The sequence below is a fragment of the Arvicola amphibius genome, chromosome 3 (assembly GCF_903992535.2).
Source record: "Arvicola amphibius chromosome 3, mArvAmp1.2, whole genome shotgun sequence".
NCBI lineage: Eukaryota > Metazoa > Chordata > Mammalia > Rodentia > Cricetidae > Arvicola > Arvicola amphibius.
This window is the reverse complement of record NC_052049.1, coordinates 146,994,372-147,138,550: the sequence shown is the minus strand read 5'-3', so window position 1 is coordinate 147,138,550 and position 144,179 is coordinate 146,994,372. Positions and strand designations below refer to the sequence as shown.

The window sequence follows — 144,179 nt, the reverse complement described above, 5'->3', positions numbered from 1 at the left end:
CACTTACCTCCTTAGCATGCAAGTGTGTGTGTGTGTGTGTGTGTGTGTGTCTTAGCATCTCAGAGATTGACAGTTTCTTAAAAAAAAAATACTAGGATGAAGCCTAAGCCTAAATTTACTTATTCAGAGATAGGGTCTCACTGTATATCCCAACTCTAGATATCACTGTATATCTCTAACTCAAGATCCTCCTGCCTCAGGCTACCAAATACTTAGATTATAAGCATGAGCCAACACATCTGGCCATGTATTTGTTTTTACAATCACAATCAACAAGTCAGATGAGGAAAACATCGTGGGCAGCACACTGCATCACTGTCTTGGGATGACTGTCCTGTGGGGATGGAGTCATCAAAAGTATATTTTCAGATGGATATTCCTTTATTTACATGATAGTTGACTTCTCAGCCTATTTGGTAGGTGTCTTAGGGTTTCTATTGTTGTGAAGAGACACCATGACCACAGTAACTCTTATAATTGAGGTGATGGCTTACAATTCAGAGGTTCAGTCCATTATCATCATGGTGGGGAGCATGGCAGTGTGCGGGCAGACATGGCACTGGAGAAGTAACTGAGAGTCCCACATCTTGTAGGCAACAGGAAGTCAACTGAGTGTCACACTGAGTGAAGCTGGAGCAAAAGAGACCTCAAAACCCACCCCACAGTGACACACTTCCTCCAATAAGACCACACCTACTCCAACAAGGCCACACCTCTTAGTAGTGCCACTCCCTATGAGATTATGGGGGTCAATTACATTCAGCATACCACAGTAGGTATGTGTACAAAGTATCAACATAATTTGAATTACTACTATATTTTTATAATAGTCTATATCACATAATCAACACTAGTCTTCTTAAACACTTCTAGTCCTCTACAGAAGTATTTGAAACAAGAGCTTAATATACTTATTTACCTAAACAGACTACTTGGTCAGATTCAGTAAAATTGAGCAACATTATAGCAGTATTTGATGTACATGAGTTTCACGCTTATAGTCACTGTAAAAAGAAAGAATGGAAAAAAGAATGAGGATGGAATATCCATTATACAGTTAGGAAACTCCTCCATCATTCTATAACATAGCCACATCTTTCATTTTTCCTGAGAAACAGAGAAATAGAAGAGAAAGAATTCTGAATCTGAAATAAGTATGAAATTACCTTAACTCATTCTTCCCAGTTCCTCACTCTCTCTCAAGATAAGTCAAAGTTGGTGATTTTATTCTTGAACTAGCAAAGCTAAATTTGTCATCTATTGCTCAATTTAAAATAAGAACAAAAAAAAGTGTTCTGTTCCCACACCAGAACCAACCTGGCTGTGCAGAACTTTGCAACACATCCCCTCCCTTTCCCCACTGGCTGCTGAGCATTTTCATTGGTCAGTTCTCTTTGATAAAGTCTTCTGCCGAAGGACCTTAGTGCTAGTGCGTGCTAGCTAGGCTCTCACTGTAGAACCCCAGCCACACACAAAATGAGACTGCGCAACTTCCCCTCCTTGTTACAATTACTTGACAAGCAACTGTGAAATAGGATAGCCTCAGTAACAGATTAGAATTTAAAATATGAGCAGTAACACGGGAAGAGGGAGCCCATCCCATCCTGAAACTCTTACTGAATTTAACTGGAACCCATATTTTCTCCAACCTTAGGATGGCAAATACGTAACCTCTGCTGTCTGTGAATATTTTAATATATGTGGTGTCATATATAGGATGTACTTTACATTTTCAATTACTTATAGAACACTCATTTAATGTTATATAAAGAATGTGAGTTGGATTGAAGACAAATGCAGGCTTTCAATAAAATGTATGATTTTATTCTTAAATAATGTTACTCAGCATTTCAAAGATTTGGTCCCTGAAATATATAACCTAAGAGAGTCAGGATAGATAAGTGATTTTTTTAAAAAAAAATTCTAGGGACATCAATACATTTGAGAATATAATGAAGATATAAATTTTTCCCCAGATAAAGGATTTGGTTACAAATGTTGCAGGAATAATTTCAAGGAAACTAGTTCCTTCCAACTTCCCCTATGGCCCTTAAAAGTGCTCATGGACTGAGGATCATGAGGCCCTGGACTACACCAGACATTAACCAAGGTGCACTTATTCACTGTGTTTCTGAGTTTTTCCACATAAGGAGGAAGGCGGTATATGAATATCACTGGGATTGCTATGATTTCCTTTGCTACTACCCAGCAGAATGAACTGACAAAGATTGTCCCAGGCACGGGACACATGCTTTTGCCAAGTGCCTGAGATGACATCAGTTTCTTGGAGCTCTCATCTTGTTGGCGTGATTCAGGAGTCCCTGGGAATGACGATGGGGTGGGCTGCTTGCCATTTCCCCAGTCTGTAAAAAGGCAATGGAAACACCTAAGGGAACTGCGGAATGCTAATTTCCACATTTCAAAACCCAAACTGGAAAGCACACTGAAGCCGATGTTTGACTCAGCTCTTCCCCCATCACTCATTTGGATGGCCTCATCTGCCTCCTACTCCGCCACACTCCTCACTCCCAACTGGAGACTTCCCGGTCTCCTTCTGTTTCTAAGTCAAATTCTGTCTCCATAGACAATGCCAAAATCAAACGGTCATACTTTTCTTCCAGGAAAACCAGGCACAGCTCTGATCAAATAAAAGTATGCACAACCTGGTGAGTGTTTTTCTTTTTTCTTTTTTTTCTTTTTTTGGTTTTTCGAGACAGGGTTTCTCTGCGGCTTTGGAGCCTCTCCTGGAACTAGCTCTTGTAGACCAGGCTGGCCTCGAACTCACAGAGATCCGCCTGCCTCTGCCTTCCGAGTGCTGGGATTAAAGGCGTGCGCCACCACCGCCCGGCTCTGGTGAGTGTTTTCCAGACAACAGAATGGCAAGATGGAGCATCTGTTTTACGATCAAACTTGAACCCAGTCTTCCTTTGCCTTGACACACTAAATAAATGTAATTTCAAAGCTTCATTTTCCATAAGTTAAGCAAAATTGTACAGAGTCGCCACATTAGGCTTCAGAAACCTGAACTGCGGCTTTCAGCCCTGTCTTGTAGATCTCTGGATAACTCAAAATCTCATGGTTAAAGTAGGTCAGGAGATTTTATCCCTCGCGGAGCGTAAGATCCTGTGACTCCTTCTTGCGTTTCTCAAAATATATGTGGGGGAATTTTAGTCTCTGAACATTCTTCAAAAGGTGTCTATGCAGATAACTTTGGTAGATTCCAATAATTTCAATCTCCTTCTTACCCCTTAGAGATGTATAATAAATATGAGCATCATAAGAGGAATCCTAGGAAGGAAAAGGGGGAAAACATGGTCAGTTGCTTCATTTTCCACTTCTTAAATGTACTTGGATATCTTTCAACAAATAGTATTTTTCAGACACGCCATAACACACACTTTGAGAAATATTTATTATTGTTTTAGTAAAAATGTTCCCAAGAAAATTCATCTCCACAAATAAAAGTAGTTACTAAAAAATTTGAGTATAATCAAGCACCATGGTGTGGGCCTGTAATGATAGAGCAGGAAGATCATGAGCCTGGGCTATGTAATAAGACTTTGTCTCTAAAAATAAACAGCTAAACCAAATAATAAAATTAAAAGAGTAGATGTTATGAAGTAATGTGTAAATATTTTGTGACCTAAACTTAATGTTAATCAAGTTAAATCTTACCTGGACCCATTAATAAAGTATGGACCCTTTAATTGGGAATACTCCCTTAAAATGGAAGGGTTGGCTTGGGAAGGTTTATACTTCAAAGTGACACTCATGTTGCTTTCCAAACACTGCGGTGTGACTGGCCTCTCCCATACAGGCAGGTGTAAGTGGATGAGACTTTCTTAAGTCAGCAAAAGCATTCATAGGTGTATTAGTTTCTTAGGAGTATGGAAAAATCCATAAACTCAGAGGATTCAAACCACAAAAATAATTGCTGGGATTAGAGCCTTTCCACTCGAAGTTACAAGGAAGTCCTTCACGGTTTCTGGTATTTACAGTTTCATGGGTTGTGGCTGCATTACAGCACTCTCTACATACAATTCTCCCTGCATGCTTGTCTTTACACGGCTACTTGATTGGAACACCAGTTACGTTGAATTAGTGGTCTACCAACTGCTCATCTGAACTAAAGAGATTTGCAGAGTCTACATCCAACCGCAGTTACATTTTAAGAAGCTAGGGGTCAGTGCTTTGATATGTCTTTTAGGGAGCACACAATTAGCCTGTGTCTTAGTTAGAGTTTCTATTGCTGTGAAGAGACTCCATGATCACAGCAACTCTTGTGAAGGAAAACATGTAATTGGGGCTGGTTTACAGTTCAGAGGTTTAGTCCACTGTCATCATGGAAGGAAACATGGTGGCATGCAGGCAGACATGGTACTGGGCAGGAGCCAAGAGTTCTACATCTGGATCGGCAAGCAGTGGGAAGACAGAATGACATTGGGCCTGGCTTGAGTTTTTGAGACTTCAAGCCCACCCCCAGAGACACACTTCCTTCAACAAGACCACATCTACTCCAACAAAGTTACACCTCCTAATAGTGCCACTCCCTATGGGATTTCGTTATTCAGTCAAATACTAGTCAGTATTAAGATGATTGGTCTCTAACACATGATGCCTAAAAAGTCTGGACCATTGAAGGACTGAGACTGCAAACTGTTTTAGAGAAAACACTCAAAGGAAAGAGGGGGGGATGGCAAAGGGGCTCTGAGAAATAAGGTAAGGGGTGAGCTAGTAAAAACTCTAAACCAAGAAAAGGGAAAAATAGAACCATAAAAATAACAGACGAAAATTCTAGAAGACAACAACAAGATGGAGAGGAAAGAAGATAATAAAATAGGAAGTTCAAAAAGGATTTAACTTACCTTCTAAAATCTCAGGTTGGACTACATAAATCCTGCATTGTTGTGCATTTCCTTTAAAAAAATATTTAACACAGAATTATACAGAAAAATTGAAAAGCAAGGATTTAAAAGGATAGACAGATGTGTGCGGGTTGGAATTTGGAGTCAACGGCTTCTGAGGAGAGATAATCACTCTCCATGGCCACGGGTGAGCCAGGCTGCATAGTGAGACCCTAGAGCAACAACAACCAAAGAAAGGAAAGCTATTTAACAGTAGAGCAAATGTAACGTGAGTAACCAAACACTTTTTGACTGGATCTAAGGTCCACTCCACAAGACAGCAGCCATACTGTCATCATTGCCGGGGCTTAGGAACTGCGAACACAAAGGACTTAGCGCTGAGCAAGCACCTAATACTGCTAATTGGACAGTGTTAAACTGACCCCTAATGACTTGTCTTTGTGCCCACGGAGTAGCGAATCTCTCAACTCTCGTCAGAGATGCTTCTTTATGCAGTAGATGACGATTAACACGGAGATCCACAAGTACTCCAACTGAAGAGACTAAGAGATTACCAAGTGCTTAGTCATAAACGGGACATCTGTCTCACACCGCTCACCTCCAAGGCTCAGGGATCATCACGGGAGAGAGGGCAGAAAGAGGGTAAGAGCCAAAGGTGGCGGGTGACTACAGAGAAGCCGTGTTTGCAGGACACATTCGGGGGCTTGCACATATGAACTCACGGTGGTTGTGAAAACTTGCACAAGATTTGTGAAAACTCAAGCCAGACGAAGTCCCAGCCTGGAGGGGAAGACAGGTGCAAAGTCCCACCCCTAACTAAAGAGCTGTTGGCAATGGATAGCTGCTAGGCTAAAGAGAGTCCATTTGCTTTAACGCTGTAGCCCCTGGTAGGTCAACCACACACTGGGGTTGGTCCCATACCCAAGAGTATTTGAGCAACACCCCTGGATTCCATGAGTGAAGAGGTAAAGAAAGAGGAAGAAGAAAAGGAGGTGGGGTGGGTAGATCTTTGGGGAGGGGATGAGGGAGTGGTAAATATGGCCCAATGATGCGAAATTTTTAAGCAACTAATAAAACCATTTTTAAAAAGAAAAGGTTCTCATCATTGTGAGCATTCGAGACCTAGCAGAAATAATTAAAACCATGTAGAAAGGGGAGGGGAAAAAAGCAATGCTCTAGAAATTTTAAAAGCCTCACAAAAGCTTTTGTCTAGTAATTAAGTTCTATTCGTTCAAGGGAGCATCCACAGAAAACATCCATAGCTTTTTGCATCCGTAGGAAAATCATACGACTGTATTGCTTTGGTTTCATTAGTATTAAAAATAAAATGTATAAGAAAGATTCCCCCATCACAGATAAAGCAGTATGCATTAGTTATGTTTAGCACACAGCTAACAAACATAAGTGAAAAGGTAGATTGAATTACATGCATCCCACTTTTCCCAATACTACTTAATGGTTAGGAACCAAGGAATACAATATGGAGGGCAAAGGAGAAGGGTAGACAGTGTGACCAGCAAGGCTGGGAGCTGCACCAAGGTCGGCAGACCAGCTCTGGATCCCTGAAGCCTGGCCCTGTGCACGTCCCAGAAATAATTAGCCTAGAAATCATGTTCTCCACCTTCTACTAAATTGTCTGTAGTGGGCCAACGGGCACTTAAACCCCAGGCTCAATGTTTATTTGGTTTCGGTACTATTGGATTTTTTTATTCTAATTTGCCTGAATAATACTAGTTTTAAGGAGGAGAGAAGGTACTTTTGTAAGAAATCTTTCCATGACAAAGGAAGTATTATAGTGTTTTTCCTGTGTTCAAAGTGTGGGGGGGGGGGGGAGCAGAGCATGTGTTTAGACTGAATATCAGACCACATCCTGGGTCACGTGGCTGGTATGGAGTAATGACTGATCCCTGGCACCAAATGAAGGTCTTTGGAAGAAAGCCCTTGCTCCCTTATCCTTTTTAGGAGTCTGTGCTTGAGACATTTAATGAGGCAGATTCGTCAATAAAGCTCAGAGCTATTGTATCATGCCAAGCAAACAAAAGTGGAATTCTCAAGTCTCCATCAGAAGCCCTCTGAACCCTGAAGCATGCATGCACATGCACACACACACACACACACACACACACACACACGAGCGCATAAGCACCACCTCTGGACACTGTTCCCACATCACCCAACAGAGAACTTAAAGGGCACCAAGGTTTGGGGCTGTCTGGCCACCCAGGCTTCCCTAGTTCACTCTCCCGTGTCTTTCTTCCCTCCAGGTGGAGGTCAAGAGAAGGAACATCTTGAGTGAATATTTCTGGAACTGGGAGAAAGCAACTCTGCCCTCATCCGCAGAGGATTCCTTTCCACTAAAGTTTAAAGGAGTGAGTTCCCTTACAAAGAGATGAGACAAGAGTTAGGAAAACCTTAAGAACAATCAATAGCATCTTCAAATCATTATTACCAATTTAGTTAAGATTTTCTCAAGTTTATTTTTTTCAAAGTTCAATGCAAATTTTTTGTATTAATCTTAAAATTTATAGGTTTGTATGACAGGAAAAAGTCAGACTAGAACATTTCATACAGCAAGACTGCTGGAAGTTTCATTAAAGCTCCTCATAGGGACAGAGTCAAGATGTGAATGAACCCAGGTATTATAAACACCGGTCCAGAATTCTAATGTCTGAAGTTGCTTTTCTGAGAATGATGCATATCTTTAAGGATAAATTTGAAAGGAAATATCCCTAAAATCATGATTTAATTCATAGTCAAATAATTTTGCTGAACAATTGGAGCACACTTGTATCTCTCTATAAAACTATCATTCATATTTATAGCTTTACTCGAATTCCACAGGAACAAATAACAATGAGGATGGCTTTGCCTAGAATCTGTACGGTGCAAGCCAGTCTGTTTGTTTCTTTCATTTACTTGGTTAAAAATCACCTTAAAGCGTATCAACATTTAGAAGCAAAGGGAAAAGGAAAATTCGCTCTCTTAAATAGCAGATGCAGTCCATTAGGGGGATGATGGTAGGGAGATGTAACGCCTAATGCAAGCCCTCAGACCTTGGTGCTTCCCGCTGTCACAAACCACAATGGAGCCACTGTAAGAGTCTCTCGGTGGCTCCGTTCATGAAGCATTGCCATCGGTTTGTTTATTAATTTGTAATGAGTTTAAAGAGGGAAAGGGGAGTGTTCCAAATTCTTTCTAATGAGCATTGACCTTTTACTGTCAACTAATTCAAACGCTTCTATTTGCTCACAATCCAAGTCAGTCCCAAGATAACAATCTGCTGCAACTCGAAGAAACAGCCAGCGGCTAGAAAGGAGAGCCGCAGAACATTATTCTCTGAGCTGGAGCATGTGTTCTGATTAAAATTAATGACTAAAAACTAACCTTCAAGTTTGGCTATAAATTTCGCAGGATGCATAGCCTAGCCAATTTATGTCATCAGTGAGGGACTAAATTAAAGGAAAATTCCTGCATTGACTCCACAGCTGTCTGTTCAGCAATGAATGCCACTGGAAATTATTTCCTGCCTCATTTTCTCTCTATGCTCTCCCCACATCACCAGTTCATCGGTCAACATGTTTTGCCATGACTGAAAACATCTTATTTCCTTCGAGTGGAATGTTTTAACATGTCAATTCACATGCACATATTAAAAACTCTCCTTGTATTTCCTCTTATAAAATGAGCACAGAACTACAGAGGACTCTGAAACCTTCCCTGACTCAAGCCTCTCATCTGGCAAGAGAGCCCTGGAGTGAAGACAGCCTCCTTCCTGGCCTACAGTTTATTTTCCGGGGCTGTAATGGATTTTTTTTCCATCTTCAGGACTAGCCAAAATATTCTATGGCCACCCATTGATAACCTAATAAGTCAAAACAATAAGAGTTCAGGTTTCACTAGCTTGTAAAAATCGTGCTTATCCTTATCCAATCCTTATCCAAATGGAACATTACGTTTTTAAATTTGGGGTAATAAAATTTCAGCTCAACATAATAATTGAAAGTCTCTTTATGGCTGATTTTGACTGAATATAAGTCATTTACTTATTCAACCATCACCTCTTGAGTACCAAGTCATCCTAAGATTAAGCAGGAAAGCGATCTGGAGGCTGGAGAGATGGTGACTGAGAGTCCTTACCATTCTTGCAGGAGACCTGGGCATGGTGCCCATCACCCACAACAAACTGCTCCAATCATCTGCAACTCCAGCGCCAGGCTATCTGTTGCCTTTTTCCGGCCTCTGCGGACACCTAGACACATGCAGTACAGATCCACTCACAGAGGAACATGCAGGCGTAGATGACAATAAACAAAATAATTAAAGAAAGATCAGAACAGGTGGTAAATTACCATCTACTGGGGAGAAAATCACCGGCAATGTAAATTTATCAAGTTGGTATATTTTAACTAATGACAAACTCCATAGAGACAAGGCCAGAATTCAAACTTAGCTCAATAATTGTACAATCACTTGATTTAGCATGACTGAACACAAGAAAGTTTCCTTTGAAAAGAAGGGCATAAAATATATGTCAAATGCTTTGATGTGCCAGAAGTTGATACACCAGTAGGCTTATGGGCAAGGACAGAATTATACATAATCTTTTCCTTCTCTTTCTATTCTTTCTCCATAACATTATTGGTTTTCTAATTGTTATTACCTTTATACTACAGAAATCTTTCAATAGTTAAAGCTTACGAGACCATAACCCTCCAGATTGCCCTGTTAGCGCTACATGAAATCCCAGCATCTTGGAGGAGCAACTTCTACCCAGCTCATCTAGGGAGTCTGCTAGCCTCAGCTGCAGTTTCCACAGGGCACTTACGGCAGGCTTGCTAGTTACCGTGCTTCTCGGCTATTTGTGGCATTGCTACTAAAATCAACACACAGAAAATGCAGGAACAAGCATGGCAGTGACCAGTTTACACAGAGAGCATGAAGTGAAACCATCAAAGCTAGTTGTCGGGAAGGAAGACGAGGAAGCTGGAAACTGAAGCTGAAGGCAGTCTATTCCCACCGGAAGGTGGCAAGGTCCCTGGGTTCTTACAGGCCAAATGCAAACCACATACTCCAAGCAGAACACTGGAAGTGTTTACAAATGCCTGGTAGGAAGTTGAACTTTGAAAGAGTCTTTAATGGAACCTGGCTTGGCTTTCTCAAGTCTGAGCATGGCCTCTGGGGCTTGTTTGTACAGACTGGGGTAAGAGCTTCTTACATTTCAAGTACACATCTGCTTTTCCAAGAATCAACCTCAGATGATTTGGAGATTCTATTTGGAGTCCTAATCAAAGACTCAATCTTCACCCAGGGGCAATACCATCTTCCAGTTTCAACTGTTACAATACATTAGTATTTCTGCAGCCATCTAGTGCCTGAGGGTAACCCAAAAAAATCACATACCATGCAGCAACAGTCGGGATTGCCCCACCCATCCAAAAGATATCCTACTCAAAATGCCAAGGATGAAAATAAGCTGGTAACAAAATAAAAACTAAGAAAGGAAGAGAAAAGCTGGTCTTTCTGCTTCCTTGCGGCTGCTAGAGTAATCACATTCACAGAGATACAAAATAAAAAGGGGTGTCAGGGGGTAAAATAGGGGCGCTCTAGTTTCCGGTTTGCAAAGTGGAAAGAATTCTGGAGATGGAAAGCAGCCAGGTTACGTGGCCCAAATGGAAGTCAACGTGGTTAACGTGACAATTACATAAGTAAATGTTTGGATGACAAAGTTTATGCTCTTTGTCACATTTATAGAATACTTTTAAATATAAAGTGGTGCCCCCACTCTGAAATGCTCTGAAAGAGAATTTCATTCCGAATCAGCTCGTTTGGACTTCCAAGCCAAAGAACAGGTTGCCTTTGTTAGCATTAAGCACGGTAGAGTTGTAAAAGGTAGCCAGAACACAGGGCCCCATGCTGAGCTCTCCAGAAGCCCATGAAACCTAGTGAGCTGCTGGACTTCAAATCCCTGTGACAGAGAAAAAAAAAGACTCTGTTCTGTTGAGCGTGAGATCTCAGAGAACACCCACTTGAGTTCTAAATGTAACTGTGTGCTTCATATTTTTTCAGTTGTGAAATAATAAGTGAATAAGGTCATTATCATGTTTATTCATTGTAAATCCTGCATCCTCCTTCTGAACGAGAAATACTTTAAATGTTCTGTTCCCTAAATCAAAACATGCATCCTACCACAAAAAAAACTTGAAGAGTTTCATCTGCTCTAAAATTCTTGGAACATGATAGTAGCTGCTTACAATGAGAGGGGAAAAAATCATTGATTTTACAGGATGGAATGCACTGTCGAAGCTGGTATACTCTTACAGAGCAACAAGAAAAACATGATATGCCTGAGAGAATATGAGCAAGCAGTTTTCCAAGGATACAAAAGGTAGGTAGGGAAATACATGAAAATATTCAAGTTCATTCCTAACCAGGAGGTGCTAATTAAATAAGATATGTAAGTTTATTAGGAATGCAAGATTAGAAACGTGGTCACTAGCCTAGAACCACTGTCCTTGCTTTTCCCCAAAGGAGAATAAAGAGCTATCATCTGTAGCTTGTCTATGTGCAGACAAAAGTAGACAGAGGAGGTAATCTAGGCCCTTTCCTGTTTCCATAGTCCCTAAGGTGCATGATCTAAAAACAGGGATAAAAGAGAGCACAAGAGAAAATAGCTTGCAAGGTATAAGACAGAAAACAATCTAATCTTTCAGGACTGAACTAAAGCTTGAACTTGGGAGACAGGAGTGCAGTTGCTGGGTCCAAGGTAAGTGTGGTCAAGAGTGGGGCAGCCTGCTCTCATGGTGAACACCATGAAGACGGGCAGACTGGAGAGGGACCAGGAGCTTGCTCCAAGACCTCACACAGGAAAGGCCTTCATTTTCCTTGCCCACTTGTGCTTTGAACTTTGAAGATAGTCTCCCCTCTGAATTACAGATGTTCTTCAGTGAAGAAACTTCCAAACACTGGAGTAGTGAGTGTGGCAGTTTTGGAAAATGAAGCTACCAGTGAAGAGTCTCCACTAACGCCTATGAGGTGGGATGGGAGATGCTCAAAAGGACCCAATTTCAGCCTATCCCTGAGTAGGGAGGATCATCTTTACAAACTCCCTGTTAACTGTATAGATCCTCTTAATTTTGAATCATTTTTAGTATCAGGCCCATAGTATCTGGCAGACTTTTCCATGAAGCAGGAAATTGAAAGACTGTTTTGCCTATATTGGCAGTTTGTCAGTTATTTTCTTCTGTGTCCTGCAGAATGTCTGGCAGACTCTTTCATGAAGCAAGAACCCAGAAGAGCTGTCTCACCTTCTTTAAGCAAATTAAGCAGTCATTTTTCTGTGGGTCCCTCATGTCCAGTTTATACAGCATACCATCAAGCAGTCCAGGCAAGAGCAGTTTCTTGCCCAAATGGCTGGTCTTACCACACTGAAGGCAAATTCCATAGTGAGTTTCTTCAATACCCATCAACCTCTCTTAAATAATTGGTGCTGACGTTCTTAAAACCCTTTAAATGCCACATTCTATAGGTCTTGAGGTGTTGAAGATTATCTATCTAACTGAAATATAACTTTATATATCTAGAAAACCCAATATAACTAAAACTTTGGTTATTATAGATGGCCATTTATTAATTTGTAATTTTTAATTATACATTACATTTTTAGATAAGCTATATAAACATAATACCTTAAACAAGAGTAGAAATACACATATAAGAAAATTGACCTTAAATTTGTATCAATAAACCAAAATCCACACTAATGTATTTATATCTATATCATAACCCACTCCTGCTTTTTTTTAGAAATCGACTATGACCAATAATCATTTATAACCAACCCTTTTAAAATGAAAATAAACATTTGTAAGCAATCATTTTGGGAATTTGGGTGTAGTTTTCTCCAAACTGCTTCCTGCTGTTTGTTGGGCAAAATATTTTTTCTTTTTTTTCTTTTTTTTTGGTTTTTCAAGACAGGGTTTCTCTGTAGCTTTTTTAGAGCCTGTCCTGGAACTAGCTCTTGTAGACCAGGCTGGCCTCGAACTCACAGACATCCGCCTGCCTCTGCCTCCCGAGTGCTGGGATTAAAGGCGTGCGCCACCACCGCCTGGCTAAAATATTTTTTAAAGTTTGCAGAGATCTTGCTCCACCGAACCTCATTAGTCTAGAAGGAATCCAGAGGTTCCCATCCTCTGTGAAAACAAAAGCAGAACCTCTTATCCAAAGTAACATATCCTTAGACTCAAATTTTGAAGTCAAGATACGTTTAAAATATATATGTTGGTTTATTTTAGCAACCTCCAGAATCAAATGTCTCTCCGAAGTCAAGAAATCCAAAGAAGATACAATAATATACATAATACAGACTCTCTGTGTATTTACCATCTTTAGGTGACTTTTTTTAACTCTATTGCTTTTATTTATGTTTTTTAATTTTTTGTTTTACTCCATTTTGTTAATTTTGCTGTACTCCATTCCAGGTTATTGTGGACCTCTTTAATACACTTACAAGACAGATACCTCACTTCAGTTGAGAGCTGTGAGGTGTGGCTTATTAGGTGATCACTGAGCACTTATGCCATCTGGACTCTGGCCAGACCCTAAAGCTATGCGCTGATGGTGGGCAAGTCTGGAAAGAGGAACAGATAAGGGGATCCAGTGACACCCCCACCCTCACCCGAAGTTAATCTTCAGGGGAGTAATGCTAACCTGATGGCTAGAATAACCTCCCAAACACTCATATCTACTTCAAAACCAACTTTCCCTCCAATAGTCAGTTTGTATGCTACATATTCTTTTCTGAAAATAAAAAATTAAAACTTTATGCAGTTCATTTGGTACTCCTCCAAGAAAAAATGAAAGACAGCAATGAAGAGGTTTCCTGTGTGGTCCAAGTCTTTGCCACAACCTGAAGTCTAGCCCTAACCCTACCTATTTTAAATAATTTGCCCAGGAGATAGTAGGTGACACCACTAAATAGAGCTCACCTCAATGCAGCTAAACACAGCCTAAAATGGAACTGGATTCACATGGGCTGCAAGAAGCTCACCAACGGTTACCTTAGGGAAAAAACGGGAAAAGCAGCATGCTGAAAGTCAACCAAGGTATGGACTTCAGATTTGATTCTCTCATTTGTGATTGAGATATATGTACAGTGTGATAACCTAAACAATTCGGGGAGCCCCTCCACCCACTCCGTTCCCACCCCACCCCCACCCAGCACAGGTAGTATCAAGAAAGAAATGTGGGGCTTAATTGACGTCGAGTTCCCATTATCTCTCAGGGAATGTTCTGTGGGAGCTGTGTTGTGCCTTGGGCATCCTGACAGATGGTATGGTGGTAAAGGCAGAGTAGAGGAAGGATTCGGTTATCAGCAGAATAGATGTCAGTTTTTTTAGGCTGCCCTGTTTCATTCAGGTCTGCAGAGCACTTAAGTTCCTCCAGTATGACTACAAGCTCTCAAGGTGCCAGAGTTAGCCCCACAGTGCCAGTGCTATGAGAAGTCTTAGGTCAAAAGCCCGGACTCTGACAACCCCTTAAAGCCAGGCTCAGCTGTCCACCCCAATATGCCCATTAAAGAGACAAGTAATAATGACAAGCAGAGAAGAGTTTGATTTAGTGTGGCCACACTAGGAAGAGTAAGAAGAAAGAGATCCAATGTTCTGCCCCTCCCCCAGAGTCTATAATTAATGTATTAACAAGGCATTGAAAGGGTCAGAAGTATGCACTGAAGTAGTCCTGGTCAAGCTTTGGTCCTGCCCATCATTGGGCCATCATTCTCTCATCTTTGTCTATCATACAAAATCCTTCAATAAGTTGCTGGAGCACCAGAAAAATCCTTCCTGGGAGACAGCGCTTTCCTGTGGTTTACACGGGGGCTTCAGCCTCTTTATCTTCCCCTAGCATTGCACTCCTAGGGAAATTTTAATTCTTTACTGTCCATTGTCTCAATAGCCTTGATAGTTAGGGGGAGAGTAAAGGTTTCCTTGTGCTCTCTCCCCTGTTACACATAGACTAGACACATCATTTGCTCTGTTCTGACTGCGCAGTTATTTGCATTTCTAAGAAAAGAGCTGCTATCGTACCCAGCCTCACAGTTGGTCAACACGTCTAAGGACACTCACTAGCACAGAACATCAACTGAGATGGATAAGGATTGGAAAGGGAATTGTTTTTTAATCTTTGAATGAAAGTGGTCTTTGAGTCAATATGGTCAGCGGGCATTTTCACTACTTCTGAACCTGATAGAATAACTGCTCACACTGGGAAGAGATAAAGCAAGATCAACCTAACAGAGAGCTTGGACCCCGGGCCTACCAGGTCTCGCCTAGAGTTCAAAGAGACTAATAGTTTTTATGTCCCTCAGTTCTACCCCTGCTGGCAGTAAATATTACAGTGAGTTTCACAAGAGCCAGACACATGGTACACAGACACATGTGGACAAAACACCATACACATAAAAATAAAAATAATTTTAACTATATTGATTTAAAAAAAAGAAAAGCCACTGCTCTAAGTGAAGCAATATTCCATCCATTACCTCACACAGTCATCTCTCATTTTTACATTGACATGAGCCAGGTTGTTACTGATTCTGACTCTTTTATTAGACGGTGCCATCTTCTTTTTTGTTTATTTTTTATTTTGATTTTTTGAGACAGGGTTTCTCTGTGTAACAGCCCTGGCTGCCCTGGAACTAGCTCCTGTAGACCAGGCTGGCCTCGAACTCACAGAGATCCACCTGCCTCTGCCTCCTAAACTGCTGGGATTAAAGGCGTGTGCCACCACCGCCTGGCTTGCCATCTTCTTTAAAAATAAAGCTCTCTTGTTTACCAATTCTCAAAGGGGCACTAACTCCACAGACTGCACCTTAAATTACTCTACTCCCTGGATTCTATGCTACCACATACAACAACACAGCTACTTCATCTACTCCCTGGGCTCCATCAGGATGCTCTCCTATCACATACAATAACACAGAGTACTTCATCTACTCCCTGGGCTCCATCAGGATGCTATCCTACCATATACAATAACACAGAGCTATGTCATCTGACTTTCTTATTTTCCCAGAATGTTCATTGCACCAGATTTTTCCCTTTGGGGTACCACCTACCTCCCAAATCATGACTTGGAGACTTATTATTAGTTATGAATACTCATTCTAGCTTAGGCTTATTTTTGACTAAACTAAATTAGCATGCTTCTCTTTAGAAGCCTTGGGAATTTTACCTTTTTTCTATATATCTTACTTTCATTGCTTCTCTATGTCTGACTGGCTGGCAGCTTCCTGGCTTCTTGTCCATGTCTCTTATCCTCTCCTCCTTCTCTCATTCTTCTCTTCTCCATTTTTCTCTCATTCTTCTTGAGCCTAGATTTCTCCTCCTATTCATTCTGGTGGCCAACCCCGCCTCTCCTGTCTATGCCCAACCGTTCAGTTCTTTATTAGACCAATCAGGTGCCTTATGCAGACAAGGCGAAACAAATGCAACACATCTTTACATAGTTAAACAAGAAATTCAGCATAAGCAAAAGTAACGCACCTTTGCACAGTTAAAGTAATACTCTGCAACATAAACAAATATAACACATCTTTGCATAGTTAAAATAACATACCACATAGTTCAGTTCCTAGGAAACTGTATTCTTGACATTCATTTGTAAGACCCACTAGCTATCTGGCACCAGAACCAGGATGTGCATGCTAACAGTGTAAATAAGTTACTTTTTAAAAATCAAAGACTTTGCCTGTATTTCTCTAATACCTGGAATTATTAAAAGGAATTTTATTATTCAAGTGATTTTACTTGTAATAGAAACTTTCTATAGGCCTAGAAAATTTCCTAATCTCTCTTTTGTATTAACTTCTTGTAAAATTTGGTACATGAATTCTACTCATTCCAGGATGCATGACAAATAAACAGAAGGGGGGCATTGAAGAGATGTCACCTAAATATCACTAGAAAGAGAGAAAGCATTGTGTGTGTGTGTGTGTGTGTGTGTGTGTGTGTGTGTGTGTGTGTGTGTGTGCGTGTAAGATAAAGGGTAAAGAGTAAGAGACGGAAGAGAAGGGGAAAGAGGAACAGACTAGGGGAAAACAAATAAAAAATATTTTTATGAAACAGAGCAGTCCTCATCAAAACCGAAAAATTTCTTTTATATAAAATAAAAATTCTATCGCAAAATACATATAGAACTACAGGCAACAAAGGAAGACCGAGTAAGAGAGGTGATCTTCCTCAGGACTAGTACACCTGTAACATAAATTCTAATTGTTCTTAATAATAAAAACCTGGAGTCAGATTTCGGGGGTGAAAGCTGAGAGATCAGAGAAGCAGTACAGCCAGCCACTAGAGAGATCTTTTACCTCTACCAATGCTCAGACTGAAGGGGCGATCCTGTCCTCAGACTGCTTCAAACTGCACCTCAGAGGGCATCCTGGGGCTACAACTCTCTCCACCTAACCTCAGACTACAGTGAGCTCTTGTCTCCTCCCACATTATATTCCTCTATCCACCCAGCCGTATCTATTCCTGTCTCCACCTCCCTAGTGCTGTGATTAAAGGCTTGGGACTCCGGAGTCCTGGGATTAAAGGCTTCTAATGACTTAGCGCTGCAGTGTTCTTCAGGCAAGCAAAATATCACTACACACGCCAATTAATTTTCCAGTGCCAAATGGTCAGTCCTGAAAACATACATACAAATAACATTATTTGGACTAACTATATCATTTTAGGAACATATATAATGTATTATAATACATATAAGCATGTAATAACAATTAGTGAAAAATAGGTATGAATTTGAAGGAGAGCATAGGTGGGTATATGGGAGGGTTGGAGAGAGAAAAGCTAAGAGAGAAATATAATTAAATTATAATCTTAAACATTAAAAAATGTAGTAACTAAAACAGTATAGTGTTGGCATTAAGACAGATATACTAGATCAAGGTAATAAACTGGAAAAGCCAGAAATAAATCCACAAATATATGATCAAATTATATTTCACATGGTCCAAGACCATTCAGTGGGAAAGGGGCTATGTGTCACATAGTGCCCTTGGGAAAACTAGTATCTACATGCATAGGAATCAAATTGAATCCTTACATCATAAAAGAAAAATTTAAATGGATCAGAGACCTAAATCTAAGAGTTAAAACCTTTAGAAGAAAATCAAGGAAAGCTTCATGACATGAGGTATTGAAATAATTTCTTGCATCTATCACCAAAAGTACAGCAACAAAAAAGAACACAATCAATAATCAAAAATTACATGAGAAAAACTATTTATTGTGTATCTCATAAGACATGAGCATATGTAAGAGCCCTGTCATTTAAGTCATTTAAGTCTTAAGCTAGTACCTCGTTTTTCTTAAGTAAACCTGTTTGCATTTCCACAGAGCATTCTGGGTATTATTCTTTATCTTTGCCATTAAATTTCTTAGGCAAAAACTTTTCCTTACTATATTAAAGTATACCACATGTAAAAGGTGGCATCACCAAGTTCATTTTAGATTGTTTACAAGTTTTTAACAAGTAACTCATAAGGACAATTGGACAATTTCAGATAATAAGGGTTAAATTGTGTAACTTAAAATTACATGTAGTGTTACATTTAGATTTTAGGAAAAATACCAGTATTGTGCTATATAAATGTCTTTAGCATCATTTAAGTGTAAAACTTCGAAGTGATAAAAACGTGTATTATTAAACTAACTACAAAAAGGTGTCCACATAAAATAAGAAACTGAAACATAGAGAAATGAGTTTGAGCAAATTAAAGTCAGATGACAGAAGCTAAATATGAAAAAAAGCGAAAGAATAGCTCACAGATGGTTCAAGAGCAGAACAGAGTCAGCAACAGAAAATGCAGGGACACAGAGATCAAATCTGTACCATGCCCAAGTTTACAGTAAGGCTGAAGGGTTGAAAACAGGCTCATTCTGAATTGCAAGTCTACAAACTAGGATACTGATATAACTCTAATGAAGAGTAAGGGCACTGGTACTGAGTTCAAGTCTAACTTCTTCCTCTTAAGAAATTCTACAATACTGGAAAATAACTCACCAGCCCTAAACTCATCTCTAAAATGGGGAGAATAATAGAAGTCACTCTACTTGTCCCTGAGGAGAAGTAAGAAATGTAAAGTATTTAGTTAAGAACCAAATAACAATCCTATAGACATAAGCTTTATCATTTGAACACAATGTTGAGTCAAATGCATGGGCTCGCATTCCAGGTTGCATTGTTGCTGAAACGGCACTGGGGTGGTGTTTATCATGCAACTCCAGTTCTCACTCCACATCGCTTTCCCCACACCAGACACTCCGCGGGCGCATGGCCTCACTAGCGCTGACTGACTGCAGATGAACTGCAAGATTGACGTTGAGTCAGTTGAGCTCATAGAAGTCAGACGAAAGCGAACAGGCGGTAGTGTCGTGCTCTCAGGATCCAGGATGCTGGAATGAACCAGAACTCTCTCCACTTACAAGTATATGGTACATGCCCTAACCTCATTTCCTCAGCATCTTCGTAAGTCACTCTGATAAGTCACTGTCTTACTCGGGGTTTCTATCGCTGTGATAAAAAATACCCATATCACAAACAACTTGGGGAGGAAGGGGTTTCTCTCACTTCCTCTTCATCATGTCCATCAGTGAAAGACATCAAGGCAGGAACTTGGAAGCAGGAACTAATGCAGAATATACAGAGTGACTCTACACACCAGGCAAACCTTAATTCTCTGGGGCTGGCAAAAAAAAGGGGGGGAAACATACACACACACACACACACCTCCGAAATATCAAAATCTCACCTAGGATGCAGATGAACGAAAAGCCTTCAGCAGCAGGTCAGAGAAACTGAAGAGGAGATGCAGACAAGGTGAACTACTGAATAGACAAGCAGACACACCAGGGCCAAAGCTTGGTCCTTCATTTTATTATTCTTTCTACTGCTTGTTCTCTATTCCTTTTCTGTTCTGTTCTACCCTAATGTTTTCCTTCTGTCTATTATTAATTGTATATACCCCTTACACACCTCAGCAATATCTCTCAAGCAGTATAAAAATTACAATGTGGTTAGATTCTATTTTTTAAGTGAATGATTACAATGGATGTAAGTAAAAAAAAAACAGCATGTTTTCTATATCCTTTACATGATTAAACATCCTACATATTACAGATGAAAGATAAGTTGTTCCAAGAGCCCATGTACAATCATACACAAGCAATTTGTTATAGATTAACAAAGTATAAGTAAGCAACGCATTTTTCTCAGCTATTTCTTTTGCTGGCATTTCATGATTACACTTCATTTATCTCAATGTAATCTTATAAGAAATCTTAAAAAAATCACAAATCTAAACTTTCGTGGATGAAAAACAGTCATCTCTACTTCAAATCTTTTGTAGGAACTCCTTCAGCTAATAGTCTTTAAGATACTGGCCCACTTTGGGCGTGGTCTCATGTACTATAAATGCAGACAAAAAGCATGCACGACCCTCCTTGCTGCTGGATTCAGTTCCAGTTCCCAGCACACACAGAGGACTGCAGATCACTACCCTTACTATGAGTTTATCCCCAAATAAATAAACTTTTGTTATACTCCATTCCCGGCTATTGTGGAACTCTTTGGGGTGACAACATAAATCCTCAGGGTGCATATCCATTCGTCAACAATTTTTTGTATCAGAAAACTGAGGGCAGAAATGGGTACAAGGATTTAATCATCACCTTTTATCACCAACCCGTTCTAGCAAGAAAGATAGAACACAACAGCAGCATTAGCCAGGATTTTCTACCTCAAAGGCATTAACAAAAACATCTTAACCTAACTTTAAGTCATTATTTAAAGCTTTATTTCAGCTATGATGCACACCGAAACCCGTGACCACATCTCCCAACATTAAGATTAAAAGAACTTGAGCTAATTTAGCTTCTGGGACTCAGTTGTTTTTCTTAATCATTAACCTAAGCCACAGTCGATATGGCTCCTCAAGAGAAATTCCTAAGTCCTGGCTGTGTGACTCTTCCTTGGTCCTATTGTCTATCCTCTATAGACCCTGCTTTATCATATGGTGACAACACCATATCCTGCCTTTACTTGCCTATATTAATTTCCTCACTAAACTAACCTCTAACACAACCTCTTACTATGTTTATTAAAAACCCTCAGTCATCATAATTCTATTTAACTAACACTATTATTGTGTAAAATCACTGCTTCAGTTAAACAGTACAGCTTAAGAGGAAATCATCTACATAATAATTCACAGATGAAAATGCCCAGTGAGGAAGAGATCTAGCCAGTCGTCCTTATCAACTTAGACCATGAAACCCAATATGGACAAGTTCAACAGAAGCGCTATATATGGGCTGCTCATGCAGGCTTCAGCATTGCCAGGGCATAAATTTCAAATTTTTTTTTTTCAGAAATTCACAGTAGAATGGGACAATCACATGAGACAATCACACTACATTAAAGGCAGTGGGAAATCCACCTATCCCCCTTCATATACCAGAGAAAAATGGTAGCAGCAAGCTTGCAAAGGCACAGCAGCAGCAAGAGACATTCTGGAGCACCTGGCGGGGGGGGGGGGTGGGAGAGGGGCTTGTCTATCCTAGATTCACTTCCTGATGGGCCCGTATCCTGAAGTTCAATTGCCACCTGCTGCTCCTCTGACATGGCCACCAGCAGGAATGACTCCTTTTACTCTCTCATCCCAATAATTGAGAGATTTGGGGAAACTTTGCCAAGGTTTGGGGGTGCTCTGTATCACCTGGGGTTATAAAAAATATCTACCCCTGCTTCTTCCATTACATATGCTCCAGTGTGGATGTCAGAGAAAAGTAAAATCTGTCATTCCTATCTATGGTGGCAACAGCCTAAGGCTCCCTTGGGATGGAAGGGTCTCTATGAACCAGATGTAAATCTGCTTGTGGCACTCACATTCAAATTCCTGCCATTCTACCTGACAAATGCCCTGATTCCACATGGTGCCACACGGACGGACGTATGGCTGGCTCCTGATGCCTTCAGCTGCTCTTTATATCCATCCCAGTGTGACTGAGGGAGGCCTAAACCCGGAAAATCACTAACAGGAAAAGGCATGGGTAGTTAGATCACGGATTTGGATCTTCAGCTCCCCAGGGCTGTCCTCTATAGCTCAGAGGTCATCTTAACACACCTCCAACACACACACATACACAAACAAGAGCACACACACACAACTGGCAGTACAGAGATATTCTCAGAGAACGGCAAGCAGCTTCTCTCATCTCCTGACTTCTGGTGTCCTGAGGGCCCACAACTTCTTGAAATATGACACAAGAGTGAATTTCCCTCCATCCTAGCGCCTTCTGTCTCTCACCAGGAAAATTGTATCCCAAAAATTTGTCTGAAGGAAGTAGGAGGGCTGTGGAGAAGAGAACCCTTTCAGAGAGTGTTGAGCCCATAAATGTTCTTTCCTCTCAGAGATCTTAGACAATCCTCCTGAATGACAGGAGGAGTTTCCTCTCATGTCTACACACATAAATTAGTTCCAAATGAAGATGAGCATGCGTGGGGCCGAAGCTATACGAGGAAGACAGACCTTGGGAGGGCTGACAGCAATCAACCACCACCAACAGACTCTATTTTCTGAGTTTATTCTTTCTCTAGCCATGGTTATGAAAGAAAGTGTGGAGGGGGTTGTTAAGGCTCAAAGCAAAAGTAGGTAGGAAAAGACAGCAATAAATATTTGTCAAATGATTAATCCAGACTCTTTGATTCCATGAGAGGATTAAAATTCCACAAATTCTGGGTCAAGCTTTACTTGCCGTAACTTATTCCCTAATCAAAACAGGCTAGAAGAATGATAGCGGAGTTTGGCAGTCACAGCCCTTTCTAAACGGTCCAAAGGTTAACAATCATCAGGGCTTTAAACACCGGCATTTGTTTTTATAAAATCAAAAGGCACCCCCTACTCTGGCAGGATTTTTCCTCTAAGAATAACAAATTAATATACATGAGTTACATGCCGAAGATAAGAATGCATCCTAAAGTGTGTGGTAACCTGAGCAAGCAGGCTTCTAATAACCAGGATGTCTGTTTGCACAGAAATGGGGGGGGGGGGGCTTTAGATCTCATTTTATTTTTAGTTCACGAAAGGAATTTGAATTGGGGATGAACTTTCTTTCCTTGCCCCTCCTCTGCCCCCTAGTGGCAGCACATTTTCATGCAATCGGATGATTCGGGTAATTCTATTGTATTATAAACTTCTAAAGCAGCTTAGTAAACACATTTCACTGTGTTATAAAGTTCCATGCCACTAGGTTAAAGCGCCATACTTTAAGGTTGTATATTATCTTAAAGTAACTTTATCAGTGTCATTGGGAAACTCCCAGAGAGAAATACTCTGAAGAAAATGCGATGCGTGTGGCAACCAAACAGTGTGGGAGGAAGAGAATATCATTTCCATCATTCCCATTGCTTAACTCTGAGATCTACAGTATCATCTCTATGCAAAGTCCTACATCGGTGACAGTATCTGCAGCTGGTCAGTAATAGGGCAGACTCAGATGTCTCAGACCATACCTGTAGGCATCCCCTAAAGGAATGTCTTGGAGAGTGTGATAGAGACCTTGTTCTCAGGCCCCTGTGGCTGGGAGGGTCCTTCTTTGAGATCCCTCGTACCCTGTCATATCTGCTATAGTCTGTTGTCTCTTCTTGTAATTACCGCATCTGGGGTCGGGGTCAGCTGTAGCCATAACATAATGTAAAATACATTCAGTTCAACTACAAAAGACCCATAGTCTATCACAGTCTCTATGTCTTTAAAGCTCAAAGTTCAAATTCTCTTCTGAGATTCATACAATCTCTTAACTGTAATCCCATATAAAATCAAAATCAAAAAGCAGATCACTTACTTTCAACATATAGGCACAGGATGCACATTACCATTCCAAAACGCAGGGAAGGGAGCACAGTGAGGAAATGCTGGACCAAAGCAAGACTGAAAACCCGACTGGACAAACTCCAAATTCAGCATCTCCATGTCTGATGTGAAAATGCTCTTCAGAGCTCCGTCTCCATTCAGTTTGGTTGACGGCAACACACTTCTTTCTCTTGGGCTGGTTCCATCCCATTAACATCTCTGCTCCACGGGTATCCAACATTTTGTGGTCTCTGTTACGGTCGCATCCCAAGACCCCCAAACAAGACCCCCACAGAGCCAGTATCCAATGCAAACACACTGGGGTTTATTGATAACAAGTTAGCTAACTCAGACTGAAATCCAACACACCACCTCAGCAGGTGATGGGGGGTGGAACGGCCCCAAGCTCTTAGGAGAATGAGTTTTTGAAGGGAAAAACTGCAAGCCAGGTGGCACAAGCCTTGGCATTTCGGGAGTGGGTGAAAGTGTACAACTTTTGAATGCTTTGGCTGTGGGATACAAGAATTTCAAAACAGTCAAAACAGTGGTTAATTGGGTACCTACAAGGACGTTTGAAGCAAGCAGATGTTGTTCGAACACCCTGGTGGGTCACTTTGACCAGGTCAAGCACAGTTTCTTGGAAACGTTTATGACTTTGCTGGGTTTGCATTCACACACACACACACACACACACACACACACACACACACACACACTGTCCCCACCAGTTAGGTCCTGTCTAAAATGAAGTTCTTTCTCAAAATGGAGTTTGTTCTGCTCCTTCATCCTCCAAGGCAGTCTAGGCTTCATCTTCACAGCTTCATGAAACATCCTCTCGGTCTCTAGTCAGGGACACCCTATCAAATGCCTGGCCTCAGGAGCTTTCTTAGTCGTGGAGGGAGATTCCATAACCCATTTTTTGTATCCTTGACTCTAAAGTCAGAACCAAGTGGCCAAACCTGTTTTCTGTGGCTAGAGCATGCTCCCCATCACTCCACTACATCTTCACCAGCGTTCTGGTTTTGATGGTTTCCTTCACTACCTAAGCTTGGCTGTCTTAAAATTCCATCTGTAGACTGGGCTGGCATGGAACTCAGAGGTCCTGCTGTCTCTGCCTCCGGAGTGCTGGGATTAAAGGTGTGTGCCAGCACACCAGGCTCTAAGCTTTTCTTTTCTCTTTTCTTTTTTTTATAAATTTTATTTGATGAGGAATAGATTTTTATGCAAAACTGCTTTGCCTCGGTGTTTGCACAGGGAGAGGGAGAGGAAATAAGGATGAGAACATTGTGAAGCAACACTGTACAGCGATAAGCTTTCTAAGGAACGGAAGAGCACGTTTTCCCACATTGTCTTCAGTCCAGTAGAGCCCAGGTTCTGGTGCCCTCGCTCACAGTCCTCAATGGAGACACTTCAGGCTTTGCTCAGCACATTCTTCGGGGCTCTGGTTACCTCATCAGCACTCAGGTTGTTCAGAGACACATTCTTCCCTTGGCCAAAAGCGTAGCAGACCCAGAGCTTGGGTTGCACCTCCGAACAGTCGCAGATTAGAATGGGCAGGCCGGGGTACGCCTTCTTCAGCTCCACGTACTGGGTGAAATCCCTCACTCCCTGGCTGCCGGGAGAAAGCTGGCGTAAGTGGATGCAAATCTCACGCAGCCCCAGCTTGCTCCTGCCGCGGCGGCCACCATCTTTGCTAGCCTTCTTTTCTTTTTTTATGTGCATTAATGTTTTGCCTACATGTAAGTCTGTGTGAGGATGCCAGATCCCCTGGAACTGGAGTTTCAGACAGTTGTGAGCTACCTTGTGGGTGCCGGGAATTGAATAGGGATCCTCTAGAAGAATAGTCAGTGCTCTGAAGCATTGAGCCATCTCTCCAGCTCCTCTAAGCTTTTATTCAATTCCTTTTCACAATTTGGAAGATATCTGGGCGGGATCTTGCCTTGGGGTCACCACTCGCTTTATTACATTTAACATTAGGATTTTCTTTAATCTGTTCCAGAATTCTTCTAGGAAATGCTTGTTTTCTTATAACTGAGATGCCAATGGCACATATTTTATGGCATAATCCAGTGTGGCACTGCCTTTGGGCAAGGCATGTGAAAACAGACTCATTGGCTGGGAAAGATTTGCAACAAGCCTATTCTCACAATGCATTAAACTAAAACTAACTAAACTAAAACCAAACTAAAAAAATTACATGCAGTGCTTAGTTTCTTGCAGTAGGAGAGAGGTCTTCTATCCAAAGTACTGATGAAAACCGCAGCTCACTCTGCTCCGTGTAACTAAGATATTTAATACCAATATGAGGATTATTTGCATAGATGGCAGGAAAAGTTTAAGTTCTTTAAAGTGCTATACTTCATCCGACTTTTAAGACAGAGGACACTGAGCAATGCGTTCTTCCGCATAACAGAAGCTTCTGCTCAGAATGCAGAATGTTTTGAAACTTATCCAAGAGTGAGCCCAGTTCCTCTGCGTATCCTAAATTTATTATGTGAGAATGACACCTTTAGCATATGCAGTGGTACCGTGTGCCACTGTGCCCTCTTAAAAGATTCAAATAGTTATCATCCTTAAGTTGAAAATCTTATGGCAGAATTTGCAACTGCTTTTTATGTGAGTATCAATAGTTCAGTGAAGTAAGCCAGAAAAAAAAAATAGAAGGTTGTTATAAGGAACTCCAGAGTATAAGCCAGCAGGAGGGAAATGCTGGCCCTTTTTAAAAACTGTCAACAAAAAAAAAATCATAGCACCATTTTTTAAAGTCATGAGACAGCCCAAAGTGTCAAATAAAAACACTGAATTGTTACAAAACAAAAATAATTGATGTTATATTACCCAGAAAAAAATATATAATTACATTTACATCAGCATAAATATGGAGTATTAATGATTTAAAAAATAAAAAATAAACCCATGCACAACACACTAGGATCTGGAGTTACACCCACAATTCTGAAAACTCCCACAGCTCTGATATTCCTAACAAACTCTTAGGTTAGGGAAAGCTATGTGTCTGAGTCCACATGAGCACAACCCTCCCATCTCACAGCTGAAATGGTAACCCATAGATGCTGCCTTCAAAGTGTTAATAAATAAAAGCAGTGTTCGCTCCATGGGCAATGGAGCAGTGTGCACTCAGTGTGCGATGGAGCAGTGTGCACTCATGTGCGATGGAGCAGTGTGCACTCATGTGCGATGGAGCAGTGTGCACTCATGTGCGATGGAGCAGTGTGCACTCCGTGTGCGATGGAGCAGTGTGCACTCCGTGTGCGATGGAGCAGTGTGCACTCTGTGTGCCATGGAGCAGTGTGCACTCATGTGTGATGGAGCAGTGTGCACTCCATGTGCAATGGAGCAGTGTGCACTCCGTGTGCAATGGAGCAGTGGGCATTCCATGTGCAATGGAGCAGTGTGCACTCCATGTGCGGTGGAGCAGTGTGCACTCCGTGTGCGGTGGAGAACTGTGCACTCCGTGTGCGGTGGAGAAGTGTGCACTCTGTGTGCAATGGAACAGTGTGCACTCCGTGTGCGATGGAGCAGTGGGCATTCCGTGTGCGGTGGAGCAGTGTGCACTCTGTGTGCAATGGAACAGTGTGCACTCCGTGTGCGATGGAGCAGTGGGCATTCCGTGTGCAATGGAGCAGTGTGCCAAGGCAGCATCTCACTCACCAGGCCCATTTTCATGGTCCTCTGTCTCTTTTTCTGAGAGTAACAAAAGGTGATGAGGTGGTAAACACACAGAAGCTCTGTTCTGTCCTGGGTGGTTTTTAGCTCTGGCTATCCCTGGATATCACAGTCTTCAGTCTGGAGAACCAGTGGACAGGCAAACATGGAAATGAGTTGCGCTTGTACCTTCAGTTTCCAAAGCAGTAAGAAAGATTTCAAATGAGACATCACTAAATGAAATCGACAGTATTCATCAATGGACGCACAGCAGCCAAAGCTAATGTAAAGAAAAATGCAATTCTAAATAGCATTCCCAGAGCATGTGACAAAAATATCCCTCTTGCTCATCACTAATGCGTTATCATCCACTCAGCCCCCCAGTTCTTCTGCCTGGGACCTTCCAGTCACTTCTAACTCCCCTGTAGCAGAACAAACGTTCTAAGACAGTGATCCCCAACCTTCCTGATGCTGCGACCCTTTACTATACTTCCTCAGGTTATTTTATTGCTACTTCATAACTGTAATTTGCTACTGTTATGAATTTTAATGTAAATATCTGATATGCAGGCTCTCTGACATGGGACCCCCAGATGAGGTTGTGACTCCCAAGTTAAGAACCAGTGTAAGCTAAGCAACCTATGAATTAGGAAGAGATTGAAGCCATGCACAGGCTCAGCCATGTGGCACTGCCAACCAACCCTTGTCCCCCTCTGCCCCTCCTCCTGCTCACTTTTAATAAAAGAATAATAAAGAGTTACAAGGTAAGTTAGGCCCAGAAAAGCTAAAGTACCTTACCAAAGTATTTTAATTCTTACATGTTTGGTTGGGAGCACTGAGTATCAGGAACTACACCCAGGGCCTCAATGAGCATGCTCGGCAAGCACTCTACCACTGAGCTACAGCCCCAGCCTGAATTCTAGGTTATTTTATTTTGTCTTGGGTTTTTTGTTTGTTCATTCTTTGTTTTTCTGAGACAGGGTCTCATACAGCCCAGGCTGGCCTCAATCTCACACAATATATTGAATGATGACTTTGAACTTCCGATCCTCCTGCATCCGCTTGAGCCCAGGGATCACAGCCATGCAACATTATGTCCAATTTTACTCAGTGGTAAGTGTCAAACCCAGAACTTCATCCATGCTAGGCAAGTACTCTACATACTGAGCTGTACACCCCTAGTCTCTGAACTCTAGTCTTTAAATGAGGAAACCTTTATATACAAAGATAATTTGTCTTTCAGTGGCCTTTCCAATCTGTTTCCTAACACTTATCGTAGACAATGAGCATAACAAATGATTGCAGAGTACAAGGTACTGAAGGTGAATGCAGGGTTCTTTGGGCAGGAAAGGGGAGAACACATCCTTTGCCAACACCCGCTCCCTGCTCTTTTGTTTATATAGTCTTCCTGATGGAATGTCTCCATTGACATTCATGTCCCCACTGACGTTTAAAGGAAAATCTGGTTGCAGTAGAGGACACACGGTCGGCTGCCTTTTCTATGGTCCTTCACTTCTGTCCCTGCTAAGTTTCAGAGACACAGTATAGATACTGACCATGGAAAGCGCTGTTTATAGTTTCTTAGAGCTAAGACTATAAATAAGAAATAAAAAGAGAAGGGAATGGGGAGGGGAGGAGAAGGAAACAAATTATAAATGGGGAAAGACTATTGGTTAGAGGTGTACACTGTGGTAGAGAAATACAGGACGGTGCAGAAGACGAAGATATAACAGCCTGGTCATGTGAGACACAACTATTAAGTGTAGGCGGAGGCTGCCCAGACCACAAAATAATCACTCAGAAACTATATTATTTTCAATACTGTTTGGCCAATAGCTTAAGTGTATTTCTGGCTTACTCTTATATCTTAAATTAACCCATTTCTACTATTTTATATTTTGCCACAAGGCTTGTGGCCTACCAGAAAGGTTCCAGCTGGCAGCTCACATCTTTCCCCTCTGGCGGCTACATGGCATCTCCCTGATTCTGCCTACTCTCTCCCTATATATCCCTTCCAGCCTGGCTAAATTCTGTTAAACCATTGGCCAAAAGCAGCTTCTTTATTAAGCAATAAAAGCAAAAGATATATAAAAGGACTTCCCACACCAATTAAGTACAAAGTGTAAATAAATAAATAATAATAAATGAAACTATAAAACAGAATATACTTTGCCGTCAGCTTGAGCTTTTCCTGGTATGACTGAATATGGCTTCTTCCACCATTCCCCTAGTTGTTTTATGCGTGGGCTCTGCACACAGGAGAGAGCTGCTATCCTTAGTAACTCAACTGGAAACTGGAGGCATTGTGAGGAACTCCTCTTTCTGTCAGAGCCCCCCCCCCCCCAGCGCTCCCCAGGTACAGTATTATTGCTGGTGCCTGGTGAGCCAGCTTCACACTTTCCACTGAACTTCGTCAGTGTCCAAGACTTTGACAGTTCCTCGGCCCTCTGTGATCACCCCAGCTGGATCATGACTGTTTTGGGTTTATTTTTCTTCCTTCCTTTTCTTTTTGGCCTGCCCTAAGCTCAGCACACTTCTTGAGTTCTCCAGCTGTTACTCACTGTAAAGGTAGTGCCTTATTAGACTTTCAGCTGGAGCATCCGGAAAGTCTCTGCTTCAGGGTCCCTTGCCGCGCTTCTGCCGCACAGTCTGTCCAGCAAGCCCAACTCTGACAGCCATCTCTCTGCCTGCCTCCATCCACGTAGGGTGTTCCCAGCCCATGAACAGTGCCCACAGGTCCCCGTCTCCTGTCTCATAGCCAGGAGGGACTGTGCCTACCTGGTGTCACGGCTAACCCCACTGCAGTTTGATATCAATGAGCAGCGGCTCTTGACTGCTTTTGGGCAGAAGATTTTATGTGTTTCCTGTAGTCAGAATTTTCTTTGGGCCACCAGCTCACAAGTACCAACATGGAGACTTATTATTTATGAGGCTTGGCCTTAGCTTAGACTTTTTCCCAACTAGCTCTTATAACTTAAATTAACCTGTTTATATTGATATATATGTTCTGCCACATGGTTCATTACCCCTCCTTTTTACCATATGTCCTTTACGGCCTCCCTGGTGTCTCTCCCATGCCTAGATTTATCCCGAGTGCCTCTCTTTGCCAGGAAGTCCCGCCTCTTCTCTCCTGCCTAGCTATTGGTTATTCAGATCTTTATTAAACCAAGATGACACATCTTCACACAATGTAAGCAAATAGTCCACAACAGTCTCCCCTCAGCTTCTTTATTTTTCCTTCGGCTCTTTCTGTCATACAAAGAGTCAATTCTTTTTACCCTGGCCCTACTTTAGCTGGTCACACAGAGGCAGCTTCTAATCCACCATCAATAGAAAGTTCTACTAGCTGAAAATACAATAAAGCAAGTTCCCTGGGGATCCATGTGATTATTTTCATAGATCCACCTGAGAGGGAAGTCATAGAGTTAAGTCTTAGATTAATTTTTAAATCTTCAGTTGTTTTAACATAGCTAACCTATTTTAGTAGACTCAGATGGGAAAGTTGAAAGGAAAAGGAGTGAAGAGGTGAGGAAAGAATTTTTCTTTAAGTACTCACAGAGATAAATAAATATCATACCTCAAAATTCAGGAATTTTTTTGTTGTGAGATAATTCTTTTGTACACTGTGAAGATGTGTCTCTGTCTAAGGTACCTTATGACTGGTTTAATAAAGAGCTAAGTGGCCAATAGCTAGGCAGGAGAGAATAGGAAGGACTTCCGGGAAGAAAGGGAAAAGGACAGGATTAAGCTAACAAGACGCAGATTCAGGCATACAATGCAGAGGAGAGGGAATAAGTCACGTAGCAGAATATAGATTAATTCATATAAGTTAATTTAAGTTGTCACAGATTCTGGGGAACAAGCCTAAGCTAAGGCCAAGCACTCATGATTAATAAGAAGTCTCCATGTCATTATCTGGGAAGTAGCAGTGCAAAGAAAGCCCAGCTATACTTTTTAATGGTTCACAGCATCATTGGATACCTGACAGCCCAGAGCGCAGACCTTGTGGCTAGAAGAGACTGAACAGAAGCCAGGACTAGTACTACAGTTCTTCAGGGCAGCAATGATGCCCAGACTCTCTGAGACCTTTAACCTCAGCTGCCATCCCAGGGAGATGGGTTGCCTGTGACATGGGCAATACTTCTTGTCTCCTTGGTCCATGGTGTCTCCTAGACTGAGCTCTTCTGGCCCAAGTCACACAGGCACACATTACAGGGCTCCTCATCTCTCACCCCTGAAGCAGAGCCAGGGTGAGGCTGCCAACATGACAGAAGAGAGCACCCCTAAAGGCAGTATTCAGTATCTTGTCACCTCTGAACAGCACAACACAGGAAAAGACACTGTCTTTCTATAAAGAAGTTGGGATAGACCCAAGGTAGCATCAGGCCAGATATGGGAAGGAATAGAGAGAAAGCATCTTCTGCTGCTCCCTTAACACCAAACCAAATACTGAAGGATGAGATACCTGAGAGCTTCACACACACACACACACACACACACACACACATCTTTTACAAAACAGGAACAAATAATGGAAAATAACATTTTTATTCTGGGGGACATACATGCATCTTTAAAAAAAAATCCTTCTGAGGAGGGGAAATAAAGAGATAAATTCACCACCATTCTAATCGTCTTCCCCACAAAGATCAGGCAGGGAGGTTCACACGCCTACACAAGCTAGAGATTTACACACTGACACAAACTCCCGCCTGTTGCAGACATTCCCCCGGAACTCCCCAGAAAGGGAAACAATTGATTTTCAAAATCATCAGAGGCAATCATCAGCTGTAGGGTGAAAACAGTCACACTTGACTTTCTCGAAAGGCTAGTCTTAGATGAAGTCCTTGGAAAATAAATCATAATCAATGTTCCACCAAGTACAGAAGGATGAAACAAAAAGTGACAAGAACTGGAGAGTGTCGAAGGGAGCCCATGGCTCCATTCTCACAGGGATGGCAGCTGATGTCTCCGCAGAGGTCACAAGAGGACAGCTTCACCTTGGAGTTGTAGCTTCTCACTGCCTGTCTCCCTGTTTAAAGAGGCAGACACCTGGGTTACATGTCTCCTTTGTCGGGAAACAAAGTGGTTTTAGTGGTTTTGCTAAGCATAAATCATGAGATGACCACGCTTCACAAAGTGAACTTTTATCAGAAACAAATGAAATGCTCAGGAGGCACAGATGGTAACCAAATGCCAAGACACAACGTGTCCAGCCCATTCTATCTACAATCAGTTGACCAGCATTAGAAGACAGCACATTGGCTGCAGCTCTCCACTGCAAACACCACCTTAACTGGAGAGGGAAAGACTTTAGATTTTGAGTCGTTTAATCTTCTCGAGAGTTTATTTGGGGACGATATTTTCCATGCCAGTAGACCTCCTTGGAAGTGTCTGACCTAGACGTTAGTAAGCGAACTGAAGGATGAAGGGATTTATCTGTACCTGTTGTTACACAGGGGCGGACTGTCAAACTCTATTCGCTCCAGGTACAATTCATAGCACAAATGGATAGTGTTTAACTACATAAACAACCAATCACAAAATTATAAACTCACCAAAATAAAAACAGCTACACTTCAGTGTTTTAAAACAGAGCACATACTAATAACTACTCAATTGGGGGTACAAGTTATAGTACAGATAATACTTTAAAAACTATGTAAGGTACATATCACACTATAAAAATCTCAATACAAACAAAACATTTCATTTTATAATTTTAATTAAATTCTATTTTTAATTTTTCATGATTTTTTGAAGATTTTTCCAACATCACAAATGTATCTCCAGCTACTTAAAAAAAATAGTAGGTTTAATTTTTCTTATCTTTTCCCCAATCTCACCAAAAAAAAATGATAGCAAGGGACTGTCATTAGATCCCCACAATACAGTCTATAACTTCACCTCAAGAAAAAGGTCCTGCCGGGCGGTGGTGGCGCACGCCTTTAATCCCAGCACTCAGGAGGCAGAGGCAGGCAGATCTCTGTGAGTTCGAGACCAGCCTGGTCTACAAGAGCTAGTTCCAGGACAGGCTCCAAAAAAGCTACAGAGAAACCCTGTCTCGAAAAACCAAAAAAAAAAAAAAAAAAAGAAAAAAGAAAAAGGTTCTATGCCTATGTTCTTATATATCCCATAAGACCCTGGGTATATCCTCATCATTGACAGAGGCTGGGATATCCCATAAGACCCTGGGTGTATCCTCATCATCAACAGAGGCTGGGATATCCCATAAGACCCTGGGTGTATCCTCATCATCAACAGAGGCTGGAAGCAAGGAACAAGAGGGGTTGGCTTTTGTCCTAGGAGACAGAACTACCTGGAGCCATACTTTGTCTTGAATGCTCTAACAAGCATTACCAAAACTGCGAGCTGGTTCACCTTATCTCAGTGAAATTCTCTCAGCCCGTCTCTTGCACTCCAATGTCTCTGAACACCATGGGTGCTCATTCAGAAAGAAGCTTTAATATTGGAAACTGTAGCAGGATTGCGCACTTACAAAGCTTCACTCTGAGTGTCAGCTTTCATAAAGAATTTGGGAGTCCGCCAGGACAGCTGACTGCTTTCGTGTTTTACATCATCCCTAGTTTATAAAATGCTACCAGTCATATCAAAAAAGTTCAAATTATCATTCCAAGAACTCAGTTTTTCTTGATACCAAAAATAATGCATCTCCTTCATCCAAACTTATCCCTCCCAACCAACTGTCCTACAGAACCAAAGCAGTGAGAGGCCACTCTCAATGAGCAAAGTTCCTGGCTTGATTTCTAAAGTCTTAGGAACCCCAGACCCCACTTACTTGGTTCATAGTAATCCACTATAGATACTGAAGCATCTTGAGTATTTGAAACTTTGAAGTTTCTCTCAGCAGGAATAGCAACACAAAACTGGGTTTCATTTACCTTGAAAAATACAAAAGATTAGAAGGGGCTGTCACACTATGGTTCATAGGTTCATAGGGACTTTTTCTTTCATTTTAGGAAACAGAAGCCAGTTCCTAGGGAGGCTTTCTGCCTGCGGGGGGGTACTATAGTTAAACTAATCTTATTTAAATCCAAAACAATCCTTAAAAGATAGGAATGCCTCTTAGTCTTATTTAGTCCCTAAAGGGATCGTCAAGATTTAGAATTATTTAGTAAACATCCAGCCTGTTCCCAGGGCAACCCAAATCCCTCTCAGGCAGTGCATCTTAATTCTAGCTGCTGCTAATGGCTGGAAGAGGCCTAGCTCTGCAGACAGTGGTCCGCCTATAGGCGCATTACAGATAGACCTCAGGTGAAGGGGCGCATACCACAATTAATGAGGGACTGATATTATATGTGTAAATGACCATGATTTACTCTTGGTGAAATATAAACTGGTCCAGCTAACGTGGAAAATCAGTGTGGATGTTTCTGTATGCATGTACAAAACACAGATGTACATACACATATCCATTATATGTATACATGCACACACATGATCCCATGACAAAGATATACCACTCGTGCGTATGTACTGAAGGGACTCTAAGTAGACAACACAGAGATACCTGCCTGTCTACGTTTCGTCCTGCACTTTTCATAACAGTCAGGAAATGGAACCAGCCTAGATAGCCATCAATAGATGAACAAATCAAGAAAATGTGTAATATATATATATATATATATATATATATATATATATACAAAATGGAAGGCCAATTTAGCCATAAAGAAAATTAAAATAAAGGCATTTGCAGGAAAAGAGATGGAATTGGAAACTATTGTATTTAACAAAGCAAGGCCCAGAGTGATCAATATGTTTTCTCTCATCTTCAGGCCCTGATATTTTCTGCATGAGAGGAGGAGGTGGGAGACATGAAACTAGAAAGGGGACTTCCAGGAAAAAGAGAAGAAAGAGCCTGGTGTGAGGAAAGGGCGATGGAATGTATGCGAACTGAAAGCAGGAACCGGGTACTGGGAGAGGGAAAAGGCACTGGTTAGAGTGAGCAGAGCAGAGGAAGAAAACTTTACAAAACCGTGGACATATGTAGGTGCCGTAACGAAGCTCATTGCTTTGTTTGTCCACTTATGAAAATGATTTTTAAAAATGATGTTTAAAAGCTGCTTATTGGGGGAGGGGAAATGGCTCAGTCAGCAAAGTGTCTGTTGTGTAAGCACACGTCCTGAGTTCACACATACACAAAGCCAAGCATGACAGCATGAGCCTGTAATCCAGCACTCAGGAGGTGAAGATAGGCAAATCCCTGGAGCTTGTTGACTGGCCAGCCGATGTGAATCAGAAACTCCAATGAGAGATCCTGACTCAAAACAATAAGGTAGAGAGTAATTGGGAAGACAGCCAACATCAATCAACTTCTGGTCCCCACATACACATATACACCAAACATACAAATGAAAGAAATTATCTTCCAAATGATTGTATAATGTTATACATATATGTGTGTATGCATAATGTATATGCACGATAGTTCAATAAATAATTACTAGGCTTTTTAAAAAGACCTTCCTTGGCTCATCATTAATCATAACTTTCATTAATTTCATAGTGAATTTTTTTTAAGTTTGTAAGTGTTTGTGGTGTGTGTATGTCTGTGTGGTGTACATGCATTTGTGTAGAGGGGATACATTTGCTTATCCATATGGAAGCTATAAGGATAAGGAAACGGGCATCAAGCATCCTACTCTACCAATCTCCAATTTATTCTTATGACCCAGAGTCTCTCACTGAACCTGGAGCTAGAGCGACAGCCAGTAAGCCCCAGCGATACTCCTGTTTATGCCCTCCAAAGTGCCGGGGTTGCAAGCTTGTGTGGTCACACCCAGCTTTTTACATGGATCCTGAGGATTGGGACTCGGGTCATCACATTTGTACAGACAGTGCTCTTACCCACTGAGCCATCTCCCCCGCCGCAGTGATGACTTTTTTTAATGGAAAAAAAAAAACATATAGTTAACATACCAAAATCATTCAAAAACAAAAAGCTTACAGAAAACGTACTTAACGGGTGGCAGGCTCCTAAACGCAACACATAAGACCTTTATCAAAACTAGCTTGATGAAGCATCTTACTACTTACAGAATCTAAATAAAGGTTGAGTTTTCCGGGATCATACTCTACTTTCTTCACCGTCTCACTCAGAGGAATCGCACCTGAAGGCACAGTGAAGCCACTGAGCAGGTTAACCTCCATAAGGGCCATGCCACTCCTGTTCGAGCCCAAAAATCTACACCAAAGAGATGAAGAAGAAAGAAAAACAAATGTTCTTTATGCAAAAGCTAAAACTACAAAATATTATTCTAAATACTGCTCTAGCACAAGTAAAATTCACTGTAGGACATTTTTAAACAACGCATTCTGTTCTTACAGCTGTGGCAGTCTTCCATCTCTCAGTGACAAGTGGAAGGACAGCTAACTTGGTCCCTTAAATAGGACAGAGAGCCTGCAGCGAAGCAGGTGTGTGCTTGCGGGTTGGAGCGGGTCCAACGCACAACCATCCAATAGATTCTAGTGGTGTTTTTATACTGGCCCTAAACTAAATATTTCTCAAAACATTGACATTCTCTCATAAGTTGACAGCACCTACCTTTCCAGCTTAAATCAACAAATGGAAAAAAAAAGGGTATCCCTTGGCCACTCAGGGCAGACCCCAGTCTGAGACACAGAGGATTCTCAACCACCATTTTCTGAATAAATGAACGAATGAATCAATCAATCAGAGAGAAAAGTGGGCATATTACTGACTGGAAAGGACTATTCTAGTAAGACCTAAATGAGATGTATGTAAAAATTTTGTTCAATATCTGGCATATAGGTTTGTGATACAAATAAATTCATCCTGTTGATAGTAAATAGTAATTGCATGATGTTTTTATTATTTAATTGAGACCTAGTTAAGAGAGAACAATGGACGTCCTATTTCCTTCCCCGCTGAGAAGGAAGGCACTATAGAAATGGTACTAGTGCCAGCTGCTGGTCAAAATGCACTAGGGGAGGAATGGGGCGAACATATGGGTCATTTTACCCCAGCCAGACAATTACATCCAAAGATAAGCCAGATGGTGGTGACGGTGGGAAGACATGGTTCAGGCAATGGCTAAGAAAGCTGAGCACCTAGATCAACACCCAGAGATGACCCTCAAGAAGCATCAGGGGGTTCTAGCCAAACAACGTACTGAGTTCAACCACAGTGCCCTGGGATATTTGAAAGGAGCAGACACCAGGTCCTCACAGCCAGGGCGTTCTAACAGTTAGCCTCTCACTGAATACCAACCAATGCTGTGGCAAAAAAAACAGACCGATAGAACTGAAATTGTAAATTCTCTTGATTCAACAACTTTCTAATGGTTGTTCTCAAAATCACATGCACAAGATGACTGAGAAGCTGGGGAGGACAACTTCGCATCTCTACTGTAAAGCCAGCATGTCTGGAGAAAGGAGATCCTCGGGTGCTCTGGATGCAGGCCAATTGTAGAACCACTCTGGGAACTTAAGTTACCAGGACACAATTACCCAAGACCAGAATCTTCTAAACTGAAGTGCTGTCACTACCTAAAACAACTATCCTTCTTGACAGATTTGCACCCTGTTATAAATTTTGGGCCAAAAGTATAAAAGTTAAAGATAAATCTGAACCCTAAATGATACTACTTCAACAAAAAAAATCATTTGTAGCATTACATATGGCTGGATATTTTACAGTTTTCCTAAACTAGGCTTGAGTTTTATTAGCTTTTATTTGTATCCCCACTCATCCCAGGATTTTTACTAGATTTATAGCAAGAGGTGTATACCCCCTCACTTGGAGTGGACCTCAAATATAATCATAAAGTGGTTAGTTAGCCCCCAAATCCTTGGTCCATTATTGTGCCAATGGGCAAATCTTGCCCGTTGGGTTAGAATTGTAACACACATGGTCTACAGCAGGGTGAGACCACTGAGGAGTTTTCTCCCCCTACAGCCTACATAGCACCTACATAGCACCTACATAGCACAACTTAGGAAGAACACTGAAAACTAGCCAGGAGGGCGAGAGCTGCCAGTTCATTCCACCTTGATCTATGTCCCGTGACCAGAATGTGTAGGGCCTTCATCAGTGGGGTCTTTACCATCTGGTTCTGATGCACCACCAAGAACAACGGCAAAGCCTGCCTACTTGGGGGTCCTCTGAGACTTCCGCAGTCAACAGCTCCCAGGGAGGTGTCCCACAGCTGGTGCTGACGTTCTTGTTTACAAGTTTATGACAAGATGGCTCATCTGGTAAAGATGTCTGCCACACAAGCTTGGTAGTTAAGAGTTCGAGTCATAGGTGGAAAAGCAGAACCAACTCCATAAAGTTGTTCTCCAACTTCTTAAGAATCTTAGTACTTGTACCATACATAGCACGGGGACATGAGCGAGTTCATCTCAGCAGAAGGTTGCAGCCATCCTGGAGGAGGAAGCTGCTGTTGCTCATTTTTGCGCACACTGCCAACACATACTGAAAACATAAGGAGACTGTGTCATCCCCCTGAGCCTCACCCCTTTACCACTTGCATGGGTTGAGACATCAGGCAGCTGACATGGCAGTGCCCATGTCAGCAATGTGTTCGCCCAGGGCTTTCTCGCATCCCCTCAGTAAAATCAAGAATTAAAGAATTTGATGTTTTTCTACCCAAATTTATAACAAATACAAAGAAAACGTATGACCAATTTTAGCATGACTAAAAAGGGTTTAAACTTTCTTTCTGCGCTTCTGGTTGTAATCTGTGGGGTGCTGGGATGAATGATGAAGTCTCTTAAGTGACTCCTTAACCAACCTCATTTGATAACCATACAAATTAAGCCTGCAAAGCTATTTTCTTGAAGGCACTGTTCAGCAGGTACCTACCTTGTGCACACACTCAAATTCATGCGATTGACATCATCTTCTTCATCATTCACATCAATCTCTAAATCAAAAGCTTCTTTATTCTCAATAGATCTCCATCTTCTAAAAGAATCTGAACTATTCACATTATAAACAACATTAAACTGCAATAAATAAAAAAATTGGCATAAGTGAAGTCATGGATCTTGGAGGAAAACCAACAACTATCACTTTATTAAACCACCAAATGTCCTAACTACATTCTAAATATTTGTCCTTATAACCACAGATTTCCTTCCCCATCAAAAACACTATTTTTGAAAATTAACATATGGGATAAACTAGCAGTAAGGTGTTTGCTATAGTCTAAATAGTAGGTAATAATTCTTTCTGTAATGAAGTCAATTAGATTTATAGTCAAACTAAAAATAAACAGCTAAAAAAAGCATCATTATCCAATGCTTTTATAGATGTTTGTCATTTTTATTGAGAGAACTATTAGACAACATTTCAAAGTAAATGGCAGAATACCAGAGATGATGCTTATGGATTATTTTCTCAAGGAATGGAAGACATTCTCCTGAGGATAAAAGGGAAAGCTACAGACAACTTTCTTGAAAGTATTTACTGACATATAATTAATTTGCTAATTTCTAAGTTTTGTTTCCCAAATGGAACCTTGGAAACTCCCAGGAAGACAAATCAAACTAAAACACCACCTGTGAGACTGCCAAGGATTCCTTCTCATCATAAAACATTTTTCAAAGACGATAAAACAAGTGGCAGACGTCAGTCCACTGAGTCGTCGTCAGCACATCTGCTGTGCCTGTCTCTGATGTGAAAGGTGCCGAGGGAACACTGGAGCAGTGTCCGTCTCAAAGCCACGCTAACTCCGAAACTTTAGCAATGCACTCACATTTTCCTAGCTTGCCTCATCCTAAACAGAACAGAACTTTTAAATATTTAATGCACCCACTTATTTTGGAACCAAGTTCATAAATTTTAATATTACTATGTAATGCTAAATTTCCCTTTAATTCTACTTGAAACATAGGCATAAAAGCAAACATCTAGAACCCTTCTCAGCTTTATACACTTCAAATTATCTCGTGCTAAGCCTTCTCTCCTCAAACCTAAGAGCTCTAGTCCTTTTTTTGCCACAACAGAAATTTGCATCATCTTTCTGGTTGAGGCACTCCGGACATTTTCCAACTCTTTTTAAAACTATAACAATTAATACCGAGTATAATATAACTAGGACGACTCCTGGAGCAGCTTTCTGACCTCTAAAAGCTGTGTGTTACCTGCAGCCTTTCCATGGCATGCAACCGTCCCTTTAGGGACCAGTGTCATCAAGCAAGATGACTAAGCTCGTCACTATGGCAATGATTAACATCTGTCTCTAAGTACTGGAGGTTGTGGATGGCTGGCGGGAAAGCTCAGGTAGCCACTCACAGAACTTCAAAAGAACTCATTCATCATAGCTTAGAGTTGTAGAACTCAAGTAAGTAAACATCTACTGCAAACCTGAGCACTCTCTTTCCAGGGCACTGATAAAAATATTAACAAAGACTATCTCAATTCTCATTTCTACACGATTAATATTTTTATATTTTCCCTCTTTCATGAGAATAGGCTATCAGTCCCTCTCTCTTGTCTTCTGAATTTTGATACAGACACTGGTTAGCGAACATTCTGACCAGAAGGTCTGCGTTTGCCACTGCCCTTCAAACCTCAAGCAACAGTCATTTAATTCAATGATTTGTCTACGTGTCATTGATCAAGAACAGCTTCCAACAATGCTGTAATTCCAACAAATGTGATGATTAAAGAATACTGAGTTCCCAGGACTTCTGGATTGACTTTTTACACTGAACGGCAGTTTTGGGACTAAGAGTTTCCTATGGTCTTCAATAAAGATCCACAAAAATTATCCTGTTTTTCTTTCCTTCTCACAGAAAAACATTCCATTTCACTATACTTATTCTTCCTTGGTGTTTTTTAAAGAGGCTTTCTGTGTCTTGCATGATGTCTGTATCATGCAAAATGATCTTAGAGGACCAGAGAGCTGGGTCAGCCAATTAGCGTGCTTACTGCGCAAGCCTGAGCATCTTAGTTCTTCCTTCAGAACCCACAGTGCAGGGAGAAAGCAGACCTCCACACATGCACAATGGTACATGTGCACCAACACACACACACACAAGCCAAAAATAAATAAATAGATTTTTCCTTCCAAAAATCTTAGGAATTATTTGGCAGTTTCCAAATTATATCTGTTTGATACGGTGTGTCTTTTCTATTGCGTGGTATGTGCAGCTGTGCTAGTTAGCTTTCTTCGGCTTGACACAAATGCAGACATCCAGAAAGAGGAAATTTCAGTTGAGAAATTACCTCCATTTGATTGACCTGTGGCCATGTCTGAGGGACAGGCATATTTTGATTAATGTTTGATCTGAGAGGGTCAAGGAACCCTGAGCAAGTGGCCCTGGGCTGTATAAGAAAACAAGCCGAGCAAGACAAGGAGAAAGCCGGTGCGCCGAAGTCCTCCATGGCCTCAGCTTTGGTTCCTGCCTCCCCGGTCCTTCCCTGACTTTCCTGGGTGATGGTCTGTAACTGGAATGAGTAAGCAAATGAACCCCGCCATCCCAGTCACTTTGGACCATTGTTTTTCACAGCAGTAGAAAGCAAAGAAGATACTGCCCTCTCAACGGAAGTAACCATACCAGTATTTTTTTAAAAGTAACTTCTTGAACTATTTTTAAAAAGAGAGAAAACTGGGAGAGACAATGGGCAGGATAAGTGTGCCATAACTAAGGACATGAATATGATCAAAAGAGGTTATACGTACTTATGAAAATGCCATACTCAAAACTATTTAATATATTTAGTAGGAGTTTTTAAAAATACTTTTCTCTCTAGTAGGCATTTTATTAGCTTCTAAGTGGCTGTTTGGTTTGTTTCCACCCAAGTCATTATCATTTTTGGCCTTATCATTTATTCTCTTGGGTTTCCATTAGTATTATTGCCCCATGCTATGGTTTTAGGGTAATTACTGCAGTCAGTACTTTTCATACTGTCTCCTTTGTAATTCCAGCACTTATTATGCCTTCAAAAGCAGATTTATTGGCATTTTCGACCTATATCATGGCTCCAAACATAATAACGCTTGAATTTCTTTATTTGTTATTTTATGAGGTTTTACCATAAGGAAACACACTGTCTATCAACTTACAAAGCCATACTAACCTTCATATTCTTAGATGAATATTAAGAATTTATAAGTAAAGTACATTTGTATCAGTTAAACACAACAAATTCTATCAACTATCAACATTATAACTTTTTAGTTCCATATTAAATTTTAATGATGTATGCGTGCATGTGTGTTTGCATGTGTGTGTGAACACACACACAGAGGTTAGAAGTGCAGGGTTCTTCTAGAGATGGAGGTATAGGCAGTTGTGAGCACCTTACACGGGTCCTTTGGAAAAGCAGAATTTGCCCTTAAACACTAAACCATCTCTCTAGCCCATTAACATCATAATTTCTGAACTGTGTTTTCAAATATGACAAAAATGTAGAAACCAGGCAAGATGGCACATGCTGAAATCCCAGCACGTGGGAGACTGAGGCAGGAGGATCACAAATCTGAGACCAGCCTGGACTATAATTTAAATATATTATTAACTGTGTCTGCATAGCAAGACTGTGCCTCAAAAGGGGAAAAAGGTTTCCCAAATGTTCACATAAATCTCACTGGAAGATCTCAGCACTACCTTCAAAAAGCAAGTAATCTCCAAGAGATGTTTTTCAAGCAGATTGTCAACACAAATAAGTCTTGTCTACTCACTAGTTGGTAACATCTCCAATACTTATTAAAGAAAAATGTATCTTGCCTAAGTCACAGAAGCAAATTATTAAGAATTCTATTCATTTTTATTATATTTTTACTTATTTATTGTGAATAAACAAAATGTTAGGCATGGCATTTGTGTCATGACTCCTCCCGCCATGTGGGTCCCAAGGATCAAAAGGAAGCTTGACAGTAAGCACCTTTATTGAATGAGCCATCTTGCCAGCCCTCAATTAGAATTTTACACAAGCTATCTAAGTTAACGTTTTAGTAAAGAATTGTTACTGAAAGTCACATTTAACTGCAAAAATAGGCAATCATATATACATACCTGGCAAATAGCGAATCCCAAACCATGAGCAGAAACATTAACTTCAGTGGGCTCCAGCACAGCAAGCTAAAGAAAAGTGAGAAAAATGAGAGAGAGAGAGAGAGAGAGAGAGAGAGAGAGAGAGAGAGAGAGACAGAGAGAGAGAGAGAGAGAGAGAGAGAGAGAGAGAGAGAGAGAGAGAGAGAGAGAGAGAGAGAGAGATGAAGTTTCCATAGACATCTCCTACCCAGGAGCATGCAAGTTTAATGCTATGTCCCACGCTAGAAGCAGAGGCAATCCTGGAGAATGCTGGCTGCTCTGCCTGGTCCTAAATATCAAAGGCTCAACCAGTTGACCTGCGTGAAGTATACTCTCCAAGCTCTCCAAGGTCTCTCACCTCAAACCTTTGGGAAGGTACATGGGTGCTGCTGACCAGACTGTCCTCCTGTTGGGGTTGAAGCAGGTCTTGCCTGCCCTCCCTTCATCGGGGCTGACCATGAACACAACGATACGTACTCCCTGTGTCCAACTATAGCCTTTTGTCCTGTGCCATTGCCCCTCTCCTTCACTTAGCTCTTAGAATAATCTTTATTGCATTTTGAAGTGAGAATTTGAGTCAGGTGTGGTAGCACATGCCTGTAATCCCAGCACCCAGGAGGCAGAAGAATTCTGAGACCAGCTCTACTACTGTCAACACGGTCCCTCGGCCAGCTTTCTCATTGTCAAATGGTGGTACACGTGGCCTGAAGAACAAACGCAGGAGCATGCCTACTCTAACCTACCATGGGGACTATGCAAAGCTGGGACTCAGTGAGTGTCACTCCTTCCCAGTGTGATCGTGCCCATATTTTCTTCATTTCTGCCCATCTTTCTTCCCAAGTTCCCATCCCTTCCATCCTTCCTGAGTTCAAAAAATAGAACCTGGAACCAAAACAAGACAAGTCATCTATCTCATGTCTCTATGGGGCTCTGAAAACAATTCTTTGCTGAAGTCAGAAGACAAAAATTAAAGTACTATTCCATAATAAAGAGCCATCTACACAGGGTTTTAAATGACCACCCCATCTACACCTCTGCAGTGTGAAGGAGAAAGCGGTTCTGTGTGTCAATCCGAAAGTGTACAGGTCTCGGTGCGCTGGGCCCTGTGACAGCCACTTGGATATCTGTATTTTCTGTGTGCATTAGGGCTGAAAACTCAGAGAGGGCCTTCAGGGCCACAACAGTATCCTGTTGAGAGAAGAAAAATGATTGTACATTTTTAGAAATATCCAGCAAGCTCTCTAAAGAAAACATTCGGCAGTATTTGAGAACCCCCAGCCTTGCGAGAAAACTGCTTCCTGGGTCCTCTGTGGCTCTCTTGCTGGAAGCACGTGAGAGGCTCAACAGACTGACCTGAGCAATGGGCTCAAGCCAGTTACCACAGACACAGAACAGCTGATACAGACGTGGAACTGGTGTATTCGATTAGCATACCAGATATGAAGCTCAAATGAGAAAATCATTAAAATTACCATCTTAAACCTTTCATTTAACTTACTGAACTTGTAATCATATGACTTTATGAAAAGAAACAGCTATGTTCTTCACTGATGTTTTAAAAATACTCTCATCTCTCACCTGAGTGGATACAAAGCCTCCGAGGCTATTCCTCTGCCTGCTGAGCCACCTCATGACGGGGATGCCCTCAGAAACATGGTGCTGCAGGTAGGAGAGCAGTGCATAGGCCGCAACTTCAATATCCAGGGAGCGCGGCTGCCAGGACTCCGAAAGCGCAGGTGCTGATGACACCCAGAACTGTGTGTCTCCTGAGAGGAAAATAGAACAGAGTGGGCAACTACCAAAAGCTTCCGTCTTAGACCATTAAATATTTCTGTACCAGTCCAGTCTATCTGACAAGCAAAAAAGCAGGTTTTATAGATACATATAATATATATGCAAGTATGTGTATACACAAGCATATATAAGCATGCATTATATGTTGCATTTTAAACTATTACAATGTATAAATGTCCATCCTTTCCTTGTTGACTGTATTGGAGACTGCTTTAAAATATTTTCCCAAGGGAAATACCATATGCTTGGTACAAGACTAAACAGTTATAAATAAAAAGGATATATATATGAGTGTATATATGTGTGTGTGTGTGTGTGTGTGTGTGTGTGTGTGTGTGTGTATGTATGTATAATTTTCCTCCCCCAAATAGTTTAGGGCACTTGGGGAAAAATTCTGTTCTGCTAAACCTCTCCCTTTTTCTCTCTTCTCAAAGTTTAGGGTATAAATTCAAAATCCCAGTCCCAAGAAAAACTGAGCGACCCCAGCCAGGCCAACAACCTTCCTGCGATAATCCTGTTCTAGCCCACTGGGTGGTGGCCCTCTGCTTTCTCCCACCTACAAAGACTGAAGTGATCCCATCACGGTGGAATGTGGAAGAGGGATTGTGATCTAACACAGAACAAATGCCAGGTCCCACTTCATCCTCTGTACAACAACAGTCGTTCACTCCTCAACCCTGGAATAAGGAGTGAATCTGAATTACTAACATTAATGTTTCTACAACCATTTTTTGAGAATTATTACTGTGGTGTGCGTACGTGTGTGTGCGCGTGTGCACGATCATGTGTTTGTGTGTGCTAATAGAGGCCAGAAAGGCACTGGATCCCTTGAGTTGGGGTTATGGGCCTTCGCGAGCTGCCCAGCTGGGGTGCTAAAGATAGAAACTTCAGTCCTCATGACAGAGCAGCAAGTGCTCTTAACTGCCCAGCATCTCTCCAGCCCCATGTTATCCTTTGTGAATACACACAACTTTGAATCTAAAGTGACTTACATACAGAAACTCAACCTAAGACGCACTTCGACCTCTGACTACTTTATAGGGACTTTTTGATAAATAACTTCAGAAACTCAAAGAGTAACCAACTCAAAGGGAAATTCATGGGAGACCCTCTCTAAAAGAAGATGCCTGGTGATCGAGTAGGTTTCATCCCAGAGATGCAGAGATGGCTCAATATACGAAAATCTGTCAATGTAATCTACCATATAAACAAACTGGAAAAAAAACACATGGTCATCTCATTAGATGCTGAAAAAGTCTTTGACAAAATCCAACACCCCTTCATGTAAAGGTTCTGGAGAGATCAGGGATACAAGAAACATACTTAAACATAATAAAAGCAATACAGCCAACAGCCAACATCAAATTAAATCAAGAGAAACTCAAAGCAATCTCACTAAAATCAGGAACAAGACAAGGCTATCCACTCTCTCCATATCTATTCAATATAGAACTCAAAGTGCTAGCTAGAGGAATAAGACAACAAGGGGATACAAACTGGGAAGGAAGAAGTCAAACTTTTCCTGTTTGCAAATGATATTATAGTATACATAAGTGACCCCAAAAATTCTATGAGGGAACTCCTGTTGGCAGACATTTCTCACTCACTTCCCGGCCACCCAGACCCAAAATAATCAAACAGAAACATATTAATTGCAATACTGTTTGACCAATAGCTTAAGCATATTTCTAGCTAGCTTTTACATCTTAAAATAACCCATTTCTATTATTTTATATTTTACCACGGTACCAGTGCATGGGCATCTTTCTCCTCCTGTGACTACATGATGTCTCCCTGACTCCACCTTCTTTCCTCCTCTATCTGCTTAGAATACCTGCCTTACTCAATTCTGCCCTGCTGTAGGCCAAAGCAGCTTAATCATTAACCAATGGTATTCACAGCATACAGAGGGGAATCCCACATCAAACTACTAAATAAACATCTTTAGTAATATGGTTGGATACAAGATTAACTCGAAAAGAATCAGTAGCCCTCCTATACACAAATAATAAATGGGCTGTGAATAAAATCAGAGAAACAAGTCCTTTTACAAATAATATATCTTAGGGTAATTCTAACCAAGCAAGTGAAAGACCTGTGTGACAAGAACTTCAAGTCTTTGAAAAAAGAGATTGGAGACAACATCAAAAGATGGAAAGGTCTCCCATGCTCGTGGATCAGTAGGCTTAGCATAGTAAAAGTGGTAATCTTACCAAAAGCTATCTATAGATTAAATGAAATCCCCATCAAAATCCTAACACAACTCTTCATAGACCTTGAAAGAACAATACTCAACCATATGGAAAAAAAACCTAGGATAGCTAAAACAATCCTGTATACTTAAAGGAACTTCTGGAGGTATCAACATTCCTGACCTCAAGTTCTGCTATAGAGTCATAGTAATAAAAAAAAAAAAACAGCAGCATGGTATTGGCATAAAAACAGACAGGTGGATCAATGGAATCAAATCAAAAACCCTGACATAAATCCACACATCAATGAACACCTGATTTTTTACAAAGAAGCCAAAATTATACAATAGAAAAAGAAAACATCTTCAATAAATGGTGCTGGCATAACTGGATGCTCACATGTAGAAGAATGCAAATAGATCCATATCTATCACCCTGCACAAAACTCAAGCTCAAATGGATCAAAGACCTCAACATAAATCCAGTTACACTGGACCTGATAGAAAAGAAAGTAGGCTAAGTAGCCTGGAATGCATTGTCACAGGAGACAGCTTCCTGAATATAACACCAGTAGCACAAACACTGAGATTTACAATTAATAAATGGGACTCCTTAAACTGAGAAGCTTCTGTAAGGCAAAAGACACTGTCAATAATACAAAATGGCAGCCTACTGAATGTGAAAATATCTTACCAACCCCCACATCTAACAGAGGACTGATCTCCAAAATATATAAAGAACTCAAGAAACTAGACATCAAAATACCAAATAATCAAATTAAGAAATGGTGTACAGATTTAAACAGAATTCTCAACAGAAGAATCCCAAATGGCCAAGAGACACTTAAAGAATTGTTCAACATCCTTAGTTACCAAGGAAATGCAAATCTGAGATACCATCACACCTGTCAGAATGGCTAAGACCAAAAACCCCTAATGACAGCCTATGCTAGAGAGAATGGGGGGGAGGGGTAAAGGGAACACACCTCCACTGCTGGTGGGAGTGCAAACTTGTACAGCCGCTTTGGAAATCAGTATGGCGGTTTCTCAGAAAATTGGGAATCAATCTACCTCAAGGCCCAGCTATACCAGTCTTGGGCCTATACCCAAAGGATGCTCAATCATAACACAAGGACACTTGCTCAACTATGTTCACAGCAGCAATATTCATAATAGCCAGAACCTGGAAACAACCTAGACGCCCCTCAACCAAAGAATGGATAAAAAAAAATGTGGTACATTTACACAGTGGAGCATTACTCGGGAGTAAAAAACAATGTCATGAAATTTGCAGGAAAATGGATGGAACTAGGAAAAATAACATCCTGAGTTAAGTAACCCAAACCCAGAAAGACAAACATGATATGGATATTAAATGTAAAGCAAAGGATAACCAGGCTACCATCCACAACCCCAGAGAAGCTCGATAGCAAGAAGGACCCTAAAAGGGATGCATGGATTTCCCTGGGAAGGGGAAATAGATGAGATCTCCTGGGTAAACTGCAGGCGGGGGGCGGGGGGGGGGGGGGAGGGTCACGGGGAGGGGAGGGAATGGGAATACAGGAACGTGAGGAATCCGGTTGGTTGAATTGGAGGTGGGATGGAAAGGGAGAGTAATGAGAATAAGTATTTTCATAGAGGGGGCCATGTGGGGTTAGGGAGACACCGAGGGGACCATGTGGGGGTTAGGGAGACACCTGGTGCTAGAGAAACTCCCAGGAATCCACAAAGATGTCCCCAGCTAAGACTCCTAGCAATAGTGGAGAGGGCACCTGAACTGGCCTTCTCCTCTAATCGAATCGGCGACTACCCTAACTGTCACGAGAGAGCCTTCATCCAGCAACTGATGGAAGCAGATGGAGAGATCTACAGCCAAGCACTGGGCTGAGCTCCAGGAGTCTACCTGAAGAGAGGGAGGAGGTATGAACAAAGAGGGTCAAGATCATGCTGGGGAAACCCACAGAGACAGCTGATCTGGGCTATTGGGAGCTCAGAGACACTGGGCCAACATCTAGGGAGCCTGGAAAGGACCTACCTAGACCCTTCACATGGGGGTGACAGTTGTGTAGCTTGGTCTGTTTGTGGGACCCCAGGCAGTGGGACCAGGATCTATCCCTGGTGCATGAGCTGGATTTCTGAAACCTATTCCCCATGCTGGGATGCCTCACCCAGCCTTGATGCAGGGAGAGGAACCTGGTCCCGCCTCAACTTGATATGCTTTGCTTTGTTGACTCCCATGGGAGACCTGCCCCTCTGTGAATGGAGGAGGAGTAAATGGGTGGGAGGGGGGTTAGACAGGAGGTGGGGAAGGAAACAGGAAGAGAGGAGGGAGGGCAAACTGTGGTTGGTATGCAAAATAAATAAAAAAAAATAAATAAAAAGAAAAGGAAGATGCCTGGTTTCTCGCAACTAGTAATCAGCTTAACTCCAGTTCCAGGGAATACACTGCCCTCTTCTGGACTCTGTGGGTACTGCAAGCACACAGTGTGCAGACATATATGCAGGCAAAATACCCATACAAAATTGATAGACAGACAGACTGATTTAAAAAAGATGTCCAAGTCCAATGTCTAAAGTTCTATAAACAACTCCTGGAGAGGTGAGACACAATAAAACACACAGACCCCGTGCTGTATGGCCCTGCCTTGTGTTTGTTTCATCTCATTCTAATGGCACAGATGTTATCAATGTCATCATTAGCACACACTTTTTTCACATCTATTCCATGAAGCCCGACATTCTTCTCGGACTCCGTCCCAGACATTACCTTCCTTCTCGGCTTGCTGAGTCAGCAGGTACAAAGCATCTTCCGCTTTCGGACTCCCCACTGAAGACAAGGCATAGGTTACAAGAGCTAAAGTGAAATTGTCAGAAATTCCTCTGTTCAATTCAGACTCCAAAAACTTGATAGAGGCTTGTACATCGACACCAGGCTTGGAAGAATAATACACATATATTACTACTCCTCATATGCAAATAAAAAGTACACTTAAACATTCACTCAAATAATAATTCCAGGCCTGGTAAGCATTTGACCTCATTGTAGGCAATAGGAATCAACAATGCTCATTGACATTTAAGCACCTGCCATATATTCTGAATGTAATAGTTCTGTTCGTTTGCTATAGTTAAGTAGACACTATTCTTTAAAGGGGATTTAAAAAAATCTACAAACTTTTTATCCTGCTGAGTACTATAAGCCCAAAGAGCAGACAAAAATATAGCTTCAGAAATACGCATCTCGTACTTATTACTAGAATTGAATCTCTAAGCTCAGAGAAAAGTTTGCCTTCCACTGACCTTGTACTGAGCTAGGAAAGTAGTCAGAGCTTCATTATCACTCCATAAAAGCTAAAAGATCTAAACAAAGAAAAAAATCATTCAAAATTACTGAGACCATGCCTCCTATAAGCAACACCCTGAGCTCAATTCTTAGCACTGTAAAAGAAAACAAAACAAAAAAAAATCCTTCCCCTCAGCTTGCTAGGACACATTCCCAAATTCTAAAGTACAAGCTTTCTCCTTACAATGAAATATAAGTATTACTGACTTCTATTACCAATAGCAAGCACAACACATATATTTAAGAACCCTGTAGATTCTCCTAAGCTACTCTAAAAGCTTTGGTTATTATTTTTCTCCAGACTTTAGAATGTGGCCCCAAATACAAAGCACAGGGCTATGCGAATGCAGATTTCAAATGCAATGTAAAATTACAAAGTACTTTCCATTCCAAGACACATATTTGACCCAGGAGCATCCACGCTCCTGGGATTTGTGGAAGATTGCATACCTGGTATCTTCTGTAGCCCAGGAGAGAAGTCACAATATAGGCTGTAAGTGTCACTGGGCTTTTGTTGCCTCCTTGAAGTTCACTGTGGATCACTCTTCCTGGCTCCCAAAATTCACCATTGGATTTCTGATGCTCTTTGAGCCAATTATATGTTCTTTGTAACACATTCTGATCAATATCTATGTAGGAATCAGCTTCCGTGAAACATTTTAAAACAAATGCTGACAGCCTTGGAGAAAGGAGGGGAAAACACAGAAAATACATTTAAGTCCTGACCTCTCGCGCTGAGCATGCAAAACAAAAACACCATCCCTCCAGAAAATTCACCAGATGTAGCATCTCAAAGGAAAAACCAGAAGACTGCAAAGAGACAACCTGAACAACCTGTCCTAGCAGGTGGGACAGGTGAACCCGGTTCTCATCTGAACGCGGCTCAGGAATTTCAGATCAAGTCACAAAACATCTCATTTGGAAACAAATTTAGAAATCACCTAATTGTTATTTAGAAATGATTTTGTCCCAGCATTTTACGGGTTGAGAATCCATCCTTTCATGACAGTTTAATTGCCCAACAATACACTTCTGACTGCACTAGGCAAGCACCACAAAAACCCTCACGCATGTGTAGCCCAAAGCTGTCGATAAAATTTGTGGAGTTCACAAGCAGACTTCACGCTTTAAGTGAGAGCAATGGAGGGTCAGTATTATAGGATGGTAGCCTAAGGGTCAAATCGGTCTGACCCATGTGTGTCTAACTACCACCTGCCACCAACACCTAGGAATAGTGTGTGTGTGTGTCTGTGTGTGTCTATGTGTGTCTGTGTGTGTCTGTGTGTGTGTGTGCTGGAACCTGTGTGAGTAGGGAGGTGTGCCTGTGTGTGCCTGTGTTAGCAGCCCAAAGGCAACACTAAAAGTCTTTCCTCATTCACTCTTACCTTTATTTTTGAGACAGGGTATCTCACTGAAAGTGAAGTTTACCAGTTATGCCAAACTGGGTGGCCAAGGAGCCATCTCCACACACACCAATCCTAATCCCTTCCACCCCAAACCAGGGGTAACAGGCACATGTCACCCATCCTCGGCTTTTTACATGGGTTCTAGAATCCAAACTCAGTTCTCATGTTTGCATGATAGGAACGGTACTAAGTACCATCACCACCAACCTAGAAATGATGTCTAAAAAGAGGAAGAAAAGAAATTTTAAAAGAATAGAGTAGAAGAAAGAAGTGTGAAAGGGAAAAGAAGATATATAGATATAGATATGCACACATACACACACACACACACATTTGAAAGGAAATACATATGAGGAGAAAGAAAGGTAGGAAGGTTGGTAGGTAGGTTTTTTTTAAAGTGGAAGGCAGAAAGGAAGATTATACAATAGAGACCCCTCATGACAAAAATGTCTAGTATTTATTGTAGTAGGTGACTGTACAGAATCATGACACAAAACACTGTATTTGTGGGGAAGGGGACAGAGGTGAGACGGGCTCTCAGTCTGTAGCCCCTGCTGGCCTCATTCCTCACACCCACATATCCCAAGGGCTGGAATCACAAGCCCATCAAGAAGAACATAGTAATGTGCGAACAACACCAAGTGGCACAGTAAAGAGACCTGTGTGTACAGACGGACACCCTGACTCTGGGACAAAGTGATCTGTCCCGTCACAGCTTAGCGTGGTGGGCATGCGCAGTAGCATCCAGGTCTCTCCCACTGTAGGCGGACCGAGGAGTCAGGTGAACATCCCAAACCAACCACAAGCATTCCATGCAGGAGGAAATTTGAGCTACTCATTACTTAATCCCATCATTGTTTCCTTTTCCAGAAATATGATCTTAAAAATAAAACCACGACTGTTTTTAACAAAGCCTGTACTAATAAATTGAATACGGTAAGGCCAACGTCACACAGCGGGTTTTTTTCTTATCTGTACCATCATCTTAAAGGTTTTTGGCTCTGCTTTTCCCTCAAAAAAAAAAAAAAGAGGAAGGAAAGAAGGAAGAAAGGAAGGAAGGAAGGAAGGAAGGAAGGAAGGAAGGAAGGAAGAAAGAAAGAAAGAAAGAAAGAAAGAAAGAAAGAAAGAAAGAAAGAAAGGAAGGAAGGAGCTATGGGGGTTTGTTTTGTTTTTCTGAATAGAACGCACTTGACTTGCAAATGCTTTAGAATCAGTTTTTTGTTTTTTTAAGAAACCTCTTTTAAAGGCAGGTTCTGTAACAAGCAGCTGCAGTGTCCACACAGACAGGAATGTCCATGGCCACTGTGACCTAGTATACACATGTTCCATGATACAGATTTGTTTAATTAAAAAAAAAAGTCACTTACCAAGTACTCCCAGAGGGGTCGCTATCCCCAAAAGCACTGAAGGAGCCATCTTCCCTCTGATAGAGAAGTTCCCTTTGATAACCTGAAGACACAAAAATCCATGTATAATCAATCCACTTGCTATGGCTTCTCGTTTGGGGCCACCGTCGGGGGGTGGGGGATGAGGAGTAATATCAAACACCCTTCTAGTCACCCGAAAGCAAGCAAAGTCAAGGTCGAGCTTTCTCCACTTCTAGTGTTCCCCAAAAGGCTTTCTCTGCTTGACTATCTAAACTGCTCTCAACAGTGTCAGAATTAAAGCTTAGGGCCAAACAGAAAGAACAGGTGATTTCTGTCCCTTAGGCTGGCGAGAGAGAGGGGAAATAACGATCGAAGGCAGAGTCCCTTAAATGACTTGGTCATGAACCCCTGAGGGAAATGATGAAACCAACTATCTGCTTCCACGCCAATTCCACACTTCATATTTATACGAGTGTGTGTGTGCGCGCACACACACACACACACACACACACGTGTGCGTGCACACACACACAGTGGTTGTGATGAAGTGTTACTATATAAGTAAATTAGGATTGCTGTGGAGACTACTCAGCCATAGAATGCTCACCAGGCAAGCATGAAGACCTGAGTTCAGATCCCAGTCACCTACCCCAAAAGCTGGGCACAGAGCCATGCACTTGTAACCCCAGAACTGGGGAGCAGACACAGGGAATACCTGGAATTTGTTGGTCAGTCAATGAACTTCAGCTTCAGTGAGAGAACTAGTCTCAAAGAAAAAAAGTGGAGAAATGATTGGGGACACCTGATGTCAGCCTCTGGACTCCACATGTGAACATGCACCCATATACACAGTGTGCGTACACAAATATACACACTCAAATAAAGCAAACTGGGGAGTAGTTAAGGCTCGTGTATCTGTTTTAATAAAAGCAGAGGCTTCATCCAAATAAATGATTTCAAATAAAGGGAGGTTGGTTCATGATTGCAAAGACTTCGAAGTCCAGGGTTAGAACTCATGTGACTTGCCTACTGCCTCTCCCGTATCTACCTCTCCCGTGTCTGCCTCTCCCGTGTCTGCCTCTCCCGTGTCTACCTCTCCCGTGTCTGCCTCTCCCGTGTCTGCCTCTCCCGTGTCTGCCTCTCCCGTGTCTGCCTCTCCCATGAAGACCCAGGCTTTTCTCCCTCGGTTGTCCACTACAAATCCTGATCTGAGCATCTGGATTAAGGTATAAGACAGAACGGTATGTTTCACAGTGGTATTGTAAAGCTGAAAACAAAAGGAATATATACACATTTAACGTTAAAGACACTTTCTCTTAATTTTAAGAAGAAAAGTTCAGGCTGTAACTTCATGTTTATACCTGAAATACTACTGTTGTATAATTAAGTAGCAACTCTTCATTTTGTGCTCACTAGGGACAAAGAACGCTGAGAAGACCCTTACAAGTACTAACTTGGGTGGCCACCCTCCAACACTCCCCATCGTTGTCAAAAACCAGCCTTATTCCCCACCCAGTGCAGCCAGTCCCGAGGAGGAAAACAGGAGCCACAGCATCTTCAGTGGCAGAGTGGATTAATAAGCAGGTCCCAGACCTCCAGCTCTGTTCCCATGGAAACACAAAGGAAGAAATTCCTGGGAGAAGAGCTGGTTTGACTCTCAACTCGTTGGTTCTCTTTTGAGACTCCCTTTGTCATTCTAAGCCAGCCAGGCACGCTTAGTGAACCCTTGGCTGCTTGTCCTCCAAAACAACTGTTTAGATCAAGCCTAATTCCTACTCTATTAGCAGAAAAAGATAATGACGGCAGGGCCATGGGGACAGGGCTATGGGGACAGGGCTATGGGGACAGGGCTATGGTATTCATTGTTAATATTACAATCTGCATACCACTGTAGATACCAAAGTTGGAGATTCTTCATCATGATAAATGAGCAAGCTAGAAGCTTGGCTTTCTCCAAAAGTTTACCAAGAAATAAGGGCATCACTTTCAAGTTCACTGTTTTACACATAGCTCTTTGGTTTGGAACATAATAATATAATCAGAATTATCAGACATTTCTTAAAATTAAAATATACAAGTTGGGATAACAACCTATAAACTGCTGTTTACAATGAGGTGGATAACATGCAAACTTTTCCGGGTCATGAGTTTTCTTTGGGCTAATTATGGATGTAAAGTAGCTACAACTTATCAGGCTAAAGATGAAAGTACTGTTTGCAGAAACAAATAAAAAAGAACACCCCAGGGCTGGCGTGTAGCTCAGCAGTATAGCACTTTCCCAGGCTGAGGGCTCAGTTCGAAAGGAAGGCAGAGAATGATATAAGAAAGGAAAACATGTGTTTTCAACTAGACTCTGTCTGAGTGTCACATGGGAAAACAAACAGCAAGAGTCTTTAATTTAAATATCTGAAGACAAGGATCCTTGAGCAGATTCAACAGATAGAGGCACTTGCTGCCAATCCTGAGGACGTGAGTTCAATTCCCAATACCCACATCCAGAAGATGGGAACCAATTCCCAAAAGTCATTCTCTGAACTCTACACACACAGATACACACACACACACACACACAGAGAGAGAGAGAGAGAGACACACACCTAGACACCCACATATACAAAATAAAAATAAATAAAATACAATAAAAAATTAAGTTTCTGAGGGAAATAAGCAGTTTAACCCCTCAATTAACAAACAAGTTCGGAATTTCTAGTCCTTGTCAGAAAGAGTTTTGTTTGACAGTTCTTTCTTTCCTTGACAGCAAAATGTATTGCACACAAAGATGCAGCTGTTGGTTACAGGACCCCTGGGCCACCAGGACTTAAACAAGGCAACGTGCTGTTCCCAAGTGACATTTAAACGACCATGATTCACACAAAACTACATTAATGCCTTAAAAGATAAAAACATATTTACAAGACTTAAAAGCTAGTCTGTGAAGTGAGACGCTGATGTCACAATGAAGAATGATGCCAGGAGGGGCTGGAGAGATGGCTCAGAGGTTAAGAGCACTGACTGCTCTTCCAGAGGTCCTGAGTTCAATTCCCAGCAACCACATGGTGGCTCACAACCATCTGTAATGAGATCTGGTGCCCTCTTCTGGCCTACAGACAGGATACTGTTTAAATAAATAAATAAATAAATAAATCTTTAAAAAAAAAAAAAAGAATGATGTCAGGAAACATTTCCCCCTCTGGTTCAGATGGAATCTGCGGGGCAAGCCAGAAACACTGGTTCCACTGGTTCCTGGCTGGTAAGGACGGCCGAGGCTAGGTAGGAATGGTTAGTGTCTCCAGGTAATCACTGCGGTGAGGGACTGCAGTCAGAGTCCTGACTGCCATACTAGAAAGATGAACTTAAAAGTCCAAGCGGTTGGTGGTGATGGTTCATCCACATTCAGCACTCACTGGGGTCATACCTTGATGAAGGGGTGAGTGAGACACAGGGGCCTTGATAGAGATCTTTTCCTCTGCCAGCTAAAGAATTAAGAGGCAGGGAAAATCTGAAGCACAACAGGAAGCAGCAGAGAGATCTCAGATAGAATCAAAAGTTGAAGAAGGATTTTCTTGGGGCGAGGAAACACACACCTGCAGCAGGCACACAGACAAAAGGACCCTCTGTGAGGAGGGACTGGGAAGCCGGAAACTCCAGTCTCTCCCTGAAGGCTGCGGTTTTAAAACCTCCTCTCCTCATTTAGGGCTGATCATTTAAAGACAGATAGCATGGCTGATTGGCCTGGAGGTATGGTATGGAAGGCTCTGCTGGTGGGAGACAAAAGCCTACAAGGCCTTTGTTTGAAGCTGCTAGGCTTTTCTCTCAAGTCAGGAAGGTGAGGTAGAAGCCTGCCATCTTGGAAATCCAGCACCTTTATTACCTAGCCTTGGCCCCTCTCCCTATCTGTCTGCTTAACAGGGAGTCTAATTCTTGGTCTCTCAATACCATGTAATTACTTTTATTATTTCATCTTATAGGTGAGAAACTGAGACTCTGAGAGGCTGAGGAAGCAGATCCAAGATAGGGCCCATGGCTAGTGTCTTAACCACTACATTCCTTTCCTCCAGTGACACCCATAAAAGTCAAAATGCTGTGCACTGGAGGACTAGCTGGCACTTGGGAACCTAAGCTTTCTCTCCCTTTAGTTGACAAGTACTTCTAGCAGCAAGAAGCATCAGGAGAGAGTCCCAGAGGGGCTACTTGGAACCTTGTGTTTCCAGGATGGGGATCAAACCCAGGGCTTCATTAATGATAAGCAAAAAAAAAAAAAAAAAAAAATTAAAAATAAAAAAGAGCTACATCCCTAACTGGCATTGAAAAGCTGGTTTGACAACAACCCAGCCAGAATTGAAGTGCGGGGCCAGTGTTGTCTTTGAAAAAGAGCAAGGACTGGAGCCTGAGCTGTCCTAACTGTGAGCAAAGTGTCACAGGAACAAGCCAAGTCACCTCGAAGGGGTGAATAGTTTTTAAAGTGGTTCAAGCCCTTCAAATTAGATTTTAAAGGGCTGGAGCAATGGTCTCACAGTTAAGAGCACTTACTGTTCTTGCAGAGGAACCAGGCTTGACTCCCCATTTGATAGGTTACTACTATCTGTAATCCCAACCCTAGGGGATCTGACATCTGGCTCTGCAAGCACCAGGCACACATGTGATGCAAAGACATACATGCATATAAAACTCTCATATGTGTATAATAAAAATTAATTAAAAGTTTAAGAGTTCAGACATTTGATCAGCAAAATCTAGTTCATAAATCATACATAAATATGGAATTAGAGGCATTTATGAGTTATTTTGCTTTATTAAAATATAACAATGAATTCATATCAAATTATAAAATGCCCATCTAATCTGTATTCCCTTTCTAGCTGAAACCAGACAAACTAATCTCAGTATAAACTGAAATCTTGTTTCCTAAAAGTACAGAGTTAAGTTGTAATGGACTCCTACAGTTTTTATTTATCTCCTTACTATGACTATTAAGCCAAGGTGTAAAGATCAACATGTCACAGTTTACCGCAGACAACACTTGATACCACTTCTTAAATCGAATTATAATAGAATTTTCAAAAATAACAGTTCCTATGTGTATATATTTAAAATATAAATGATCTAGAAACATACATTCAAAGAATGGTTTTTTTGGTTTGGTTTGGTTTTTTTGAGACAGGATTTCTCTGGGTAGCTCTGACTGTCCTAGAACTTGCTCTGAAGACCAGATTGGCCTTGAGCTCACAGAGGTCCACCTGCTTCTGTCTCCAAACTGCTGGGATTAAAGAGGTATGCCATCACCTCCCAGCTAAAATAATAGCATTTTTGAATCATTATCTCTACATAAAAAGTAGCAAATGCTAAATCACAGAACTTCCTGGGGGGGGGGGCTTATCGGCTCCTGGGCTGGACAGCCAGTCAGAATGTCATCACCATGTGTGTTTCTAATGGAAGGAAAAATATACCCTATCTCCTCCTCACATGAGAATATAGGGCTGCACTCAGCTAGATCCCAAACTCTGGTGCCCCTTGCCTTTTCTTCCCACACACTGCCTTCTTGTGTGACCCTTGGCTCCCACCCTGTCCTACCTGGATTGACACAGCTCGCATTGGGGCAGTCTGACTCTGCAGGTTCTAACCTTTACAGTTCCTCTCCCCCAACCGTACCCCATGTTCACCCCTACTGCTTTATCATAACCCCCAATGAGACAGTCTACATGTTGGTGTACTCAAGTATCTTGCTCCAACTCCAGGTCCTCATCTTTCTATCCCATTGCTCCTCTATAAATATCCAGGAAGTCTGTAGACATCCTGTGGGTGCATGGACTCTGCAGCCCATCTCTTGGGGTTTCCAAGGCTTATTTCCCTTCCCTGTGACTCAGTTTCCTTATCTATGATATGAAAATAGTAATACACCTACCACCTGTGTTGTGGTGAGGATGAAAGAAACATAAGGCTTTTCAATAGGATTAGCCCCCCTCTCTAGTACTGCTCAGAGTTTAGTTGGGGATAAACAGTTTTCTGTACAATGAGAGAAGCTAAAAAAAAGGTTCATATCAAAATATTCTCATTACTTGAGCTTTGTAATTTGTGGAAACATGGGCAAAATAGCTAGTGGTAGGCTTCTCTTTGCATTTAACCTGTTCACCAAGAAAGAAAAAAGAAAAGAAAGAAAGAACACACACAAGCACACACATACACACCACACAAAAAATTGAATTTTACTTTCCCAGATTGTGCTGAGTAAGCACGTCCCAGTAAAGATATATGGACTAAAGAGTGTACTGTGTGACTCACTAGGCTACACATCAGCTTACAAGATGAGACTTCTTTTTTCTTTGTATATCAGTTAGTTTGGTTGTATTTCTTTTTGTTTGTTTTGGGGGGGTTCTTTTGAGTTTTATTTTGTTCTGGGGGGAGGTTGCAAGGGCAGCAGGTAGATATGAAGGGACGGGGAGAAGGATGGGATCAGGATGCATGATGGGAAACCCACAAAGAATCGACAAAATTGATAAAAGAAAATAACTGCCTGACACAGGCAGCACTCGACCCGTGTTAACTTTGCTCTGAGCAGGTGGTCCCCACAGCTGAGCCGTCCCCACAGCGCAGAGAGTCACATCCACCATTTTCAGAGATGTAAGCGTCCACTCCATACCCAAAGTTCTACCCTGAAGCTAACCTGAGCTACATAAGACCGTATCAAGAAAAACTAGTGAACAAATGACCACAAATGAGCATTCATTCATTGCAGGTTTTTAAAGAGCTTACATTAGCAGCAGTTAAAGAACAGCTGGTTTCAGGAAGTCAAGTAGAACCTCCCATGGTCTGACCTTCAGCTCGTCAATACCATCTAGTCCCACCAATACAGAGATACAACCCCAATCTATTCTGAAATATGGCCCAGGGAGACCCTAACCTAGAAAACACAAACTTTTTTTAACAAATAGAAGTATACATCTAATGCTTACCTTCCCTCATGAATGAAAGGGCTTTTTCCTTTAAATTATCTGTCAGCTGCTTCTGTTTAGTCAGATAATCCATAACGTAAATATTTGGAGCAAAATTTATCATGTTCTGTTCACCACAACCGTAAGGCATCTGTATCAGTGAGGCCAAACCGTTGATAGAAGGACCCAGAATATCTCCTGAAAGCACAAAACATTCGGTTCAATGGGTAACGCTCACTAGCCCTTCCCTGCTGGCATAGGCAGTCTCAGCTCAGGACAGGTGTCTATCATCGAAGCAAGTGGGGCAGAGAAGACACAACCAAAGCAAGAGCAATGGTGTAGAACTTACGATCATGATGTCAAGACGCTTCTGCCTCGAAAACAATAGGGTCAAACTAAGTGTTCCTTTATATCAAAATGGCAGTTAACATTTAGTTCTTCTGAAGGAGACACGGGTGCATTGGAAAAAGCTGTGCTTAATTTAAAAGCATTTTAGGCTAAGAAAACTAGATATAATGTTCCTACTGCAAAGAATCTTGCCCAGAAAACTGTTCTAAGCAAGATTTCTCATGTCTTGCTTACAGGAAGTTTTCAAACCATACTTGTCCTGACCATAGACTAAGAAATTCTAATTTAGTAGGTTTAGAAAAAACAAACCAGATATTTGCGTTTTAAAACATTTCACGTAAGATTAGGATCCTTGACAGCAGCCAAGAAGCACAGAATCCAGGAACTCAGAGCTACAGGACACGCGTCCTCTAGCCATGGTGCTTGTAGCCTTGCTACTGAGTGTACCCCAGAAGTACCACCATCACCTCAGAATTCAGAGAGTCCAGCCAGGCATGCGGACGCATGCCTAGATTACCAGCAAAGAAGCTGGGAAGCAGCAGGGATCTGGATTTCAAGGCCAGCCTGGGTTACATAGAGATTTCAAGGCCAGCCTGGACTAGACCTTATCTCCTAAAACAAAGAGCCAGTGAAATAGTTCAGGAGTAAGGGATTTGTCTAGCATGCACAAAACCCCATGTTTCATCTTGAGAAAAAGGAAGAAAGTTTAAGTGAGAGAAGAAGGAAGAAGGAAGGAGGGAAGAGGGCACAAGCCCTGACCCACCGCAGACTTACGAAACCAGAACTTTTTGTCAAGCAAGACCCCACGGGCCTGTTGATAAGCACTGGTCTAAAGTCTATCAGCTGAGGCCAGCCAAAACCTTTCACAAGCTCTTCCCACGAGGTCTAAGTAAGGCAATCTATCTGAAAATAGATTTAGAATAGATTATCACATGCAAATCAGCCAGTGTGTAGTGACACACAGTACCCTTACCAATTGCTGTGATATGAACTCTTTCACTGCCGTTGACTGTATTGGGAGGAAACGAGAAACTCAAAGTGTTCTGCGTAGTTTGCACTTTGGTGTCGGTCAGATCCAGTAAGATAGACTGTGAATATGACTTCTCTATGCCTTCAGCCTGTAGGGAAAGGAACACAGCATCGTCTCTGCTTATCCGTTAACTGAGAGCTGTGGGCAGATACGAAGACAAACATCTATGCTGTGGATGCAGCTATACAAGGAAATACCTACCTTCCATTTCTTGATCCTGATTTCAAATGTGGTAAGCACTTGCTTTCTAGCTAAACTGAGAAAGCATTTTCTAAAGCTGGCATGGAAGTGGAAGTGACAAGGGGAGAGGAGAGAATGTGGCAAACACTGGGGAGTAGATGTGTCTGTTGTTATCTAAACAGAGGCACTAAATGCCTTAGCTGAAATCACAGTTAACCAGAGATTCAAACCCAAGATAATGCCACCCCAGAAGAGGAGTGGCCATCTACTGTGCTGAGCTATGTTTTTATGCAAAATGTCCTCTCACAACAATAGTCTACAAGACCTATTTTGAGGAATTCCAAAATGCCCACTTTACATTATCAACCTGACCATGATCCAACAGGCTCCCAATACAGTTGGTATTTAAAAATACTTGACTGTCCTAATCGTCATGCTTCTACTCAAATTTAAAAAGGAAAAATGGAGCCAGGCATTGGTGGTGCACACCTTTAATCCTTGCACTCGGGAGGCAGAGGCAGGTGGATCTCTGTGAGTTCAAGACCAGCCTGGTCTACAAGAGCTAGTTCCAGGACAGGCTCCAAAGCTACAGAGAAACCCTGTCTCAAAAAAAAAAAAAAAAAAAGGAAAATGGGTAATATTTTGACACCAAATGCATGTTATATTTTTCCTGACAGATGAGAAAATAACTAGGCATTACCAAGACTGTGAAGAAGACATTTTAGGTACCAACTGATTTGACACAAACACCATCTCCCATCTGCTTTTCAATTCCATGTTATATTTCCAGTGTATCCATCTAAACCCCAAATATTTACCTTTACTAAAACCTTTTGAGTGATAGCATCTGAAGCAGTGGGTGAGGCGGCTTTCACTGTGATGGGAATTTCCCCCAACTGCGTTGGCTTGATAGGGAAAGAAAAAGTGACCCCATCCTCGCTGGGAACCACAGCTGTCTGCTGGTACATGGTATCATTCATGTCACTTGAGGACATTAAAATATCAAAGCTGTCACTTTCCTCAATGAGCACTATAACCTGGGAGGGAAAAAATAAAGTCAAAAAGTTTTATATTAAAAATGTTCCTTTGTAGTGTTTCTATTGCTATTTTAAGTGCTGTTGCAAGTATAAGACTCAAAACCGGAGAAAAATGAGACCAAGGTTAGGCCATGAAGAGGGAAAAGCAGAAAGGAAATCAGAGAAAACTGGATTTATTATACGCATTCCCCTTCTATCTCAAGACACATCTGGGGAACAGCATTCTTTGGCTTCATTTCCAGGGCCTTCACTAACTCGCGTCTCTTGTTACACAAGCCCTTGAGTGGCAGGACAGCACAAAAAGGCCATTCTGAATATTAGTTTCACCACCTCTTGTTTTAACTGTGTCATGTTGGGAAACACAGGTCCTATTAGCAAAGCTGAGATAAATGGGTTGAAATATTGTTCTACCTACCGAGAGTTTCTACAAAAATCATTCAATGAAAAGTATGGTTAACGCATAAGTCCTTTTTTTCATTTATTTGTTTGTTTGTTTGTTTGTTTGTTTGTTTTGAGGCAAGGTTTCTCTATGTTGCTCTCCTTGTCCTGGAACTTGCTCTGTAGACCAAACTTGAACTCAGAGATCTCCAAAGCCTTTCACTACCCCACTGCCAGTTCTAAAGCATATCTGATTTGCAAACTTTTATTAAAATGTCAAAACTTTCTATTCTCCTTAAACAGTATTCTTCCAGGCTTGAGGTTTTTGTTGTTTTGTTTTGTTTTTTGAGACAGGGTTTTATTGTGTAGTACTAGCTGATACTAGCTGACCTGAAACTTGCTATGTAGATCAGGCTAGCTTTGAACTCACTGTAGATCAGGCTAGCTTTGAACTGCCTCTGCCACTGCCTCCAAGTTCTGGGATTAAAAGTGTACATCTCTATGCCCTGAGGTGGGGGAAGGTTTAGAGTCTTAATCTGTAAACCTAGCTGACCTGGAATTTATTATGTAGGCCAGGCTAGCCTCAAACCTGCAACAATCCTCCTGACTCTGCCTCCCAGGTGGTTCCCACCACAACCAGCATGGGCCTTACATTTTACAAAGTATTTTCCAATTTATTCTCTCATTTTCTCATAACAATTTGTTCACATAGTGATTATAATTCTTGTAGAATAGATAAGAAAAACTCTAATCATGTTATTAAGTTATCTGCTAATGAGCGACTGACTAGATATTGGGCCTTCTCTCAATCTGCTCATTATAATATTACATTCTGAGCACATGAAAAAGCACAGTTAGAAAACAAAAACCTGGAGATGAGAGAATAGTTCAGTGGTTCACTTGTACCTACTCAATCCGCAATACCTAAATATAATAAGTAAACATTTTGATTTACTATGTAGATGTGCATACTTAAAAACAGTGTAGCATTTCAAACAATAAAGTTAGCAGCACATGCCTAATAACTCAAGGGCAGAAAACTAAACCATGAGGCTAATGCAGCACCTTTGGGAAGTGCAGCACAAACAGTAGAGAAGTCATAAGCTCCGTTGTCCAGCTAACCGCCTGCCTATGGGGACACAGGAGCATGGCTCACAACATAAGCCCCTGAGAGCATATGACACCCAATAGCCATGGAGACAACAAACATTGATGTGGGAGTCCCCTCTGTGTGCTCTGATTACCATTAATGAATAAAGAAGCTGCTTTGGATCTATAGCAAGGCAGAACTTAGATAGGCAGAAAAAGCTAGACTGAATGCTGGGAGGAAGAAGGGCAGAGTCAGAGAGAAGCCATTGAGCTGCCTGAGATAGATGCTGGGAAATTTAGTGGGTAAGACACAGCCACATGGCGATACACAGATTAATAGAAATGGGCTAAATTCATATGTAAGAGTTAGCCAATAAGAAGCTAGAGCTAATTGGCCAAGCAGTGATTTAAATAATACAGTTTCTGTGTGGTTATTTTGGGGCTGAACAGCCAGGAATGAAACAAGCGGTCTCCTTACTACAAAACATAGAGAGTGGGTAAAGTTTCTCAGGAAAGGAATCCTGGCTGCAGTCTGTCTCAGAGAGAAGAAATTCTTACCAACTGCAGCTGGTACAAAATGGTAATGAGAAAACACATTCTAGATAAAGAAGACCAGGAAGAGATGCAGGGAGGTAAGGAGAGAAGAGGGCAAGCCCCAAGACCCAAAGGAGGTTCCCTGGCTGATGGGAGGATCTATACAGTAAAACTAAAAGAATGTTCAGTCATCCTACTGATATACTCGGACATTAATAACTAACAACATATGTATATTTTCAATCTCCCAGCAAAGTATAAAATGCTTGGAAGAGTGTCAGGTATGTGATTCCTTCCTATGAGTGGATGGTCAGGGAGGTCCCAAAGGACCCCAGAAGAAATGCAGGTTCTTGCCATTGTCTTGGTTGCCCACCAGAGGTGAGACCCTATTGCTGAAGATACCACACACTTTAATTATACTACAAAGAAAACCATGCTACAATTGAACCAGAAGTTTCCTCCTTGTTGGTTAACCCTCATAATGCCAAAAGCTGCTATGTAGGTAACTATGCTATGTAGGTATGGAGAAAATATATCAGTGGCATTACTGTGGTGGTTTGAAAGAAAATGGCCCCCGTGGGCCTATAGGGAGTGACACTACTAGGAGACATGGCCTTGTTGGAGTAGGTGCGGCCTTGTTGGAGTAGGTGCGGCCTTGTTGGAGTAGGTGCGGCCTTGTTGGAGTAGGTGTGGCCTTGTTGGAGTAGGTGTGGCCTTGTTGGAGTAGGTGTGGCCTTGTTGAAGGAAGTGTGTCACTGTGGAGATTGGTTTTGAGGACTCATATTCTCAAGCTACACCCAGTGTGGCCCACCATCTCTTTCTGCTGCCTGTGGATCAAGATATAGAACTCTCAGCTCCTTCTCCAGCACCATGTCTGCCTGCACACTGCCATGTTTCCTGCCATAACAATAATAGACTAAACCTCTGAAACTGTAAGCCAGCCCCAATTAAATGTTTTCCTTTGCAAGTGTTGCAATGGTCATGGTGTCTCTTCACAGCAATAGAAACCCTAACTAAAACAATTACCCATATGCGGATCATGGATGCTATTAGTACCAATCTGTCAGGCAAGATATGCCCATTGGTACATTTAGTAGAATGACAGTTATCGTTATAACCAGTTGCCTTCTGATTCTAAGGGCTACTCTGTGTTTATACCCATACACGAGTGCTCTTCTCAGCCTCGGTCAAAGCAATGAAGGTTCATGACCAGACTTGGCCCACAACACTCAGTTATGGCTGGAAAAGGCACTCACAGGGTGCAGCCCATTCTTGAGGAGCTACTGAAAGTTTTAGTAAATGTGAAGGGAGAGTCGTTGCCTTCAGTGGTGTAGCCAAGAGAAAGCTGTTTATACTTTGGCGAACATGCTCATGTGGGCGGCTCTTATTAAAGGCAAGTAGGCCACAACACAAAAACAACGGAAAAAGATTTAGAAGTTGGAAGAGAAACCTATTGGGAGAAAAAGAAGGAGGATAAGAGAGATTGAAGTGAATGTGACTAGAATGTATTTATATACGGGTGTGAAATTCTCAAAGAAAAAATTAAATTTTTCTTAAAAATGTAAATTACCAAGTTATAAGGATAAAACCAATAAAAACATATATAAGCCAAAAAAAGTTTAAGATTAAAAAAAAAAAGATTGCTTGGAAACTCTGATGCTCAAGTAGCATGCAACCAATCGGTCCTCAGTCCTCTATTTTGTCCCAAAGAGTAAATAATTACCTTAGTGGTATCTTTCAAATAATTGAATATGGTTACTTCCAAAGCAAATTCTTCACCTCTGATAACAGAGTAGGGAAGATTCAAGTAGATGAAAAATGGCTGAAAGACTTGCAGCTAGAAAGAACACAACGAACACATATATTGATTCAGACAGAAACACTTCACATTATATACAAGTAAGAACAATCTCCCCAGAACCTGTACAGCCTATAACACCTAGAGGTATCCATCCACTTCCTATCAACCAATACCAATTAACAATTTACACCAAATAAAGAGTGGCAAGCTGACTTGACTGTGATTTAGAATAGTACCACTGTACTACTTTAAGGGCCCAGTAGAAACCAAGTCCTTCATAAATTTTTCATGTATTATACCCCTATAAAGGTGTTCTATTTCTATTTATTAAAAAAGTGGTGTTTGGAAATCTGTGAACCTGCTACAAACTCATACTAACTACAAGTGAAGGTACCAGAGCCAGATCCCATTCTCTCTGATACCAAAACCAGTTGCCCCTCTGTTGTCAAGTTTGTACTGACTCCATAAGTTGCCTCAAAAGTTACTCTTTCATCCAACAGTCCCTGAGACTCACTTGGAGAAATCTCATTGTGGCCAACTCAGTAACGCTCTGCTCACTGTTCTCACGTCTACATGGACAGACACATGTTTCCCTCTTGTTGCCCCAACTCTGAAACTGTTACCAAGACCTCCAGGACCTGAGGCCAAGTCACCTCCCCTACCTGAAATTAAACCTCGTTACTTTAGGCCAGTGGCCTCAGTAATAGAAGCAAACCCCTCTAGTTGGTATGTCCAACCCATGCCCTTAGGAGCCACAGTTAGCCAAAGTCAACACAAATGTGGACCAATACAAAATTAAACATGGAGGGTTTTTTTAGATATTTTTTAAATTTGATTGCTAATTTCTCAATTGTGAACTACCTCTGCTGGATTAGTTGTTAGCCCAAGACCAAATTCTTCTGAGATCACAAAAGCAGAGGCCACCCAGGATGTGATGGAATCAGGTGCAGTAACTTCAAAGTCTTGGTAAAACTTGGATCTGAAATTAGGACAAATGCAGAAATTACAAAACCAAGATTTCACATAATTCCAAATAAGTCAACATAACTAACAAGTTTTAAAAATTTTTTTAATGTTCATATTTACATCATTTACATATCTAAGTTTAAAATCATGCAGCATTTCAGTTTCTCAAGAGATAACTGATAGCATCATACCTTCCATGCTCCAATGAAATCTTTCTACAAACTTCACATCTTCGCAATTGATTAAAATATTTTCAAACTTTTTAAACGTATTTTTAAGTTTTATCCCAATATTCCTCTCTCAATTTATCGATAACTTTGTGGATTTTTTTTGTTTGTTCCTTTGTTTCTTATGTCTTTGCTTTTGTTTGAACCTTATCAATTGTTATGGGTTTTCTTCCAACAAAAACCAGGAAACTTCAAGGAAGTTTAATTCACCCTTCATCCTACAAAGCCTCACACCCTCCTCCATAATACTTTATGGACAGGAGCTGTATGTGGGTCAACCAAACACTACAGTTAGATTCGATCAGTACCATTCTTAACCCCAGACCCCTTAATCTACTTAGCTCATCTACACAGAACATTTATGCTTCAAACACACTAGAAAGTGGATAGTATTTCCCAAAATATACACTAAGCAAAACATAAATGGACAAAGAACTTCACAAGTCTTTACCCCATGTTGGAGTCTAGCCAAATCCATGTTTCTGGAAAATGCTTCCTGATATGTGGGTTGCCAATCAAAGAAACGTGTTGAAAATCCATCAAGGTTGGCTCGTTTTCCTCCATAAACCGCTCAGCATATTCTACGGTATCATCTGCAAGAAACACATTGCCAATGGTGAGGAAGGAAAGGGCACAGGAGAGAAAGTTTGGCAAGTGTGGCTCCCAGAACCGTCGACTTCGCAGCAGAATGAGGGTTAGAATTACCTTCTTTAATTAGCACTCTCGTTTTCTGAAGAAGAAACCTGAGCAGCAGACAATGCATACAATTTACCAAAACCACATGGACAGTAACCCCAGAACTAAAATTATCCTTTCAATCTACTCTGTTCCAATGATCAATAACTGAAAACTTAAGAGTTTAGTTGCCTATTTAATTTAAATTATTAAAATACATCCCATTTTAAACCCACTTGACTTTTGTACTTTCCATCTTTGAAAGCTCCTTGGTCAGCCTAAGACACTGTAGTCAGTTCATTTGTTCAATTTTACAATAAAAAAAAATGCATGCGGATATATAGACTTTGGGTCATATATCTGCTTTATCTAATTTTCTGTAAGTCTAAAATTATTTCAAAATAATAATTAAAAATAATAATTAAAGGTGGCATGGTGGTGCACACCTTTAATGCCAGCACTCAGAAGGTACGGGTAAATCGATCTCTAAATAGTAATTTTCAGGACAGCCAATGTTTTGTAAACAGACCTTGTCACCAAAAAAAAAAAAAATATTAAATTTTAAATATAATGTAAAGAAAATTGCACCACAGTGTGGTAGACACCAAGGCTATAAAGCGACTATGATGAAATCTCTTTATAGTCTGTAGAGAAGATAAAAAGTTGCAGTAAACATAAAAGGATGGTAATATATAAAAGTCTATTAAAGAGAAAATAGTTAAGTTTACAAGGAATCTGAATAATGAAAAGAATCTCAGTAGAAATCACTCCTTCTGCAGTAAGTTATCTGTGTTATGTTTTCTTTAATTAAGTCTTGAGATAAAAGGCAGCACATGAAGGGAAAAAAGCTAAGACAAGTACGAAACAGCCTCCAGAATGCAGCAGCGAGCTGGTAAAAATGGCCTCAGAGAGAAGAGAAGGCATAGCTGGGCTCAGATTTTGAGTATGTAAATCATACTAAAGGCTTTGGACTGCATTTTGTAAATAATGATCACTGAAGGTCTAAAATAAAGAAAAACGTAGGGTAAGCGGGCTTTGCTAAGCTCTGGCATCCGTATGAAAAGATGGTTTGGCGCTGTGGAAAACAATGTTAGGAGCCAATGCACAAGAGGGCCGGGATGACGGCCGGAAGCCGGCAGAGATGAGAGAGGTTGAGATGGCCTGCATGTTTTCCCGCATTTTTTTTTGAATGTTAGCTTTGAATCTTCAGAGTATATGTTTCATTTGGAATACCCACAGAGGTCGTGAAATTAGTAAGAGGGCACAGGGGGCACTTTCAAGGGACCAGAGAGAAGAAGCAACGGCATAAAGTTTTAAAGAAGAATAATGGAACAGGAAGGTTAAATTGTGGTGAGCTGTGAGAAGAGGGAACACGTAGACAGAGTAACACTAAAAACAGTTCAAAAAGTCAGATGGAAACCTGCACATTACTTTGGAAGCTTCCTTAAAATGGGGGGGGGGGGGAAAGAAGGGAGGAGAAAGAGAGAATTATAATAAGAGAATTAGAATTAGAATCATAAAGAAATAGCTCAGCAATTAGGAGCTCTTGCAAGGGACCCATGTTTGATTCTCAGCACCCACGTAAGGCAGTTCACAACCATTTGGAACTCAGGATCCAGCTTCTAGGAACACTAGCACTCCTGTATACATACACTCATATACATAACTTAAAATGGGAATTAAAATGTGTTACCCTGTAACAGAGTGGCAATGTTCCTGCTGGACAGCCTGCACTAAGACATAAAAAGTCCAGTTCCCAGAATGGGCTACTTCTTTTGGAGATTGTTGGCCACTGAATCGCCACATAGACCCCCAAATATTACAAGCCACTGCCGATATATTTAGTTACCCTCCAGAAGTTGACTGGTGGTAAGACTCTACTGCTGACAACACCACAAACTTGAGCCATAAAACATGGAGATACCAAGCTGGTACTCACCTGGGATCTTCATCCACTCTGCCTAGCTTTTCATAGAGCTAGAGGGTACTTCTCACACTACCAGAGGAGAAAGGTAACCATCAATCATGCCTACCTAGGAGCACTGCAAGCTACACTAATGACTGGCCTGGCAAGACATGCAAAAGTAGTAAAACAAACATCATGGGTAGAACCACCCATTTTCTGATTGGATTTAGGTCCCACTCCTAAATGATGAAATCCATACCTGATAGCACTGTCAGGTTAGGAAACTATGTCGGGTCCTAAGGGAGAACCAGCTACCATTATTCTGCTAAATGGACATAATATTAAACTGACTTCCAATGACTTATTAGTATGCTCATACATTAATATATATCTCAACTCTCATCAAAGTTGCTTCTATTTGCAGTAGGTGGTGATTAACATAGAGATCCACAACTGGTCACGGTGCAGAAAATAAGAGACTGTGGGGTGCTCCGCCCTAAATAAGACATCTATGTCACAACCCCTCCTCCCTAGACTCAGAGACTGCTGTGTTATGAAATGTTCCCACCAGGGATGACAATGCCTCCTCCAAGAGCCGAAGACCATCTAACAAAAGAGCCCCAGCATCAAGCATGAAAAGCCTTCTTTTGAGTTGTTGTTCAGGGTGATCCCAGAACATTTTAGACTATTGCTATTCCCCTTGGTTGCCCGCCAACCCTAGATGTGGAAGGTAAGTCCCATTTCTGAGATATCATGCACCTCAGACACGGGGCTCAGAGGTCCTCACTGGAACTGATCTGAATGCCTCCTCCCAGAAAACTAGCTTTCATTTAACAGAGGGGAGCATGCAAGTCTCCAAAGGAGGGAAGCCACCAGCAGTCTTCCCCAGCTATGATGTCTATGAGCCACAATAATTGCCAACAGGGCAGGACAGTCCTAAGGGTGCGGTCAGGGCACACAACCTTGCAGCAACCAGCAGAAGCTCACAACAAGAGGGAAATCATGCCCGGTAGTAGAAACCTAGCCAACAACTGAGGACTAGTGGGATCATGGGTCTGGAGGAGAACCTTTACTAAACCAGCATAACCCCTCCTGGCATTTTAAGTGTTTATCCTTATACTCACAGATACTGTAGTCCTGCAGTAGCCTGGAACTTGAGAAGTAACCAAGAGCTGGTACCAGAAACAGGGAAATTTGAGAAAGCAACAAAGCCAGTGTCTCTCAAGAAGGTATTAGTGGGGCTGGAGGGATGCTTCAGTGAGTAAGAGCACTGACTGCTCTTCCAGAGAACCTGAGTTCAATTCCCAGCACCCACATAGCAGTTCACACCTGTCTGTAACTCTAGTTCCAGGGCTTCTGATACCCTCAGACAAACACACATGCATGCAAAACAATAAACGTAAAGATAAATTATTTTTTTAAAAAGAAGATATTAGTATAATTTTACTTTAAAAAATAACTTCCAAAGCCGGGCGGTGGTGGTGCACGCCTTTAATCCCAGCACTCGGGAGGCAGAGGCAGGCGGATCTCTGTGAGTTCAAGGCCAGCCTGGTCTACAAGAACTAGTTCCAGGACAGGCTCTAAAAAAGCTGCAGAGAAACCCTGTCTCGAAAAAAAAAAACCAAAAAAAGAAAAAAAAATAACTTCCACAGTTAACCATTATTATTTATTTCAGTCACCATTATTTCCTTCAGTCAAAACTTTTAATGACTTGTTCCTAAAGACACACTTGGAGAACTATGACACATAGATACAACTGTGCCTGCCAGATTGATAAGGGGTGTGTGTGTGTGTGTGTGTGTGTGTGTGTGTGTGTGTATGTGTGTGTATGTGTGTGTATGTGTGTGTATATGTGTAAGAGTGGTCTGGACTATTTTTTAGGTAAACACCTAAAAGTTAGAGAACACTAATGCCTCAAAACTTGCTCCTTTCAATTAATTCCAAAATAGCAGCACAGTTTGCAATACAAATTAAAATCACAGGATCATTCAATATGTTCCAAACTATACCCCCACCTTTAGAAACTGCAGAAGGCAAATGGAAAGCACACAAAGACGTAGTCAGGAGCCCAGAGAACACTCCTTGTCATCCTCACACATACTTCCAAAGTCCAAGGACTTTAGCCGTAGGAACCAGGTTGAACCAGAAAGCAATATATAAGATAAAATATATCTAGTTAAGCATGTTATCAGGTTTTACTTACAAACACCATCAATGTTATCCTTTACAAGATTTGCATCCGTAAACACCCAGAGACCACATTCCTAGAAAAAAATTAATAAAAATTTTTAACTAAAATGAAATAAAGAATCAAAGTTTAAATGTTTTTTACTCGTAGAAATCTCCACACTCTCATTTGGGGGACTTAAGTACACAGGTGTGTGTGTGTGTGTGTGTGTGTGTGTGTGTGTGTGTGTTTCCGTCTTCCCTCCTCTCACACAAACATAATTTTCAAAGTTAAATATAGTAATAGAAAAGAAAAAATGTGTTTAATGACAATTCCACTCACCTAACAGTGAGTCAGTGAATTTTTCCATTTGCTTTTAAAACAGAAAGGATTCATCTCCCACTCAGATTTGATTTATGGAACAGTGAACTTCAGTCACACTTCCCATAGAGGTTAGTCTTCATTATAATTATTAATTATGTAAGTGTTTATAATAGGAATAGACACTAATGTCAAGGCTGAAGAGAACGGTTCAGTGGTTAAGAACACTGGCTGCTCTTCCAGGGGTTCTGAATTCAATTTCCAACAGCCACATGATGGCTCACAACCATCTCTAGTGAGATATGATGCCCTCTTCTGGCATAAAGGCATATGTGCAGATAGAGCATGCATACATAAAATAAATAAATAAATCTTTAAAAATAAATTAATATTAAAAAACTAAAATAAAAAGATACTAATATCTTTTCAGATTATTTGTCCAACTATCCATACCTGAAAGACAGCGAAGGAATTCATGAACATGCCCAGATAGTACCCTGTGTTATAAAGCTCCAGTTCGTGAACCACCTGCACAAAGATAAGACACAGAGGGAATTGGTTCTCATAAGTCTATCCAAACACAGTTTGCTCCAATACTGAGGGGACTTAAGAAGTGAGTGAACAGCCATGGCGGGACACCCCACTCTCTAGGACCTCCACAGTGGGACAAAACCCTAGGACCCTCCTCCAACTTCCTCAGCTTTTCTAGCCAGCCAGCAGGGAGTTTCTTGTGGATAGGCTCTCCAAAAACCCAAACCCATCCAGCGGCCCATCCAAACTACTAGCCATACCCCATCTCCAAACCCACCTATCCTCCTTCAACCTTGGTGGAACTCTGAAACACAGCTTGCTCCAATACTGAGGGGACTTCAGAGGTGAGTGAACAGCCACGCAGCAGGACACCCCACTCTCTAGGACCTCCATAGTGGGACAAAACCCCAGACCCTTCCCCCAACTTCCTTGGCTTTTGTAGATGGATCGGCGGGGCTGCATCCCGCCACCCAGCTAGTTTTACACCGGAAATAATTACATGGAAACTGTATTCATTTAAACACTGCTTGGCCCATTAGCTCTAGCCTCTTACTGGCTAACGCTCACATCTTGCTTTAACCCATATTTAGTAATCTGTGTAGCACCACAAAGTGGTGGCTTACAGGGAAAGATTCATCATGTCTGACCTGGTGGCTGGCTTCATGGCGACTGACCCAGAGAGGAGAGGCATGGCGATTGCCTCACTTCCCTCTTCCCAGCATTCTGTTCTGTCTACTCCACCTACCTATGTTCTGACCTATAAGGCCAAGCAGTTTTCTTTATTACTTAACCAATGAGAGTGACACATAGACAGATGACCCTCCTCCATCAGGATTTTCTAGCCAGCCAACAGGGAGTTTCCTTCAGGTAGGCTCCCCCAAACCCAATCCCATTCATTGGATCCCCAAGCTACTAGTGACACCCCACCTAAGAGCTCAGAGCTTGCTACAACACTGAGGGGACCAAAAGAAAGTACCAAGAAAGCAAATCAGGAGAGAAGATCAAGAGAGCAGGCTTATAGAGACCTCAGATGCTTTCTGAGACAGACATTGACAGTACAGAGCAGACCAAGAAAAACTCCCAAACATTCAGACAGCCACTGCAATGATTGGACCAAGACACAAAGACACTGCCTGTCTCATTTGAAAGAAGAGATGGGCAGGCACCAATGCAAGCATTCCTCCAACAACCTAAAAAGCAGCATGGTAACACCAGAACCCAATGGTCACACAACAGGAAGACTTGATCATCCTAACCCAGAAGAAGCAGAAGAAAATTACTTTAAACATAACTTTATGAAAATGATGGAGACCTTAATTTAAAGAGGAAATAAAAACTCCCTTAAAGAAATGGAGGAAAAGACAAACAAAAAATGTAAGAAATTAATAAATCCCTCAAAGAAACCCAAGAAAACTAAGAAAGAACAATTAAACAGGTGATGCAAACAGTTCAAGACTTGAAAACTGAAATGGAGGCAATAAAGAAAACACAAACCAAGGGAATTCTGGATATGGAAAATCTGAGTAAATGAACAGGAATTACAGAGACAAGTATAACAACAGAATACAAGAGACAGAAGAAAGAATCTCAGGCGCTGAAGATACTATAGAGGAAATAGACTCATTGATCAAAGAAAACATTAAATCCAACAAATTCTTGACACAAAACATTCAGGAAATCTGGGACACCATGAAAAGACCAAACAAGAATAATAGGGGTAGAAGAGGGAGAAGAATTCCAGATCAAAGGCACAGAAAATATATTCAACAAAATCATAGAAGAAAACTTTCCCAACCAAAAGAAGGATATCCCTATAAAGGTGCAAGAAGCTTACAGAACACCAAATAGACTGAATCAAAAAAAGTCCCCTCGCCATATAATAATCAAAACACAAAACATGCAGGATAAAGAAAGAATATTAAGAGCTGCAAAGGAAAAAGGTCAAGTAACATATAAAGGGAAACCTATCAGAATTACACCCAACTTCTCAACGGAAACCGTGAAAGCCAGAAGGTCCTAGATAGATGTGCTGCAGACACTAAGAGATCATGGATGCAAGCCCAGGCTACTATATCCAGCAAAGCACTATCAATGGAGAAAACAAGATATTGCATGACAAACACAGATTTAAACAATATATATTACAAACCCAATCCTACAGAAAGTACTAGAAGGAAAACCCCAACCCAAGGAAGCTAACTGCACCTACAAAAACACAGGCAACTAGAGAAATTCCCAGGAATCCACAAGGATGACTCTAGCTGAGACCATAGGCAATAGAGGAGAGGGGGCCCAATCTTGATTTGCCCTGTAGTCAGACTGATGATTATCTTAAATATCACCATAGAGCCTTCATCCACCAACTGATAGAGGCAGAGGCAGAGACCCACATCGGAGCACTGGACTGAGCTCCCAAAGTCCAGCTGAAGAAAAGTAAATGTAAAATACACGTCTTTCTGTCCCACATGCACTGGAATGCAGGTACTTTCTTCAAGGCTTTTCTGCTTCCCAGCTTACACATCCAGAGAGACTAATGAATTTCTTTTAAATACATAAGGTAATGCAGTAGTTATTTTTTCTTTTAACAAAATAATTCACAAACGATTATCAACTCACGTTTTCCATTGTGATATCATTTGAGGCGTTCACCAGATTCACACTTTTGTCAACGGCTACAATCCCAACTACGGACTGAGCCTCTGTCACTGAGATCCTGAGAGAGACCTTCTCAGATGGCTTGACTTGAGATTTACTCCAGAATAGCTTTATCTAAGAAAAGGAGGAGGCACAATTAATTTATTTCATTTTCCCCAGATCAATGACTCAGAACCCACTGATTCTACTTTTGCCTTGGCCCAGGAATAATTCCAAAACCATATATGACTTTTCTCTAAGGAAAGAAATGTTTTAAACTCCCAGATATTTGCAATCCATGAAACATCTCCCTGTGGTATAAACACCAATTATCCTTCAATGCTCGACCTGGCTTCCTTCCTTTTCCATTTTCCATTTCTTAGTCCTCAAATGGTGCTGAATGCAGGACAGCAGTATATAACATCTGTGCAGAAGGCCACCCTCAGAAGGAAGAGACAGGAAAGAGGAAAACTACCGTAGGCCCCTACAGTAGGTCCCTAAGCTCTTTACTTAGAAATGAGCGTGAAAACAGCTCTCTGGAACCTCACAGAACTCTCTACGGTGTGAGTGAAGAAAAGTTCCTTCCAGAAAAGGCGTGGTCAGACCAGACCCTCAGCAGGCTCCTCTATTCTGACTCCATGGTTTCTTGAACTTTATCTTTATGTTCTTCAAAGCATGGTCCAACTCATACTTCAAAAAGATCATGACTCCATCATGGTGTGGGAGGTCCTTCTATCTACATGTTGCATTTATTGGTTAATTAATAAAGAACTGCTTTGAGCTTATGGCAGGGAAGAACAGAACTAGGCGGGGAAAGCTAGGCTGAATGCCGGGAGAAAGAAGGGCAGAGTCAGAGAGAAGCCATGGATCCACCAGCGATAGACGCTGGGAACTTTATCTAGGAAGCCACAGCCACGTGGTGATACACAGATTAATAGAAATGGGTTAAATTAATATAACAGCGAATAAAAAGCTAGAGCTAATGGGCCAAACAGTGATTTAATTAATACAGTTTCTGTGTGATTATTTTGGGTCTAAGCTAGCTGGGCAGCCAGGAACCAACAAGCACCCTTCTGCCAACATGAAGCAAAGTCCCATTCCTACTGAGGACCTCCGTGTCACCTAGCTCAGCCCTAACATGATTACATTGCCCCACCATGACGTTCCCTCTGAGTCGATGAACTATACGCTGGCTTCCTCCCAGGTGTGGCCCCTAACTGGGGCATTTCCTTTTCGTCTGAAAACATGATCATCATTATCTAAAAAACCAAAGAAAGGATCTCTTTGAAAATGAAATTGAATTTTTCTATTTCATTTGTCCAAAAGCATTTCTTGAAAAATATCCTTTAATATGCTTTGTCTTCCTTGGTGGTAATCTTCCACGCTTCTTAGCTTCATACCACCCATAGAGGTGTGTATCGTGGTGTAAGCCTCCATAACACCTTCCTAAAATTCACTTCTTTTAGGTGATTATTATAAAGTGAATATTTTTTGCCTGAAATCAAGAAAATATATTGCTACTTCTTTAAAACAATTTATTCATAAAATAAAAAAATAGAAGTTTATATTATAGTTAAAGAAAGGTAGGGTTACTCGGGGCTGGGGTGAGGCTCATGCTAGCACATGAGCTTGCATGCACAAGGCCCTAGATTCACTCTCTGGCATCCAAAAAAATTAATACAGACTGTTTTAAGTGAAAAAAAAAAGTGTGACTAACTGATGCTACTTCTCAACATTTTGCATTTTTTTAAAGGAACTATTAAGAGAGCTGGGCTCTACAAATCATGACTGAAACTGATTCTTCCACTTAGGAAGATCAAGGCAGAAGTGTTCAGTGAGAACAAAGGCCCATTCTCAAGTCTGTGAGAAGACTGCACTGTGTTTCTTGTCAGAGCTGGGGCTGAGGCGGTCTTGCACAAGCTAGCTCTTCAGGCTAAGTATCCCAGGACTGGTGCACAGGGGACCACACAGACCTCCAGAGACAGGGCACTGAGCTCACTGACAGCCTGTCCTCATTAGCTTCCAGCTGATGGAGATAATCCAGAACCCAGCGCTGCCTCCACACACAACCCTGATGGCCTGCTCTCTCCCCACACCCACCTCATGGTCACACCAAGGTCAACACCATAGCCAGTCTGTGTTGCTGCTGGAGTTCTAGGCCAGAGCAATATTGACTCAACTGGTTAAAAAATACCAAAATGGCTTTGATGAATTTAAGTTAAAGTCTTAAAGCCAGGAAGCAGCGATGACCAATAATAACTGTGGGGCTTACTATGAAGATTCATATCTTCTGAGTATAGGAGAACAAGTTTCCAGACAATATGGAGGACTGATATGCTTGTGAGGAAATACTATGTTTCTCAGACTACACTAAAATCAAGTTTTAAACATCGCCACCCTAAATCTTACCTTATTTGTAAAAACAAACTGAACAGGAATTTTCAGAACATCATTTATAATTTCCCCATCATCTGCAACATAATACACAATTATGCAGGCCTTGGGAGCCCAGGAAGCTTCTGGTGTTAAAAAGAAAGTTCTCGAATTTTGTTTGCCCACAGCCACCAGTTGTCCCTTTGACACTACCTAAAAAATAAAAAAGAAGAAGAGAGGCAATTATTTGCTAAATATTATCATATTTTAACTGAAGTTATGTTTATAATAATCTAAACATACATACAAATTTTTAAATTATCTTCACAACCTTTTTAAATGTGAAAATCTACGTGATCAGTTTGAGATGGGAGTTAAATTTCAACAGAAAATAGATGTTGTGACTGTGAAGACCAGCAATGAATCAATGAAGAATAAATGATAGCTGACAAAAAAAATATATGCATTAAAGAAGGAAAATGGTAACATTAAAATAAACATCAGATTGCAGTAACATTCATGTCATCTTTTACAAATGTTATCTTTAATTTTCAATTTTTTACATTTTTGATTTTCAACTGATACATAATATCTGCAAAGGTCTATGGAATACAATGCAACATTTCAATATATGTATACAATGCATACAATGTATAACGACTATCATACGTTGTGTTTATTAATTAATCAACTAAGGTAACTGATTTATCTAGCCCTTCATACAATGGTCATTTCTTTCTTAAGTGTCAACAGTAATTTTTATTATTATTGCCCTTTGTCAAGTTGAGTAAATTCTCACCAGTAAAACAACATTGAATATTTTTACCATAAAAGTGTGGATGTCAAAAACCTTTTCTGTATCTATTGAGACAAGTGGTTTTTTTTCATGTAATACATTCCATTAATATTTTTAAAGTGCTTTTTAAATTATGCCTGCTAATTATGTCTGTTTTTGTACCAAGGTTTGTGCACGTCAGTACGGGTGCCCAGAGAGGTCAGATGCCACACATCCCCTGGAGCTGAAGCTGTAGACAGTTGTGAGCCGCCCAACGTGTGTGCCCAGCATTGACCTCAGGTTTTTTGTAGGGCGGTTCATACTCCTAACCGCTGAACCATCTCTCCAGTCCAACACTGGATTAGGTATGTCAACTCAGTGTCATTTCTGAGACAGCACTCACGTTCACTGACCATCTCTTTGTGTTGAAAACTATTATTTAATGGAAAGGAATACAGAGCTCTAATGGGAAGGCTCGACTACCAAAACTACAAGGCCATGATGGCAAGTTTTATTTTCTTTCTTATATTTCACAATTTTCCACAATGGATTGATGTTGCCTATATACTAGAAATGTACATTTTATACTTGGTGCAAAATTTAGCTATCTACGTTAAATGAAAATGTACGTGTAGTTGAAGAAAGAAAAGTGATCATACAATAAGAAGAGCAAACTAATCTGTAACAGTTTTAGCACGTCTGGTGAGGACATGAGGCAACAGTGCTTGAGATGGTTGTGTTACAGCTCGTGTCTGTGAGAAATTACCAGCCTTCGGTGACACGGTGACTGAATGTGCTGGCAACACGAGCCTCAGAACCCCTGGCAGAAGGAAAGAACTGACTCTCAAAAGTTGTTTCTGACCTCCATATACATGCCATGACACACATGTGACAGCATGCATATATACACATGATAATAAATAAATAAAACTTTAAAATAAAGAAATTACCATATAGCTTAATCCTTTGAAAGGTTTGTTGCCACTAACCACCAATTCAAAAGGTGATCCCACCTAGAAAAGAAATACTAATTAATATGCACGCCCTAATTAAAAGGCTATCAAATCATGCTATGATTATCAAGTGAATCCTAAGCATTACCTTTACATGTTCATCTCTGGTTTTAAGCTGGATGTAGGTCCGGCTGGGAGAGGTGAACATGCCGCGAACCGCCATATTGCCTACACTACCAAGGAAAGAAGCCTGCAACAACAGAAACAAAACTCTAAGTGTTCAGCTGCAGTAACCTAAGAAAGAATGTGATCTGTTGAGTAAGTATGGAAATGAAATCACTTTCATTTTTGCTTTCAGGCAGAAATACCAGACATTAGTAGTCTAATTAAAGTCTAACACTTTTAATCCCAGCACTGCAGAGGAGGAGGCAGGTGAATCTCTGTGAGTTCGAGACCACCCTGGTCTACAGAGTGAGTTCCGGGACAGCCAAGGCTACACAGAGAAACCCTGTCTTGAAACCAAACAAAATAAAGAAAAAAGGGAAGGGAGGGGAGGAAGGGAGAGGAGGAAGGGAAGGGGAAAGGAAGGAAAAAAGAAAGGAAGGAAGAAAAAAAGGAGGAAGGGAGCAAGGGAGGAAAGTCTTTGCCCTCACAGCCCAGAAGAATTTTAGCCCTCAATGACTTCAGAAGCAAGGTCATCTTGTTAAGAAATGCAGGCAGAAGAGGGAATTAAACAGAAAATGGACCCCTTCCTTTCCACACAATGCTCAGGCAGAAGCAAGAAACATCACACCCTGCTTGACCCACCAAAACAAAAAGTCAAAAATCAGTCAGGTGTGGTGGGGCACACTCATGAGGGGAAGACAGGAGGACCACGGGTCGGAGGGCAATCCGGACTGCACAGTGAGCCCCTGGGCTGTATAGTAGGACCCTATCTCAATGAAGAACAGCAAAAGGGAAAGCTCTCCCAACAGGGCTGCTCCCTACGCAGTTAGGGCTCTGACTTGGGCAGTACTGATATCGGAAGAAAGATCACGAGAATTATGGGGCATTCCCAGACAAGCCACACTAGGAGAGAAAGCTCAGGAAAGGTGATTTCAAATAACTGGAAATCAGCCAAGATGAGGGTTTGGGGAGCTTCTCCATGGAATCTTCGCATTGCTATGTTTTTCCGTGGTCCTTAAAATGAAATTACAAAGAAAAATCTAAAGTAGATCTTAGCCATTGTGGTAAATGACATCTAACCCTTTCTCTGTCTAAAGCAGACATGTGTCCACTTCCTGCCCTCTGAACTCTGAGCAGCTGTCTCCCACAAGATGACAATGGCAATAACACCGCCGCTTGTGGCATGGGAAGACACGGTACCTTCAGCTGTAGCTCACTGGAGTTGTGCAGGATCAGGAATTCAATCTTACAGATTCCATCTTGGGGGATGGTATAATTTATGATGCTGATGTCAGCCGCTTCCTGCTCTCCACTGCTCCACCTTCCCCAGATGTTGGTATTTTCCCTCTGGGTCACTACTAGGACTAAAGGATCTCTTCTTTCTTCATGAGTTAGTTCATTGCCATCAGAGCGGCTGACCTTCACCTAATGGTTAAAACGAAATACTTTAAGACAGGCAACAGGGAAAGCAAGAGTTGAGCCTAGCTGAATGTAGTTTCCGTCTGTGCTGTTCCCCAATGCTAAACCCACAGTTATTGGAAGCACCCCAATCCATGTTTGGTAACCCTTCTCCAGAAAGCCTCTGACACCATGGTCACTGTCCCCTTACTCACATAGCTTCCTTCCCTTCCAAGACCCTTGCTTCATGTCTCTTTATGCTCTATTGTCATTGGCCTGGGAAGAGTGCAGATACTTGAAAAAGACACTTGTATCCTGCCCTTAGTTATCAGATAACGAAAATATGGAACATACGACGTTGGAATTTCCCCAGGACTCTCATGCTGGGAGACGAGAAAGGCCTGGATCAGCCAGAGGGGAAAACTTTCTCATAGAGTTCCAGTCTGTTAGATATCTTACAGGAGAGACAAGTTGGGCCATTGGTTGGTGGGAACGAGCCTTGCCATGCCTTGTGACTGCTTAGCTATGCCAGCTCTGGCCTCGACTCCAGCCTTGAGTCCATGACTCCAAAGATGGACTTGTAGGGATGAGGTCGCTGGGTCTCTTTGTACCTCGTCCCACTCTGACCTCAACGAATAAATCTCCTTTTGCTTTGTTCACCACTAATTTGTCTGCCTTAATTAGCTTCTCAAGGTCAACATGGCTTACTGGGTCCCTAACTATGACCCCAAGTCTGGTAACACTCTGAGTCCCCTTTGGCTCCTTGTTCTTTTCCTTTCTTCAAAATTTCCACCACTCAGCTGGCTTAGCTTCTTCATAGCTTAGTGATTAAACCCCAAATTCAAAATTCCCGTCCTCAGTCATACTCAGTCGCTCCATTGAGGAATTCTCTACCTGATACCCAGTCACTTCAGATTCAGTCCATTAACTAATCAAGACACCATCATACCTTTCCTGTTCTTACTACCTACGGCCATCCTAACAGACTGGCGATCTCAATGTGCCCACCTAGACCCCACCTCCCAAACTCAGTGAGTACCAAGTCCGGTATTTCTCTTCCCTCCCTCTCCACTCCCATAGCTACCACCACAGGGCTCATCCTAATCTCACTCACTCCTGGCTGCTGCGCTCTTTTCTCAGACCTCAAACAGCCCTCCACCAGCACTGCTTTCTCGGCATCTCTCCCTCCACCAACACTGCTTTCGCGGCATCTCTCCCTCCACCAGCACTGCTTTCGTGGCATCTCTCCCTCCACCAACCCCACACATGCTCTACTCCACCCCCACTCCCACCCCCACCCAACCTGTGATCACAGGCTCCAAGTCCTCTCACTGGCTAAAGCATAAAGTTCAACCCAATCATGAGGCCCTCCCAAGCTCAGGGTCTTCCCTTGGTTAGCGTTTCCTAACTAAGCTGTGCTTCCTGTTCAATCAAGCAAAGTCCTGAGCTGCGAGTGCCCAGGTCCAGTCACTTTTCTGATGGCACCCTGATTTTACCGACAGATCTTTTTGTCTTATGTCATCTTGCTCCCTGCCTCCCACGCCAACGCGCAAACATCTAAACCACTACTAATCTTGTCATCATTCAAAGTTTCCTCTTCCATAAAGCACCCCTTAAAAGTCTCCATCCACACCCCCAAAACAAATTTTCCCTCCCTGGGTCTCCCACAGCTTCATAAGCCTGTCCCAGCACCATGCCCAGCACATCGTCAAAGTTCAAGTTGGGGAATGGAGCATAAATATGAGCAATGAGCAAATGGCATACAAATGAAAATAGTAAAAATAAACACATCATTTTGCATGTTTTTTAAATTTATTTTTCTTAACTTATTCAAATACTAAGTATTAATTCAACATTTTTTCTGAAAAAAAGAACATCCTTAATAATAATTTTAATACTATATCTTTGATGAAATTAAAATCTAGTCCTTAACATCAAACTAAAAATTCTGACTGTCACTTCTTCATTAATAAAAGCTTCAATGTTGTAATCCATATTTTTTTAAAAAAACTGCTGGTTAAGTAAATTTTGGGGGAAAAATTGACTGTTCTGAGAAACCACTATAAAAAATATATAAGACAAAGGTCATTCGGGAGCAATTCTCCATGTTCGTATACCTAAAGAGGAAAGATAAGAAACCTCCTTTTGACTTAGTTTTAAAGACACTGAGCACATGATTCCCATGGTTTCATTTCACTGAGAATCATGCTTAGGTAATAAATACACCCACTTACAGAGGCTGTGAAGTTGAGAGATGGCTTCAGGACAGTCGCATAATCAAAAAACTCAATGATGTAATCATACTGCTTGAAAAACACATTGGTACTTGCGTTTCTTGAGATACCTGTATTGAGGATGGCACCATTTAGAATGTAAAAGCAGTATGTCACCAACGGCTTGTGTCTGCCTAAGCGTCTTACTGGAGGAGCTGAAGATACCAGGGCACATAAGCCTACTTCCGTGATTGAGTATGGTCCCAAGAGAAGCTCAGAATTCTAGCGGTTAGTCTCCCTCAGTAGTTTGTACACCAAATACAGACCAAATACATTTTGTTTGTTGGGTCAATCGAACAGTCTAGTAAACTAGTAATAACAGGTTCCAAACAATTAACTTTTATGTTCTTAAAATAACAAACTGTCTAGGAACAGGTGACATTTTGAAGTGGCGAAGGAGAAAAGAGAGAAGCCAGTCTGCTGAAAATGTAGGCCTCCTGTGTGTTTTTCTTATGAAACACCCTACAAGTTAAAGCTTTCAACACTAACCTCCCGAGAAGCGATGAGAGAGCTAGCACAGCGGACAGCTAACAGACAGCACAGGATTTTACCTCCGTCGTGGCCACAAACCTGTGAGCGACTCCGTCACAGTAGCTACAATCTCGATGGGCCCAGGGATGGCCAGGTCCATGTGCACAGAGTGCTCATCCAAGAAATCCAGGACCTCCTTCATCTCTTTATCATAGAAAGAGAAGTTGGCGGATCCATTTATCTGTTTTGTTTAAAAATTTCCATTTTACTTTTCGCTTTAGGAATTTAAACTCTAGAAATAAAACTCAAGCTGAGTCACATTTGATAGTTGCGCGCCACTTTGTCCGCTTGTACAGTGCTAGAAAGTTCCTGTCTTTTCTTAGGGTTTTATTTTGGTAATTCTGTACAAAACTTTATTTTTAGGAAGAAAAGTTAAATTTTCCATACTATGATCTGATTCATAATTCTTTATACCATCTATCATGCATTATGTTGAAAATGGGTGTAATCTTTCAATAAGGGCTACATTTTCCTGTGGTTCCTATAATGGATCTCTGTTGTTTGCTCATTTTTTTACTTGTGAGACAGCGTCTGACAGCTGGTCTGTTTTGCTAGATGGCAGAGGCTGGTCTAGAACTACTGCTTCCCCTTCCTCCACCTCAAGGGTGGAGATAACGGGGTGTGCCACCACAACCAGCTAAGTTCTATTTTTTTAATCAAGATTAAAATATCTCCATTGTAAAAGAGAAAAATATCTGTAAAAGTTACCTCAAAGGATTTCGTGATATTTTTCCTCTCTCTCCAAACAGATAAAGATAAAAACGTAAGTGTTACATGTCCCTTCACTGGCTTCCCATATGTATACCTGGAAAACAATTTTTTAAAAAAATGTTATATTATTACATTTTCAACTTGTTGGTGTCAGAGGAACACAGCAAAAATATCACTTTCAATAAGCAGACACTAGCAATTTAACAGAAAAGAATTAGATTAAGAACACACGTCTCCTACAATTTAAAAAAAAAGGCACAAGTCAGTCATATTGGCACTGTAATTCCGGCAGTCAGAAAGCCGAGACCGGACAAATTCAAGGCCGGGCTGGGCTACTTCTCAACCCTCCATCTCATGTAAACATAAAACAGCAAGGAAAACACTAAGAACGAGGAATGTTCTTGGCAAATGGTGGTTCTTCAGATTAGTTCTCCAAGTGGACCTCAGAACTAGAGCATTAAAATCAGTTCAAACGATGTCTGGCCATCGTCTTCGCCCACTTAGAGGACATGGAGGAAGCACCAGCGTTACAGAAGGCGTGGTGAGCTCCAAAGACTGAAAAATCTTACAGCACTGGGCTGGCCACCACCTGCATGTCTACAAACTTCACAGTCCGTAAAAATGTTTAAATGTTAGTTGAAGTTATAATCATTATAGCTGATTGTCACATGTCCCAGGATTCACCAGGAAGGGATTATCAGATCTTAGACTATAGAGTACCAAATGCACACATATATAGCTACCAAAATCATGACAATTTTTTTTGCAAGGAAACTTTAAATAATATTTTTAACCATCACTTCAAACTCATCTGGTGTCAAATTTCACTGCCTGCCACTTCACAGTCTTTACTTAATTCTCTTAATTATTCCCTCTCATTTATTGAAGAAAGGCAATCTTCAATAAATCACTTCACAGCCAAAAAATCTTTTTTAAATGTGTTTGCTGGGTTCCTCCAATCTCTATTTCAAACACTGGGCTTTTTGTTTTACATTTTACGAACTGTAATGGTAAATTCAGGTTTCCTGAATCTGTTAATTAGATATAGAAATAATCTTTCCTCTGAGCAAACTCCAAAGCAAATACAGAAGCTTCCAAATGATGAGGAAGGAAAAAAATCCACCTTCAAATATACATCCTTCCAAACAAAAGCAGCAATGTTAGTAGGGACCTGGTTGGGAACCACAGTGCCAAAATCCCTCATCCGAGGCCTCGGGCATCTGGTGTGCTCTGTGTCAGTACAGGTAGAACCAGAATGCCAGGATGTTGTACTTTAAAACAGTCATATCATATGATAGCTCGGAGTACTTTAAAATAATAATACACGCTTAAACACAATGTATTTTTTAATGTTGGTTAAATCTGAAGCTGGGACTACAGAAATGACTCTGTGGATAAGATTTTTTTTCCCATTCTAAGACATCTCCCCAGCCCCTAAATAAACAAGGTTTCAGAAACCTGACAATGCATGCTACAAGCCCCTTCGTCACTAGTCCATGGGAAACATTTTAAGAGTGGCAGCTGGAAGCAGAGTTATGGATGCAAAGACTTGGAGATGCCCTGGGCTAAAGAAAGCATTGCAGGCATTTGCTTACTGTGCATTAGGATCTCTCTAAAAAGCAAAACCTTGCACTAGCATTCTTAAGTAAGAACAAAGCTTTTGTTTATTTATTTATTTATTTTGGTTTTTTGAGACAGGGTTTCTCTGGGTAGCTTTGGAGTCCATCCTGGAACTAGCTCTGTAGACCAGGCTGGCCTTGAACTCATGGAGATCCGCCTGCCTCTGCCTCCTAAGTGCTGGGGTTAAAGGCGTGCACCACCACTGCCCAGCTTGTATACAGAGCTTTTTGTCTAAAAAAAAAAAAAAAAAACAAAAAAAAACAAAAAAAAAAAAAAAAACAGTTTAGAGCCATTCCAAAAGAAAGATGCAACTTACTTTGCTGTGACGGTCCCACTTAAATTCTTAGCGTTCAAAGAACAGTACAGCGGGGTCTGCAAGGTGACTTCGAACTTCGGTAACACTGGAAAAGAAGAGCAATCTTTTGAGGACTCTGTTTTACCAGCATCTTCAGTTCAACCATATAAAGAGTAGTTCTAACTAGTTGATAATTGGTATTTCTGGAACTTGGATTTATTCACACACACGTTAACTTAAATTTAAATGCCCTTTATGTAACTCAAAATTAGAAATACTTCCTAAGTCAACTTTATATAATAATGAAATGGCTTTTGCTTGGTTGCTTTACATTTATTTACTTATCTATTTTGCCTGTACGTGTGAGTGCCAGAGAGTATGCACGTGCACCACATGTGTGCAGGAGGAGTCTGTGGAGAGGAAGAGGACCCTGGCTCCCGGGGAACTGGAAGTGATTGTGAGCCATTGTGTGGGTGTCAGGAACCAAACCTGGTCCCTCTACAAGACAAGAAGCATTCCTAACCATTGAACCATCTCTCTGCCTGCCATAAAATGTTTTACAATTAATATTATTTTAAATAACTCTACTGTTGGCAGAGGCTGCTTGTTCATTTCCTTTGTCTAAAATCTTGTTTTATTATTTAGGCAAAACTTAAAATTTTTATTAATCAACTTTCTTTTTCTTTCATCAACTCTTAGAAATCTGATATGAATTTTACATATATAACACATCCCTATCGGGACCAGATACACGCCAGGACTATACACCTGTATATGGTAAGGACTTTGGGTGACACACAGTTCCAGATCAGGGGTCAGAACAGTATGGCTGGCATAAGCTAAGAGTAGCTTTTATTAATTTTACTAATTGGTTAGAAAAAAATCAAAAAATAAATATGTGGTGATGTATAAGTTTAATAAATGGCAGCAGCATTCACTTACATATTCTCTGTATCTGCTGCATTCTACAGAGGCAAAGATGAGCAATTATAACAATTACCCAAGGCCTACAGAGACCGAAATGCTACTTTTAGTTCCATTACAGGAAAATACTTTGCTGGTCCCTGTTCTAGGCCATGACATATGGGTGTGAAAATACCATGGGAAACATAGGATCTGGAGGCACAAAAATGTAACGACCTATGTTTCAGAATTCTTTTGCCTAAATTAAGAGTGATCATTAACTGTTATGTAACTAAAGTTAAAAGGTTCACCTACAAACTCAAAGCCACTATTTAATTTATCAGCTGTTAGGGAGGCCTTGGACTTTTTCTCATGTCTACCTCCTCTCTAGCCACTGAGTAAAACAGCTGGATCCACTACTTTGATCTGTGTGCTTATAATGCAATATGGAGCCTGCAAAAAGATGATCTTCCTGAGATAAAAGGCCTCTCTCCACCGTGTTGACCAAATCAAGATATAGAAAATGACCCATGTCAAACTGGTAATTATGGTTTTTGTGGTGCGAGGAACTGAACCCAAGCGTTGCCCATGTTCTCAACTGAACCATGTCCCCAACTCCAATGTCCAGTTTTCAAAGAATCAAAAAGTTTTACTATTTTATAAGTACAACAGGATGGGGGGAGTCAGGAACTTGGGAGATGAGATGATAACCACTAATTTGAAGCTAGTCTGATCTGTAAAGCAAGTTCCAAACAGTACTACAGAAAAAAATAAAAAATTTAAAAAGAAAGCAGTCTGGAGAGATGACTCAGCAGTTAAGAGCACTGATTACTCTTCCAGAGGACCCAGGTTTTATCTCAAGCATCCCTACTTGATGGCTAACAACCATCTGTAACTCCAGTTCCAAGGGGATCCAAGAACCTCTTCTGGCTTCCACAGGCTCTGCACGTATGTGGTGCACAGACATACATGAAGAAAAAAACATTTATACACATAAAATAAAAATCAATAAATCTCAAAAGACAAAAGAGAAAAAATAAAAAGATAACAACAGAGAAAGAAAAATTGTCATAAGAAAAATCTGACTTTGGAATGTTAGATACTTTGCCTACTTTTTTCTTTATAATGAAATTTCAGAACATTTACAAAGAAATGTATGTTTGATCCTACAAGGAATACTAAAGTTTTAACTTTATTGGAATTTTTATTTTAAGTAGCATGTCTCTTGAAAATTTCTCATCTCTATAGAAAGTAATAAATGGGTGTTTTCTTCCTTCAAAATACATTGAGGAACTCTTACCATATTCCGAGACCTCAAATGACTGGTAATACTGCTGATCCTATTGGGAAGACAAGACAAAAACCAAATGGGAGTTAGCTTATTTTGTCCTCTTATCTGTATAAAATATTTAGAAAATAATTTTTGAATTACATATAACAGTTTAAAGATCAAAACAATTCATCTTAATCTGTAGAAATTTATTTTTGGTCAACTTCAGTACCAAGCTTGTGAGACAGAGTTTTTTTCCCAATTTGTTCACATAAAAAGGTTACCTCCCTAATTATAAGTCATTTAAACAAATTGTTTAATCTGACTTACAGCATTTACAAAACAAAAATTAGGTTAAAGAGTTCATAAATTTATGAAGTCATGATAATACATATCAAACTAACGAAAAATGACTAAAAGTTTGTTTTGGATATGACTTTTTAAAAAAACATGAGGAAAATGAAATTACTCAAAATTTAAATACTTACAAATAATCAAGAAGACAAAGTTATCACGAACCAACATATTCTACCTTCTAACTCCTTGAATTATTTTCTGTATAACATTTAAATCAATATGTCCTATCCTACTTTAACAGATATTATTAATTAATCTCTTTTCCAAGATTCACAAGAAAACAGATCTCCTATTATATCATTGTCTAATGCCACGGTCGGAGAGCCACGTGATTTAACTGGGAACCCGCACTCTAAAGCTGATCTGTGCTTATCACAGCAAACAGAGCAGCGATGATAAAAGAGCAGCTTCCCTAGAAATCACAACTAATCCAAAGCATCTATGTTAAGAATATTTTGAGGCATGGTCTTTCTCCTCTCTCTCTCTCTCTCTCTCTCTCTCTCTCTCTCTCTCTCTCTCTCTCTCTCTCTCTCTCTCTCTCTCTCTCTCTCTCTCTCTCCCAGGTGAGAACAGGATATGTAGTCTAGGTTAAGCTACATAATTAATGATAATCCTCCTGCCTCAGCCTCCCATAGGCACCACACCTAGTTCATATTACTTAACCTTCAAGAGAAGATATAGTTCACTTCAAAATATAAAACAAATCTTCGCGTGCTGACAAAATACCTGTCTAGGTCTGGAATGTAAATCAGTGGCAGAGTACACGAAAAGCACTGATCAATCTCTGGGGCTTAACTACCAATGCTGAAAGGAATAGAGCTGCTTAAAGTTTATCATCATTTAAAGGTTATACTAAATAGGGGGTGGAGGGATGGCTCAGTGTTTAAGAGCATTTACTGCTCTTCCAAAGGACTTGTTTGTTTTCTGGTATCTATAATCAGGTGACTTACAATCTCCTGTAATTCTAGTGTCACTTCTGATGCCCTCTTCTGGCCTCTGTGGGCAACTGCACACTCACATATACATACCTCCCTCTACATGTACATATGTGTGCACACATACACACATGCATAGTGACATAATTTGAAATATATCCATCCTAAATAAATGTGTTATTTGGATCAGCCTTAAGAATCTCCATCTTGATGATCCTTACTTCAATTGTTGGCATGTCATATATAGAAATATTATAAGTTGCATGATTCTGATTCACTATACTTTGTTATCTTCAAAAACAAAAACAAGAAGGTATTTGTTGCCTGACTTATTCAGGAAGATATAAAATTAACATCTATCACCAAACTGATATGGCAACAAGAGGCCACAAACTGCCCCAAACAAGGTCATGATGAGTAAAATGAGTTTATCGTTTTAAAGATTTATTTAATAAATAATTTATTTAATAATTTATTTGTTATGTTTTATTAATGTTGCCTGCATATATGTCTGCGTAAAGGTGTCAGATCTTTGAGTCACAGACAGTTGTGAATTGAACCCTGTCAAGTGCTCTTAACCGCTGAGCCATCTCTCCAGCCTTCATAAAATGAGTTTATTAGAGCTTACTTGACGGACAACTAGAGAGAAGAGCATTTTTCAGAAATTGCCTCCACTACCACCACTACAGGACTCTAAGATCACAGTAGAATTGATACAAATCTGCACACAGAGCCCTACCTAGTGTTAAAAACAAATTGCAAGCTCAGACAACAGAGATACCCAATTTTAAAAAGTAGAAATGACAGCCAGGCGGTGGTGGCGCACGCCTTTAATCCCAGCACTCAGGAGGCAGAGGCAGGCAGATCTCTGTGAGTTCGAGGCCAGCCTGGTCTACAACAGCTAGTTCCAGGACAGGCTCCAAAGCTACAGAGAAACCCTGTCTCGAAAAACCAAAAGAAAAAAAAAGTAGACATGAACCAGACAAAGTGGTGCACATTTTAGTCCCAGTGTTCGGGAGAAAGAAGCAGGAAGATCTCTGAGTTAGAGACCAGCCTGACCTACAGAGAGGACTACACAGAGAAGCCCTTCCCCAAAACAACGACGACCAAGAAGTAGTAAAATGAGTACAAGCTCAAACACTGTAAGGTGCAGACAAAGCCTGACTCTATTTACAGCCTGTCTAATCAAGGATTCTGATGGTCTCAGCAAACATGTCCAACCATGGGGAAAGCCACTTGTTTTGTTGCAGTCTGGCACACAGAAGAGCTGACTGGTGGCTTGCTGCAAGGGGGAGTCACTGAATAGAGAACTAGTCTCTTTTCAGTATTTCAGCTAGTTGCCCCATTTGCTGATGAACAATTCTAGTCTTTGGAATAGTTTCTTTACTACTGAGGCCAAGACAAATAAGCCTGGGGAGGTGGAGGTCTCAGCGTTTGGAGCATTTGTTCTTCCAGAGGACCTGGATTCAATTCCCAGCACCCACATGGAGGTTCACAACCACCTATAACTCTGGTTCCACAAGTTCCAATGTCCTCTACTGACTTCCAAGGGCACCAGACATGTACGTGGTACACATGCCTATATACTGGCAGGACATTTTATACATCAAATAAATAAATCTTTAAAGGTTTAAATTTAAAAGTTAGTTAGCATGGGGATTAACTCTGTTGAGTTAATCATATACAGCAAACATTAACTAATACATGAAAACAACACGTGAGTTCTGTAGTTTTTGTTTTCCTTTTTTTTTTACTGTTGTCTCTATAGTAATGACTCCTAAATCATTATCTCTAGCCCCAGTCTCAGCTGAGAGATTCAGGTTCAAATCCCCTTGCTGTCACGTCCTCCCAAATGTCCTAGGTTTGTTTTCTCCGGATGGAGCTTCTTCCCTGCAACCCCCCACACACCACCCCCAGTCATTCAGGCCCTTCTATCCCACAGCATCCTGTGCCCCGTTTAACATACTATGCATAGTCATTTGCTGTGCTCCACCCTCTTTAAGAAACTGAAATCCTTGGGGCACAGCAGCCAGTTTAGCATGCTGTTGATGTCTGTTGAATGAATACATGTATAAACATGGCCTACTTGACTCTTGTCCCCAGGCCAATTGCCACAGCTCTTGAGGAGCCTCAGTTATCAGACAGCATCTCCTCTGAGATCTTAAAATAACTTTCTCCTGTAAAGAGTCAGGCTGTCTTGAGGAGGCAAGCCACAGAAAAAGAACCACGACTGTGTTCTCAGTTTCCAGGGAACCAATGCCACAGAGAGGAAGAAGCCATGCCAACGGAACTGAAGAAAAAGAAGCCAAGTCCTTCCTTCCCTTAACCCTTTAATCATGATAGTAAACTAAGAAATCATGTCATAACTGCACGCTTTATGTCACACACTTTCCCATGGTGTTTACAAGGGGCAAAATAAATTATTGTACTGACCAAAGGATCTGGGAAACAAAAATAAATTTTGCAACATATTGTCTGTTGGATAGTCAAGAAGCTAGATCAATTTTTTCAATGAGTTTAGTTATTTTCGTAAAACTCTTTTACAAAATAGATATTCAAAAATGGTGGAAGGAGCAAAGCACAGTGACACACAACTGAGACCTCACCACTGCAGGGCTGAGATGGGGGAATCCACAAGTTTGAAGTAGACCAGCCTAGGCGAGAAAGAATTCCAGGCCAGTCTGGTTGCACAGGAAGGCCTTGTAACAAAAGGGGAATGGTAGAAAAGACTGAAACAACTCAAGTTAATAACAACTTTGACAAAGCAGCAGCCATTTGTACCATATACAATCACAAAAAACAAAGTCTGCGACTAAGTACTTCTGATGGTCTACACAGGGATCCACATATTTTTTTTTCCGGTAAAGAGCCAGGCCAGCCAGACACTAACACTTTAAACCATGGAGGCCAGATGATCCCTATGCCCAGCGATACGACAGTGCACTTACTGAAAAAGCAACTGATATATCCTGAGTCTGGATGGTAATCCTCCAGCATTGTTCTTTTTGCTCAGAATCGCTTTGACTATCTGGGGTCTTTCGTAGTTCTGTGAATTTAGGATGTTTTTTGTGTTCTCTTTGCTGGAAGAATGTTATGGAGACTTAGGGGATTGCATTGAATCTTTAAGTCGTGGGAAACAGGAAGCCCTCATTTGCTATTAGTGGAATTGCAAAACTGGTGCAGACTCTCTGGGAATCAGTGTGGAGAAGTCTCAAAACTCTAAAGAGAAATTACTACCCTAAGAGCCAGCTGTTCATCACTTCTTGTGATGCCTCAAAGGACTTGACATCCTACTGCTCAGCCTTAGCTAGAAAGTGGCAACAACTGAAACGTCCTTCAGCTGATAAATGGAGAATGAAATATTATATACACTGTGGAATGCTATTCAGCTTCAAGAAAATGAAATTTGTAGGTAAATAATGAATCTAGAAAAGATGATTATTAGACAGATGTTGTAGTTCATGACTTTAATTCCAGCACTTGGGAAGCAGAGGCAGACAGATCTCTTAGTTGAAGGCCAACCTGATCTACAAATTCAGTTCCAGGGCAGTTCAGGTTACACAAAAAAACCCTGTCTTGAAAAACACAAACAAAAAGAAGAAAGAGAGAGAGAAGATGATACTGAGTGGGGTAACCCAGACCTAGCAAGATAAATGCTGTGTGTGTGTGTGTGTGTGTGTGTGTGTGTGTGGTGTGTGTGTGTGTTAAATGAGCTTAAGACACTTGAGTTGACAATGCTCCACCTGAGAGCCGCAGACCTCCTAACAAGAGCCCTGCACTAGGCGTGAGAAATCTTTTTGAGTTCTTGGTCAGGAAAGTGCAAGAGTCCCAAGATAACACAGGCTACGGCTATTGCCCTGGGCTGTCTCCCTATTAGGTAAATCCCTATTGTTGAAGATACCATGTACTTCAGACCAGGACTCAAAAAAAAAAAAAAATCAAGCTGGATCTGACCAGAAAACCTCCTCCTCCCCAAGTTAGTTTTGGTAGCACCAAATGGTGCTATGCAATTGCCAAAGCAGGAAAATCCATAGTCCTACCCAACTGTGGAATCACATGCCTATGAACCACAACAGTGATCGGATAACAAGATACACCTAAAGTGTAATCATGCCTCTTAGGCCGTTGGCAGGAACCACAGCTGTCTAATTGGCTCAAGGCCCACTTCGCAAGAGGGAAATCCTAGAAGGCTAGGAAGGTACATAGATCTCCCCAGAGGAGAATCTATTCTGCCACTTTCCTAGACCAGCATGGACACCCAATGGCATCCTAAATAGTCGTCCTTGTGCTGGCTAGAGGTAGAGGCAAGCTACCCAAGAAAACTCTGTCACAAGGAAGAAAGAAAGAGAGGGGGGGAGGGAGAGAGAGAAAAAACTTTATTATAAATAGATTTTAGGATGGATTTGCTCTTCAGGCATGCTGACTTACACTCTTAGAAAGGAATTAATTAAATTAATTTCCAAATTAGTTCTGTATTAGTTTCTAGCAACTAAACTAAGCTTGACTAAACAAAAAAAAAAAAACGCAAAACACAAGTAATTGATAACCTCATCTTTATGGGACATACAAATTTCTTTTAATAAGTTTCATAAAATTGAGAGAAGAATTTAATATACTTCAAAACGAGTTTTTAAGCTAAGTATAACTGACAAATGAATTCACATTCACTCTGTCAGATACTGAGAGAAGGGCTGACCTGGACACTTGAGTATTCCAAGCAGACACTTCCAGTCAAGAGAACACTTAGCTCATCGGTTTCCTCTGAGCTCCTCTTTCCTCCCAGATGGACGCTGACTCACAGCAAAGTGTTCCCATGGAAGAAAGCACATACATTCACTCACAGTATATGGATTAGATCTTCTAAATGTCTAAGTCAAAAAAAAAAAGGGAGGAAAAAAAAAGATCCAGGAGATATTCTCAGGCAATTTCTATAGTCTATCTAGACTCCTGTCCCAGAATAAATAGCACATGGTAGGAGTGTATATTGTGGGAATAAATGCACATGGTAGGAGGTATATTGTGGTGGTAATGAGACAACTGAAGGAGACAAAGACTTTAGTTCACTATCCCTTCTTCAAACCAGAAAAACAGATGCCAGACTAGACTACAGACCGGAAGCACAGAAAATGTTGAAAACCATCTCAGGCTACTGAAAAGTCTCTCTAATAATGAGACTCTCCCCCTTCTTCCTCTGTCTCCCCTCTCTCTCTCTCTCTCCCCCTCTCTCTCCCTGTATGAAAGTCAAAAGGAACAACTTGTAAAAGTTGGTTTCCAGACACTATCAGGAGTATTCGAGTGTGAGGGCCATAGGCAAGGACTTGGTTCCCTCCTCTACTGTGTGGGTTCATGAATCAAAGCCAAGCAGCTATGCTGGCAACAAGCATCTTTACCACTGAGCCATCTAGTCAACCCTGCAACTACTCTCCATCTAAAGATTAAAGACAAACTGAATTTCTCACATGATTGTACATAAAGGGGTAATTAAAATGGAACTATTTCAGATAGGTTTCGGTCTCCTGCCCCAAGACAATGGAGACAACTACATCCACATTGGAAAACAAAGTGCAAGGCTCTCCGTGGGACTTGTAAGTGTCCATAACCTGACCTTACAATTCGTCTGTGTAAAGGACATGAAAGAGTCAAGAGGAAGATAAACTATGGAGAAGTTTATGGAGAATGGTCCCAGGGAAGCAGTACCGCATACAGTCCCTCCCCGACTCAGCAGGGAGTCGCTCCACCCCTACTTCAAACCTAGAGAAAGGTTCTTCATCAAAACAATCCAGCAAGTTGGATGTGTCCTAGGAGCCTCTTCAAACTACCACTCCATATGCTCTTGGAGCACTTGAAAAAACTAAAGAGAATTTACTCACTGGCCCCTACAAGGAACAGCAGGGGCAAGAGTATGTTGTGTCTGGCAGTGGTGGTACATGCCTGTAATTCCAGCACATGAGAGGCAGAGGTTGGTACATCTCTCAGTTTGGTCTACAGAGAAAATTCCAGGACAGCCATGGCTACCCAGAAAAACCCTATCTCAAAAAAAAAAAAAAAATAAAGAAAAAGAAAACAGAAAGAGTATATGCTGTGTTGGGGGTGGTCTGTATCACCCGAAAGCTGAAAATCAAAGAAGGCATTAAAAATTTCCCTCAACTGCATTTCCAGAACATGTAAATCATCACAGGTGTGCTCTACACAGATCAAAACAACTTCAGGCCTAGGTGAGACCATGTCAAGAGAAAAGAAGGAGGTGTGCACTCTGTATGCATGAGAGCTGAAGGAGAGGTTGTGAGCTGCCAATCAATGGAGACTGACAAAATATCTCCCGGCAATAACAAGAGTGTCAAGAACTCCACAAACTAGTTCAAAGGAGGAAAGGTCCTGCTAGTGGTGGCTCAGGCCTCCAATATCAGCTACTCAAGAGGCTGAGGCAGGAGGCTCCTGAGTTAAGTTAAGGACAGTTTGAGTAACTTAATAAGACCCTACCTCAAAAGCAAAAAGTAAAAATAAATGGGGGGAGAAAACAAATCACAACTAGCCTAGCCCAGATGCAGAGGAAGCAAGATAAGAAGACAAGAATGCCTCACTGATGAAAGGTACCAAGCCACATGGCTAACACAGACAAGAGTTATGGGTTAATTTAAGATGCAAGAGTTAGTTAATAAGTTATTAAGAAGCCTGAGCTAATAGGCCAAGCTTTTTATAATTAATGTAGGCCTCTGTGTGTTTCTTTGTGACTGAACAGCTACAGGACCAGATGGGACAGAAACCTCTGACCAAAGAAAGAGGAAGAAGGAAGGAAGAAGGAGAAAGAAAAAGGAGGAGGGGAGAGCATAAAGAAAGCAGAGGGAGGCGAAGCTGATAAGAATGAGAATTGCCAGTGAAGTGCTGAGGCAGGAGTCGTCTTCTCCTACCTGCATTCGTCTCTTATTCTCCTGCTCTTGCTCCTCTTCTCTCTTCTTCATACTCTCTCCTTCTCTCGCTGCCTCATGCCTCCTACTCCTCCGCCTCCTATCCGCCTCGCTCCTCCCTCTCCTCAGAGAGAAGAGAGAAGAAGACGAATAAGAAGAAGCAGAAAGAAGAAGGCAAAGAAGCAGCAGCTTTGTTTAATGTCTTAATAAGCAAGCTCATTGGGGTGATTCCAATGTCAGAAAGACCATAGTAAGCACAATGAACACAGTCAACTATATTTTAGCTTATTCTATGTGTCATCTTGATACATCAAGTAGGAATTTTTTAATCCTTCCCCTTATCTTCCCTTCATCCAATTCCAAAATTCACCTGGTGGATATCCAATGTCCTTCCACAGCTCCGCAGCAGAGACTTGAATCTTCTTTTCAACTACTAGCTGCTGCCCAAGCCTTTGAACTCCAGCACATCGCTGCTTCTGTTGTGTCTACAGCTGCGGGCCGGAGCTCAGAGCCTCGCGCTGCACCTCCTCCTGCTTTGCTGCTCTCCAAGTCCTGAGGTCCCTCTGGTCCATCTGCTTGCCACATACGCTTACAGAGCTGTGAAGAGTTTAAACATTCTCTAATAAAAGCCCTCTAGGTTTCAGCAGGGAAGCCTGAAATCCAGCATTGAAATGACTTGCCCATAGTCCCTCAGCTGAATCCCTAGGGCCCATCTCTGCAGCTCCCAGTCGAGAGCTCTCTGAATTTGTTGCATGAGGCCTGGGGACTTAGAGCATCTTCGGACTCCTAGTTTATTGATCTCTATATTTGATGTAAGAAGCCAGGGACCTCTGGGGACCTCGTGACTCCGAATCCAGAGCTCTCTGTATTTGTCACCTAAAACCCCCCTCAACTCCTTATTGTAAGGCCCTCTCTTGTCACCTTCATGTGTGGCCTTACTCATAAGAGAACAGTCCCATGTTACTGGCATCATTTAAATCCTTACTAACCAGGATATGCTTGAGCCTATTATCTATAAAGTATTAGGCAATCTTCTTCCTCTTTGATTTTTACCATAAAATTGGTTTTTAAAAAAGCATTAAAATGAACAAAAAATCGCAATGGAAGCATCATCATATAAAAGTGTACTGTATTTATGCTGGCTTACTTGGAGGAATGACAGTCAATAAAAGGACTCGCCCAGTGACTGAAAATGTTTATTAACATTTACATTGCCCTTTCCTTGCTGTTTTAGAGCCCAAACATCTGTGCTCTAAACCGTAGTTACAATGCACTTCTCTAGGGATTTCAACCCAAATTGAGCAGAGCCATCTATGGTGGGCTTAATAAATAAGAGAGGTCCAACTGCCACCCTGGAGCCACTGAATCATATCACCGAGGCTAGTGCCCAAGTATAATGAGACATTCATCCATCTATCCATTTGACCTTCCCTTCATCTACTCCTTCAACAGGAAATGGGTGCCAAGCACTGTGATGGAAATGGAAGGTGCCTTCTCTGTAAAGAGAGCCCGGCCCAGTGAAAGAATGCTTACCAAATGTACTTATAAACTATAACAAACAGATGATCGAATTCATGGAGGCTAAACTGAGATGAGGTGGAGAAGTAGGAATCAGATCAAGCAAGTCTTGGGTAGGTTAACAGTGATACACGAATTTTACTCTGCGAGCAATGAAAAGTGGTTTGGAAAGCTTTAAGCTGGAGGATAACATGGTCCAAGTACTGTTTAGATTGCGTTTCTTGCCTGTGTAGAGAATGGGTTGCAAGTATGGAATAGCAAATTTGCAGAAGGTGACTAAGAGACATTGGTAATATCCAGGGAAACCGTGATGATAGCTTTCAAAGGAGATGGAGAGCAGGGAGGAAGAGAAACGAGTCCATCTGAAGTGGACATCAGAGTGGATGCCACGGAAGTCGGTGGAGGCTGGATATGAGCGGTAAGTAAGCATAAGATATCAAGGAGACTGCCAAGGTCACCAGCTAACACATCCTGAAAGGAGGGCGGAGTAATCCAGTTAAAGTGGAAAATGCTGGGGGACAACCAGATACGGCTGGGGACCCTCGCAGGGATGATTCGGAGACCCATGTGTTCTCAGAGACAAACTTGAAAGCCGTTGGCACATAGATGGAGGTTGAGAGCATGCCTATGAGTGGACCCCGCCTAAAATGAAGTATGAAATGAACTGAGAAGCAAACTTCACAAAATGCCAATGTGTACGAGATAAATGATAAAAACAGGAGAACAGGAACCGCAAGCCACAACTTGAGGGACTGGGGAAGTGAGGCAGAGAGGATTAGGTAACTGGGTTTCACTTTGGAAGACTGACTAGAAAGAGACGCGACATCACTGGAGGCAGAAGAAGGGCAAAAGCTCTGTTTATCATTTTAGTTTACTTCTCTTTCTAAATATTCAGTTTGTTTTATGCAAACATTCATGCCTGTCTGGCAGCATAGACTTCCCTACCACAGGCAACTCATTTCTGTTTTTACCCCAAGATTCACTACTCTGCTTCTCTGATCTTTCAGCATTCACCCCTTTATCTGCCTCAGGGGGTTTTTATTAGACCAATTAGGGTTCGTGCTACAGTCTAGCCTGTTGTCCCACCTTGTTAGACCCGTGTATCCTCATCAGCGCCACGTGTCTCCATTCAGTGTGGTGCTCCACTGAGAAGGATCTCAGGGATCTGGGAGGTCTGGCACTAAAACCCGTAATTGTGGTGCTTTGAGACTTGTTACATAACCATGTGAAAAAACTGGCATGACTATGAACGCATAGAAAACTCACTTCGACCCACAATCAACACCCTCATACTACCGTGAAAGACCTAGAAAATGTTAGTCAATCAGAAGCAGCTGGGCTGGGGGAGATGGCTCAGTTGGAGAATGCTGACTACATAAGCGTGAGAACATGAGTCCAAGTCTCCAGCACCTACATAAAAGCTGGGTGTGGAGGCACGCATCTATAACAGAGAGGGGCGGACAGACAAATACCAGGGACAGAGCCTGCTCGAAACAAAACAAGATGGAGTTCCGTAGTTAAGTCTAAAGCTTTTTTAAAAAATTTAAAATAAAACAGGGAACAAAAGAAGATGCTCTGGCCTCCACATATGCATGTACATGCATACCACACACACACAAACACACCACACACCACAGCCACAAACACGCATGTACATGCATACCACACACACACACCACAGCCACAAACACGCATGTACATGCATACCACACACACACACCACAGCCACAAACACGCATGTATATGCATACCACACACACACACACACACCACAGCCACAAACACGCATGTATATGCATACCACACACACACACACACCACAGCCACAAACACGCATGTACATGCATACCACACACCCCACAAGTCATTACCCCAAAATCCTGAAAATGAAAGTAATGTTTGGATGGAATTGGGATGGTTGATGTGAAACTCCCAAAGAACTGATTTTTTTTAAATTATGTAATAAAAAAGAAAGGGAGGGAGGGAGGGAGGGAGGGAGAGGGAGAGGGAGGGAGGGAGGGGGGAGAAATGCATGATGACCAAATGCAATGTAAGTTATTCTAGAAAGGCTGGCAGCCAGAAACGACTGACTGTGTTATCCTGTAAATGAACACGTTAGAGTTGGAGAGATGCTGAGGAACCACAGGCTGTCCACTGAAGCATCCTTTCCTGCCCTTGGGGGACCGTGTGACTAAAACACCACTTTCTGGTTATCCACAGTCGATACACACGAGACCTCTGACAGTGTCTTTCCGTGGTGATGCGGACATTATTTCACAGTTTTTCTACAAACAGAATGAAATGAGGTTTCAAATTTCTCTCCTGAAAATCATTTTCCCCAGTTTTGCACTGAGAATGGTCACTTGCCTCAAAAAATACAAACAGAGTATATGATGTTCAGATAATGAGTCTATCCGCATCCATTGTCCTGATTCACAGCTGAAACAAGTAGGTACTAAATATAAAAACCCCTGGATGCAAAGCAGGAGTTAACAAGGACAGAAGCCAGAGAGCCACTGCCAGAGCCAATTCAAACATGCCTTTGAGTATACTGACCCCTGTGGCCGGCAAGTTTCGTTAACGTGGGTCTATCTTTTTTTTTCTTAGTTGTATGCCTCTTGTTGGCCTTTCATCAACAATACGCACTTAGCATTTGTCTTGGAAAGGATAAAGATATCTTCTAAAATGCAAAAATTGTAAAATCACATTAGATAAAGACAAATAATAATTGGTTATCTTATATGCAAGCACTGTGCCCGGTCCAGGGTCTGGAACACACACTCCTTATGTATTTGTAGATTACCTTTGCTGTTCATTGCTCTAGTGTGGATGACCTGAGGCTTAGAGCATCAGGGACTAGAGAGCTGCCATTGATTCTGGACTGAGCTAAAGGTCAAATGGGAGGGTCAAAACAGCTGCCCTTTTCCCAGCATCAGTGTTCTTGAGAAGTTTAATTTCTAGGCTGTAGTCTTCCTGTCGTAAAATGGACATAGCTGTGCCATTATCACAGAATTATCTATGAAGAATAAATGAGAACATATATACAAACTGTGTCTGTGCTTTCCCAGAGGAGATATCAGCCTTTAAAAATTTACTACATTGGGCTGGAGAGATGGCTCAGAGGTTAAGAGCACTGTCTGCTCTTCCAAAGGTCCTGAGTTCAATTCCCAGCAACCACATGGTGGCTCACAACCATCTGTAATGGGGTCTGGTGCCCTCTTCTGGCCTGCAGGTGTACACACAGACAGAATATTGTATACATAATAAATAAATAAATAAATATTTTTTAAAAAATTTACTACATTATATACTTGTTATACAATATAAATATATTTATTTTATGATAATAGTGTGTCAGTGCTTATACGGGGAGACTCTTGAAAATCAGCATTTCTCTTGGTGGCCAACAGTTCCTGCATATTCTCCAATTTCATATTTTTCTAATGTCTAGATTTTTGGGGGGTTATTACTACACTAAGCTATGTATCAGGAAAATAAGCAAACACCTCAGCTACAAATCTTAACATTAGTATTTAACCTACGATACTTAAGTATTAGAACACTTGCTACATATATGAACCTCTTTTGCAACACTGCCTCCAATATTCTTCAGAACCATGTCAAGCATTCAGGAAGATCAGCTAAACTGACAGGTTGAAGTTGATGGCTGTACAAACATCTGCAGACAACGAACCGCTGGCCACTGAGGCAGATTTAAGAGTCTGGGAGGACTCTAGCGCTGACCCCTAACCCTTAAGTCGTCCCCACGGCTTGCCCACAGGATTTCTTCCTTACGCTGCTGTGGGGCAGGTGCTATTTTCACGCATCTCACCTGATCCATCATCTCGCACCTCTTCCGGATCTACATAGAAACTGATTAAATATTAACTTGTCTGCCTATCACAAACTAGTATAATAATGTAAATAGTATACACTCAATGACAGATCTCTGGAATTTCCTCTTGCAGAACAGGAAACTACACCATCAGAACAACTCCACCTCCTTGTCCCACCCCTCCCTGGCATCCACCATTCCACTTTGTATGTCTCTGGGTATTCTCTATCCTGAATATTGCATTTACTTGAGATCACACAGCAGTTGCCCTTTTGAGGCTGGTTTCACTCAGAGTAAAATAAAGAGTCACTGAGTTGCAACTCGTGTCTGAATAACGTTTCTCTCTAAGGTGAGAACCCCTTTACTTTTTGAAGCACGAACTGATAAATAATTTTTGCCAATAATGAATTATATCTGTGAATATTTCAATCATATCAGATAGACCAGACAAATGCGCTTAACCAGTTACACCAGTATGACTCTTTCACCCGACCTATAAGGAGGACCCCAAGATTGAGGTGTGGCAGGCACACTGACCCATCACCTGGTCACATTACTTTTAAATAGAGCAAGTCATGTGCAGTGGTCCATGCCTGTGATCCCAGCACCCCGGAGACAGGGGCAGACATAATGAGAACCTCTCTTAAAAATAAATAAATAAAAAAGAAAAAGTACCAACTAGAAAGATCCAAGAAGTTAAATGTCTTAATATCTCAAAAACAGAACTAAATTATTCCTCTGGGTTGCTCCCTTGTGGAAAGACAATTCTAAGAGGTCACAAAAACTGCATTCTATGTGCTTGCCAAAGATCCTCTTATCGGTAAGTCATGTTTGAATCAAGAATATTGTATTGTAGAAAAGGGAACATAGAGGAGCAGGGGAACATTACAACTAACACTAAAGACCTCTGAAAAGACCATATACAAACCTACTACCATATTGAAAGCTACTACTTTAGAAGCTTCCTAAAATATATACATGTAAACATAAAAGAAGTTAAAATGGAGTTGTCCTATAATGGGATGGGGGAATGGGGAGGATGCTACTTCCAGATACCAGAAACTAGCAAATAAAAAGCCCAGGTCCTGTTATGAGTTTCTTTTCTTTGTATGATCCCATAGCTCCCCCAAACATCACCGGCTACTACCATTGCTCCTGGTTGTCCTCTAGACCCTATTACTGAAGGCACCACATATTTGAATTATAGGACATGGAAAAATCAAACTAGTACCAATCTAGAAGTTTGTTCCCTACTCTCTGGCAGGTTCTAGATGTGCCACTAGGGGAGGAAAATAGCCAAGTCTTACTCAGTTATGACCATGTATCTACAGTAGTGAGTTGCCTAGCAAGACATGCCCACGTGTGCAAAAACATAGTTGCACAAATGTTATCTGAGCAACCAACCACTTGGTTTTAGGTAACCAACTACTTGGATTTAAGATCCACTCCTCAAGACAAAACTCATGCCAGGTACTATTAATTAGGCCACAAGCCCATGGCTGGCTAGGTCACAGGCCCTAGAAGAGAACCTAATACCATTATTCTGCTAAGTGGACGTAGAACTAAATTGTCTTCTAAGTTCCTATCTTGAAACCTATAGATTAATGCATGTCTCAGCCCTTATCAGCGAAGCTTCTTTTTATAGTAGATGGTGACTAACACGGAGGCCCACAATTGGTCAACATGTAGAAAATAAGAGATTATGAAGTGATTAACATTAAATGGAACATCTATGTCACACCCCCTCACCCTCAAGGCTCAGATATCATGGAAGAGAGGGTGGAAAAATTACAATTTTTACAATTACAAAGAGCCAACGGCAGCAGCCATGACAGGGCCACAGCACACATCAACTCAAAAGTGGCTGTAACGGCATAAGTAATACAAAAACAAGCCAAACAAAATCCCACCACAGATGAGGGCGGGGCTCATAAAGTCCTACCCCTAGCTGAACAACTGTTGGCAATTGATGGCTGCTGGGGTTGGCCATTTGTAGTCCTGGGTACCATAAGAAAGCAGGCTGAGCAAGCTATGGAGAGAGCAAGCCAGTCAGCAGCTCCCCTCCATGACCTCTGCATCTGCTCTGCCTCCAGCTTCCTGCCCTGCTTGAGTTCCTGCTCTGACTTCTTCCAATGGCAGACTATGATGCTGAAGCAGAAGGGAAATAAACCCTTTCCTCTCCAAAGTGCTTACAGTCATGGTGTTTCATTGCAGCAATATAAACCCTAACTTAAAAAAAAAAAAAAACAGTTAATGTATCTGAGGGAAGCTGAGGCAGAGAGCAACAGAGGGCACACTCTACTGCTCCTGCCTGTCCTTTTAGGCCACAGACGTGTACTTGAGGGAAGTATGATGTGGGAGGGTCTTCTGTTTGAGTTGATTTCATTGGTTAATAAAGAAACTGCCTGGCCCATTTGATTGGCCAGCCCTTAGGTGGGCCGAGTTGACAGAACAGAATGCTGGGAAGGGAAGTTAATAAATCGCCATGCCTCTGCTCTCTGGGTGAGATGCGATGAAGCTCCAGCCCAAGATGGACGTACACTAGAATCTTCCCGGTAAGGCACCACTTCGTGGTGCTACACAGATTATTAGATATGGGTTAATCAAGATGTGAGTAAGAGGCTGAAACTAATGGGCCAGGCAGTGTTTAAATGAATACAGTTCGTGTGTTGTTATTTCGGGGCATAAGCTAGCCAGGCAGCCAGGAGCAGGGCGGCGGGAATGCAGCCCGCAGCTCATTACTACAGAAGTAGATGCAGGAGGTAGGCAGGAACTCTGAGGAGAAAGGCCTGAGGAACAGCGTCAATGTGACTGTGTAAAGCCACAATTTCTTATAGCAGGAACAACGCAGGTTGGCCCAGTTGCTCATTTGAATCATTATTGTGAAAGATAAAATGTGCCAGTTGGAGGATTTTGTGTTCATACTCAGTCTTAGAAGAGTCAGCACGTGCAATTAATACGCAAACATTTATTCTGTTTTAGAACAAAATGACAAAATGTTTAAACCTTCAAACATGCTATGATGGAAAAAGGTAATGGCTGTAATGAAGCCCACCCTACTGAGAAATACAGCAAATTAACAATAAGTCGCTGAAATTGTCTACATGGTCATGGTAATTTATTGCTGTTCACAGAATGACTTCGAAATTTTAACACACGAACAATTTAAACAATTTTGATATTCTCCCCAAAAAGTATATTTATACTCACATTCACTTGAACCTGAATGGACCAGTCCCCAAGTATTGGATGAGATGATAATTGAAAAGTTTTGGAGATGACCCCGAGGTCACCTTGCTGAGAAAACCACTGTTGAATCATGTTAGACTTTGGATCCTAAAACAAAAACCAAACAGTGAGTGTTAGCTGTGGAAGGCTGCCCAAGAGAAAGTGTATCCTACTTGGGAATGATGCCTGACAGTATCCACCTTCCCTAGGCAGTCCAGAACTTTCTCCCAAAATATGGCACTAAGATAATATGATGGTTAAACTTCATTGTCAACTGGAGGAGAGTTTGGAGTCACCTAGGAGACACACCCCTGGCGAGGGGGGGGAATATGTGAAGGTGTAACTGAGAACAGAAGACCCGCCATGAAGGTAGGCTCGCAGCTGGGCAGTGGTGGTGCATGCCTTTAATCCCAGCACTCCGGAGGCCGATGCAGATGGATCTCTGTGAGTTTGAGGCCAGCCTGATCTACAAGAGCAAGTTCCAGGACAAGCATCAAAGCTATACAGAAAAACCCTGTCAAGAGAGAGAGAGAGAGAGAGAGAGAGAAGGAAAGGGGCTCAACTCAGAGTGAATCAGGGGAGAAAGGAGAAGGGGAGCCGGAAGACAGGCGGCTTTCATCTCCCTCTGCATCCTGAACACGGATGTCATGCGACCAGCTGCCTCATGCTTGTGCCACCATAGTGACATCTGCGTATTACCACCACCATGGTTCCTGCCATGATGGACTGCACCCTCAAACTATGAGCTAACACTGACCCTTCTTTGAGGTGCTCCCCACAGGCATTTTGTCACAGCACTGAGAAAAGAAACAACACGGAGTTTTCGGAGAATGACAGAGCTATACCGCTAAGGAAAAGAAAGCAAACTGTCTTCCTTTCCCATGACTTCTCCTGAGACCACGCGGATTCTGAGCCACCTTTGAATTCCTGACGCCACAGTTCCTTCTATAGAGGACACGCAGTGTGCACTCCAGCAAACCTACATCAGTGACTTAAAGAAACCCCCCCAACATACAAACCAGTGAAATATGAAAACCAGAACAGGGGGTCCTCAAGAAACTAAGCTAGAGTTACCACATGGTCTGACTCTGTCACTCCTCAGCAAACATCTGATAGGTCAACATACTCGCACATCCATGTTTATTGAGCACTAGTCACAATAGCCAAGATATGATGCAGCCTAAATGGCCATCTACATGGAAATGGATAAAGAAAATGTGGTGTGTATGCATGGTAAAAGATAATGCTGTGCCATCTGGGCCACTGGCAGGAAAGTGGACCAACTGGAGACAACACATTAAATGAAATGGGCTAGACTAACAAAGACAAACATCTCATTCCCTCTCATACATGGAGTCTACATTTCAATATAGCGGGATTGGGGTGTGTGTGTGTCTGTCTGTCTGTCTGTCTGTCTGTCTGTAGGAAGGTCTGTCTGTCTGTCTGTGTGTTTTATGTAGAAATGGTACTATGTGGGGGGAGAAAGAACTCTAAAGGACAGAGAAGTGAGAGGGAAAAGAACAAATACCACTTTGGCCATGGTACGCAGATATATATTCATCTCACATACATATAACATGAAAGCCTCTTTGGGGAAGGGGAGGGAACCAGGGGAAAAGGGAAAAGGATGGGTGATGGATGGTAACTATTAACAGAATACAATGATATACATGCATGAAAATGTCATAAAAACAGTGACTGTGTTTACTGAAAAAGAGGGAGGGAGGAAATGAGCTCTCTCTGTGGAGTTATCACCCTCATTCATTAAAGGCCCACTGTGCCGGGTTCTCCCCCTTACCTCTAATGATAATTCTTCTTCAGTGACTAAGCCAGACTCAGAAAGACAAATAACACATTTTCTCTCGTACACAGAATCTATTTCAATATAGCGGGGCTGGGGTGTGTGTGTGTGTGTGTGTGTGTGTGTGTGTACATATATGTGTGCATGTGTGTGCATGTGTGTGTGCACACGTGCCTGTGCATATCTGATAAGAAAGTAGAAGTGGTACTATGAGGAGGGCGGAAAAAGGAGCAGAATTAACCTTCCCTTACAGTTGAAAAGCTGACTGCTGGAGAGACTGAGTACACACCCGACTGTGATTGACTGGCCTGGCCATATGCTAGCAGCAACACATGACGGGACTCAGGATTCAAACCCATGTCAACTCTTCACTCAGCAAAATATGTCAGAGAGCCTTTTAAGCAAGGGTCTGATGGAGGAGAGTTATCTGTCTATGTTTCTTTCATTGGTTAATTAATAAAGAAAACTGCCTTGGCCCTTTAAGAGACAGAAAATTAGGTAGGTGGAGTAGACAGAACAAAATTGTGGGAACAAGAAAGTAGAGTTGGGGAGACGCTTCAGGCAGTCTCCATAGTGAGTCTCCATGCTGCTCCTCTCCGAGATGGACACAGGTTAAGATCTCTCCTGGTAAGCCACACCTCGTGGTGCTACCCAGATTACTAAATATGGGTTAAAAAAAGATGTGAGAGTTAACCAATAAGAGGCTGAAACTATGGGCCAGGCAGTGTTTTAAAAAAATACAGTTTCCGTGTAATTATTTCGGGTGTAAAGCTAGCCGGCGGCCGGGTGGCGGGACACAGCCCCGCCGCTTCACACTACAAGGGTCCATTTCCCATAACCTCATAGACAAGAACAGCTCCATGCAGCAACCGCGCAAAGCGTTCTCCTCCCACACTCTCAGCCCTGCCGACTCTATCCCATTCTCTTTCAGGTTTATTTCCCACACACCCCTCTCTCTAACTAAGGCCACCAGTCCTACCCTTCCACTCCTGCCCGTTCTCATCCTGAACAACTGATCTGAGAATGAAGCATAGGGTTGAAATGCTTGACACAGACCAGGCAAACACACAGTGTCAGAATCATAGCAGAACCCGAGGTGAAGACGGCTTCACTCTGCCCGGAGTGAAGTCTACACACTCGCAGGCCCTTCTCTACCTTAAGATTCATCTTCTTCCCAATGTACAGATTCACTTGCCGTGCACCACAAAAGTCCAGCCCTCTGGACCTCTGCTGCATGGAATGTCCTCCCTCTCCTGTCTACCAGCGGTGCAAACTCAGCTTCCTGTCTGCTGCGCAGGCCTCTGGCAGCAGTGGCCTCTTTGAGGATAGCATCTGCACATCTGGAGTTTACTTTAGCCTCTGCACAGCTGGAGTTTACACTTCTTGACATACAGTAAAAGGGAGCAAAATCCTTCTTTATGTATTTGTTTCCAGCTACCCTATGACCTCTTGAGACCAAGGATCACACACTTTTTCTTATTCTCTATCCTTTGTCTAAACACAATGAGCTGGTCCAGTTATTAGAAACCAGAAAAAAAATTCTCCTAGAGAAGGGGCATGAAAGTTGGAAATAAATACAGTGCTGAGAACTGAGTGGGTAGTGGCAGCCAGAAACTTAAAATCGGTGACCGAAAACAGGTCACTGTCTCCTGGGCAGAGTCTTGGGTCAGCCATTGTAACCAGCAGTTGGCTGTGCCGTACCTGCCACAGCAGGATACATGGGGGAGCTGGGGAGTGAAAAGGCTTGCGAAGAAATACAAATAGCTATAAATATGTGCTGTCTAGTGATTAAGGAAATTAAAAACAATGAGTTACTGGGTTTCCTCAATCGACTGGACAGAGATTTAAGAATGTTGAAGCATTAATTCTCAGTGTTACCTAAGGGAAGAGGAACACAAAAAATGCTGCTGGTGATTATGGTGGCAGGGGCGGAGTTTTCTCCCAGATGGCATCATGGCCCCTCAAGCAAAAGGAGGCTGAACTAATACTTCTTCAAGAAGTTGCTCTTGGGGCTGGAGGGACAGAGCGGCAGGGCACAGCCACAAGATGCAGCCTCCTCACCTTAAATAGCTGCGCCCACACATGTTTGCCGGCACTCACGCTCAGACGGGACACGCCTGCCAAGTCAGAAACAGCTGCACCCACACAAGGTTATTCGCCTCCACTCAGAGCAAATTTTACAGCAGGATGTCCAGGGCAGAAGCCAGCTGTGCCAGCTGCCACCACAGTGTCTAAGCCACTAAACTGCCTATAGAGGAGAATTCGGGGCAACATAGAACATGCTTTCCCCACTGCTAAATGGCTTCTGAGGCTCCTGACCTTCCTGAGGCCAGTTACTAAAGCAGGAAAGATGGATAGATAAAAGTCAGTGACCTCACAAAAACACTGAACACCCTCAACATGCTGCGATGATAAATATTGCACCCTATCTATGATATCTTAGCATATCAGCATCTTAATCACAGCCATTTTTTTTTCTGAGACAACGTTTCTCTATATAGCTTTGGAGCCTGTCCTGGAAATCACTCTGTAGACCAGGCTGGCCTCGAACTCACAGAGATCTGCCTGCCTCTGCCTCCCAAGTGCTGGGATTAAAGGCTTGTGCCACCACCGCCCGACTATCACAGCTATTCTTGGCAAGCTGGCTTGCAGGCTACCCTAGATGCCTTTCTCCACGTCAGCCTAACCCATCCTGTCCCAAATCACTATTTCCCACTGGAAAACAACAAAGCGGACATTCGCAGCAACCTGGCCTCTGCAGTGAGGCGTGTGGCTAGACTTGAGTCCACGTCCTGAACTTACAGCCCCGTACCGAAGGAGATTTGACCCTGCTCACTGTTTCTAAGCACTGAACTTCAGTGCAAACATCCTCTCCTGGGCAAGAGCACTCTAGGCTGGCCAGGCCGGTAGTTTCCTTTAGTAACAGACCTTACAGAGGAAGGTCTCTCTGCATCCTTCCCAGAAAGCCAAGGGCGACTCTGCACATTCTCATTTGGCTCAATGTAAAATCCAGGCCATCTAACAGCCAACAAGACTGGGTATGAGCCAAGTCCTCCAACCCAGCACCTATGGTTACCTCACCTCTTAATGCTCGTCCCTTCACTCCCTGAGCTCAGTGTGCCATGGCCTATTGTTTCCTCTGAATGCTTCAGGCCCTGGGATGTTCTGCCTCCTCTAATTTTACTCACTCTTGTATTTCCCTCAGGGCTGTGCTCACACAACTGGCAACTCTAGGGAAAGCGCTAAGGATTAACGCACTCTCTACCCTGTCTCTGGCTCTCCGGTTCTCCCCGCCATGCACTGTCACACATACAGATACGTGAATATCTATCATCTCATGTGTGTGCTTCTGTGTTAACCATCAGCCTTCTTGCTACCTGCTGAAAACCAAATTCAACATGAACGGGGGCTTGTTCTGTTCAATGCCTGTTCCAGTTCCTGGGATACAAAAATTCAGTGAGAAGCTGATGAATGGACAAACGACAGGTCAGTAATGGAGCCGACACTAGACACGAGCAGACAGACTCCACATCCTGAACCCTTAGCCCAGCTTCCACCACCTCCCTTCCCATTCAGAGGACCGCCGTGTCGAGAAGGAAGCCCGTCTGAGGTGAAATGCTAAGAAATTGGTGTGCCAATAACATGAGCAGAACGCTCAAGATAGCTTGAGCGGAGTGGCTGGAAATCCTCCATTGCTGTCTGCCACTTACCTTAATGAAAATGTTCACCGGCGTCTTATAAGGCTTGAAGTCTGATAAAAGTGTGAGCACACGAAACTTCACCTCTTGCTTTGGCTTATAGAACGCTTTGTCTGTCTGAATAAGGACAGACATCCTCTTGGTGTTAAACGATAAGCGTGTGCTGTTGGAGAACAGAAGCCCATCCTGGGTATGTCCAGTTACGTGTAGTTCATAAATCTCATCCACACTGTTCAGAGGTAGCTGGGTGGGGAAAGAGCAGACATATCAAAGACTCACCATTTTACCTTTAAAATATTTTTAATTACAGGTTAGAATAGAAAATTTAAGCGTACTATTGGGGAAACTTATTCATCATAAGCACTGAAGCTGAGCAATTTGTTTCCTCTTCTTTAACTCTGGCCGGGTGGTAGTGGCGCACACCTTTAATCCCAGCACTCAGGAGACAGAGGCAGGCGGATCTCTGTGAGTTCGAAGCCAACCTGGTCTACAAGAGCTAGTTCCAGGACAGGCTCCAAAAGTTAAAAAACAAAACAAAAAAATCCTACTCTGTTCTTCGGTTAGGTCACAGAGCGAATGAGGGGCACACGCCCCACAGCTGGCCCCTCAGCAGCTTACATCACCTTGCCGTTTCCTGTGTTCTCACTCGCACCTGTTCAGGCTGGGTACCAACTCCCCAGTAAGTTTCCCCATGCTTTCTCTGCATGAGGCAATCAGCCTGTGGAAGGCTAAAATTTGTTTCCTCGCTGCTGAAATCTCTCAAGCCCTCCTCTGTGGTGCTTTCTTTTCCTGCACCCTGTCCACCATGTGTCTTGGTGGCTATGCCACCATTTTTTTAGATTAATTAATAACAACAGACACCCTACCATCCACTATGAACGGACCAGAAGCTGTATTGAGCAGTTCACAGGTTCTACATCATTTGACCTCAAGGTGATCCCTCAACCCGACACTACACCGACCCTTCCACTGGAGTCTCTTGCTGAAACCATTGCACAAAGGAAATAGGCTTAGAGAGCTGTGACGGGTACTCCAGGCCACCAGCTCACAGCCCAACCCTGCAAGCGCTATACTAATCTAGTAGCAACTTGAAGCAGTGGTTTTAAATATGTCCAGAAAGTCTCCAAACTACCTCTCTTCAAAAAAATGGAGTCTGCACAGGGTCACCAAACAAGACATGAAAATGAAATGAAAGCGGGTTGAGAACAGGAAGTGATCAAAAGGGACAGGAGGGGGACAAAAGAGGGTAATGGATGATCAAAATACATACATATATATATGAAAATATCATACTGAAAACAACTATTATGTGTAATTTTAGAATGTTAATTTAAAGAATTAAAAATCCACTGGGGGCTGGTGGTACACGTCTTTAAACCCAGCACTAAGGAAGCAGAAGCAGACAGATCTCTATAAATTCATGGCCAGCCAGGAATACATGATTACATAGTGAGAACCTGTCTTTTACAATGCAAACAAACAAAGGAAGAAAAAAAATTCATTAAAACATGAGTAGGGCCAAACACTGAAGTGCTCTGATACTCCAGTTTATTGAGGAAAAATCCCTGCTAGGGGTTCTGAGGATATAATATAGCCAATCTCGCTACAGAAATGCTGGCTCTTAAGTATTTGAAAACTGCACTAAACTCAAGCCAAACTTACAAGTGATGTAAATAAAGAGCCAATAAAGAGGTACATATGCCAGAGTTATGATGTATTTCTTTTTGTTCTGTTTGTTTTGGGGTTTTGTTTTGATTAGTTGTTTGTTTGTTTGTTTGTTTTCAAGACAGGGTTTCCCTGTGTAGCCTTGGCAGTCCTTGAACTCACTCTAGACTGGCCTCGAACTCAGAGATTCATCTTCCTCTGCCTCCCAAATGCTGGGATTATAGGAATATACCACTATATCTGACTTCAAATGTATTTCTAAAACCAATTTTTAACTCATTTATTTATTTAATGAAACCAGATAATTTAAATGGACACTTACTGATGGAAGGGTAAGAGTCTTGAAAAGGCCTATAAAGGAAAATAAGAAAGAAAAGGTATTTGTCAAAATTTAAATATCGCTACAGCACAAGACTTAAAAATCTCTTAGCACTCTGAGATATGGATAGAACCATAAAATTACTTGATCAAACCAAAACAGCTTTATTTTTTTAATTTACAGAAAAAAATTCATTTTAAATACCAACCTCAGTTCCCCCTCCCTCCTCTTCTCCTATCCCACCACCATCCACTCCTCTGAGGGGGTAAGGCCACCCTTGGGGAGTCAACAAAGTCTGGCAATACCAAGCCCCTCCCCTGTGTATCAAGGCTAAGCAAGGTATCCCACCATAGGGAATTCCACGGGGAATGGGCTCCAAAAAGCCAGTTCATGCACCCGGAATAAGTTCTGGTTCCACTGCCAGCACCACCACCCCCCACACACACACTCACACACACACACACACACCACACAGATTAAGCCACACAACTATCACCCACATTCAGAGGGCCTAGTTTGGTCCCATGCAGATTCCCCAGCTGTCAGTCCAGAGTCCATGAGCTCCCACAGCTGTCTCTGTTGTTTTCCCCGGCCATGATCCTGACCCCCTCCCCTTGCTCATATAATCCCTCCTCCCTCTCTTCAACCGAACTCCAGGAGTTCAGCCCAGCACTTGGCTCAAAACAGCTTTTTTTATTTTAACTTTTTTTTTTGGGTTTTATTGAGCTCTACATTTTTCTCTGCTCCCCTCCTTGCCTCTCCCCTCCCTTTCAACCCTCTCCCAAGGTCCCCATGCTCCCAATTTACTCAGGAGATCTTGTCTTTTTCTACTTTCTACTTCCCATGTAGATTAGATCTATGTAAGTCTTTCTTAGTGTCCTCATTATTGTCTAAGTTCTCTGGGATTGTGGTTTGTAGTCTGGCTTTCTTTGCTTTATGTTTAAAAACCACCTATGAGTGAGTACATGTGATAATTGTCTTTCTGTGTCTGGGTTACCTCACTCAAAATAATATTTTCTAGCTACATCCATTTTCCTGCACAATTCAAGCTGTTGTTATTTTTTTTTCTGCTGTGTGGAACTCCATTGTGTAAATGTACCACATTTTCCTTATCCATTCTTTGGTCGAGGGGCATTTAGATTATTTCCAGGTTCTGGCTATGACAAACAAAGCTACTATGAACATAGTTGAGCACATGTCCTTGTGGCACGATTGAGCATCCTTTGGATATATACCCAAGAGTGGTATTACTGGGTCTTGAAGAAGGTTGTTTCCTAATTTTCTGAGAAATGGCCACACTGACATCCAGAGGGATTGTTCCAGCTTGTATTCCCACCAGCAATGCAGAAGTGTTCCCTTTTCCCCACAACCTCTCCAGCATAAGTTGTCATCAGTGTCAAAACAGCTTTATTAATGCCCAAAATAACCAAGAAGTTGTAACCTATCCTTGTGGCAAAGGCCATCATGATGGTCAAATCCCAGCAAGCCCCGTCCCCATCACCATCACTCACTGTCCCCAGGGCTCTAGCACTGTCAAGGTTACACATGTTTGAGGGACGCTTCAGAGAGGACACAGAGAAAACCTGGGCTCGGAGCTTATTGTTCTGTTTTACCTGGGGGTCGTAGTACAGGGAAGAGAGCCCAGGGCTTCATGCTGTGTAGTATGTGCTCTACACTGGGCTCCACCCCCAGCGAGGCTCACTTTAATGTTCTCACATACTCATGATAAAGGAAGGTATTAGTCATGTCAGGGATGAGCTGGGACTCATCGGTGACTCATGGGGATCAGGGTGGTACAGACTATTTTTCACGTACAGTTTCTCAAAATAGGACTGATAGTTTACCGCATGCCAATTTCTCATCAGATCCGTTTATTTCAAGGAAAAAAATGGTTTCGAGTTCATTGGCGAAGTACTTCTTCAAAGTTCCCATCGGATGTGATAATAGGCCCTTGGTTCTTTCATTGAAGACCTATTTGTTAAAGGAACGGCAGTGTCCCCCTCCTCCCAGACGTCATGTGAGTCTACCACGTGAGAGCGGGAAGATAGCAGAACACGGAAGAATTAACTCTGTGCTGTGAAATCAGTCTCTGAAATCAGACCACATTCGGGGTTCTATCGTGAATTTGTTCCTGCCCTCTCCTTGGGCCTGATTCTCCAGCTCAGTATTTTCATCCATAAAATAAAAATGCTAATATTTGTTCCAAACTCATATAGTGGTTTGTGGAAAGGCTGTTGTTGCCTGCAATGTACAGAATGGTCCAGGACACACAGGAAGCAGTTGGTCCTCATCAGAGTACCAGAGAGCTTGGAGAGACATCCATCAGGATATCAGTTTGCCTCTATAGCAGAGTTCTCCGGGTGTTTCTGAGGAAGAACACCATCGATAAAGCATGTGGCATTTATTACCAATACCAATCTACATTTATAAAGTGGGATGTATATTCTTTCTCATTCAAGGTGTTAAATATCAAAAGCCCAAATTTAACTACTAAGCCATTTTGTTAAATGTTCTATTACAGCAGGAAAAAATGAAATTGAGACTAACATCTGTAGAGTAGACGTTGCTATGTAGACAACATCGCACCAGATACCTCAGCACAAATGGAGATTGTTCCTACAACTTAAAGTATTATGGGGTAGGTAATAAGGAGATGGTTCAGCGACTAAAGTGTTCCATGCACACTCACGCACGTACACATGCACACACCTGCACACACACACACACACACATACACACACACACACACACACACACGTACACACGAGAACCTGAGTCCATAACCCAGAACCCATGTCGAAAGCCAAGAGCAGTGGTGTATTAACATTACAGTGCCTGTAATCCTGAGGCTCAGAAGGCAGAGGCAGGAGGCCACCCACAGGCCAGCCAGCCCAGACAAATCAGCTTGCTCAGGGTACAGTGCAAGACTCTGCCTCAAAGAATAAGGTGGCCAGTGACTGAGGAAGATGACTTGCATGGAGCTCCAGAGCCAACGTGCAGAGACATGGCCCCAGGCACACACACAAGAATATGCAGACACGCACATGCCATAAAAAAAGCATGATGACCAAACAGCTTAAACACTCAATAAACAGTGGATTATACCCTACCAAACAAAACGAAACTCAGTGAGTTCATGCTTCCATGTATAACTAAATACATGGCTAAGTGAGAGCAAAGGAACGCTTCAGACAGAAAGCGCAGATGAAACCTCAGGACCCGAATTCTGTAATATGATCCTGAGTCTGGCGCATGCGAGCCAGCAGCCACCTGTGAGAAATCGTCAACACTTTGTGTTAAATTACTAAACCTTCAGATAGTTCATTCCCAACAAGAAAAATCTTTGAAACAAACAAGATGACCTAGCAGCTGGATGGTGGTGGTGGTGACAGCAGCCAGCATAGCACACCTCTAACCCCAGCACCCTGGAGGCAGAGGCGGGCGGATCTTTGTGAGTTTGAGGACAGCCTGTCTACAGAGTGCGTTCCAGGACAGCCAAGGCTACACAAAGAAGCCCTGTCTCTCTCTCTCTCTCTCTCTCTCTCTCTCTCTCTATATATATATATATATATATATATATATATATATATGTATGTATGTGTGTGTATGTATGTATATGTATATGATTACCTAGCAAAGCTAAGCCTAGAGTGGAGGAGCACACCACAATCCAGCACCCGGAGGCTGAAGCAGGAGAACCGCAAGTTTGAGGCCAGCCTGAGCTCGAAAGTAACTAATATGAGAACAAATCACAAGCACGTGGGGATGAAAGGAGAAAAGCTCCAGCAAGCCTCGCAAGCTACACTGTCCCACAGAGCAGCCACCAGATGCATGTGACACCAGTAAAAGGCACCTGAGTCCTAAGACTTAGAAGAAGAGATAGATAGAGATGTCCAGCAAGGGCTTTTGTAAGGATTCTGTACAATCACAGTATCTGTAATTACAAATAATAAATCATCTAGCTCAAATAGAGCATACTGCCAAAGTTAATTGTATGTGCTTCATTTTCTTCTGTAATGCAGCCATTGGAGAATGTTCAATTATTTATATGGTTGAATTATATTTCTCTTCTACCGCTGTGTCCTGGAGGATGGGAATCTGAATTTAGAAAAAAATAAAAAGGAAACAGATCTGACAGAATTGTTTTCCGTTTTCATGAACCAAAGCAATACATGTGTTTCCACAGACCTACACTCCAACTATCTTCAAAAGACAGAAATGAAGTTAAGAGTCGGCCCGTGACGCTATTCTGTAACTTGCACCAAGTGTAAAAGCTGCAACACCCGGAACTGAACCAGTTCGGTTCCGTGTAGTGTCCTTTCAAAGTAGGAGCTTCATGGAAAGAGGTGTTCCGGGTGAATGTTCCAATAATCCTATTATTCTTATTGTACAAACGAGATCTGAAGCCCTGGATCACCCAAGACCCAGTTGGTAGCCTGATTCTTGGGTTCCGGCATTAGACCTGGTTCTGGATGATCTCGGTATGGTTAGCAGTTTACCTCTCTTGTATTGATGGCTGTTTTCAGAGTTTTGTTTGGTTGGTCTGTTTGTGAATAGCCCCAATTCCTTAATCATGGGGGTTTAAAAATCTCAATCATCTTGGATTCCTTGCTTTCCTCAGCCCCTGGGTGGATCCTGGTACCTATACAAGCCATCCCCCAGGAGGAGGCAACCCTGAGCAAGTCGGGTCTCTAGCTAACAGGACCACAGAAGCAGGATGCTGGGGCACACTTCCTTTAATCTCAGCACCCGGAGGCAGAGGCAGGTGGATCTCTGTGAGTTCGAGGCCATCGTGGTCTACAAAGTAGTTCCAGGACTGTTACACAAAGAAATCCTGTCTTTAAAAAGAGAGAGCCCACAAAGCGCTAGGTTCAGAGGACTGGGACACACCCGGCGGCTTGGCTGAAAGAGCCTTTCTCCTGCAGTGGATGTGGGTGTTATAAGACAGCAGCCACAACAGTGTCCCACACCAGAATCCAGAATGAAAAGCTGAACTGTGGAGAGCCGTGCCCCCGCACACCAGCGCGTTCCTGAGAGGTACTTAGATTCCGTTGCTTCAGGATACATTTTCAGGGCTGGCTATTTTGTCAGACCAGGGAATGGCGGAAACAATGTGCTTCCTTTACACCCCAGTCTGACACGCAGGCCACCTCCCGGGGCCACCAGCTTTACAAAGACTGAGGAGGGGTGGGGATGTGGGCGCTGATTTCTACCCAAGTGACATCAGGCAAGGAGAGAGAGGAAAGCAGCAGGCAATCTACAGTGAATGAGTCCTTTACGCTGGTTAATTGGAGGGCGAGCGCTGGCAATTCCACACGGGCTCGCTAGAAAGCTCATTTCTCAGTCGTACTTGTTTTGTTACTTTGTTTTGGGTGTAGCTTTTAGCCAGCTCGCACCTTTGAAGGGTTTCCCATGAGAGCAAAGCTAGAGGAGTCGCATGCCTGGGTCGCACATGGGGTCCCAGGCCCGGAACCAGGAAAGATACAAAGCCAGCAGTGAGAGGAACAGAAGCAAAGATCTTTCAGCCCCTCTAGCTCCTGCTGGATATGGGGAGCTCCTCAGGCACTGTGTAGATAGACACACTCAAGGCCTACCACTAATCTCATGAGTCCTTATTAAAAGGTCAGCTTTCAGTGCTTAATGTCATGTATTGCTATTGCTGTCTTCTCTTTAAATTTAAAAATACTTGGAATTTCCTAGGAACTTACTAAGCGCTAGCAAAAATACTTGGAAAAATATTTGGAATTTCCTAGGAACTTACTAAGTGTTAGCACCGGACTTATTTGAAAGTCAAAAGATTTTACAATAACTTGGGTCCCCAACCAATAAAGGGAGGGTTGGGGGAGGGAAGCAGGATAGATGGGAAATAATCGCCCCTTTCTCTGTCGTTGCTAGGTTGAGAGTTAAGAGATGGTATTTGCAAACCTTTGGGAGCATTTCTTTCCTCTTTTGGTCAGGTTTCACTCAGACATGTGAATGGCGGTACACACTCTCTCAGTCCTGAGGATGCGCTCTCTTATGTAAGGTCCTTTCTTACTCGTTCTTCCAGACAATTGTAACCTCCGATCGCTTTCACATCTGACCAGAGAGAGGCCATCTCAGAGCCTTCCGGACTGCTGCCTCTGCCCCTCAGCAGCCAGCACCTCAAAAGAAGCCTTGTTTGCTGACTTCACACTTGGCACGGCCGAAAAAAACGGCCATTTGATTTACAAATAGAGTTGAAGCTATTTTTAAGTTGTGTAATAAGCATCCACAAGAACGAACCTTTCCTTAACTTTTGAAACAAACTGTAAGACATCTGCTGCCTGACGTCTGTCCCCACCAAATGGCCCTGGAGAATCGTTGACCAGAAAAAGTAGTGTACATTTGGAAATAAAACTAGGCCCAGAAATACTCTCTATGAGAAAAAAAAAAGGATTTTTCCACTATATACCTACCCAACTTAATATTTGAGGCTTAATATCTTTGGCAGTCCTTTGCTAAGCAGTCATGTGCAAAAATAAACTTTGGTTTCGCCCCACTGTTAATATGTTTTACTTCTTTACCAGTTTATTCAATGTCCTCTATTTATGTAGAAATTATTCCATCTCCAGATGAACTACAAAAAATGAACAATATCCACCACAAATAATGTGAAAAACAGAACTTTAAAATACAGTGTTCCTCTTTAACAGTTTACTGTCATTTTGGCAAAAAAAAGAAAAAGAAAAAGAAAAACTAATTAGTTGAGTCAATACAGAAAATACAAATATTTCACAATCTCTTTTAAACCCTCCTTTGGCCTCCTTCATATTCTTCTTGTTTTTTCCTGCTTCCTCTTGCTTATAAATATTTTAGTAAATATGGCATGAAACATAATGCTTCATTCCATGTATACAGCTCAGTGAAATTAGGTTAAGCAGAACCCCACTAAAGTAAGAAAACTTTACACTAAGGCTCAGCACAAACATAAAAGCAAGAGTCAGGCCAGGTTCTTGAAACTTTGAAACAAACAGAGTACTTGCTTTGGCAAGGCAGACAATCAAAAGCCTGCAGACCAAACTTAGCCCACGCTTTTTATGTACTTTATGAACTAAGAATGGCTTTTCATTTATAAACAGATGGGAAAGAACGATTTTTCACTGTGCGTCAGCAGCATACAGACTCTAAACTTCATTTATCTCAGCTGCTGCGAAGCTATAAGGCAGTGCTGAGTAAGAGCAGCAAAGAGAAGAGTCTACAGCAAAACCTACATTTACCTTTGCAGGAAAAGTCTGTCACCTCCCTACGGTGCACTATGGGGAAACTCCCTCCTCCTCCCTCAAGGAACAAGATTGAATGTCCACTAAAGCCAACAACAGAAAGGCCATGATTTTGCTCAGGAGTGGGAGGGAACCTCCATATCTGCCATTGGGAAATGCCAAAGGAAAGACAGCTGATGTCTTTGAAATGTTACTATTACCAGGTATTGTGATCAGGGCTTGAAAGCAATGTACTGGCAACAACAAAAAGAATTGAGTGAAATTAAACTCAAAAACAAATTTTATTGAACCCAAAAGTTAAAAATTAATTATCATTAAACACATAAGAAATTATTGCTTTTTTTGGTACCAATATCCAGTGTGTACTTTATAGCCATAGCTCACCTAAAGTCATACAAGCCTTGCTCCACATGCTCAAAAACTACATGTGAGATTTAAGCCTAGTGGTCCATGTTTTTAATTCCAATTCCAGTACTCAGGAGGTAGAAGTACGTAAATCTCTGTGAATTCAAGGCCAAACATGGTCTACACAGTAAGCAAACGAGGTCAGTTCCCTGGCCACCCCCTGTGGTCGGCTTGGTGACTACCCTGGTTGTCATCGGGGAACCTTCATCCAGTGACTGATGGAGGCAGATTCACAGACCCAAGGCCAAACATTGAACTAAGCTCCAGGAGTTCTGCTGAGAGAGAAGGGACTGTAGGAGCCAGGGAGTCAGGGACATCGGAAGAAATGGCTAGACTGGCTCACGGGAACTCACAGAGTCTAAACCAACAACCAGGGAGCCTGCATGGGACTAGCTAATATAAGTGACAGTTGAATAGCGTGGTCTATTTGTGGGACTTCTGGCAACAGGAGCAGGGACTGTCCCTGGGGCATCAGCTGGTTCTTGGGAACCTATGCCTCAGGCTGGATTGCCTTGCCCAGCCTGAGTACAGGGAGAGGTGCCTGGTCTCATGGCAGCTTGATGTGCCATGCTTTGCTGAAGCCCATAGGAGGCCTGCCTCTTCCTGAGCATATACACAAGAAGAGGTGGGTTGGGGATGAAGCAGAGGAAAGGTGGGAAGAGGGAGTGGGGGGAGAGGAAGGAGGGGAGGCTGCAGTAGGAATGTAAAATAAATTACCTAATTAAATTTAAAAGGGAAAGAAAAAAAACAAATAGAAAGAGTTCTGTTTCAATACGGCTTTAGTACTCCCATTTTGACCCGCTGCGCCTACCAACAGGATAGCACAGACCCAGGTATTTCCAAAACAGTCGTTACAACATAATCTCATAGAGTTTGGCACACAATAAATATTTTAAATACTGAATATAAAGAATGCCTTCTTTCTAGTCCTTAAGATGATATTTAGCACATTTCAACAGAGTAATGCTAAAAGATTCTGCAGCTATACTTTCATAAACATAAATCCCTAACTGTGCTTGCTGCAAGGAAGCTACGAGGTATTCTTAGAAAACATTCCTCTTCGCTTATGCCTCCTCCTTCACCACTCAGTCTGGCTTTTAGACTTCAATTCATGAATCATTTCCTCCAAACCCAAAGCCCCACAGACCTGCCCACATGTTACCCATTGCTATTCCCCCACTAGATCTTGGAGCTCTTTCAGCCAGGGCCTTGGAGGCAAACCAAGGCAACACATAAATACAGGTCCTATGAGCTTTCCCTTCTCTGTGGGACCTGGATGCTCCATATATGACATAAAAGAAGGGAACCACTTAGAGAAGGGAGACAGAGACAACCAGGAGGGATGGGAATGAGAGAAGGGAAAGCAAACAGGACAGATGCACATGAGAATGTCATCATGAAATACATCACTTTGCACAAGCAACACACTAATAATCTGAAGAAAGTTGATTCCAAGAACCTTTCTATGAAAGGTAAAGAGTAGAAAAGAGAACAAGACCAGGGCCCACCACAATCCTCCACCTCAAGCCCCGTCATGCACCTTTGTATGACTGCTGTCTTGACCTAGACCAAAATATGGTGAGTCAGAGCGCCACCTCATACATTAGCCATCGTGGCGGGAATAAACTCAGTCCATCCCTTACACCTGTAAGGACGCACACCTCCAACACAAGCAACCCTCCCTTTTTTTTGAGACAGGGTTTCCATGTGTAGCCCTGGCCATCCTGGAACTCACTCTGTAGACCAGGCTGGCTTCAAACTCACAGAGATCTGCCTGACTCTTCCTCCTGAGTGCTGGGATTAAAGGCGTGTGCCGCCACCGCCTGGTCAGCCCTCTCTATTTTACCCTTGCATGCACACACGCATACACACAAGACCCAGACCTTTTGTTCCAACAGTAATCAACCACCAGAGAAGAGTTCAACACTTGTTTTTCTTTTTGGCGTTCCTCTCCTTTGCCCCACCTAGAAGGTAGCCAGATCTACACAGTTTAGAGGAAGTTTATAGCTATGCCTGTTATTCTTTTGGTCCCTACCCCTTTCCACGCCCACTCCCAGCGACCTCTGGTCTCTTGGAGTCATCCTGAATCTCTTCCCTCTCTCTCTTCTCACTGCCCCCCTTTTGCGTGTGCACATGCGCCCCCCCCTCTCCCTCTCTCCCTCTCTCCTTTAATAAAGCTTTATGTCTATTTTCTGTGTCGGTGCCGTTAACCCGCCGCTGCACCGCCTGTTCACCCGCCGCCCTGGTCGGTCACACGTGTTCCGCAGGTCTCCGCGCAGCTACACGCAGCTGCCCAGCTACTAAGTCTTTAAGAATAAAAATGCCAAAGTCTTCCTCAAATTCCACTTTAATGTTATTCTTCGCTCTTACCCGTTCATCACATGAGGAAGAGGCGCTGGGGTGGGTCAGACACCTGTATGTCTCAACACTCAGAAAAGAGAGGCACAAGAATCACAAGCTTGAGGCCAGTCTTGGCTACATAGTAAGACTCTGTGTCAAAAAGAACAAAAATAAACTTCCTGCCTAGAACTTTCCTTTCTCTCTCCCCTGGCTTTCTGAGGCTCACACCATCTTCCACGCCCCATCCCCACTCCTGTCTGCCTATGCCTGCCATTGATTTGTTTCCTCACCCAAGCTCCTGCCATCATCCGTTTTCGTATAAATCGTCTCTCTTGTGCAGCTCAGGTAGTCTTGCCATCTTAAGTACTATCATTCCCTATGAAAACAAGGCCTTAATTTTTTTCCCCAGCTATAATTTCAAAACCATCTATCAGATGCCTCCACCTAGCTGCCTCCCCGGACTCACTCTAAGAGAAAAGCCGAAACATGTGTTCAGAAACCACAGAAGCCGCTACCTGCCTCTCGAGTCTGCCCCTCCCAGTGCCGTCCTGGAAACCAGCTCATCCCTCCAGCACAGCCTCCCTCCTCTAACGTCCTAGTCAAGGAGGGGAGCTGTGAAAGGACGTCTGGAGCCCTCTAAAAGCATCTTTCTGAGTCAAAGAGGAGAAGCACTGTTTGCAAATCGTGTGGAATTTCATCTGCATACACGGGAAAGGAATATATCTCCCCTTCCGGGTACACTCAGTATGCGAGACTAGAACTGGCCCAATCATTAGAGCCACACATTTTCTTTAATGTAATAGGTACATTAAAGGTATACATATTTGTGAAATACAATATGAAGTTTCAATGCATGTATAGACTGTGTGAATTTTAAATCATAGATCACACATTATCAATTCTTTATAATTTAAACTTTCAAGATTATCTTGTAGCTTCTTTTTTACAGTTTTTGGGGGGATTGGATTTCATGACAGTTTCTCTGTGTAGTTCTGGCTATCCTAGAACTCACCCTGAAGATCAGGTTGACCTCAAACTCAGAGATTTGCCTGTCTCTGACTCCCAAGTGCTGGGATTAAAGGTGTGTGCCACCAGCACCCAGCTTTTTTTACATTTTTGAATTACATGCATGGTGGGCATGTGTGTGCGTGCCATAGAACATGTATGAAGATCAGAGGACGACACTGTCGACACACCTCTTTCTTTCTCGTGTGTGGGTCCTAGGGACTAAGGATGTCAGGCTGGGTGGCAAGCGTTTCTACCTGCTCAACCATCTAACTGGCACCTCGTGTAGCTTTTTTGATGTGCAATCCATTATGCAACTTGTAGTCACTCACTCTCCTAAGAAAGAGCACCCAGGGCTTCTCCCTCCCATGTCCCTATAACGTAATACCCACCCACCAACCAACCTCTGCACACTTTAGGGGAGGGGAGAGTTTGTGTTCTTTCTTTGTTTGTGTTGTTTGGTTTGTGTTGTTTGGTTTGTGTTGCTTGTTTTGCTTTTTGGGTTTTCTGAGACAGAGTTTCTCTATGAGCCCTGGCTGTCATGAAACCCGATCTGTGCACCAGATAGCCTCAAACATTGAGATCTGCCTGTCTCTGCCTCCCAAAGGCTGGGATTAAAGGCCACCACTGCCTAGCCAGTTTGGTTTCTTGAAACCAAGTCTCACTCTGTAAGCCAGGCTATACTCACACTCATGGCAATCCTCCTGCCTCAGCCTCCCAAATTCTGGGATTATGGGTACAAGTCACCACACTCACTCAGCTTTACACTTTGAATTTCAAGTATTATTCTTCTGGCTCCTCCAATGTTATCCTTCCTCTTATTGCTCACCCCTCATTCATCCATGAAATACTAAATTAATGAAAAGAAACGTCTTTGAGAACATGACAAGTTTTAGCATTACAAAGCCTACTTAAGAGAACATAAAGACTCCACAGCAACCCATCCCAAATTCTTACAGGATCTGCTTTCTGTTTCCACCACAGCCCTTCCATGAGTCATGAGGACAGTGACTCATTTAGCTTTAGATGAGCAATGCATGTTTAACTTGAAGTCTAAAGAATTAGTATGTTTACTGTCAACTTCATTCAATCACTGATTCACAATTAAATCCCAAACATGTTATTTTACTGCTGAAAATTAACACCAATGATTAAGGTTGGGGGATACTTGAAAAGCAAGCATAGAAATTCAGGAGGGGCCCTTCTCCCAGAGAGTGAGTCATCAAGCTTGCAAGGACTTGCCTCTCGCTGGCAGACTTTCCAAAGTTTGGTCAAGTACAATTTGGGAGACACTAGCAGGTAGGTGTTCTCATTTAATGTCACTGAGAATCATCTGTGAAGATGGTAGAAGAGACTTAGGTACCTGGACCTTAGCCATGTCTGAAAGGTGGCCAGGAAAACGCACTTTGTAAGTGCAATTCGCCCCTTGAGAAACATGGCGATGGAATTGAGATCTCAGATGTGCCCTGACCGATTCTCCCGCTGTTTCTCCGCAGTCCGTCAAGAGCGACTCCACACTGAACCAGGAGAGGACACTGCACAGCTCTCAGGGCGTTTTAAGACTCACTCACCCTTTTTTCCCTTCCCTATCAGAAGAATCAACATCTGTAAACATAGCCTAGTTCCCAGACACAGTTTCTGCACACGTTAGGAAAGTTTGCTAGAAGACAGCAGAAAGAACACTGGGCTAAAGATCTGGAGAAGTAGGATCCATTTCCAGCTTTGCCAACAACAAGCGATTGGGCTTTGGGCAGGGCCCCAGACACCAGGCCCCTCCTCAGCCATAAATTATTATTAATTCCGATATCCCCTTCCAGGTCCAAACCTCTACAGTGGTCAATGGTAAATTCAGAGAGAAGGTGGCATTTCGTCTTACAATCCTTTTGTGATTGTTGTTGTCATCATTTTTGTTTTGTTTGGGGATAGAGTCTCTATATGTAGCCTAGGCTGGCCTCAAATTCCACCTTTCTGCTTCAGCCCTTTAAGTGCTGGGATGGCAGGTGTGTAGCACCAGGCCTAATCCGGCTTGCAGTGCTTTAGATCCACGTTAGGTCTCTTAAAGGTGAGTCTTGTCCACTGCAAGCAAATCCGAAGATGGTTTAGAGGAAAGCGAATACACAACGCACCCAGACAGAACCAACCTCAGATGCGGGCTTCAGCATTCACCAACGGACTTGTGTAAGTCAGGGAAAGTGAATGTTCTCTCTTAGCTTCAGTCTCCAACATTAACATAACAGTGCCTAGTTCATTGGGTAGCAGCAATTAAATGCTTCGGCATTATAAGCAAATCCCTGTGCTGTATACCTTCCCATTCCCATAACAAAAGTGCCTTTGATAGAGTTCCAAGTTCAGGGCCATCTCAGTAGGAGAGTAATAATCGCCTTGGACATGAATAATTGATATCTTCCCTAAACCGTAGCTATTTCCTGCTAAGTGCTTTAAATCTTTCTCCATTTAATCCTCACAATAAGGATATAATCATGTTAAGTCGGAAGTCACTATCAGGTGATGACATTAAAGCCCGCTGCAGTCCTCATGTCTCATAGCCAAAAAAAGTCAAACACAATGGTCAGCACCTGCAACCCTGCAGCCTGACTCTGGAGCCATGCATGTCTAGGTCCTTTACCCTCCGTATCTACCCCGACTAATATTTACCCCACACAATGGCAAAGACACATAAATGAAGAACCTACGCCCTTTAGAAGTAATTCTCGTGTAACTACAGGTTTAGACTGAGTTCTGCTTGCAAAGTTGCCTGTAAAAACCTGCCCGGGGTTCCGCCTACACACTACACTAATTAATGTACTTTCATAGAAACCATGGGGCAGATCTTGATCTCCACAGATGAAAGGTCCCTCTGACAGCACTGTCCATACCAAATACCATTGTGCTAGGCTGCATCATCTCCCAGCTAATACCTTACATGGAAGGGAAATGTTAATATTTCAAATTCTGTATTTTACATACTAAACACTTGTTCACAGAGTCCAGAAGTGGGGTGTGAGGTGCCCTGGAAACTAGGAATTACAGACGATTAGGAGCTACCCGATGTGGGCAGGTACTGGGTACAGAACTCAGGTCCTCTGCAAAAGCAGCAAGTGTTCTTTACTCCTGAGCACCTCTCCAGCCCTAGAGGTTTCCTTAGTAAAAAATAAACTAAACAAAATCTATTAACTCGCCAAGAGTTTTTAACACAAAATCAAAAAGCAAGTTATCAGAGGACATAGATGTGGAGACTATTACATCCCATTATCTCAAAAGGAAGGCAAAGAACACAAAACATAAACAGTGTAGAGGTGGTAGCACACCTTTAATCCCAGCACTCAGGAAGCAGAGGCAGGCGGATCTCTGTGAGTTCAAAACCAGCCTGGTCTACATGTTGAGCTGCCAGGATAGCCAAGGATACACAGTGAGACCTGTCTCAAAGAGACCAAATAAACAAGCAAACAGTGCCTCCAGATGGAGAGGGACTCATTAGAGATGCCCAGGCAGGCATCAATCAATTGACATTCTCCAGTTTTCCGGCCTTTTTTTTTTCTTTTTTTTTTTTTTGGATTTTTTTCGAGACCAGGGTTTCTCTGCCAGCTTTTTAGAGGCCTGTCCTGGACTAGCTCTTGTAGACCAGGCTGGCCTCGAACTCACAGAGATCCGTTCTGCCTCTGCCTCCCGGAGGCTGGGATTAAAGGACGTTGGGGCCACCACCGCCCGGCTCCGGCCTTTTTCTTAAACCAGGTTTACACGGAACCGGGTGGCGAACTGAATTCTTTGACTAAGAGAAGGTTGCTTTTTTATTATTTGAAGATTAATTTTGTTGGCGAAAAAAAACAAACAAACAGTGAAAGCTTCCAAACAAAACTGTTCAGATGGAGAAAGAAAAGGAAATGAAGGTTGATTTTCAAGGACATCACAAGAGGAAAGAGGAAGGCTCGCTCTTCACCCAACACTAGAGACACCTGGCTTCTCTCCTCCGGCATACACGACCCGCTGAGGTTCCTTTATCTTCTGTTAATTATGTTTGTGGAACCACCTCTTGCATAAGAGGGAAAGTGAGATTATGAACCCAGCTGTATTCACTGCAGAGATGAGGGTGGTAAAGGCAAGGAACTGGATCATGTACCCAAAAGGCAGAACCCCACACAGCTTAGAAGGAACATTTTCCCAAAAGACTGCTATTCACACACGTTATCAGACCGCCCCATAGATGTCAAACAAACACATCATCCCATGAAAAGAGCCGTACTCCTCTGCCTGTATTAGGGTGTTCTTGTTATGGGCTTGATGACACACGTCCAGAAGTCTAACACTTGGAAAGCTTGAAGCAGGAGGATCAGAAGTTCAATGCTAACCCTCAGCTAGATAGTGAGTTCAAGGCCAGCCCGGTATAGATAGATGTGACCTGTCTCAAAACACACACACACACACACACACACACACACACCCACACACACACACCACACACCACACAGACAAATTAATTAAAGTAAAACCCACCAAAAAAAATAAAGTTAATCCCATTGTGCAATCTATCTGCTAATAATAGTAACCATAGCATTTCTGATGCAAATTAATCTATTCTTGTACTGTAGCCCACAGCCCTGGCCCAGGGAGTTTCCTAACCACTCAAAACATTGCTCTCCTTAGCTCTGCTGGAGGATAACTCTCTACTAAAACCTTTCCATGCCGGGCGGTGGTGGCGCACGCCTTTAATCCCAGCACTCGGGAGGCAGAGGCAGGCGGATCTCTGTGAGTTCGAGGCCAGCCTGGTCTACAAGAGCTAGTTCCAGGACAGGCTCTAAAAAAGCTGCAGAGAAACCCTGTCTCGAAAAAACAAAACAAAACAAAACAAAACAAAACAAAAAAAAAAAAAAAAAAAACCTTTCCATGAGGAAACTGGTGAACTAATTAGACTGAAAATGACCTTGCTTGAATATGTGTAATGGGAAAAAATAAAACACCAAATAACGATTCAGGCCCTGCAGAAGTCCTCATCCGTCTGCATGCTATCACAATTGCTGCAGGCAGACATCGCAAAGGATGTGAGGAGAAGGAGGCAGGAATGTCTTCATCCTTAAGCCCTGTCGTTACAGGAAGCATCTGCTCTGAGAACAATTACCAGCTTCCCACTGTAGAGTGGGACTCTCCTTTCAAAGAGGGAGAGTGCCTCTAACAATGTTTCAATGGCCTCATCAACCAGCAAAAGCAAGGGGGGGGGCATTTTCTCACTTTCCTTTTTAAAGATCCATTCTGGTCTAGGGTCATTCATTCTAACCTTGAACATATGGGGAGTGCTCCATAATAATAATAATAATAATAATAATAAAAACAACCAAGGAATAATATAAATCCTAAACCCTAGTACAGTTATTTGTTACAAAGGAGAAAGTAATAAAGAAAAGTGTGGGGAAAAAAAACAGGATTCTAAACTAAGAGTGGGAGAGACAGCTCAGCTGTTCAGAGAACTGGCTGCTCTTCCAGAGAACCTGGGTTTAATTCCCAGCACCCACATGGTGGCTCATACCTGTCTATAACACTTCCAGGAGATCTGATCCCCCCTTTCTGGCCCCCTCAGGCACTGCATGTACATGGTGCACATACAGGCAAACATGCAAGCAAACACTTATATACACAAAATAAAATATAACTAAATCTAAAAACTGAAATAAGAGTGTGTAAATGTCCAAGCATAGCTCAAATATTTGTCAAAAACATTCACGTTCTGGTCCTGTACAATACCAGGGAAACTGCCCTCAAAATCATAAATTCTTTATGAATAAATAATGAAGGTAAAACTGCTTAAGAATTATCTCCTTTGATTTGATACATTTTCCAATGTTTCTTTGGCTACTACCATAACCAAAGGTTTGTTCATTTTCGGAAATGATAAGTCCAATAATAGAAATTGAGATCTGTCCCCACGTATGAAGGGACATGCTTTCTATGTCTGCTTCTGTAGGGCTATTACTACATTACTACTAACGCTAGGAGCTATTGTGCACCAAAAGTCTAGCAGGACTACATACGAAAAGATTTTAACTTGGTAACTGCACAAGACGCCGGTTGCATACCTCTTTTTGGTGGATGAGGAATCTGATGCTTAGCCGTGAAATGACCACAGCAGTTCTAAGAGCCAGTGTCAGCAGCAAGCTTCAGGCCTGCGACAGACCCTTTCTCGAAACAAGGTGGACAGCTCTTTAGCCATGACACAGGGGTTGTCCTCTGGCCTCCACATGTTCATGCACACATGTGAACTCACACACACATATAAAACAGTCCAGCCCCAGCACAGAGAACCCTCTTCTGAATTCCCAGCTTCAGCTCCCCTATTCAGCCTGTCCCTTTCTGTAGAGAAAGAGTCACAGATGCGCAAAGTTGTCTCTCACGTGGTGATGTCTTTCTATACTGGTAAAGAATGTATCTTTATATAAAGAACTACTGTGGAGTCCCATCCACCCTGCATTATATAGTCTTACATGATTTTAAAATAAACAAATAATCAACAATAGAGGGACTTACACCTCAGTTTCTGATATACATACACTTTTAGTTAACAGTGCTTATATGTGGGTACCCGAGTATGGCTTATTAGAGTTAATTACCATTACTGACAATGCTTATGAAGTTGCACTCACTGGGCACATAGTGCTCTTGCAACCAGGAAAAATATAATAAATACCCATTTTAAGAGAAAAAAAAGATGTTTTGTATGTTCATTAATAATCCCTAGATTTAATTTCTTCTTAATCCTGGAAGAAAAAAAGACACTCCTGGGCCAATTATAATCCTGAACCAGATTTGAATTCAAACCTGAAACCAAAGATGTTGGTTCTTTTTATAAATAGTTGATACTTTTTTACATGGTCCCCTTACCCTTCCCACACACTAACATCATTTTTAAGTTATTGGGGGTTTTTTGCTCAATAAAACTGGGTCTACTATTCCACAAAACGGGACTGTGATGTTTTCCTCCCCACTGGCTTGTTTAGTAAAATCCACCGCACCCACTAAGCTTGGCATTCCGTGAGACAAGCGTTTAGCTCTGCCCATGGCTCTTGCGGCAAACTCTTGCCTGCATTTCCCAGGCTCCTTGCAGTCTGTCCACGAGCAGTGGTGGCAAGCACCGTTTTCAGGTCCGGCCCACAAACACCTCCCACGTGGAAAACTCCGGATGCTCTTCCTGCAGTTTCAGGAGAGATGTGACACAGCCACCCATGGGAAGAACCCGGGTCTTTGTCCACTTGGTAGCGCGAACACTCAGGGACAATTCAGACTTCACGGATTAGGGAATCAGAGGAGCACTCTGGAGATCACTGAAAACCTGTGTTCTGCTACACTGCCTAACCCGCGGCTCTATTACCATAGTCCATCTACGGCTGCGAGACTGCGCAGTTCGTCTTACCTCTTTCAAAGACTCCTTCTGCTTCCAGGACGGTGACCGTTGTGTTGGCAGCCTTCTTTAACACCTGAGCCTTTACAGTGGCCTGTAGGGGACCATTTTCCAGAAGCTCCACACCAACTGTCACATTTGCTCCAGGCCTGATGGTCCCTGGGGCTGTCACCAGAAAGCGAGACCTAAAGAGTTATCAACAAAGGAAATCAGAGCTTTTTAAATCATTAAATCTATTCATTTATTTTACAGCCCGACCACAGTTTCCGGTCCCTCCTCTCCTCCCGCACACCTCCCCTGTCCCCACTCCCTCGAAGATGAGGTCTCCACACTACTCCTTCCAGTAATTACAATTGAAACGGTTGCCACTGCCCCTTAGTAATGCCAGGAAAAGCTACAGAAAACGTAATTCCTCAAACGGCTCAAATGCACAGGGGTCAAAGGAGGAAAGCAAAGCACGCAGAAGCCACTGCAGAATTCACGTCTCCAAGCCCTCTTCAGAGATGACTTCATCTCCACTGTTATTAGGAAACACACACACCTGGGCATTCGCATTTTTTCCTGCTCAAATCGCGCTTGCCTAATCCACCCGAGAGAGGGGGAATGACTGAAATCACCATCTGAAATTAATGCCAGCAATGCAACCTCCAGGTTAGGAAGCATCTAACTCCCCCAAAGAGACCGGGTGTGGTGATACACACCTGCCCTTCTAACACCCTGACACTCAAGGGGCTACTGAGGCAGGAGAACTGCCCTAGACCAGCCTGAGTTACAAATGAGCCCCGGAATAAGAATTAATAATAATAATAATAATAATAATAATAATAATAATAATAATTAAAATAGTAATGATAATTTTCTTTGGCTGAAGGTAAAGAAAACTTTAGAAATGGAGTACTTTATACTATCGAATTCTTGTTAATCTTCCTGTAATCTCTGATATGGCACTCTCTGGTCACCTCAGCCACACTAACAGTGTCAAAATAGAAACATCCTGTTTAGAAAAGAAAAAAAAAAGGTCTCTTGAAAAAAAAAAAGAGACACATTATTTAGGAGCAACAAGTTGAGAGGCAAAAGGCAGAGCAACGTGGACTAGAGCTAGGACCGCCGTTCTTCGGCAAGTTTGTCGCAGCAGAAGGACAGTATAGAAAGCCCCCTGGTGGGTCCCGCAGGCCGCGCGCTCCCGCGTCCCCTGCGCCCGCGCCCTCCGTCCCGCGCTCCTACCCCGGGGCGGCCAGTGCGGTCGCGCACACGCAGAGAAAGTGGGCAGCGCTCAGGAGGCTCCGGCCGTGCATCTCGGCTTCTGCCCGCCGGGTCTACAGCCCACCAAGCGTGAGCGCTGCGGGGTTGTGGTTGACCACCCTCCTGCCTGCCTTTCTCCCCCACTGCGCACCAGGGTTTAGCAATCTGAAATGGGCGCGCCTAAAGCAGAGAGATCTAAATTGAGACTTGATGGCTCCACCCATCCCCGCCGCATCACAATGGCGCTTCTGGCCTCTCCCTGGCTAACGTTGCCCGTTCGTGGCTGAGAAAGCGGGGTCTCTGCACGCGGTGGCCACAACCTGGCCCCACCTTCCCTGCTCCCCTGGGAAAACAGAGGGCGCCCACTTCCTTGGCCACCGGGAACCAGGGGCTTGTTTACTCTAGCACTCTACCGCCGATGCCCGGAGTGAATAAACAGGCCCATCCTTGTGAGCAGCAATCCAAAGCAGCTATGTGAAGTGGAAAAAAATCAATCATTGTCCCCCAGACGATGAGTCAGAAGTTTAGGGAAATGGCAAGCGCGCGCGTGCCTGGACACACACACACACACACACACACAAGATGAGACGCAGAGACGAGATGAAGATCGAGCAGCGAGAGTTCCGAGAGAGAGTCAGAGAGTAGAGAAGGACCTGGGCCTCCGAGCAGAGAGGATGCGAAGAGAGAGAGAGTCGCAAGAGAGACGTGAGTCAGGAGAGAGGATAGAGAGAAGAGAGACGGAGAGCGAGCTTTCGAGCGAGAGAGCAGGAAGAGAGATGAGAGAGAGAGAAGGAGAGGACGACGAGGAGGAGAGGAGAGATGAGAGAGAGAGAGGAGAGATGGTATATATTGGGTAGTTACTTATATGTATAAGAACAGAGTAAAACTTTTTTCTTAAGATAAAAATTAAGGTATACTTTTCTTTCTAAGAATATGTTATGGCTTCTCTGAGTTAAAAGAGGGCGCCTAGCCTTGAGTGTGACCCCAGCACCTAGTATTTATTAAAATAAATAAATAAATAAAAATAAAACACATAGTGGGGGAAAAACATTTAGGTGATGCCACTTGAAACTCAGAAGCAGTTGCTTGGGAAGATGCTTGTGTCCTTGTAGCTGTTGAGAAACACGTTTTCTATGGGAAGTCCTCACTGGAATCCTGAGTTTGTAACAACTTGTCAGCACACAGTCGGGGTCTGGCCAGAAGGGCTGCGCTGAGAATGAAAGCGTCCAGGGGCACCGGTCCCCCAGCAGTTACTGATCTCAGCCCAGGTTTTCTGACGCCGCTTCCCTGACACCCTATTTGGCACCATCCCTGTCTTCAGATGACTCAGGTTTCACCATGGCTGCCCCATAAAAGCGGGCAACTGCCAAAGACTAGGAAAACAGGCACACACAGTGCCTGATGACTTGAACTCTCTCATTCCAAAAAGGAACTTTAGAGGGTGACAGTCGAGTTTGGGGCAAAATGAAACCAGAGAAACTTCGACCAGAGAGCTGCATGTGGGCACAGCTGTGTCCTAAAAGAAGGGAAGTGGCACCTGGACGGAGTGAGGGTTTGGAAAGCACGAATTATTTTCCTCCCTTTCCTGTCCCGCCCTTGTTCGCCCTGCTGAATGTCTAAAGATGTTCCTTGTGCCCTGTCCTAAGGGCAGCCTATTGTTAGCGGTCATCTCCCTGTGCAAGCAGCACTTCAGTACGGTGAGGAGTGTCTGACTGTGTCCTGGGGTGCAGCTGGCGCTTGGCACAGCTGCTACTGCTGGACTGGGCTCCTCACCTCCCTAGTACAGGGAGGAGGAGCAGGTTCAAGTGTGGACAAACAGTCAAGTTCTAAACCTGTATTTATCACACTCCAATGTGTGTGAGAATCACATCAAGACGTAGAAGTCGACTCAGCAGGTCCTGGGTGGGAACTGCGATTTGTCTTTCTGTCCACAGTGGTCCTCAGAGAGATTCCAGACAGGCCAACTAGGGGCACCATGATAAGCAAAAGAAGCTGGAGTAACTCAGTTACTTCCCAAATTTGATTTCGTAGTCGTGGACAAGAAATGCAAGCAGGGACTCCAAACTATAAGTGGATAATGTTGCATTCCAAGATTAAGAGAACCAAAGGTTAATTCCAACTGGGCAGACTTAAGTTGCTATAAGCTCCAGGTTTTGGTCTTCGTCCTCGCAATACACATTTGGTGACAGACTTAGACACATAGAAATGGAGGCATCAGGTTTGGAGAGACTGCCTGCTCCTCCAAAGGTCCTGAGTTCAATTCCCAGCAACCACATGGTGGCTCACAACCATCTGTAATGAGATCTGGTACCCTCTTCTGGCCTGCAAGCATACATGCAGACAGAATATTGTATACATAATAAATAAATATTTTTTTAAAAAATCTTTAAAAAAGAAATTAAGGCATCAACCCATTTTTTAAAAATGGAAAAAGATTAGGAAAAGTTTCAGAAATTCAAAAGCTTGGTGATAAAAAGCTGAAAAGCGAAAAAATAAAAATGTTAAAAGTTGGCAGAGCACCTACAGTCCGCATGAGAAGAAGAAGTCCCATCCCAAAGGCAATCAGCACAGCCCTGGTGAAAAGACTGGCACGCCTAACCAAGAGAAGCTCACCTCAAAACCAGCAGCGAGTTTCAGGGAGACATCGTTCCCCAAGTAGTTGGGTCAGGAGGACAGAGGAAACTGCCCTGCAGGGCTGTAGACTCAAGGACTGAAGAGCACCCCTCCAGCATGGGGATTAGCACTTGGAAGGTCTTGAGAGCATGGGAACAGGCCCTCCACCTGCACCAAACTCAGTGCTGTGTGGGTCAGTCCCACAGTCCGAACACACTTGGGAGATAAGTCCCAGTCATAACATTAGCCACCCCAGGTGTATGGATAGAGGATGAGAGACCCTGCACGGTGCACAGACTGGAACGCTAAAGAGGCCCTGACTCATAGAAGGGAAACCATGAAAGCAAGCACAGCTCTGACTGACATTGGGCATGTGTCCAACACAGACCCCACGGCAGCATACACCATAGGAAAGGCGAGGCCACAGGTTCGCCCACCCTCCCCCATCCAGTGCACATAACACAGTCTCCGTGTTCTGAGGACCATGAACGAGCCGTCTGATCCATTTACTGCCCTCTTGGCATGGTTCTCACTTGACTACATTTTAAAAACCACATGTTGAGCTTTTTTTAATCCCCATCATATATTTATATATGATGCGTATGCACATATTTTCATGACTGGAAAATCTGTTTTCTTTCTTTTCATTCTTCCTGTGCCTGCTTTCCTCCTCTACTGTTCTTCCACTCACATTTTGACTTTGTCTTACTCTTTTAAACATCCCTCTCAGCTGGATAGAGGGGAGCACATCTTTAATCCCAGCACTTGGGAGGCAGAGGCAGGGGCATCTCTGAGATTGAGGTCAGACTGGTCTACAAAGAGAGTTCTAGAACAGACAGACTACATAGAAAACACATCTCAAGAAAAAAAAAATCCTCTCATTTCAATTTTTTCCCTTATATTTATTCAATTTGTCTTTCAAACTCCTGGGAAACTATGAGGTTTTCTTTTTCTTTTGTCTTTGTTCCTTCCTCTTCCCTTCTTCTACATTCCTCCTGCTCTTTTACATTTCATTGATTTAACCTCTCCTCCCCTTACCTCCTCCCCATATGTCATTCATTAATAATTTCCACATTTTCCCTAAATAATTTTTTTCCTTTTTTTTTCTTTTGGAAGGATTTTATTCATATTCATTGGATCTCAGCTGAAAATTTTTCCTTGATTCAGATAGTAGCATTACAGTCACAATGCATTCTTTGCAACCAAATGATTTAAAAATGAAAAAAGGTCTTCCTCTCCTTACACATAAGTTCTCAGTACCTCCTGAAAGTCATCCATGCCTGGAAAGACATTAGGCCCTTTAGTGACTCTTGCGCCACAGTGTTCTTTTCTTTTGATTTTCTTCAGCAAAATATATCCATGACTAGTATTAAAACTTTTAATTCAATATTCAGTACCTGGCGGGCTTCCTTTAGTTCTCTCTTTTTTCTCTGATTCTTTAGAAAATAATGACCCCCCCAAAGATTCCTGAGATTGTCTATAGTATTTCAGCTGACTGGAAAAGTCTTCTTCTCCCTCGTGGTTGTAGTTACCAAAGTTGTCATCCCTGTAGTTACCAAAGTTTTCGTCACTGTAGAAAATAGACTCAGCATATTCTTTACTGTTGAATTTTTTGTTGTGCTGACTCTTCTTTGATGTCATGTGACTTCCTAATATATGTCCATGATGCTTTTAATGTTCAGCTTGTTCTTTTTTTTTGTCTTTTTTCCCTAAATAATTTTTAACTTTGTGACACATTCTTTGTTTATTTTGTAATTTTATTTTTACTTCATGAGCATTGGTGATATATTAGTGGTTTTAACTAACTTTAAGTATACATCTGTATGCTATCTCTTGGACAGTTTAATGCTGTTGATGTTACAGCAATTTGATTTCTCCTTTCTGAGTTGTACTGGGGAATTGAACTGTGTAAAATAAGCTGTTCAATAAGACTTTAAATATAAACCCAGGAGAGCTCTAAACCAACAGGCATCCAAATCATAGTGCAGGAACACAAGGAACATAAAAGAGCAAAGCAACATGACTCCTCCAAATGAGCTCAAAGATACTACAATTGGTAGAATAACGGAAGACGATGTCAAAAGCTGACTACAAAAAAAAGTCACTTGGGATGTGATGGTCTGAATGAAAATGTCCCTCATAGCCTCAGGTAGTTGAACAGGCCCCTAGTTGGTGGTGGTGGTCGGGGAGGTGGTGCAGAGGCTGGAGGGAGTGCAGGTTTCAAGGGTTCACAGTCTCGGCCCCCTTCCAGTTCACCTCTGTTTCATGTGTGTGGTAGAAGAAGTGATTTCTCGGCTTCCTGCTCCTGCAATCCTGCCCGCCACTTGCTGCCAGGCCTCTCCACCATGGTGGACTTTATCCATCTGGAACCATAAGCCAAAATAAACTCTTTCAAAGTCCCTTTGGTCATGGTGTTTTAGGACAGCCGAAGAGTAACTAAACGTGGGGCCATAGAGATGGCTCAGCAGGGAAAGCCCCTTCTGCCAAGCCTGAGTTCAAGTCATGGAACTCACTTGGTAGAAAAAGAGAACTGACTCCCTCGGGCTGTCCTCTGACCTCTGTATGTGTGCCATGCTGCCTGTACATGTGTGTGCATACACCCACGATAAATAAATATAATTTTGTAAAACATTTTTTTAAAATTGCTTCAAAGAGGAACATTCAACGCTAGAGCTACCATGGGAGGCTGCTCAGTATGCCTAAGATCCCGCTTCTGAATCTATGCCCAGAGGAACTGAAAGCACAGACTCACACAACTGTTTGCACACTCGCGTTCTTAATAGTATTGTTCACAATAGTCAAAAGGCAGAAGAGCCCAAGGATCTATGAATAAATAAATAAAATATATTAAACACAAGGGAATATTATGTAGATTTCAAAAGGAGGGAAACTCTGATACACACTACAACAGGGGCTTTACACTCTATTAAATAAGCAAGTCATAGAATGTCAATATTACGCTTCCAAGTATAGGAGCTTCCTAGAGTCAAGTTCACAGGAAGTAGAATGGTGATTGACCTGGGCTATGGAGAGTGGGAATTGAGAGCTACTGTTTAATGGTCAGGGAAGATAAAAGAGGGGCATTGGATGGCGATAGGTTGTTTGCACAAAGATATAAACATGCTTAAAGTGGCTTAAATGCTAACTGTTGTATTTAGTGGCCCTTACTGCAATAGAAAATAAGTGCACAGTACCCTGAGAGTAAGTGAGAAAGAGGGGACTATAGAGCCCTGTGTTAATGTCTGAAACTGGCTATAGGCGCCTGGGGATTCACTGCCTTCTCTAGTTCCTATATGCTAAAGTTTTCAATAATGATTCTTGTACTAAAACAAAATTAATACAAGGACATAAGAAATTCCAATTTAAAGTTTAAAAACCATCAAAACTCAACAACAAAAATGTTACCACAGAGGTCAAAATTGTAACCCAAATGGACATACTTTCAACAAGATTAAGACCTCAATGAAGAGAGGACAATGTAGTAAACAATATCAAATAATCTCAAACTGCCAAGGAAGAAACATCTGAGTTTAAGGTACATCCTTCCAGGAATAAAACACTGGAGAAGAGAAATGCCAAGTTGTATTTAGTTTTTGAACTGTCTGATAGAATTACTTTCTTTGGGCTCTGTGCATATGCAATTTCATGTTTTGAAAAAGCACTGAAATTAATATGTAATGTGTACGTGTCAAAGGAAGCAAAGCCAAGACTCTGTCAACGTTTTAAGAACTAGGCCAACACCACCCAAGTATCGGAATTGTCGTATCAACATGAATATGAGGGGACTGTTTGGAGGTAGGAAGGGAGCGTGTGAGAGGCGGAGAGAGAAGAAGGTATTAGAATATAAGAAAGATACAATGACGTACATGTCATAATGAGATCTATTATTTCACAGGCTTTTTTTTTTAAGTGTGTGCTTGCTGTGGCATGTGTGGAAGTCACAGAGTAACTTTCAGGAGTCAGTTCTCTCATTCCTCCATGTGGGTCCCAGGGATTGAATGCGGGTCACCAAGATTGTCGTAGACACCTTTACTCACCGAGACAACTCACTGCCCCCCTCACTAGGGGGGATGAGACAGGGTCTCTCTGTGTATTCTATATAACCCTAGTTGTCTTGGATCTCACTGTTTAGAACAGGCTGGCCTCGAACTCACAGAGATCTGCCTGCCTCTGCCTACCAAGTGCTGGGATTAAAGACCTGTGCCTACCATTTTGTGACATGAGACAGGATGGCTCAACCCTTAAGCTCATCATCATCCTAAGTTCAGACATTGCAGACATGTGTCAGACGCCCATCCACATTTTAGATCCTTGGTTCACCTTACTTTAATTTCATTGTTCACATCCAATTTATAAACTTACATAAGACTACCAAATTGCCTTAGAAATGAGCAGATTGGCTACTGAAAAACTGTCCATTTCCCACCTCTCTTCTCTTGTCTGTTTCTTTGCCAATGAGGCTGGAAACTAAAATAGACAAATCTCATGGTTCCCACGTGACATAGTTTTGGATGAGATGTAAACGGACATTTCCAGGAAAAGCAGGAAAAAAGGTAACGCCTCAACGGAGCCTTAACCTTTGGCCCTTTCAGTCATGGACATCACACTTTGAAACTCAGAAGCCAAAAGCCACCTACGTAACAAGGAAGAAGAAAAAGAAAGACGGAAAGCACTTGATGGTTGAGTGGACAACCGAGCGTCTCTGACGGCTACGCCCTGTTCCAGACGCCCCTCCCCAACACTGCATCTCTACTGAAAGGGTCAGAGCCAGAAGCTTAAGTGTGGACCTCAGCCACACAGGGCTCTTCCATGGGTAACCTGGGAGCCTATCGTGTCAAAATCCAAGACAGCCAATTCCCCTCTACCACTTGCCCAGAGTGTGAAAGCTAATCTCTCCTACTCTAACGCTCCCCACAAAACACTATATATCCTCGAGGTCAGTGATTTCTACCACAGTAAGCCTTCTTGGCACAGAAGCAGGTTCTCCACCCATCCCTAAGCATGCTTTATTTTAAGCATGGCTTGTAGTGTGAAGCGGCGGGGCTGCGTCCCGCCACCCGCCGCCGGCTAGCTTTACACCCGAAATAATTACACGGAAAACTGTATTCTTTTAAAACACTGCCTGGCCCATAGTTTCAGCCTCTTATTGATTAATTCTCACATCTTTCTTTAACCCATATTTAGTAATCTGGGTAGCACCACGAGGTGTGGCTTACCAGGAGAGATCTTAACCTGCGTCCATCTCGGAGAGGAGCAGCATGGAGACTCCTATGGCGAATGCCTGAAGCGTCTCCCCAACTCTACTTCCTTGTTCCCACAATTCTGTTCTGTCTACTCCACCTCTCTTAAAGGGCCAAGGCAGTTTTCTTTATTAATTAACCAATGAAAGAAACATAGACAGATAACTCTCCTCCATCAATGGCTCAATCTTCCACAGTCATATTTTAGTTATAAGCATCACCCAATTACACTGTGGTGGCTGGTACAAGATTGTTTAATTTCTTCTACTAAAATGTGTTTGCCTGCTCTACTTCTAGAAAAACACATTTATTTTTCAAAAGGGAGCTCCATCAAGAAAAGAATAATAAAATTATATAAAGTGAATTACAACTTGTAGTGTATGTATATAGATAGACAGACAGACAGACAGACAGATAGATATAGATAGATAAATAGATAGATAGATAGATAGATAGATAGATAGATAGATAGATCAGATAACCAATGTATAAAAAAATAAAATTGGCAGCTGGAGAAATGGCTCAGTCAGTAAAGAGCTTGCATTGCAAGCATGAGGACCTGAATTTGATCCTCAGAACCCACATAAAAAATGGAGATATGCACCTTTTTTCTAAAATATTTTTATTTGATTGTTCGTTGGAGGTGAGTAGTAATGCATGCCTAACACAGCGCAAGTACATAGATCAGAAAATAACTTGCAAGAGTTGGGCCCCTCCTTCCAGCATGTGGGTACCAAGGATCAAACTCGGGTCCTCAGGATTGGCAACAAACGCCGTTTCCCTCTGAGCCATCTCACCAGACCCAGTGAGAAGCACTTTTAATCCTGGTTCTGGAGAAGCCAAATGAGGAGAATCCCTGAGGTTCACTGCCCAGTGAGTCTAGCCTAATTGGTGAGCTCTGAACCAACACTGAAGAACTTTTTCTCAAAGGAGTTGAATGCTGTTCCTGAAGACGACATCCAGAGTCGTCCTGACCTCCGCACGTGTGCACTCAACTGTACCCATACACACAAAAGAGTGTGTGCCCCCATGCATAAAAAAAGAAGAAGTAAAAACAAAGTGGGAATCAGTCATGAAACCGCTCAGCTCCTTGAATTTATGATCCCAGCCTCACTCTTTTTGTTATCTGAGTACAGAACTTAGGCTCAGTCCACTTTCAACCGTGTGTAGCTTTGTTCTCTTCTAAAATAACGCTATCTTAAATGACCCACGTACAACATGGTTCAGCGAGAACACAGCTAACAATGTCTACAATGTTCTTTTGGTTGCTTTCCTGGGTTGTTACTACTTTGAAATATAAAACGCTGCCTTTCCCTGTATTTATTTGTTTTGTTGTAAGGGGCTTATTTCGGCATAGGGCTTGAGGGATGGTTCCTGACGGCTGTGACGGCACGGCAATAGAGGTGTAAGGCGGCTTGTCACACAGCATCCAGGACCAGGAAGCAGGGGGTGAAGAATCCTTGCAGTCAGCTCACTGTCTCCTTTTCATTCAATCAAGGACCCCAGCATAGGAAATGTACCACTCGCATTTAAAGTGTATCTTCCAGCCTCTGTCACTAACTAACCTACCTAGAAAATCTATCCTACCACCAACCTGTCTAGAAAATTCCTCAAAAACATTTGTAAAGATTTGTCTCTACGTGATTTTAGATCAAGTTGACAATCAGCATTGACTGTCATGGATCTGTCCACTCCTTATCAACTTAACATCAAACATATCACTTTTAAGACATACTCTTCCTCCAAAGAGGTTCATGGCCATCTCATTATGCAAGATGAATTGAATTCAACTTCAAAGGGCTTCGTAGTTTTTTTTAGCAGTTCCAGAACACTGTTCAAAAGGTATAAATGCAGAGTGTCTTCTGAGACTCCTATAAAATAAAAAATAAGTTATATGTTTCCAATATACAATGCCACCAGAAATAAAACATTTCCATTCCAAAAGGGAAGAATAGGAGCATATCAAGGAATGATTAGACCAAAGCAAAACTGAAACCTTATAGAGAAATCTCCAAATCTGCAGCCCCACGTCTATGGCTCTTGATGGAATCATTTACACCCCAAAGTGCTTAGGTAGCTCCCTTCGCCCCAGCTCTGTTATCTATGCCACATATAGCTCCCCTCTTGGGCTGGTCCACTCCTCACATGCAGCTTTCCCCAAAAGACATCCCATGGCCCAACATCCTAGATTCTCCTTAGGCTTCTCCTTCACAACTGTGCACACGGGCTTCCCTAAGCCTCTGGGTAAAGACTCCAACCCTGATACTCACTGCCTGGCCTCAGCACCTCTTTGGAACTGTGGGACAAGACTCCACAACCCACCCCATCGATCCTCTATCTTTCATGCCTGCAAAACCAGTACCAAATGGAGGACATTGCTGAGTTCTGTTGCCATCTCAGAATGGAGTTTGACCCCACAGACCAGCAGTTCTTAACCTGTGGGTCGCAACCCCTCAGGGAGTGGAATAACTAACTCTTTCACAGAGGTCACTGTCAGAAAACACAGATGTTTACATTATGATTCGTAACAGTAGCAAAATTGGAATTATGGAGTAGTAACAAAATAGTTTTATGGTTGGGGGTCATCACCACATGAGGAACTGTATTAAAGCGTGGCAGCCTTAGGAAGGGTGAGAACCACTACCTTATCCATAATTGCAGCAGCCTGTGCATACTGACCCCTGGGAAACTCTTTCTGAGGCCGTTGGTTTTGAGCAGGGAAGCTCCTCCCATGGCACTCTCATTTCAGACTCCTTCTAAATTTGTGTTTTCACTCAATGGGGCCTCTGATGGATAGGGTCTGTCTCAAGGAACACCTACCCTGTTGTCCCAGTGTAAAGGCCCAAATCTC

At 42.2% G+C, this 144,179-nt stretch overlaps 1 protein-coding gene across 2 annotated transcripts; it reads right to left on the bottom strand.

The window, feature by feature from the left end:
- Positions 1 to 31,973: 31,973 nt before the first annotated feature.
- On the bottom strand, positions 31,974 to 133,606 carry Cd109 (CD109 molecule). Of its 2 annotated transcripts, XM_038322836.1 has the most exons (33): positions 133,458 to 133,606; positions 132,246 to 132,418; positions 113,862 to 113,890; positions 111,887 to 112,117; positions 106,358 to 106,483; positions 89,628 to 89,667; positions 87,446 to 87,530; positions 85,507 to 85,603; positions 84,838 to 84,979; positions 84,229 to 84,338; positions 81,797 to 82,021; positions 80,580 to 80,681; positions 80,429 to 80,491; positions 78,740 to 78,916; positions 76,313 to 76,465; positions 73,619 to 73,693; positions 72,881 to 72,941; positions 68,548 to 68,689; positions 67,765 to 67,882; positions 66,826 to 66,939; positions 62,883 to 63,101; positions 61,828 to 61,972; positions 60,528 to 60,704; positions 53,578 to 53,659; positions 51,255 to 51,483; positions 50,229 to 50,394; positions 45,055 to 45,242; positions 44,509 to 44,664; positions 43,459 to 43,524; positions 39,296 to 39,438; positions 36,505 to 36,652; positions 34,244 to 34,346; positions 31,974 to 32,476 (listed from the first exon to the last, which is right to left on the bottom strand). In XM_038322836.1, exons 1-33 carry the CDS (start codon positions 133,526 to 133,528, stop codon positions 32,310 to 32,312), a joined length of 4,323 nt encoding a protein of 1,440 aa, XP_038178764.1. In that variant the 5' UTR covers positions 133,529 to 133,606; the 3' UTR covers positions 31,974 to 32,309. The 2 variants fall into 2 exon arrangements, with proteins under 2 accessions (XP_038178764.1, XP_038178765.1); XM_038322837.1 differs by lacking the exons at positions 132,246 to 132,418; positions 133,458 to 133,606 and adding an exon at positions 114,359 to 114,440.
- Between the last annotated feature and the right edge of the window lie 10,573 nt (positions 133,607 to 144,179).

What these genes read in the sequence shown, in the direction of transcription:
- Cd109 (XM_038322836.1), bottom strand. Translation starts at nt 133,528, where the DNA reads ATGCACGGCCGGAGCCTCCTGAGCGCTGCCCACTTTCTCTGCGTGTGC. An exon ending in TGTGACGGAGTCGCTCACAG is followed by an intron (nt 84,339 to 84,837) that starts GTTTGTGGCCAC and finishes TCCTCAATACAG; the next exon opens with GTATCTCAAGAAACGCAAGT. An exon ending in GAGGCTTTGTATCCACTCAG is followed by an intron (nt 44,665 to 45,054) that starts GTGAGAGATGAG and finishes TTCTCTCAACAG; the next exon opens with GATACTGTTGTGGCCCTGAA.